The 144,179-nt window shown below is 46.9% G+C and overlaps 1 protein-coding gene across 1 annotated transcript; it reads left to right on the plus strand.

The window, feature by feature from the left end:
• Window positions 1-9,690: 9,690 nt before the first annotated feature.
• Window positions 9,691-99,728, plus strand: LOC147700663 (uncharacterized). Its single transcript, XM_086929728.1, has 5 exons — window positions 9,691-10,612; window positions 52,239-52,322; window positions 53,913-54,103; window positions 79,923-80,026; window positions 97,568-99,728. The coding sequence occupies exons 1-5, from the start codon at window positions 9,766-9,768 to the stop codon at window positions 97,677-97,679; spliced, it is 1,338 nt and encodes a 445-aa protein (XP_086785854.1). The 5' UTR covers window positions 9,691-9,765; the 3' UTR covers window positions 97,680-99,728.
• Window positions 99,729-144,179: the final 44,451 nt, after the last annotated feature.

Here is a 144,179-nt window from a genome sequence, read left to right on the forward strand (position 1 = left end):
GATAGTGAAGTCCATTGTTGGGTGACGGTGTTAATTGGGTGGTTAAGAGTGGAGGTGGAGGCAGGGGGGAGGGGGAGGTGTTAGGGGTGCTATTCGTTTGGGGAGGAAGAGTGTTAGGTGCTGAGTGGTCGAGGAGGAGGGACATAGTGCTGAAGTGGAGTTCTAAGGTGGAAAGATGGGATGCCATGGCTTGTATGAGGATGTTACCTGTTTTGCAGATGGAGATATTAACATCACCATGAAAGTCTGGGGAGGGAGTGGTGGATATTTTGGATCCATGTGGAATTTTGGTTATTTTTGAGATTGGGAGGTGTTGAAGGAAGATGCTCTTCCATTTGGAGGAGTGTTTAGAGTAAAAGATGTAGTTGGTGATAATGGGCGTGTTGAGGCTGATGTAGTTGTCAACAATGAGTGTTTCTGGGTTTATGTTTGAAGTTTTTTCTAGCATGTTTGAAGAGACTGGGGAGTAAAGAATGATCCAGGAGTTAGGGCCATGTTTGGCGAGAGTAGGGTCCAGGGGTTGATGGACGGTGGTGTGAGGAGGCATGTTGGGAGGACATAGGGAGGAGGACAGAGTGAAGACAAGTAAGTTAAGGAGATGAGGGTAGAGGAGGGGAGGGGGTTTGGAAATCCCAAAAGTGGGGGGGGTCGCTGGGAGAGCAAAGGTAGAGCGGGATCAGGAAGTAGGGTAAGCAAGCGAGGAATTAGAAACCAAAAACTGGGGGGGAAGGGGGTTGCTGGGAGAGAGAAAATAGAGGCAGGAACGGTAAGTAGTGTAGGCAAGGGAGGAGTTAAAGAAATCAGGCGTAAATTAGAGAGCTAAAATGGAGGCAATAACATAGTTAAAATAACACGATAAATATGCTGATAATAATAGTGGCGAAATGTAGGGGGGTAGATTTAAACAAATTAGGAAAATTGAAATCATAGGTAGATTGGACCGCAATAACGGGTTAACATTGGTAATATGGAGTCAAATTAAATAGGTAACATAAACACGAATATAAACATAAACACGATAAATATGATGATTAAAAATAGGGGCAGGAATAAGAAGGTGGGGTAAACAAAGGGGAAATAAAAGTCAGGAGCAGATTAGATAATAAAACAGGTTAACATCGCTAGCATGGAGCAAATTAAATAGGTAAATAAGTAAATAGACATGTAGGAGAGTCGTTCTAAGATGGCCGCCTTCTTTGGAAAAGAACCACTATAGAGATTAATGCAGTCCTATGTCTATCACTATGGACAGTGAATAGCCTGGTGTAGTCTTTTTTACCTTTCTCTTGCTCTTTCTCTTGCTGACATCAAGCGTGAGCTTACAGGGCAAGCTCATTGTTCGAGCAACTCAGCCACGTCTAGGAGGTAAGCGTGGAGACATTCATTATTGTTTTCTCTCACACGGTTCTAAGCACGCTTCGAATTCCTTGATCGGCACCAGTCGTATTGATAGATTCACTATGTTGCCATAATAGTTGTGTACCAATCACCATCATATATTCGGCGCTGTCACCATGCACCATGTCCCACTTAGCAAGCGTATTCTGTAATCATCGCCACGTACGTTCGGTTGTACAGCGAGTGAGCACTTCCATCAACAGACGGCAGTATTATTGTTTTATTTTGTTTTTTTTAAAACAGATTTTATTGGTTGCATAGTAAGCATATATCTTGCAATGCTCTGACACCCAGAGACAATCACCCGCATTACTCAAAAAATCACAAGGGCAGTCTTTTCTCATTTAGGATGTAGAATGTACAAAAAACAGTTGAATCAAACTGGTCCCCCCCACCAACACCCCCCACCCCGCCACCCACCACTCCCACCCTCCCCGTGCGCTTCTGCCTGCTCCATTCATTTAATATACTTCCAGTGTGTGTTGCATATTATGTACAAAAAGTCTACAGTTTTTGCCCTTATTGTCCGGCTATATCTGGGGCAGTTCTGCCCTGTCCTCAGGTGGCGGGTCCAGCTCCAGTCCACGATAATCCGCCCACCTCTTCCAGATCTTAAAGTGTTTTCGCGGGCAGCCCCTAGCTACAAAGATAGGCTGCTCCAGCCCCATGCTGAAGTCCATACCATTTTCCCATGCCATGAGAGATGAAGCCTGGGGTGCCTTCCATGAGCGCGCAATATCTCTCTTTGCGAGTGTTAGGCCCAGAAGCAGTAGATGGCGCTTATAAATATTACCTCCCACCCCCGCCATAACATGTAGCAGTGTCAGTTTTGGGTCTCTCTGGAGTACCCAGGCCAGGACCTCATCCAAACACCGGAGCACCCCCGTCCAGAATCTCTGCAGCGCCCTGCATTCCCACACTGTATGTAGCAATGTGCCAACCTCCGACCCACACCTAAGACAATCAGGGGACGCAACCAATCCCGCCCTCCACAAGCGCTGTCTAGTGTAATATGTACGTTGTAGGTACCTAAATTGAATTAATCGCAGGCGCATGGAAATTGCAGTCCCCCTTGGACTCTCTAGTGCCTCCACCCAATCCTCCTCGTCTTGTTCCCCTACGTCCTGTTCCCATGCTGTTTTAAGGCGCTGCAAATCAGTGGAGCAGTGCCGTACAAGGGTTTGGTAGATTCTGGACAGTTTCTTGTCGGGCAGCTCCCCCATGAAGACCTTCGCCTCAATCGGACTAAACTCCGGGAGGTCCTCCAGCCCTGCTACATAAGGTGTCAGTGCATGACGGAATTGAAGGTATTTATAGAACTGGGTTCTCGGCATCTCAAATTCGTCTCGCAGTTCCTCAAAGGACTTGAGCACACCCCCCGACATGACGTCTCCTAGTTTGGAAATGCCGATCGCGTCCCATCCCCGGAAGCCCGTTAGCGTGTCCATCTGAGGCAACTGGCTGTTGCGCCACAACGGGGTTTCCTGTGTTAGCACACCCCACCAGCCCATCCTACGCAGTGCCTGTCTCCAAACCTGGAAGACCACCTGTGTAACAGACGGCAGAGAGTTCCTGAGTGGTGCCGAGTATAGCAGAGTGTAGACCGACGCGGTGCCCATCAAGGCCCTCTCCACTGCGTATGCGGGATCGCCTCTGTCTGCATACCACCAGTCATTTAAGACCAAGAGGTGGGCTGCTTGGTCATACGACAATACGTCCGATGTGGCCAGGCCCCCGGTATACGTTGACCGGAAGCAAGTCCGCAGGGCAACTCGTGCCGCGCCCCCCTCCCACAGGAACCGACTGAGCGCTGAGTTAAGGCGCCGAAACCAGCCCAGCGCAACCTGGACCGGGTGGTTCTGCAGCTGGTAAATCAGGCGTGGAAGCGCCACCATCTTGAAGATGGCCGATCTGCCATGTATGGATAGCGGCATCTTAGCCCATGTCTTAATGTCTCCCCGAGTACGCTCCCAGACCGGGGCAATGTTGCACTCCATGGCAACGGTTGCGTCCTCAGATAGGAACACTCCCAAGTACTTCACTCCGTCCGTAGCCATCTGGAGCTCACCCGCCCAGTCTCCCACCGGTTGTGGGCCGCCCAATACCCAGAGCGTGGACTTCCGGGGATTCATATATAATCCAGAGGATTCGCCAAAGATTTGTAGGATTCTCAGGAGACGGGGCCCTGATCGCTCCAGGTCAGTGAGGAAAAATAACACGTCATCGGTGTGTAGGGCTATTCTATCTGTCAAGCCGGCCGTCCACTGAAATCCCCTGAGCTGGGCGTCTATGCACACCCAGGCCGCAAGGGGCTCCATAGCTAGCGCAAATAGATATGGAGAGAGGGGGCAGCCCTGTCTCGTCCCGCGCTCGATCTGGAAGGAGCGGGATACCTCCCCCCCACGCGCACCGCTGCAGTGAGGTCTGTGTACAGGAGCTGCACATACGCCAAAAATCGAGGGCCCAGATTCAGACGTCCCAGCAAGGCGAACAAGTATGTCCAGCTCAGGGAGTCGAACGCCCTATCCATGTCCGCCAGAAACAGTGCCGCCTGTTCCCCCAATCTTCGCCACGCCGACACTGCGACCTGAGCTCTCCTAATATTGTGGTGAGTGGCCCGCTGAGGCATAAAACCGGCCTGGTCCGGATGTACCAGGTCCGTGATATATGGTTTAAGTCTATTGGCTAGGGCCTTAGCCAGTATTTTGGCCTCAGTGTTGAGCAAGGAGATCGGGCGGTAGGACGCGTGGCTCTCCGGGGGTCGCCCCGCCTTCAAGAACACCACCACCTCCGCGTGCCGCCAGTCTGGTGGCAGCGTGCCATTCTCCTGTGCTTCTTCTATAACCGGGCGGAAATATGGGCTCAGTTGCGTCGCGAAGCTCCTAAAAAATTCGCTCGGGAACCCATTCAGTCCGGGCGCCTTCCCCGGGTTCAGTTCGCCCAGTGCTGTGGCTAGCTCGTCATCCGTAAGAGGGCGGTCCAGTATCTCACGAGCCTCATCCGAGACGGCCTTCGGTGGAAGGTCGTCAATAAATCGCTGTACAACCTCAGCTTCCAGGCACTCCCGTGGCGCATACAATGCCCCATAGTAGGTCGCAAAGCTGTCTGCCAGCGTCACCGGCTCCAGTATGGGCTCCCCATCCAGGCCCACAATCTGAGACAGGGGTTGGGCGTGCATGATGCCTTGACATAGGCGGTGCAGCATCTTGCAGGACTTATCGCCCCATTGGTATATACGACTGCGCGTAGCCAGCCAAGCCTGCCTGGCTTCGTCTATCAACACCGCCGCATATTGTTGTTGCGCCAGCTGCCTCCTTGCCGGCCCCCCATCCCTCTCTCTGCTCCTATGCTCTAGAGCCTCCAGGTCAGCCTCGCGCCTCACTAGGTCTCTACGCCTCTCCTTGCGCGCTGCCGCGCACCATGAAATATCAACTCCACGGAGCGTGGGCTTCATCGCCTCCCAGAGCGTCGCCGGGGAGTTCACTGTGCCCACGTTAGTGGATAGGAAATGGTCAATTTCACAGGTCATGTTGGCACGGTAGGCATCCTGCATCAGCTGCCATGGTGACAGCCGCCACCGAAACGGCTGCCGAGCACGGCCAGTATCTAGTACAACGTAGACCGGTGAATGGTCAGATAGCGCCCGTGGCAGGATCTCTGCGGTCAGCACTCTATGCGCCATTACTCTCGGAACGAATATGTCGTCTAGTCTAGAGAAGGAGTCCCGCGCCGCGGAGAAATATGAAAACTCTCTACGCGAGCCATGTTTGTACCTCCATGTGTCCACCCAATCGAGACCAGTGACCAGGGCCCGCAACCTAGTCGCAGGACCCTCCCTCCCCGCGGCACCCTGAACGTCGGCAGCACCGCGCCATCTATCACACGTGGCGTCTAGCACAGCACATCATTCCAATCCCCCTCCCACAATGAAAGAGCAGAGGGCATATCCACCCAATGGGAAAGCAGCTTCTCAACCAGGGGCCACTGCAACGGGGGCGGGGCATATACACTACCGATGAGTACTGGGTCCCCTCCAATCTCTCCCTGCACAAACACAAACCTGCCCTGTGTATCAGTCCACGTGCGTTTATGAGTAAAGGGAACCCTACGGTGTATAAGGACCGCCACCCCTCGTGATCCTCTTGTGAACCCAGAGTGGTATGCATGTGTGAACCCGTTTCTCTGGAGGCACAGCGCTTTGGTACCTAGCAGGTGTGTTTCTTGCAGGAGAAGTATGTCTGTTCCCCGCTTCTTAGCCCATGTAAATACGGCCCCCCTCTTCACCTTGTCCAGCATACCCCGCACATTCCAACTCATAATCCGTGTCCCACCCGGGCCTAGCCGCACTCCCTCGCCATCAAAAGACATTTATGCTGTATAGCGTGTCGCGGCCCAGCCCTACGCCGGCAACCTTGGCAATTCTGGTGACAGTCAGCAAGCAGTATTTTCAGCGCGCACTCTCCCCCCTTCCCTCGAAACCAACCCCCAACTTCTCCCCAACCACCCCCCACCCCGCACCTCCCAAACATGGAAGCACCTGTCGTGGTCGGAGCATGATCCCGGCCCCAACAGGGAGCCAAGTACCACCTCCTCCAATGAGTCCCCTCACAGCAGCCCATATTGAACTAGGCTGTTGCTCCCTCCCCAACCAAACCGTGCGTGGCCACCAGCCTCAGCGACATTGCATCTGGTCATCCATGTCAAGCATTAATTCAGATTACATGTCAGGTCCCTCAAAAGTCACAGCACATCCTCCTGGGCCTCCGGTGCCTCTTCCTCTCGACGTGCGGTCGACCCAGACTTCGAGCCACGGCTCGAGTGCGATCTGCCCCTGCGCCTTCGCCGGCCCTCCGGGCCCCCCCCCCGGCAGAGCCGCCAGCAGAAGAGTCGGACTCCCCGCCTTTTGCTGTGTTAGTTCGAATCTTAACAGTTTCATCTGTCCACTGAAAGACCTCTTCTGGGGTGTCAAAGAAGTGGGTGCGGGACTGAAATATAACCCGCAGCCTCGCAGGATAGAGCAAGGCATATTGCAGCTTCAGGCCCCTGAGGCGAGCCTTGGCTGCACTAAATGATTGGCGTTGTTGCTGCACTTGCTTAGTGTAGTCCGGAAAAATCAGGATATTTGCATTATCGTATGTGAGTTTACCCTTCAATCTGGCCTGTTTCAGTACCGTGTCTCTGTCAGCGTAGTTCAGGAGTTTGGCTATCATGGGGCGCAGGCGCGCGCCAGCCGGGGGCTTTTGTGTTAGCGCCCAGTGGGCCCTCTCAATCACGAAGCAACAGGAGAGTGCGTCAGGTGGAATCCAGCTCTCTAGCCATTGTGTCAAGAAGCTCTCTGCGTTGCCTTTCTCGCAATCCTCCGGGAAGCCTATAAAACGCAGGTTGCTACGCCGTGCACGACCCTCCGCCTCCTCCGCTCTCTGGGCGAGGCCCTTCTGGGTTCTCTCCAGCGCCAAAACCCTCTTCTTCAAGGAGGAGACGTCATCCTCCACCCTCCGATATGCGTGTCTCTGTGCCTGTAATTCGTTCCACTGCGTTGCGCAAATCCTGTCGAAGTAGCATTGCATCAGAGCCCACTGCCCCGATCTTGGCGTCTAGCGCATCCCTGGACTGCGTGATCGCCGCCATGAGTGCTGCGTTGTCCGGCAACTGAGTCTGCGCTCCCTTCGCGCCGGCCGCCTCTGTAAATTTATCAATTGTCCCTTGTTTACCTTGGCCACCGCCGCCTCTCGTCATGTTGTGCCCTGTGCGTGGCTCACTCCCACCACTAGGCCTCGGATCAAATATGGCCGTCAACCGCCGGTCTCCCGTGGAAGGAAGGCAGGGGGGCGTCTCCAATGGTGGCAAGCAGACCGCTATGCCGCCGACCGACGCCGGTCGTCACTCTGCACCGGGCCGATGCTCACCGCTTTGCGACACTGGCCCAGACCTCAACCCCGGCTCGGCGCTAGGGAGACGCCACCAATAGCTCTATGCCGGGGCCCGATATAGCCCCGGAGTGTGTCAGCCCCCCAGCCGCTGTATCCTAACTCCCTGCGACCCGACAGTCCGCTGGACCGATCACCAGGTATCCGGATTTCTGCACCGACCTGGGATAGTGGCAGCGTCCCTCTCTGATCCAAGCGCGCCCCTCGGCTATGCAGCGCCGCCGCCACACGTTCACAAGATGGCTCCGCTTTCCGGGCGTCCCCAGCAGCCTCCGACCAGGGCTTGCACTGGGCTCAACTCTCCTTCACGCCTCTCGCCGCCGCTCCGTCCGCGGGGCCCCGCCTACGAGGGTGTGTTGGGGCCTCTCCGCCGTTACTCCCGGCACGGCCCTGCCAAGCCGTCGGGCGGCTCCAAAATTGAGACCCCGGCTTTGTAGGCCTCACCAGACCGCTCCGGCCACAGGACAAACTCGGGCCGCCGGCGCCAGCCCCCGCGTCTCCTCTCGCCGTCGGGGAATGCCCACGGGACCGGGCACCGATAGAGATCGTCTGGACCTGCTTCAGATGACCAGGGCCAGGATAATTAAGCAGGATATTCGCAGGCTGGTCGGAGCTCGCGCTCTACACGACCGCCATGCTCGCTGGCTAAGCCATGCCCCCCATTATTATGGGTTTTTAACAATGGGAATATTTGCCTATTCCCATTTGCGTATTCACCGCGCACTTTGTCCCGCTCACCAAGCGTTTAACGCAAGCGCTTGTTTTTACAGCGATTTAGCTCTCTACAATGGGAACATTTTATTTTGCCGGTCCCCATTTGCAAACCCTTTCTTCAGCCGGGTTCGGTGCCTAATCCAGCGGGAGACTTTCAATACTGCTTTGTTTTGTATTTAGCCCTGAGACTCTCCATATAGAGAAGTGCCTTTTCGTTATGATTTTCACCACTAACTGCCTAGCGCTCCATTGACAACACCCGGAATCGGTGCACATTAGAGCAGGAGACTTCTAATACAGCTGAGACTTGTGTAATACCACTCTGACTCTCCATGTAAAGAAATTCTTTATGATTTTCACCACTAACTGCCCGGCGCTTTTCTGACTATTATTCGCTATGTTTTCACCCTGACAAAGCCCATTTCCCTCCTTCCTTCAGACCCTGATTTGGATTAATTCCATCGGGAGATTGATTACCCCATTTGCAATAATACCGAGAGAAGTAAGTGTACTACCCCTCCGCCTTTCCCTTTGATTGGGAAACCTTATGCCCCGACATGCATACTAAACCAGCATGTCTCTTCTCTAGACTATCGGGAGCCCTCTGAGAGCCCATTAAGGATTGCACGTTGCCTGTCCTTCCTTACCAAAGTAGGTACACATTGCCTTACCTACCTGACATGTTCACCACTTCTTATTTATCTTTGCACTGAACCTATATTAATTACTCTTAGGTGCTCACCCCATGAATTTGTCCTGATGAAGACCCCGTCGTGAGGACATCACTCACCCTCCACCCTGCTGGGGTCGAAACGTAGACCATCCTATCGGAATACCCACGTGCACATAGAATAAAATTAATCAATTGCAAACATACCTATGGGAAATGTGTATGTAGGAACTAACTGACCTGACCTTTAACCCCTCCCATGTTGGTGATGAAACCGCTCCGTCACCAGCCTCGGTTGGAGTGTGCTGGTGACGGAGCGGTTCCGTCACGGCCCGCTCCGCGCTCCTGCGCGGCGCGGATTCCGCGCCTGCGCTGGACGTTCCATTGAGCGGGCGGGGCAGTGACGGAACCGCTCCGTCACAAGCACAGCGCGCCCGAGGCTCGTGACGGAGCGGTTCCGTCACGAGCATAGGAGCGCCGCGTGGCCCCCCCTCTTCCCTAGCACTGCAGCGGAATTGCCGCCGCAGAGAAGGGGTTAATAGGCTGGAAAGGTCAATCTGTATGTATTGTGTATTGTATTTTTGTCACAACCTCCTTTACCCTGTCCCTCACTCGTCAATCCGCTACCACTGCCCCATTCTCTTTTTTTTCCTACACAAAGAGCACTGTGAATAGTCTAAACACTACCAATGTTTTGGAACTAATGCATTGCGACCCATTAATGCTTTGACTGACAATCACATTTAATGCTGGTGTTACATATGGAAATTACATTTGTTTCTGAACTTGCCTTTGTATCTGTAGTGGTAAATTGTTTTGTTTGGTTGTGGATTTGTTAGAGAAAAAAGATAACTACCTTGACCAATCATTTCAATGTACTGTTCTAATAAGGCGGCCTTTTACTCTCACTGGCCTTGTTACTGTCTCGTTTCACCCTGTTAATAGCCACGCCCCTTCTAGCACCGCCCCCCCCCAGGTGCCATGCGCTGGAAAAGGTATTTCCTGGAAACTGTAGTTGCTCGCTGAACTGGAAGCTGGCGGACCCCTCGAAATATAATGGGATCCAGGAGCCCTGCGAGAGTCCGTTTTTCTAAAGTGCAAGAGACGGAAGATGAAGTGGACAGAGAGCGCTTCCGCGAGCTGAAGCGAGAGCTGGACAAACAGCAGTGGTTCGTGTCCTTTGCCATGCTGGCCCTGGCGCTGCTGGACGTGAAGAATGCTTTCTGGGACAGCGCCCACCTGCCTAACAAGAAGGCGCTATGGAGCGAGGTGTTTCAGTGCGTGCTGAAGAAGCTGCCCTTCAGGGCATCCCCGGTGGAGGAGAGCGAGATACTGGCGAGACTCGGGGGGCAGGCGGGGCCCCTGAAGGGAGAGCTCCGCGCACTCTCCGCGGCCCTGAGAGAGCAACGCGCCAGGGACCCCCCTCGGTCTGCCGTCCGGCGTCCGTTGTTCCGAAGGCTTCGTCGGTGGTTCAAGCGGCCCCCCGAGCCAGGGAGCGAGCCGCCCCCGCGGGCCGCCCAGAAGGAGCTGCAGCAGTGCCTCGAGCTGAGCGAGGCGCTATCTCGCCTGCAGAGGAAAGTGTCCAAGAGGCTGCGGGACGGGGACCCCGGAGACCTCCGCGACCTGGAGGAAGAGCAGGGGGTGCTGAGACAGCGCTGCGAAAACCAGACCAACGAGGTGCTGAGCAGGATCGACGGAGCGTTGAAGAACAGCGCCCAGGACCAGGAGGTCAGAGAGACAAGGGGTGCAACCACTGAAGCACCCGAGCAGACCCCGAAAACCGGCGAAGAGCCCGCCGCCCGAGGACACATCTCACTGGCGATTGATCCAGAGTCCGCCACTGAAGCCAGGTGTGAGCTGCTGCTCCCTCCAGACCCGCACAGGGCTCCTTCTTGCTTCCAAGGTCGGTAACCAGAGGACCATTGTATTCTTGATGAATAACACATATTGCTTACAGCGCATAGAAGCGGCAGAGGCATTTAAAGAAGCGCTATATGAAAACATTATTAAAATAATACGCATGAAATTATCAGAATGTCTCCTAAGGCACGCCTATTAACCTGGGATGCATGATACCGTCAGTGGGGTTGGAGAGCACGAGGTCTAGATTTATCAATAAAACCGAGATAGAGATTTGCCAAGCCAGGCATGGCCACCATGCGAGGCTCTGAATGGCTTGATAAATCTAGAGTAGCGTAGCGCAAGGGGAAGGTATTCGGAATCCACGGGTGTAGCGCTGCGTGGGTACGGTTCAGAGTTGGTGCTTGGAGGCGCTATGATCAGTGCCAGAATTTGTGAACAAAAGTTCGCACCACAAACATTTGTACAGTGTAACTTTGACTCTCGACAGGTACTTTCCATCAACGTGCCTGGCGCTTATCTCACCGTTCATGTTTTTGAGTCTCTCATAGAGATTGCTCAAGGAGACCCCATCTCCGCCCCTGCTATGCCCACCTGGCCACCTTCCCCTCTCCAATCGGAGGGCAGTGACGGGGTGGTGTGATTGTGGAGAGGGGATCTGCGCCGCCCACTCCACAGTTGGGCCCCGTCCCAGGCACTGAGAAGAGTGTACCTCCGCCCCTCCTGCACGACAGAGGCGGGCCGGTCTCACCCCTAAGTTTCAAGGGCGGGAGGGGTTGCAGCGGGGGGAGGCGGAAGGCCGTGCGCCCATTCTAGTCAAGTTATAAATAACTTATATTAAAATTCAGTCTGTTGGTGACAAGTTAAGGACAATAGAATGGTTCCACTATCACAGTTTCTTTAAGGGCAATTAATGCATACAAACTGGCAAACTTTCTCTAACTTTGCTTCTCATGACTTCTCTCTCTTTCTGGAGGCACCATGAAACAAAGGCCCTGTATTCATCTGTATTACATAAGTATTTAAAAAAAATAGTCTGGTGAGACAGTTAAAGCTGTCTCAAAGGCCAGACTTAAAGTGATAGCGAGAGTCTAATTAGCACACGAAATACTCTACGCGGTCAGGTGGAGTGACATCACAGGAAGTGAAGTCACATTCCTAGCAAACACCTCAATTCAAAGGGAATGGCCATATTTTACTGTCAAAGGTGAAACATGTTCATTATGAAATGTGAATGTCAATATAAGCATACAGTATATTAATTTCTGAACACCCGCTTGTTTAATGCACAGTAGGGAATGTCAGTTTTGGAAATACATGAACGTCCGCAGCTGGACGGATGGCTCAGTGAGCCAAATGCTGGCTAATGACAAAAGGTGGTGTTTGGGAATCCATACATTAGAGTCCCAGCAAGGCAGACTCTGTCTTCCATTCTTCCCAGGTCGGTAAATCGAGTATTATGCATTCAGCACACACACCTACAGGTCAGCAAGGCCTTGCTGACCTGTAGGTGTGTGTGCTGAATCGCTGCCCAGACTGCCGTTCTTCCGTGCAGCGCCTCGCGGAACCTGCTTCGCGGGTCCCGCTTCGAGGGGAGTATTGCTGTGGACCTTTGGAGCTCTCTAGTTGTTTGTTCATCCAGGCGGAGACTGTTGTGGGGGTGCGAGTGCGTGGGTAGGGCTGCGAGCTGCGGGACCGGGACTACCTCTCCCAGGAGTCCCTGCCAGCCCTAATTGCAACCATCTGGGCCGCTCTCCCTGCCTGCCCCGCCCACCACCAGCGAAGCTAAAATCCTCGGCTCTTTGATCCACATTGGGACGCCTTGCTGACCTGTAGGTGTGTGTGCTGAATCGCTGCCCAGACTGCCGTTCTTCCATGCAGCGCCTCGCGGAACCCGCTTCGCGGGTCCCGCTTCGAGGGTCCCGCTTCGAGGGGAGTATTGCTGTGGACCTTTGGAGCTCTCTAGTTGTTTGTTCATCCAGGCGGAGACTGTTGTGGGGGTGCGAGTGCGTGGGTAGGGCTGCGAGCTGCGGGACCGGACTACCTCTCCCAGGAGTCCCTGCCAGCCCTAATTGCAACCATCTGGGCCGCTCTCCCTGCCTGCCCCGCCCATCACCAACGAAGCTAAAATCCTCGGCTCTTTGATCCACATTGGGACGCCTTGCTGACCTGTAGGTGTGTGTGCTGAATCGCTGCCCAGACTGCCGTTCTTCCGTGCAGCGCCTCGCGGAACCTGCTTCGCGGGTCCCGCTTCGAGGGGAGTATTGCTGTGGACCTTTGGAGCTCTCTAGTTGTTTGTTCATCCAGGCGGAGACTGTTGTGGGGGTGCGAGTGCGTGGGTAGGGCTGCGAGCTGCGGGACCGGGACTACCTCTCCCAGGAGTCCCTGCCAGCCCTAATTGCAACCATCTGGGCCGCTCTCCCTGCCTGCCCCGCCCACCACCAACGAAGCTAAAATCCTCGGCTCTTTGATCCACATTGGGACGCCTTGCTGACCTGTAGGTGTGTGTGCTGAATCGCTGCCCAGACTGCCGTTCTTCCATGCAGCGCCTCGCGGAACCCGCTTCGCGGGTCCCGCTTCGAGGGGAGTATTGCTGTGGACCTTTGGAGCTCTCTAGTTGTTTGTTCATCCAGGCGGAGACTGTTGTGGGGGTGCGAGTGCGTGGGTAGGGCTGCGAGCTGCGGGACCGGGACTACCTCTCCCAGGAGTCCCTGCCAGCCCTAATTGCAACCATCTGGGCCGCTCTCCCTGCCTGCCCCGCCCATCACCAACGAAGCTAAAATCCTCGGCTCTTTGATCCACATTGGGACGCCTTGCTGACCTGTAGGTGTGTGTGCTGAATCGCTGCCCAGACTGCCGTTCTTCCGTGCAGCGCCTCGCGGAACCTGCTTCGCGGGTCCCGCTTCGAGGGGAGTATTGCTGTGGACCTTTGGAGCTCTCTAGTTGTTTGTTCATCCAGGCGGAGACTGTTGTGGGGGTGCGAGTGCGTGGGTAGAGCTGCGGGACCGGGACTACCTCTCCCAGGAGTCCCTGCCAGCCCTAATTGCAACCATCTGGGCCGTTCTCCCTGCCTGCCCCGCCCACCACCAACGGGAGTTCCCATTTTACCAACCTGCTCTCCCCGCTGCGCGGGAGCGTCCCGGGAGAAGCCCGGGACAAGAGCGGGGCCGTCTGTGGCCGGGCGAGGTCGGGTCGGGCCATCTCCCTTTCATTTCACTTCTAAGTTGACCGGTATTTTAAGAACTTTGGGTACATAGTGGTTGTTTGTTATTGTATATTGTTTCATTATTAATCTGTCTGCCAGAAGCGTGGGCAAGTATTCATTAACATAATGCCCCTACGTTCTGGTAAAGAAAGACAGGTCCAAGTATCCACCACAAATGGAGTTTCCACAGTCACCATTGATCACATTTTTAAACGTACTACATGTATTCTAGAAAAAGAAATTGCACTCGCTGAAAAACTCTTATCGCTTGACTCAGTCACGGGTAAGCGCTCTTCACTAGGGAAAATTAGTGAGGCTGTTTCCCCGGTTCCCCTATCACAATTGGATTCTACAGTCAGTAATGTTATAGCTACAGATATTGTGACTGTTGACCATGAGTTGGAGTTGGAGGGGGGTGCTGAAAAAATCGTCCTAGATTCTACATCAGAAGGTAGTTCTTTATACCACAACTTAGCTAATATTGAGACCGATGTTTCGGCTTCCTCTAGTATTGTTTTAAGCCCAGAGCCCGAAACCCGACCCCCAAATTTGGAGAACACGAACACACATAAATTTAGTAAAAGGAAACGGGTAGATTCGTCACAGATGGGGGGCAATAAAAAGGTTCAGAGAACCAACAACACAACTTCTCCCCCAAACAGCACATCAGCCCTGCTTGTAAACCCCCCAGTGAATAACAAACACAGAAAATGATGCAGAAGGTATCCTTTTGGATAAAATCGAGGTATTGATTAAATCTCTTCTTTTGCCCCTATTTGAACGGACTAGGCTATTAAACGTTAAAATGGACCTCATGGAAACCTTACTAAGGGAAAATGTGGGCATTTTGAAAAAGTTACAACAATCTACTACCCCCAAGGGGTCAGAACTAACGTGCGCACAGCAAAAAGCGCTGATTAATGGGGACAAGGGGAAAACAACCAAAGCTGTATCATCTTCCTTGAGAATCCCCCAGCAGAAGCCTGCCACCGATAAAAATAAGCAGACTTCCGAGATGACTATATCACGTAAGGGAGATTTAGTTAACAATTCACAGCCCACTTCCAGAGGTTTACCCAAACCTACCCGCTCAATAGATCAAAACACTCAGGCCAGGTAAACTGTTCCGCCTAGAAAACCATGTGTGAACCTCCCTCCCAAGTCACTGCCCTATACTGTAATTCTAACTGGAGTGGCTCCATTGGGAGAGGGAAAGGTGGAAACTTATAGAGAATTACATAATAAAGTACATTTTTGGTTAAATAAGAACCGACCTCTTCCACCAATGTCCAAAACAGAAATCCTTAATGTCAGGAGAGTGGACTGGGTAGGATTTAGTAAAAAAGACCTTGAAGGGGACTGTGTTGTCATTAGTTTTAGGGAGCCTTGGGTAGCAGATTTTATCTGCAGGGAACCAAGATTCGGAAGAGTGGGTGACGTCCAAACCTTGTCCCTGCATTATTTCTACCCTAAACTTAGTTTAGTGAGAGATTATCCCCGACAAAACCATCCTAACCAAAACACCAGATTTAGAGGAAGACATCCCCCAGAAGTGGCCACTTACCCTATGTTTTTGCCCCACCTCTCGAATCGCTTTGCACCTTTATGTGGGCTGGACGGTGTCGACTGACTTAACAGGGGGTTAGCGGAACAAGATAATAGGATGCCCAGATTGTCTATTGGAGTAATGTCCCCTCATTCCTTATGCATTCAGGTGATGGACAGTAGCACAGAAAGCCCAAGAAATAACGTAGAAGTTTTTTTGGGAGATCAGATAAGAAACGGCCCTAATACAACAAATTCGGTAGATGAATGCATAAGTAGCTCCTTACTAAATGAGAAAAGTGGGGGGAATGTTGCTTCACTTGATGAGACACCAGTAGTTCTTGTAAATACACTTAGGATATTTTTGTCGCGCCGTGAAAACATTTTTATTCCCTTAGTCATTTTGCTTGTGCTGTTTTATTTAGTTGTGTTGTGTAGCTGCCTTGTCTGGCGCCAGGACGCTCCTTAGCTGGAGCATCTGTGCGCCTAATAAAAACCACATAACATAACATAACATAACATCTTGGAACATTGCGGGGCTGAAGGGGAAAATGGACCTGACAGAATGGGGGGCCTTTATAGAGCAATTTGATGTTGTTGTATTTCAAGAAAGTTGGTCAATTGACGCAGTTTTTCGTCTTGGTTATCTGAACTTTTTTAAACCAGCACATAAAGGGCCAAAGGGTCGCCCGTCTGGGGGGCTTGTTATTTGGATTAAACAATCACTATGCTATAGGACCCATGACTTATCTGTTCCAAATTCCGACTTACAGGGACTTAAACTTAGCAGAGCAAATTATCGGGACTTGTATCTAATTAATATATATGCAAGGGGTCAACCAGGAGGTAAGAGTCCCGGAATTATTGAGAACCTAGAACTCCTATTGAGTAATATTGGTAGAGATAAGTGTGTAACAGTGGCAGGGGATTTAAACTGTACGTTTGAACCTCTACCCATTTTGGAAGACAGTTGTTATGGCGAGGCTGACCAGTTATGGAATATTCCCAGCCTAGCCATATCACCAATAAAAAAGGTTACTGAGGCCGTTTTGCAGTGGCTTGGTTTATGTTTGGAGTGGGACTTAAGGGCAGTAAATGGGAGGTCTATATTGTAGCAGGGTTTCCGTTCTCCCACAGAACTGTGCATAGAGATCTAGAACCTCAGTGAGTTAGGATGATCCAAAACTCATCTCAGTGTCAGAAATCTCGTTACCTAGCTAGCTACAGTGTCTCATGGATCATTATGAAATGATACATGTATTAGACAAACCAGAACATGATCTTTAGAATACCTCAGGAGTCGTGGAACACATGAACACTCTTTCGTTATATAATCATTTCAAACCAAAACTGGGAGTCAAAGAACACACATGCAAGTTTGAAATATTTATTATTCAATGCAAAGTTCTCAAACGCAGTATCTTGTATAATACCAAAATGCAGATTATAAAAATCAGAGTTAGCAGCATAGTCACTAATCCATAGTAAGCAAAAGGTGCTAGCATGTTATAATGCAAAAACCTATAGAATCGATATCACCTATATTTCGCGCACCCTATCTAGTATATTATTTTATATCTAAGAAGGTCTCATTCGGGCTTTAGCAGGGCGGCCCCATACCTCTCAATGTCAGTAGGAGCAGTTCACATCAACAGCTACCAGCTCTCTCCATGCGCAGCACCAAGTGTCTACGTTCATTCCGTGTAACTCTATCTTAAACCCGCGTAGAGCCCAAAATGTTGGCATCAACATTATTTGTGTTATGTCTAATGTCTAATGTGGTGCGAGGATCAGACTTCCCAGCAACCTTGTGTTAGGTTAATCTTAGAGTGTGCAGCTCTCAGTGTGCAGACAGTTGTACCAAGTGTACGAGGCAAAGCTGATAGCATAGGAATAACATATTATTCTCAAATAAAACACCTCACCGCTTCTAGGGTGAAAGCTACAACAACAAGTACGTGTCGTGTGCAAAACTGAAGCCGAAGGTAAAGCGGCTGTTTAAACATGTAATACACTCATGCTAACTTAACGCAATATATGTAATGAAGTATCCATATGACACCCCCCCATTGGTCCGAGCACCGCCAATCATAAGGGAAAAGGCAATACTAAATCAGATACAAAAATTGAAAGCAAAATTCAATAATCTTGAGCTAAAATAAGCTAAAAATATGTATGAATGAATATGTATGAACGAATATGTATGAATGCCTACAGTGGCCTCAAATCTAAAAAAAAAACAAAAGTCTTGAACCAAAAGTCTACCGCCAGGTCCAAAAATTATGAAATGTATGACCAGGTCGCATCCTTTCAAATGTTTGTAAGAGAAAAAACCAAGGCACTTATCCGATATCCAAAGTCATGTGCCACCTAGACGTTATCTCCAGCGACATCACGTGAGTGAACTTTCCATCAGCTGAACATAGTCCATCCCTCCACTCCAGCGAGGGGAAAGTTATATATCACAACAAAGCATTCCCTCCATGCGTCTCACGATTGGAAAGTATATGCAAAGAAAGTTGCAACAGCCTCCAGTATGAAATCACTGCCATCATCCGAAAATAGTTCAGCCATCCAATTTAGCAATGGGAAAGAACATACGTGCTCCTCCAGCATCGGATCCTCCTGCAACGTCAGAGGACAACTCGGTGGGTTCACCAGCTCGCTGTGTGTCAGAAAGGCATTCGCCGCTGCAGAGATCTCCCATTGGCCCAGGACTCCATTTATTGCTGCCAAGGCCATAACTCTCTCGCCAGAACAGATCAGCTCGTGAGCCACAACGGGACGCATTAGCTGATCAAAATCGACGTCAGGAGCAGTCCTCAAGCATAGGCATAAATCAATGGCCCAATCGAACTCGCAGCTCAGGCAGTGAAAGACAGGTTGGACACACGTGAAGTCGGTGAACCGAAATGACAATCTATAGGCCGTGCTTAATGCTGCAAGCGGCAATGTTCCATAGTAATTGAGCATCCGATTACGACACAGGGTCAGGAGGCGTTGAACGTCGTCTTGCGCAGGATGGGCATCCATGTTTTATGAAGAAAAACACCAACAGAAAGCCTGCGGCCACAGCCAGCAAAATAGGTAGTCCACCAAACAAACTCGAAAAAACAGTGTGGAAAAACGTGGGAATGATACCAAAAACTTTTTCAAACGTAGTCACGAGGCCACTGCTTAATAGTTTAAAAAAATGTGCAAGGCCAGTCGTTGAAGAAGCATTAAAAATCTGGTGTACCAGCTCGCAGAAATGAAATGGCAAATCAGTGTTTAAGAGCGCCTGCACCTCTGTGCGGGTGTTGGCTATGTGAAGGACATAAGTTTCCCGGGCCGAACTCAGGGTCACTTGTTTTTGAGACAAAAGGGCCCTTATTCTGCTTAAACCATTGAATTTCGCTTCCAAGGTTGGGATCCGTGGCCAGATGGAGACATCTGAAGAGCCATGCGTGGGTGGGTATAGCACGTTCTTGCAGCACACTACACGCTCTGATACAGTAACTATATAAGCCACACCAATTAATAAACCACAACATAATTCGTTGTTTAAAAGCAAATAACTCCCATTAGCTAATAATGTAAATGTGGGCACTACTGCTGGAACTGGCGTGCCTTTTAAAACACATGCTAAATTTGGGCGGTCCTGATTACAAGAACCGTGTAACTGAATGTGTCTGCATATTAATGAATGGTCAGGTGACTGTGTGCATTCCTCACCATTAAGATTAACCTCTTTTCCATCTTTCAGACATCTGTATGTGTATGGTAATGACCATGCCTCATGTAGGAATGCATTGCCAAGCGGTTCATATCGTCCTATAGCAATATAACGCATACAGTTAGTAAATTTATATAAAGGGAATGGTAATGTAATTAATCCATGAATAAGCCACGTGGCAGTAGTGGTTTCAGCAACAGAGAAAGGCAAGGACTCTAGCTTTTCAATATGTAGCATAGAAAATGAAGCATCACGCATTGAAAGCATGCGCTGTTTCTCAGTAAGATTAAAAGGAGCAAAAAGGGATGAAACGTTCAATGAGGTCCAGGGAACTCGACCAGCCTTAAGAGTCTGTAGCGTCCATGCAAACTGCATCACAGAACGCAATTGATTTTGACCATGGTATAACGTGGACACTTCATCATGTACAATATCAACAACAGAAGAAACAATATTATCCAATGTGTAAATTCTGGAAGAAAGCATGTTAATACTGTTATCGACCACTGCAAGCACTTTTTCCAAATTTGCTTGATCAATAGCTCTCAGGCGCTTTGCTGCCTCAACTTGTGAAGATTTCCAAATCTCATTGTATATAGCATAAAGAAAGCGTTTAGATCTACCCCTAGCTGGGCCTTTTATAAAATCATTTAGGTCTATATTTTCATTCAACTGGGACAGATGCAGTTTAACTGCAGCCAAAGTGGAATGTTGTAACCAGTTCTGACACAATTTTCCTACTGAATAAGTAGTAACAGTGTGATCTGTTTCAAACCTGGGATCTGGCCTAACGTGTGTAAACCCTTCAGACAAACCCAAAAAACGACGTTGGCAAGCATCAGAGCTCCTCTGCCACAAGAGCCACCCCTCCGGGTCGAAATGGGAAACATTAAAGGAGGAGTTCTGCAAAAGTGCTTGTATCTCACTGATGGATAATGTAGTGAAATTACTCCAACCTGAATATTCTTCTAAATCAGGGATAGTAGGGGTATTTAATTTTTTAGATGTAGCCAATCCAAAACATGTTGTTTGGGAAATAGTTGAATTTAAAAACAACATGTGATTCGGGATGAGACATGCACGATGCAAAGCCTCAGTGCCTTGTACCTGCCAATCTTTGGTACCCCAAACCGATTTAAGGTCAATAGTATCCTTCCATAACTCATAGCCATCTACAGATAACCTTTCTAGAAAGGACTTTGAATACAGCAATTTTGTATCAGTAAGTCTGACTTTGGGCATGAATTTCTGGTTCACTTTAAAATAAAACGACTCAGGATTTGATTGATTAAAGTCTGTAAAATAAGAGTATTTTCCCAGAAACGTACTCGAGCTCCCCTGTAAAGGAGCAGGGCAATGTTCCCACTGAGTGTAATTCACAGGAACCCTCCTGGAACTTGTCTTGTGTAGGAAATGATTCCCATAATGTTGATAGCAAAACAAATCACCATAATTGACAGAATCTAAGTACAAATCCTCAGCATCAAAGGCCGCATAATATTTCAAATCAGAGAACAATGCTTCTACAGCCTGAAGATCCCAGTCATCAGAACGAACATTTTGTTTAATCACATCTCCCATGTTTACTCTAAGCACATTAGGAACATTAATAACTTCTGTGGGGCCATGTATCTGAAACCTAACCGCATCCCACACAATCCCATCAAGGACTGGCCAAGCAGTAATCTGTACTGAATGTAAGTCTCTCTTTAGTCTGTGTACTGAATGTGAGGAGGACAGAGGGGCCAATGTTCCATTAAGGTACCGAATTCCTGTTCTTTCTATCACATAATGGCCTTCGATCAAGCGGAAAAAATAAAACACAAAACCAATTGACATAAAAAGATAAAATGAAAATAGTATCAGCCAAACGTATGTCCAAGGTGGAATTAGAAAATGTTTTTTAAACAACGTGGCATATTTTGCAATAGTCGATGGTTTCTTTGAAAGTTCCGAATCAGAGTCAAAAGAGAATCTGGACTGGTTAGCCAAACGGGCATGTAGGTCGGACATAGATAAATCAGCAGGATCTGCATAGGTCAGCTCATCAATGTTAGCAAGAGGAATAGTATTTAATAAAGGATTGGATAAAGCAGGCATCTCGAGGGACACCTCCTGATCTGTACCAGATGTAATAGCCAGCACAGAGTTCCTCACCATGGAAGGACAGGATGCAGCCGGTGTCATGCTATGAAGAATCGGCCACCCTGTGTGTCTTGACATTGTCAATAGAAATAAATCTGTTTTCTTTACGACCTGGAAGTGGTGGTAAAATGACTGTTCTTGTGCCCTTCACTCCAAGGACTCGAACCGGCGGTCGATATGAGGGACCAAACTCTTTCTTGTTATTGATCTTCTCTCGAACCAGTTCTCCAACTTGGGGTAGCCAGCCAACTACCGGGATCTGCAACGCATCATCCGATGTGGAGGGCAAGTGTTCCTTTGCAAGACTGTCTCTGGTCTTTTGTAGATCCTGTAAAACATTGCAATGTTCATCTACGTCAAAGGCCGCGGCCTGGGCCTGGCAGTCTGCACCATCAAGGTCAGGGACGTACATCTTGATACCAAAGAGCATTTCGTATGGGGTCCGCCCACCCAGAGACCTTCTAGGGAGATTATTAAGCGCACGCTGCACGCCATAGAGGTGGGTCAGCCAGTTTCTACCAGTGCCTATAACACGGGCTGTCAAAGATTGCTTTAAGTCGCGGTTCATTCTTTCTACTACAGAATTGCCCTCAGGCCTGTAGGGGCTTGAAAACTTCACCTGTACTCCCAACGAAACCATAGCATCCTTATACGCCTTAGAGGCGAAAGCCGGACCCTGGTCCGAGTGGAAAGTACCACAAGCAAAGATTCCCACAAAGACACGCAAATCCTTAATGACAGTTCGCGAATCAGCGCTTCGATGCGGCCATACCCACACAAAGCGTGTGCATGAGTCAACTGCTACTAAGATGTATTTACAAGCAGTATCAGAAGAAAAAGGACCGCAGTGATCCAAATAAACGCAACCAAGCGGTTTATTAGAGATGCACAACTGTGTCTGAGGCGGACGCGCAGCAGTAGAAGGCTTAATCTGCTGACAAATGTCACACATAAGGACATAATCGCGCGTCTGTTTGTACAGTCCCCGCCACCAGAACCTCTGTTGTAGCTGAGATACAGTGGCTGAGACGCCCGCATGCGCAGACGCCACACCTTCATGAGCCGCTGTAATCAGAGAAGCTCTGCGATCCGAGTTGGGAACTAAACGCTCTCCAACTTCAGGAATTTTCACATAAGGAACCTTATCGGGACTTAAGTGGTATGTGTACTTCGAAGGGAACCCCGCAGGATATTTACCTCCCTTCGCTGTGGCAGCAACAGCCGCCAAGATGTCATCATCTATTTTGCTTTTGGACCTAGTGACTATGCTGCTAACTCTGATTTTTATAATCTGCATTTTGGTATTATACAAGATACTGCGTTTGAGAACTTTGCATTGAATAATAAATATTTCAAACTTGCATGTGTGTTCTTTGACTCCCAGTTTTGGTTTGAAATGATTATATAACGAAAGAGTGTTCATGTGTTCCACGACTCCTGAGGTATTCTAAAGATCATGTTCTGGTTTGTCTAATACATGTATCATTTCATAATGATCCATGAGACACTGTAGCTAGCTAGGTAACGAGATTTCTGACACTGAGATGAGTTTTGGATCATCCTAACTCACTGAGGTTCTAGATCTCTATGCACAGTTCTGTGGGAGAACGGAAACCCTGCATTAGAGCACGCAGCTCAGCTAATTGTGCGGTGCAGTCCCCAAGCGTCTGCGTGTGCACGACGCTGGACTCGAACTCATCGTTCACCATGGCACCGACCACAATGGCGCAAGCGGAAACGTAGGCATGTTTAGAGCCATGCGCAACCTGCGCCGAACCATCCGTGTAAATGATACAGTGGAAATCCTCCAACGGCCGCATTGCTAATGGAGCAGGATGAACAAACTCATACTGTAAATACTCCTGCGACCGTAAAGCGGCGTCAAAAATAAACGTGACATCCTGAGATGTCAAGGATGTAGCCCACTGAATCCACCGAGGGTGCAAAGCTTTAGAATTTGGTACACTGGCTTTCGTGACCGCCTCCAAGGCCGGACACGGGGTAACAACCAACATGCGCTTTCCCTGCGACAGGGCACGTTCCTTAAGAATTGCCATCTGCACAGCCGTTAAAACTTTCTCCACAGTGGAAAATCGCAATTCAGCCGAAGTGTACAAGTGTGACTTGTAAGCAATAGGTACAGTATCCCCCTCATTAAAAGTCAGGTACGTGAAACCCACCGTCCCAGGGATAATTCTTATCACCAGGTTGGTCTGGTTATCACGGGTCTGTAAGTAGTCAGAAGTGAGCAAATCAGCCTGCAAGGACTGCAGAATGGCTGAATGCTCAGGCAGCCAGCATGATTTGGAAAAAGATGGTTGTACCAAGGCATATAAAGGCTTGATACGCTGGGCATATTCCGGAATGTATGTCCTCCCGAAATTTAAAAAACCCAGTAAAGACTGTAATTTTTTCAGCGTTGTCGGAGAGCGCAACTGCGCGCACTTCTCCAGGAAGTGAGGAGCCAATCCCTTTCCTTCATGGTTAAGTTCATAACCTAGAAACAACACTGTGTACTCCGCAATGTGTGATTTTGCAAAGTTAAACTTGTAACCCATGTCTGCAAAGTTACAAATGATGCTGTTTACACGACACAGATGCACCCAAAGTTCGTCGTCTGTGAGATAAATGTCATCCACATACGAACATGCAACTGGATCGAAACTCTCCAAAAGAGAGACTATGCGGGCGGAAAACACCCCAGGACTATTTTTATATCCCATTGGGAGTCGTTTAAACATTTTTTGTACGCCGCCGCATGTAAAACTGGTCCATTGGGAACTTAGACCATCTAATCTATGTGCATAAAAACCATTGGAAATGTCAAGCGTGGTTTTGAACCGTTTACGCTCAAGACTATTCACTAGGGCAGAGCCGTGAGTATTCTGTACTGCACAGTTACGGCAATGCGAGTTCAAATGCCTGTAATCCAAAACAAGACGATATGATCCGTCCGGCTTGTTAACAGTAAAAAGGGGATTATTCATCGGTGACACACACGTTTCAATTACACCTTGATATTCCAATTGTTCAAGGATAGCCGCGACCGAAGCCTTAGCTTCACGCCGTATGGGATATTGGGGTTGTGGCTGCGGCTGTGACCGTAACGGAATCTCATGGCTCGGGGACAATTTATCCCAGCCACACTGATTCCGGTACACAGCCGGCGCAAGCGCCAGAGCCCACTCTTCTGCAAAATGCAGAGCTTCCATTCTTGGCACAGTGTGCGCGAAACTAGGGAGGATTACCTCCTCCCCTCGCGGAGCTGCGAGAACAAAAGGTGGGGGCCAGTCAGCCTCCGAAAGCAAAATGTCATACGTATCCGAAAGATTTTCCCAAAATACCCCTTTTACAGTTCGCTGCATGTCACCTTCAATTAACAGGACAATTTCAAAAAGTCTTTCAGGGGGAGCAACATGTGTATCAGCTGTTTCAATCACAATAAAAGTCTCAGTCGCTGTCACCTTCAACAGTGGACGGAGGGCCTCTCTCACTATGGTAATCTCCGCCGCGCTGTCCAGCAAGGTCAGAGCCCACGTCAGATTCCGAAGCCGCGTTCTCACTATCTGGGGCATATCGATGCGCCGTTAAGGCAGCGACTTTCTTCTTGGCAAACTGCGGTCTCTTTGGCGTAGAGTCGTCCCGCTGATCCCCTTCACTTCGTGTGCGGGGCTGGCCACGTCCTTGCTGGCCACCCCTGCCCCTGCCGCCCCCTCCACCACCGGTTGACGGAGCCGATGAGTCCTGAAAGGAACGAGGAGAGCGTTGGTCAGATGCCTGATATCTTTCAGGCGATTTAATCGTAGCGCGATCGCGCAATTCATAAACTCGCTCTGACTGCGCAGGTTGTGAAGGCGCCGGACTCGAAACCTGTGTCTGCTGTTGTTGTTGCTTACCCTGATTCTGCTTTTTAGGCCAATTTTGTTTTTTGGACTTGGGCTGTCCACCTGTTTCCGAAGACTGTCCCTGGGGCTGCTTTCTTTCTTTTTCAAGAAAAACCTTTGCACCCTTAGAATTGCGGCCAACCGTTTTATAAGCCGCCACAATAATTTTTGCCAGCTGACGGGGTTTCTCGGCATCGGGAATTAACGCCAGACCATTGGCCACCTGAAAGTTCACAGCATCCCCTTTTACATTGGCAAGGATAATACCGCAAACTGTCTCAAATGAACCGTTCAGGCGCATACCCAACTCAACCGCCGACTCAGGTCCGTGATCATCTTGAACACGTTTGAGGATCGCAGATAGGTTCGACACTGTCGGTGTGCCAAAGCACCTCGAGTAAACCGCTGCAAAAGTCTTACCCCATGTTTCGCAGTCAGCAAGTTCAGGGGCTAAATCCTTCGGTAAACTAAGCGTAAGAATCCGGTGTTTTTCACCCGGAGTCGTATTAGGAAACACAGCCTCCAGCTGGTCGAATTTCTCGGCAAGCCAGTAAGGAAAATCATCCTTATTATCTGGCTTTCTGCCCATTACGGAATTCACCATGACAGGACTGATTTTCAAACCAGCCTGTTCCGCTCGAAGCTGCGCACCTGCGGGGGCAGCGCCATGTATATTACGACCAATGTAATGAACAAGCGCTCTAATCACGTCAACCGCGACATCATGCAGACGTCGCAAATCAACCACATTACAATTGGCGCGATTAGGATGAGGAGTAAATCCGCCCAAGGCGGGCCAGGCTGTGCCCGGAATGGACAACGGACCTAACCTCGGAGCCGTTAAAGAGTGGGGTAGGACGCCACCAAACCAAACTCCGTGCTGCCAAGCATCGATAGGTACTTCCAGTGCTCTGTACGGAGCATAAGCCGCCGGAACAGCCGAGGCAGTGTACGAGTGGTAGACGCCCGAATTAGCGTTTACTTCCGGAAACGTCACCCAGGAATAAAACAATTCGTACGGGTACGCATGTTCCGCACTCACCACTAGAACCACAGCCAAACCTTCCGCAGGGACATTATATGCCCTCAAGTGGTCGCGAACCGCGACGCGGCTATGCTGCGCTATTTCCACGGCCATGGTAGCACCGGAAGTGAAAAAGGACAAAGAACACTTTGTAGCACAACTGGGTAGTAATTCAAAGAAACCGTTTAAAGTAGAATTCAAGCTTGAAAAGACCTATTTCAAAAACAGGTAGGTTTTTCCGACACCACCGTTTACCGGAAACGGGAATGAAGGTGTTAAGGTTTGAATGATATACTACTCGAGTGTCATGAAATACGGCCAACCAATCCGTTGGGCGCCATGTAGCAGGGTTTCCGTTCTCCCACAGAACTGTGCATAGAGATCTAGAACCTCAGTGAGTTAGGATGATCCAAAACTCATCTCAGTGTCAGAAATCTCGTTACCTAGCTAGCTACAGTGTCTCATGGATCATTATGAAATGATACATGTATTAGACAAACCAGAACATGATCTTTAGAATACCTCAGGAGTCGTGGAACACATGAACACTCTTTCGTTATATAATCATTTCAAACCAAAACTGGGAGTCAAAGAACACACATGCAAGTTTGAAATATTTATTATTCAATGCAAAGTTCTCAAACGCAGTATCTTGTATAATACCAAAATGCAGATTATAAAAATCAGAGTTAGCAGCATAGTCACTAATCCATAGTAAGCAAAAGGTGCTAGCATGTTATAATGCAAAAACCTATAGAATCGATATCACCTATATTTCGCGCACCCTATCTAGTATATTATTTTATATCTAAGAAGGTCTCATTCGGGCTTTAGCAGGGCGGCCCCATACCTCTCAATGTCAGTAGGAGCAGTTCACATCAACAGCTACCAGCTCTCTCCATGCGCAGCACCAAGTGTCTACGTTCATTCCGTGTAACTCTATCTTAAACCCGCGTAGAGCCCAAAATGTTGGCATCAACATTATTTGTGTTATGTCTAATGTCTAATGTGGTGCGAGGATCAGACTTCCCAGCAACCTTGTGTTAGGTTAATCTTAGAGTGTGCAGCTCTCAGTGTGCAGACAGTTGTACCAAGTGTACGAGGCAAAGCTGATAGCATAGGAATAACATATTATTCTCAAATAAAACACCTCACCGCTTCTAGGGTGAAAGCTACAACAACAAGTACGTGTCGTGTGCAAAACTGAAGCCGAAGGTAAAGCGGCTGTTTAAACATGTAATACACTCATGCTAACTTAACGCAATATATGTAATGAAGTATCCATATGACAATATCTGATAAGGCGGGAAACGCCACTTTTGATAATGGCTACAGTACCAGCCGCATAGATTATTTCCTAATTAAAATGGAGTTTTGGAGCCTACTAGGGGATATGGAAATAATCGATAGACCAGAAAGTGATCACAATCCCCTACCAATAAACCTGAAAATGGATGGCGGCCTGCTCAGAAAAAATGCAACAAATCATATCACTGCCGAGGCAGTCCTAACTAATGACTGTCGTAGGGTACGCTGGGGCCGGGTTATAAGTTCCTGGCACCATTGAAAGAATATCACTAGAAGTAGCAGCAGCGACTAAAAAAGTGAAGCCACTACTGGATAATGTGGGGTCATTGGAGCAAATTAGCTCAATCCATGAGTCCCTTTTTGCTAAACTCAAATCTTTCTTTATAAAACCGGTCGGCTCGTCGAAAATTGATAGGAAATCCCTGGGTGCCAAATGGTATGATAAGACCTACCGTAAGGCACACAGTTCTTTGATAGCTGTTATTAAAACCAGGGTGACATTGGACATCAAAATAGAGAGGGCCAAATACAAGAAAGTATTAAAGCAAGCAAGGACAGCATGGGATGACCAACGTTGGCTGGAACTTTATGAGGCTAGCCTGTCCACCAACCAGCTTAAATTTTGGCAGGTAGTGAAGTGGGGAGGGTCATGGGACTTGCAAACCCCAGTTAACCATGTTTCAGCCGAGGACTGGGTTGAATATTTCTCGGCCCAGTTCTGTGGCATGGTGACAGGAAGACCTAATGTAGGAGAGAGTAACCTGCCTCCTACTCCTGTAGCTATTTGTGAGAGCATAGTCTTTAAAGAAAACGAGGTAGAGACTGCATTAAAGCAGGTCCAAAATGGCAAAGCACCTGGTATGGACAGCGTCCCTGTGGATCTCTTTAAGCATGATATAGAAAATTGGGTTCCTTATATAACCACTCTAGCTAATGCTATCGCCAGAGGCGCCAGAGTACCAGACTCCTGGAAAGGGGCTGAAATCCTTCCTGTATTTAAAAAAGGTGATAAGACCCTCGCGGGGAATTACGGCCCTATAAGCCTTATCGACGCCCTGCAGAAAGTAATTGCTAGAATGTTGTTGGTAGAATTCAGTTCTGGATGAGTGAAGAAAATATCCTATCCCCGCTGCAAGCTGGCTTCAGGGCCAGTATAAGCACTGTCGACCAAGTGCTCAGATTTATTATGATCTATTGGAAGACAGTGCATTTAGGCGAAGGCACTATATACGCAGCGTTCGTGGATCTTAAATCTGCGTTCGACCTGGTCCCCCGAGAGAAAATGTGGGTAGCCCTAAGGAGAATGGGAATGCCGCCCGAATTGCTTGAGCTTGCCATCAGGCTACATGAATCTAACTTTGCCAGAGTTAGATGGGGCAGCCAGGGCCAGGTGACGGAGCCCTTCCCAGTGACCCGTGGAGTAAGACAAGGTTGTGTCTTGGCACCAACCTTGTTTTTACTCTTTATTAACCAAGTAGTGCAGTTTCTTTCATCTATCCCGACAGATGCGCCAGTTTTGGGTGGGACTAGGTTCCCCCTTTTAATTTTTGCCGATGACACTCTGATTTTGGCAAAAACACAGGTGGGACTCCAGACTGCAATAAATAAGTTTGTGGAGTTTTGTAAAATAAATGACCTTGAAATTAACGTTTCAAAAACAAAATTCATGGTTCTGACCAAGAACAAACCGCTAAGGGGTCATGTAACTATGAATGGTACCACCTTAGAACAAGTAGGGGTGATGACCTACCTAGGGGTGGTTATAGACTACAGGCTGCGTTGGAAGGAGCAGATCGAGGCACTTTGTTTAAAATTTGCCCGTTTATCGGGATGCCTTGTTAAAGAACAGCGTTGCTCCCAAACTAAAAGAGTTTTGCCAGCGCTAAAAATTTATAATGCTAAAATCAGCTCAGCCATCCTCTATGGCTCGGATCTGTGGGGTAATGTAGATCTTGCCCCATTAGATAAAATCCAGAATAAGTTTTTCCGTAGTTTGGTAGGTCTCCCAATATCGACACCATCACTCCCCCTTATGTTAGACATGGGCTGCCAATCCATCAAAAATCAGGCACAATACAGGATGGTAGCCTTATGGAGACGTATTTGGTCCACTCCAGAACTTTCCATGTTCGCTAATGAGATTCTTGACGTGAGATCGATATTAGGGTCAGGGAATCTATCTTGGTTTAAAAACGTGAAGGCTATACTCTACAGAATGGGTCTTCACATGCAGTGGTCAGATCCGGGAAACCAGGCATTCCCGTCGAAAAAAGAATTCAAACTACTGTTTTGGGCTACTGTAAAAGAAGATTTGGTTTTGCTCTCACAGAATCCCAACCTGACAGGTATCTTTTTACTATATAAAGTGGTTCCACACACTGAGACATATTGGGACAATATTACCAAAAGTGCAGACAGGAAACTCTATCACCAATTTAGAGTTGGCACACTGCCTATAAGGGAGTTTACCAACAAATGGTATAACCAACCGTCTTTGCACTGTCCCTGGTGTAGTGAGCAAAAGGAAACTATGGGCCACTTTCTTTTTGCTTGTCCAGCATACTGCGCACCACGTCGGAAATGGCTAAAACCCATCTGCAGAAGGGTCAATACACGGGTGTGGGAAGAAGCGTTGCTTATATTAAGATCTAATACAGCAGAGTGGATTTCCATAGGTATGGCGAAATACCTCGGATGGGCGTGGATCATCAGAGCTAGGCACCTTTCAGGAGATAACTAAGATTAATGAGTTAATTGTATAAGTAGGAACATATTTACTGTAGCTGCTTATTGATTGAATGAATGAACTGTGTACTGTAAATTCTTTTATTGACCTTCAAAAACGTCTTTTGATGCTATTTAATCAATTTTTTAAAAAAGTAATAATTGGTTGTATAGAACCTTTTTAAGATCTGTATTAACTATGTTGTATTTTTGTATATATTTTTAACTGCTGTCTTTTATGAAGAATAATTCGAAATAAAGACGTTAAAACTGAAACTGTATTATGCATTGAATAACAGTAACATCTACTGTTTACAGTCCTTAGAGGGAGAATAACTGTGTTATGCCCCCACACTATTATAAATACATTATTTAAACAACAATGTATGCATTTATAAACATTTATGCACCTAGAAACGTACATATCTATGTTAATAAGAGCAACATTTGTGTCACATTAAAAAGTGATACCATGCAATAAGGTTTGAGATCAAGTTTTATTAGCGCTCTGAAATGCCTTCTGATTGTGTGAGCGCTTTACAAACTGAGTAGATACTTAGACATGTGAATAGATGTTTTTTCATTTCAGTTTTACTTTGTGTAGGTGTCAAGTGTGTTTTCCACATGTAAAGGGTCAACTGCGATAAGGCAGGACTCAGTGACAACAGTTATAAACGCACGTGTTGTGCAGTCTGTCACATTTTACAACTGCAGGTTTCCATGAGTACAGAATAGGCGCTTGTTTTAATCTGCATCGAGGCAGGAATGCGTCAAATCCTCACATATTAGGTTATCTCATACTCTGAGGTGGGCAATTCCCTCTTGAGTTAAGAGGTCAAAAGCTGATCCCTCCTGGGCCATACATAGCTAGGAGGAGTGTTCTGTGTGGGTGTTAAAAGCTCGGTGTGACAGCACATCACAGTGTGTGCAATAGCAAGTGTGAAAAGCCATGCCAAGAAAGGTGTCATGCCTAGTCTCATGTTACCAAAGAAACAGGTGCCTCGAAGCCTCTATTAGGCTAAGTAAGAAAGGGGTGCCTCTAACTCTCTCAGGCTAAAGATGAAAATTCTACCTCTGAGCCTGAACTCAGACAAGACGGAAGTCCTCATCCTGGGATCATCGCCCTCTGCCTGGGACGACTCCTGGTGGCCCCCTGCTCTGGGCACCACCCCCAAGCCAACGGACCACGCATGCAACCTGGGCTTCATCCTGGACTCCTCCCTCTCGATGACCAGACAAGTCAACGCCGTATCGTCATCGTGCTTCAACACCCTGCGCATGCTCCGTAAGATCTTCCGATGGATCCCCACCGAAACCAGGAAGACAGTCACCCAGGCACTCGTCACCAACCGACTGGACTACGGAAACACCCTCTACACCGGAACCACAGCCAAACTACAGAAAAGACTCCAACGCATCCAGAACGCCTCCGCACGTCTCGTCCTGGACGTCCCCCGACACAGCCACATCTCCGGCCACCTGAGAGACCGGCAGTGGCTCCCCGTCAACAAGAGGATCACGTTCAGACTCCTCACCCATGCACACAAGGCTCTCCACGACATGGGCCCGAAGTACCTCAACAGCCGCCCCCTCAGCAAGAGGATCACGTTCAGACTCCTCACCCACGCACACAAGGCTCTCCACGACATGGGCCCCAAGTACCTCAACAGCCGCCTGACCTTCTACACGCCCACCCGCCAGCTACGATCGACCAGCCTCGCACTCGCCACCGTACCACGCATCCGCAGAGCCACCGCTGGAGGAAGATCCTTCTCCTACCTGGCGGCCAAGACATGGATCTCCCTCCCCATCCACCTACGGCTGACCCAGGACCACCTCTCCTTCAGGAAACAACTCAAGACCTGGCTTTTCGAGCAATAACGGACCACTCCCCCCAGCGTCTTGAGACCCTACTGGGTGAGTAGCGCGCTATACAAATTATTGATTGATTGATTGATTGATTGAGCCTAGTTAAGCCTCAGGTGAAGCAGAAAGAGGCAAAATAACAGGTCCAGTAGCAACTGGGCAACTGTGCAGTGCAGGAACAGTCTCTTGTAGCTTGCTGTGTCCCTTTTGCTTCAACAGGATGTCAGCCTTATGGTCACTGAAGTCCATTTCTTTGTCTGGGGTACAAGAGAGAGCAGGTCCTGTCCTGTTGGGGCTCTTCGCAGATCACCAACAGCAGGGTCAGTCCTTCTGATCTTCATCAGGTCAAGAAGTGTTTTGAAGTGGGTGCCTGGAGATGCCATATTTATGTGTGGCAGGAGCTAGTGAGTGGGAATGACTCCTGTGCATGCCCTAACGAAAGGGGTAACAGTTACTGGGGCTGACACTACCACTTTGGGCATTTTCAAGACAATGGGAGTCTTTTGTCACACTAAGCTTGATCTCTGAGGGCTGGGTGTGTGTGTGGGGGGGAAGGGGTGGGGCAGGAGTGTACTATGGTAATCCTAGTGTCCTCCCACATCTAACACTAAAATCCAGTTGGGGACCGTTATGTTACACCCAATTAATCTAGAGGCAGAAGTCTGGTACAACAAAGCAGGGTTTTCTAGCAACCAGACGGTGGATACACAATAATTGTTTTGGCATCATGTTCTCGCCTATTGAAGTGCACCCCAAGAGTTGTGTGTGAAACCCCACAGACCTGTCAAGCCAGATTTTACACTTCATCATGATTGGGCATTTTAATGTCAAAAGAGGCTCACTATAATTTGAGCCTCCTTGACTGGGGTTACAAAAATAGAGCCCTGCCTAGGTGTCAGCTAACGTTTGCCTATGATGGGGAGGGGAGGTGGGAGGGTGTATATGGGGTGGGGGCTCAAACAGGATTTCACATTCAAGCAGGATGTGACACTGTAATGTCAAAAAAGATGCTCAAGGTACACCGTGCAAATTCCGTCAGATTCTTAGTGGTCATATCTGTCGATTCAGGTCAGCCTATTGTTTGCTCTTGAGAGACATTTAATTCCTTTTTACACCAATTCAAATTATAATTATTTGCTGGAAGAAGTGGTAGGGAAAATGGAAATAGGTTTCCAGAGGCTGTAGGCAGGGAAAATGTGATTTTCTAAAAGTACCCTTTTCTTTAATATTCATCAATAGCCCAACTTCATCATTGAAATTAGATCTTTAATAACTATTAAAAAAAATGTTTATTTTTTTCACTGTTTCCTAACTGAAATTATCTTTATTAAATGTAATAATGTAACCCAGTGTTCTCCTACGGAACAGCCAGTCATATTACAGTGACTATAGCTTTTGTGGCCTTTTCACTCTACGGACATGCCTAACATTAACAAACTTACAGGTCTTACTTTTAAATGCCATGCCTGCTGTGTTACGAGCAACAAGCTCTACATAGGGGTGACCTGTAAATATTTAAAAGGAAGGTTTTCGACCTATCAAAAGGGATCATTTTGATTGCTCTAATTTGCAGTGTAAAACTGACAAACACAGCTACTAATGGTAGGCCTGAAGTCAGGCTTGCACTGTCTCTGTCGTGGGTGGAAAAACGGGAGCTGCAGACCGCTAGTGACATTTAAATTACATTCCCTGGGAGCACTTTTTACCACATACTAGAGGCTTATAGGTAAGTTAAATATGCCAGTTTCACCACGTTGAAAGGAGCAGCGCAGGCATTTTATCACTGGCCAGCAGGGGTAAAGTACACAGAGTTCCACAGCTAGGAAAAAATAGGGTCCTGCAAAAGGGGAAAAATCCAAAGTGACCCAGAGGAAAGCACACATTTCATATATATATATATATCCTCCCTATGTGCCTGTAAGTATTGCCTTACAAATTAGAGCCTTAGTAGAATAAAAGCCCAAAGTTTCAACATCTCATGGAAGTATTATCTATTGGATGTCTGCCAGGTACTTTCCTGGCAAACGCTGTTTTGGGCTCCTGAAGGTGACCTGAAGCGATCCCTTTGGCATCCTGTTGAAAAAGTCGAAAAAACCCATACACAAACGCTAAGTGTGAACACAGTTCCACATCTTGGATACAGCATCGCTTGCAAAACAATTTTTGATAGTAGCCAATTGGGGTGTATTGAACATGTTATTGTGGTGGAAGCTGGCTCATGTCCCCCAACAGCTGCAAGTGATGTTATGTGAATTTGAAAAGCGCATTGTTACCCGCAAGGGTATCCTGGTGCTGAGCAGGTGTGCATCCCTAACCCTGCTAATGGCAGGCTGGTGAATTGAAAGGCCAGGGCTTCAGCTTCTTGCACAATTCAAGAAGAGATGATGTGGGGGGAGGTGGGGCTTTCCAATCTTTAGGAACTATGTAAGGGGACGCCTGTCCTCCTGATCGGGTACTGTGTGTGTGTGAAATACGTGTACCAGGAGTCCTGCAGAGCCGAGATCTCTGGGTTGTGTGGGCATGCATAACTGTCTCCCCATTACATGCCCAATGCACCAAAGGCTTGGACCGGGAGAAGCGTAGTGTTCCTGTGCAGACTTTGGTGCTCCCCACTGGACCCTTTTCTTCACTGTAGATCTTGAACATTAGAATAACGCTGTAACATTCTCTATAAAACTGACAGACACAGGCTAAAGTTTAATGTTTTACTCAGAGAATATAGAGCAGAAATGCATAAGTTGGACCATCAATCATAGTATGATTGAACAAAACTCATAAGATAAGTACAAAGAACTCAGTAAAGTTCAAGTAAAGATACAGGACTTCAATCACATGAAGGAAACTGGAGGTGCTCTTTGGGGTATCCTATTCCCACTGGGACTGGGGCAGTAACTTGATTCATACGCTACTGATTTGTAATGCCAACGACTTGGACTTCCTTTCCCAAGAAGAGTAAGGGGCATATTATCAAGAAAGGGCGTTACATTATCGCCGCTTTTATCGGCAGGAAACTGCCGATAAAGCGGCGATAATGGGCTTGATAATATGCTCTATTGAATTCCAATCGAAGCCCATGTTACATGTCTTTACATCTAACATGGGCTTCGATTGGAATTCATAGAGCATATTATCAAGCCCATTATCGCCGCTTTATCGGCAGTTTCTTGCCGATAAAAGCGGCGATAATGTAAGGCCCTTTCTTGATAATATGCCCCCATGTTCGGGACCTCAGCTGTTCTAACAGTTGAACGAGTGGCTCCTGTATCAGAAAGGGCACAGGATGTCCATGAACCTCTCCATCTACATACGGTCCTATATGATTTGCTTTCAAAACTGCGCTCAGCATGGACTCCCCTTCCACCTTCGGGCAGCATTATTATGCCTGTGCAATATTTGTCGAACTCCCAGACATGATGGAAATTGGGATAGTCTGGGGTGGAAATGGGTTGTGTGGGGCTCTGTTACTGGTTTGGAAATGGGGATCCCCCTCCTTGCATCCGCATGGACACAGGAGGATTTGGTGACAAACTTGTTTTTTGGATCTATGGAGTCACCACGGGGGGGTCTGGGTGCTGGGGCAACTTCTCCAATCATCATCAGATTGGCATCTCGGTCATTGATTATTGCTTGATAAGGATCATAGCTGGATTCCTTCTTCCAGTGATCAACCGTCTTACAGATGTGACAAGGTGTAACCTTCTTTAAAGCACTTACGCTGTTTCATGGCATACCTCTTCGACCTCTTCCCAATCCTTCGGCATTCACTTTATATGACGTGAATACCTGTATGTTTATTCCTGCACTTGGTTTGATATCTATTTGTGGACTGGGCAGTTGGGAACCTCTCACACATCCGTTCTGCGCTAGCTGGGTCTGTGTGACCATGGATTTCTCTTTTAGCCCTCTTCGCTTAGTATCCAGAATGTTACTATGGTATTTTGCATACTGGAGAATTATGTCTGTGGGTTTGCTTTGCCAGAAGGGAACCCCTTGCCGATCAGATTGCTAACCTCAGGTCTCAGTCCTTGTACAAAGGAGGCAAGAAACTCTTCCATTTTTCTCCATGCGGGTCATTCTAACCGCTATGCTCCCTGTACACCTGCTTCAATCTCTCAAAGTATTCATACACCGATTCCTTGGGCTCTTGGGGTGTTCGAAATATCTTGGGCCAGTTTATCTCCCTTTGGGTAACCTTGGTCTTAAGATGGGCAATTACTGCATCATATTTCGTTTTGACCAGGGATGATGGTGGATTTGTGTTCTCTACTCTAGGGGGTTCCTGAGTTGGCTAACCAACAGCTCTCTTACATTCTGCCCAAAGGTCCTTAGGAACCACCACTTCGAACAATACATCCAGGTCCCACCACAAAATGTTTGAAATGGTCACTATCTGCTATATCTGCATGCACCATTTATTGGGATTTTCCCACTATATGGGAAGAGAATTCGTGAAGTGGAAAAGATCTGTCTGAGACCTGGGGACATGTACATATGTTCCACTCTGTACCTCTCTTAAGGGGAATTTCTTTGTTGCTCCCTCAGTAATTTATTTCTCGTTTCTCCTCACAGGCTCTTTCTCCCACTTCTCCTTCATTCTTTCTAAGACTACAACTCCCACTCCACTCCAATCTACCCCATTCCAATTTACCCTCCCCAATCCGCCCACCCCAATCTATCCCACACCATTCCAATCTACCACACTTACATCTACCCCACTCTGACTCAATCTACCCCACTCTAACTCAATCTACCCCACTCTAACTCAATCTTACCCCACTCCATCCAATCTAACCCAATCCACTCCACTATGATCTAATCTACCCACCCCACTAAAATCTATCCCACTCCAATCTACCCATCTCTACTCCACTCTATGTCCATCTACCCCAATCCACTACGATCTCACTCACTCCACTACAGTCTATCCCACTACACTCAATCTAACCCAATATACCCCTCTCCATCCCAATTTACAGCACTCCACTCAAATCTATCCCATTTTGATCCTATCTACCCCAGTCTACCACACTCCACTCCAATCCACTCTGATCTATCCCACTCCAATCTACCTCAATCCACCTTACTTCAGTGTATCCCAATCCAACCCACTCACCTCCAATCTACCTGACTCCACTCCAATCTAGCCCACTCCACTCCAATCTACACCACCATCTATCCCACTCCACTCCAATCTACAATAATCCAATCTACCCCACTACACTCCAATCTACCCACTCTATTTTACCACACTCCAATCTACCCAAATGTACCCCTCTCCACCTCACTTCAAATTACCACACTCCACTCAAATCTGCCCCACTCTACTCCAATCTAACCCACTCCAATCTACCAACCCCACTCCACCCAATCGACCCTACTCAAATCAACCCCACCTAAATTGACTGCATTCAAATCTACCCCAGCTACTCGATCCAATCTACTCCAATCTATCTCACTTCACCCAACCGCGCTGCAGTTTACACCACCCACTCTACCCCTCCCCAGTCCAATCTACCACACTCCTAGCTACCCCACTCCAATCATCCCTCCATAATCAATCCCACTCCAATCTACCCCACTCAATTCAAATCCACTCAACTCTAATCTATCAGATCTACTCCAATCTAACCCTAATTTACCCTACTCCACTGTACCCCACTCCACTCTTCACCAACCTACTACACTCCAAATTACCCCAATCCTATCTATCTCACTTCAATTAACCCCACTCCATCTACCCCACTTCACTCTAATCTAGCCTACCATAATCCACCCATTCTATCCCACTCCAATCTACTCCACTCTACCTCACTCCACTCCAGTCCACTGCACTCCAATTTGCCCCAATTTCTCCCTCTCAACTCCAATCTTCCACCATATACCCCACTTCATTCTATCCCGACCTACTCCACTCCAACCTACTCACACCAGTCTACTCCACTTCACCCCAATCTATCACTATTTAATCTATCCGACTCCCCCACTCCAATCTACTCCACTCTAATATACCTCAATCTACTTCACCCGTCCCAATCTACCCCCACCACTCTACCCCAATTTACTCCAGTCCACACTATTCCGATCTACCCCACTCCATTCTATCTACGCTACTATAATCTACCCAACCTACCCCACTCCACTCTATCCCAATCAACACCAATCCACTCTACCCTATTCTGCCCCACTCCAATCTACCATGATCTAATGTACACCAATCCCCTCCTACCCAACCTACACCACTCCAATCTACACCAATCCACCCGACTCTACTCTATACCACTGTACTCCCCACTGCACTCTATTCTAATGTACCCCAATCCACTATAGCCTCATCTGCCCCACTCCAATCTACCCCACTCCACACCACCACACTCCACACCGCTAATGTTTAGCCATGCTGAACAGCCAGCACACTGATGTACTACCTGGCTAAAACACATTGCCCAATCCAATACCTCTCGCATTGGTGAGACCTATTGGCTTTGCCAATGCTTGTTTGCCATGCTAGGTGATTTGTGGAATTGAAATGATCATGTTACCTCCTGGGACAGGAGTTCCAGGGGCTTCTCCCTGCGGAGGGTTTAACTCAGACATGTTTGTGTTATCTGATGATTGCAGTGGCAACTGGCATTGATTACGCGGGAGGGGGGCGGTCGCGAGGGGTCCCGGGGGGTTTTGCTAAGGGTGTCTCGGGGAGGCAGGGGTCGCGGGGAATTCAAGAAATAAAATCTAAATGTACCTTTCCACCTCGCCGGTTCCTGCATCTTCTCGGCTCCTGCTCTGCTTCCCGCACAGCCAGGGGCTAATGGGGTGGCCATGTGATCCATGCAGGCTGCATAGCAGCCTGCATGGAGAAGGGCAGACTGGACTGTTCCCATGAGGCACAGGGTCAGAGCTGATTTGCATATAGCCAGTGTCTAACCCAGGGTGGTGTGGAGTGCAAGAAAACGATGGATTTAGGCCCAGATCCTTGTACTGGGGTGAATGTATGACATTGTTCTACATTCTGTCCATCAACTGTGTTTTTTGGAGAAGGGCAGAGTGCACATGACTCGTTTGGGCAGCCGGAGAGGGAAGCAAACCACTCCTCCACTGCCCTGCTCAAAAAGCAGAGCAGCTTTGTCCCCTCGTCCGCCCTCAATGCTTAAAGGAAACATAAAATGGTAATAACTTATAGTTATTACCATTTTATGTTTTGGCTTTCTCGCACTGCGAGAAAGCAGTGGTGCAACGCTCCTCTGCCCTAGTAGAGGAGCCACCCCTAGATGATTGTGATTTGGCCAACTCTGTGGGTGTTGAGGTCTGGACAGGGGGTGGAGCAGTAGTTTCAGTATACCTCGGAGTAGCGCTAGTCCGCCGTATGCCGGTGCTGCATTATAATGGGGTGGTCTTATTCTAAGGAGTTTGTCTCCTGAGCTTCCTCCGCTTCACTCTATTTCTGCCTTATTCTTCAGTTGTCTTTCTCTAAAGGCTTTTCCTTCTCTGTGTCTTTGCTATCTATCTCTACCACTTCTGCCTCTCATCACCCTGTGGGCTTATTTGCTAATGAGACTTATCATGGACTTTTAATGCACACATCTTTTTTTTCATTTGAAACCCGCCCCAAAAGATTTAGGGCCTTAAATTGTGTGGGTCTGGGCTAGGGTCTCAAACCGTGCATTCTCCTTTTTTCTATTCTCAGTATGTGGAAAGTACCACTTAGTGGGAATCACAATTCCACATCTTTGACTACATATTTGTGCCATTGGCTAAAACATATGCACACGTGTAACTCTCTCTTCCCTGCCAATTCCCTAGCTGCTGTGCTTTCACGTGGGAATTTCTCTTTCTTATTTTCATCTTTCTTCTTTTTAGAAAAGGGATTTCTCATCAATGGTCTCAGTCACTCCTCATCCCAAGCTCATGCATTCAACGTAACACTGAATTCACGATCTGCCTACCAATGCCAGTGCATCTCTGTCAAAGGTCACTCTATTGTAGCGCAACTTCAGCGTTTGGCAGCTAATCCCTGTGTGGAACCTTATGACATAAGCACCTGTATATTGCCAGGTTCTCCGGAACTATTTTTCTTACAGTTAACGTTTGCCTGCTTCATTTAAGCAAAATTTCTACAAACCGAGAACACTACCCACTCACACGACACAGGAGATTGCTGTACTCAGCATGCTCCCTCCTGTTTACTAAGGATTGAACAACCTCCTGAAGGAAGTGACCCGATGAGGGTCACCCGCGACCACCTCTCAGCCTTCCATACAAATGAAGAGTAGGTTAGACAGTAGAGAATACAAACGAAAGTTATTTATCAGTCACACACTCCAGTGGAGCCCAGTCTGACCAGCCTCCTTAGAATGCTGTAGAGGGACTGACTCCAGTCAACATGGTAGTACAAGATATACATTTCCAGCACCCCTAAAAAATGCCCAGACTGGAATTTTCCAGTCTGGGAGCTGATGAACAAAGGAGGTACAAAAGGACGAGCTACCATCCTGAGACCGGGTACATGCTATCTTAGTTTCAAGGTTACTCTGCCTGAGCCTGTCTCTCTGAGAGAGGATCAGGGCTATCTACTGAAAAAGGCATGCAAAGAAAGAACAATCTATTCATTAGTGCAGTGAAACTCAACCCTGAATAATAAATAAGAGAAACAATCACAGCTGCTTTCCGCTGAGGCAGACAGTATCAGTCAGAAACGTAATTTCGTTCATAGTACAAAATGGCGCCGCAAATGCTAACTTAACTCGCACAATGGTAGAAGGAGTTGGCTAGACCCATTCTCAGTTCAACACTCAGAGCTCATTTAATAGACTTGCACAAGAGAAATAGTAAGTCCCTATCTTGGTCAGACTGATAGCACCTCACATGAGCAGACAAATTCAACAATTTAAGAAATCTTTCTAAGGTACGTTCTTCAACTTTGTGCCTTATGCCCTTTCGGTCCCAAAGGTCAAAAAACATAATCAAAAGGACAATAATTCCTACAATTCCAAGAACCAAGGTCGCTTTTTATAGTGAATTCAAAATCCATCCACTGCATTTCACTGCACCACTCTGACTACAACAACCAGCGGGCTCCGCTTCACACCTCACTTCTCATTCATTCTTCGCATTCACATAAATCCCTGTTGATAATCACTTCGATGTGGGGTACTGCAACAGCCACCTTGTCTTCGGGAATCAAAAACGGGATGGGGGTTGTCAATTGGAATCCCGGGGCAAAACACCTGAACCATGAAGGTTCCGTAATCGGCTCTGTAGTCAATATACCTCATACAAGTAGGTCCATTTAGTGATAACTGGATCCAATTGGCACCATCAGCTCAGCTACAAGATCTGTTGGCATTCAAATCTGTCTTCCTGGTACTTGCCTAATGCGCCAATGGCTTAGACTGGGAGCAGTGTAATCACTGTATGTATTTGGTGTTCCCTGACGTGACCCGTTTCTCAATTGTAGACTTTACATATCAGAATAACGATGCAACATTCTCTATAAGAACAGCAGACACAGGCTAAAGCTTAAAGTTTTACATAGAGAATTAAATGCAAACATACTTAAGATAGACCATCAATCAGTTAGTAGAATAGTATATAAGTCTCAAATCCAAAGAACTCCGCAAAGTTCAATGGAAAATTCAGCATAGATTTTCCTTCGAAAGAGGGGAAGAGGTGTTCTCTCTAACAGTGTAAAAGCAGGTCCTTTTATAGGACTTTGGAAAAGCATATCATACATTCACTACACAAGAACATGGATCCCAGGATTTGCACCAATGGGGAACGAGCAAGATGAAACATTTTACTAAAGAATACATTTGAAGATGCTCTCATTATACAATTACATTAGATTCAGAGGTTCTCCGAGTCTAATCAGGTAAAGCATGAGCTGATAAAAAGTATGTACGGCATCTAGGGACAGCACGTTGACCATGGCTAGGTATTTCACGTCCAGCATGACAGAGAGCTTCAGTCTTTCAGTGTGAATGCTCCCAATTCTTTATTGCAGGAAGGAATACAGCAACAGTTTTTCTAGTGTTGCTTTGGAGCCATTTGAAGATCTTCCTTGGCACCTTCTAGTTGTGGACGCAGGATGCAGTGATAGTGGTGACTTGTCCGGTCGTGTCCAGTTTGCTGTCTGTGATTATTCTGAGATTCCAGCTGTGAGTGATGGGTGTGGGTTCATGTTCAGCTGGCCGCGAGTTGGAGTCCGATGGTGCAGTGGTTTTGCCAAAGATTACTACTTCTCTGTTGTCAGTATTGAACTTGAGAGAGTTGGCTTTCAACCAAGCAGTGACTTTGGTCATGCAGGCAGTGAACTTGTTTCTTGCATTTGAGCTCTTATCTGAGAAGGAGAGCATGAGTTGCATTTCGTCAGAGTATGAGAAGATGCTGTTGTGTGTGTGGATGAAGTTGGTGGCAGGGATTATATTTATGTAGAGAGGGTGGGGCTGAGCGATGAATCTTGTGGCACTCCTCAGATGAGTTTGTGGGCTTGCGAGAAATAAGGCACAAAGCTAACAGTTTTCTATCCGATGTGAAGGAGCAGATTGAGTGGAGTGTGTCCTTTGCTGCCAATCACAAGCAATGCCTAATGAGCATGGGGTGTGATACCATGTGAAATGCTGCAGAGAGGTCCAGAAGAATTAAGGCTGCCGTCTCCTCTGTCAAGGATCATGTGGATGTTATCTGTGGCAGGCATGAATGCTGTTTCTGTACTGTGGTTGGGCATGAATCTGGACTGTGTGGCATTGAACAGCTGGTTGTTGCTGAGGTGGTCGGTAAGTCATTGTTTGATTAGTTTCTCTGAGGGAGATGGGTCTAGAGTTGGAATGCATGGCTGAATCAACGCATGCTTTCTTGAACAGTGGCATGAGAGTGGCATGTTTACATTTGTCTGGGAATGTGGCCGAGTTGAGAAAGGTGTTGAGTACGGGTGTTAGTACTTCACTGATTGGTAGGGGTCTTAGTTGAAGGCTAGATGGATCCCTCAAGTGGATGGTCTTCATGGCAGCAGTGATTTAAACTGTGGTAACGGCGGGCCACAAGGTCAGGGTTTATTCTACGGTCGTGATGTGAAGTTGAGTCGCAACAGTGACAGAGTCCCAATGAGTGTCGAAGATACTGTATATGGAGGTGATTTTCCTACAGAAGAATTCAGGGGGATTGTTACAAAAGTCTTGTGAGGGGGTGATGTTGCTTGAGGTGGCAGGTGTGCAGTGAATCTTTGATGATGGAGAAAGAAGATTTCCTTGCTGCTGTTAGTGCCAGTGTTGATTTGATTTGCAAGAGCCATGCACTTGGTGTTCTTTATCTGCTGGGGGTAACATCTTAGAGTTGATTTGTTGATGTTTTCATCTGTGTTGTCTTGCCTTGCTCTGCATTTTTGCTCCCGTTACTTGCAGTGCTGTTTCTTCAGCCTGAAATCTTCTTTGAAATAAATGGTCTGTGGGCAGGCTCTTGCCATTGGTCTACACTTGAACGGAGACAGGATGTTGGCACAGGTGGTGATCCAGCTGTTGAGGGTCTTGATGGCTTTTGCAAAGTTGCTGGTGTGCATCGGCTGGTGCATTAATAGCACAGAAAACCACTGCTCTTCTATTATTTCTTTCCGGCTGCAGTTGACAATTCTGGTGCTGGTAAATCTTTGGGGATGCGGGTTGGGTATGCTACAACTGGCATGGGTATGGTTTGTCCAGGTGATTGTTGCTGGTTTGTCAACAGTGATGTTTCTGATTGAAGAGGAAATAGGTGTCCAGTGGTGTGGTTGAGTTTGGTAATGTGCTGGGTGAGGCCAAGGGTTGCAAGGCTTTCTAGAAGGGTTGGTAAGTTTGGGTCTGTGCTTTCTTCTAGCTGAAAGTTTATGTCTTCTAGGAAGAGGACTGTGCTGGCATTAATGATGAGGTGTGCATCGAAGTCCTTGCTGTCACTTGCGAAATTGGTGCAGAAACATGGTGGTCACTATCCAAGGATTCTATCGAGGGAAAATTTGGCTGTGATGTGTATCTTGAATGTTCTATGTCGCTTGTGGGGGTGTCTGTATAGGTGGTGGAGCTGATGGTCACTTTGAACATAATGGCAACTCCACCTCCTGGCTTTTGCCTGGCAATCTTGTAGCCAGCGGGGATGGCTTTAGAGATGTCCAGTGCAGAGGTTGGGTTTCCATGAGGAAGAGCTAGTCAGGAGTGTGGTCATGCAGTAGGTCTTCTATCTCTGTGGCATGTTTGGTGAGCAGGCTGGTATTGAGGAGCATGAATGAGAGTATGACATTTTGTGTGGTTGATGTTTGGTCTGTGTCAGCAAATGGGGTGTTGGGTGATGTTGCCATGGGAATGATGGGTCTGGGGTTTGGGGGAGTGCATGAGAACTTGCAGGAGGCACATTTTATTTTTTGTGTTTTATAGAGCACAAACTTGACCCATTAAGTTATCGGAGCGCTTTACAGGGATCATAGAAATGTACAGTGGGGATGGAATCACTAAGTATAATAGATAAAGAGGGGGCGGGGGGGCTGGATACATAAGGGATAGAGGACACGTATGTACAGATTACATTTATGATTACTCAAGAGAAGGCTCCAGGATTCTTGGTGAGGTTGTCCTTCTCAGTATAGAGATGAGATCTAGCTGTGCCACAATTCAGGCTCAGAGTGACCAAAACAATCCTGTCTGGATGCTCCTCTGCCTTTGCAAGGGCTAATGCGGTTGATACATTAAATTAAACCCATGCCTAAGTACCTGAGCTCCGGCCCGGCCAAATCTTGTTTATTCTACCCACTCAGGGGTGTCGCATAAAAGACAACTATCCATAACCTAGTTTTCACAGAGTACCAGGGACCTTCTACAGAGTGTTCAAAGAGACAATAATGTGTCTACACAGAAATGTACATGTGAACGACTATTTTCTGAGTACACTGATGTGTAAATAAATGTGTTACAAAGGTCACAGTTTATAAAGATGTCAACATTAAACGTAAATATGTCTAATGGAAGTGTTTGTACCCAGGACCTATGCAATTACACAACACACTTGCTCATACACTAGGATGCAGTAGAGCGTTCCCGTATTCGACCCCGAAGCTCGTGTTGCCTGAGAGGTGGATACGGATGTTCCCATTACTATAGCACAGTAGCACTACTTCTGCGTACATTTCATGGCCCTATCCTCAAACTTAAGGCTCTGCCTTATCTATTTCAAATTCCTCCACACAGGAATATTTTCTAGCTAACGTGTATAAAATTTCCAATTCTATTAAGGACTTGAAGGCGAGGATTATGCTTTCTCTTTCTTTGCTGTTTGTTAAACTTTTTTACAGCAACCAATTAAAATTCAATATTTAAAAAAAATACAATTTCAATTAAACCATTGGTGACGTCATCCTCAGGCACCGAATCAGGTCATGCCTTTGCCAATATAATGACAGGACGCCATATCTATTCCTCTTTCTTTGCCAGCGAACAGTCTTATAAACTTGAGTATCCTGAGAACTGGTTGAGCTGGATGAACCCAACTGACCACTCGACTGTCAAACCTGGAGTGAAACCTCCTGTCGGAACATCCAAACTGCATTTGGAACCAAGGATTATTCTGCTGAAACTTGATTATTTTTGTTTTTCTGCTCAGGAACCATGATTTCCACTAAGGAAACTAATCAGGATCAAACATGTCTCGATAAAAGAAGTTCCAGTTCTTTTTTATGACACCCACACAATGGATTTACTGTTGCATGACCTTCAGCTGGATATCTGCTCAGTCACAGAACTCTGTGTCGACAACGTACATTCTTAATGTCGCGCAGATCTGTTTACCTACAGCAACCCTGTCGTCGGTCACTTCTGACACCACTTGAGAACACTTCTTCCATGTTGTATGGTAAGGTGCGGTGAGCGGGCCAGGGTTCCTGCCACTGGGGGTGATCAAGGTGCGGACTTGCACAGATGGGCTTGCCTTTGGCACACAGGGTGTTGTGGGTGGGAAAACAATGATTTCACTTCTTGTGTAGATGGATGATGAAAAATCCAGTGATGTCTATTCTTGTACGGATGATTGAGGGGAGATCCAGTGATGTCTCTTCCTGTGCTTATGTGTGATGGGAAATTAAGTCCTCTTGCTTGGATTCTTCTTATAAAGACAGATTTGGCGGGAAATCAGTGATGTGACTTCTTTGAGTAAAACATGCCTGCTATCCTTTGAAACTCAGGAATGTTATATTGCTATGAACTCATCCAATAAGCACGTGGCTCTTCTTTAGGTTTGACTTTCAGAGGATAAAAACATTGAACACTCTTGGTTTAATTTTGAAGTGAGAAGTTGGATAAAACATTTAGTTCAAGTTGTACTCGTATTATTTACAATAATTATAATTGCCTGGCTGTGTTCTTCTTAGACTGGATCTAGAGGGATGCACAGGTTTTTGAGTGTAGCATGGTGGTAGAAGCATACAGTGTTTTGTAGTGATTAAAGTATGGCAAGACCTTTTTACTTGTTACATATGAATGGTGACTGCTATCTTAAACTATGCTAGATAAGTTTGTTATACTTTGTACGAGTGCCTGAGTGAACTAGTGGGTTCTATTTTCAAAGCCCCTGACCTATTCATATGCATAGGATAGATGTAAGGTTGCTTTCCCAGACTGGGAAAATGTATTGCTGACAGTTCATAGACCGGTTGCAGGGAAAAAACACAGACACTGTAGTGTAGATGAAACAAGCTTACCTTTAGAATTTGTATTACGTCTTTTTGATAACGTTGATTAGTCTGCTTGAGACAGCCATTTGCAGGACTAAACAGAACAGTGATAGGTGGTATGCTGTAATTAATATTAACCACTGGTCATTACTCTGGGTCACATTCCAGTCCATGTTTTTTGCCCACATTGCAACACAGCCACTTCAGATTAGGCCTAGCCATTTGCAAATCAGCCTTGATCCTGCTCCAATAGTTACAATCCACGTAAACTGCCAAATTGGCTGAGATTATTGCAAGCGTTCCTTCTGTCACTTTGTTGTTATTGCAGTGGATGCACTAAGTACGATAGGTATACCTAGACGTCGGTCCTGTGCTCACTGAGTTCAAGCTATACCTCACTGATGAGACCTAAGTAGTTTAAAACCACTCTAGATTGCTTGTTTTCCCATCTGGAGCTTATCTGATCTGGTGGTTTTGGCAGGACCAAGATTGATATGCTTTATGTGGCTCTCTGTCTAGGATGAGACAGTGGGCGAAAAACAATGGTCTAAAATGTGGCCCAGACTTCCAGTGGATGAGTTTAATCAGACAATCAATCAATCAATCAAGCAATCAAGCAGTCAGGGGTTTGTAAAGCACCTTTACTCACCTGTGAGTGTCTCAAGGTGCTGGGGGGGCTGCAGAACCGTCAGGTGAGGCGGTTCAGTTGTAGAGCCTGCTTGTAGATTGTTTGCCAAGAATAAACTCTAGCATATGATCTGGAAAGAGGTAAAGTTCAGGTCGCTTCTTGAGATGTTAGGATTGGCCGAGTGTGTGTTTATAACCTCACAGTCCATGGCAGCCCAACGGACATCAGAAGGAAATGAAGCCCGAGACCGCCTTAAACCATGGTCTAGCTACCTGCCAGAAAGTGGAAAGCAAGGGGGCTTGAGAAAGCCTGAAGAAGGACTGAACCCAAGGGGAGGCTTTTGTACCTAGAGAGGATGATATTACTGCCCTGAGCTAGCCAGATGACACGCTACAGGAGGACCATCCCAGGCACAGCTGTAGAAAGAGCAGAGGGAGAGCCCAACTCTTGAGGGCCTACAGTGGCAGACCTATTCCTAGACAATGGTAACAGTTCTGGTGATCTCCACCTCCATTGGAAGAACAGTATTAGTAAGCCTGATGTCCCTGAGCATGTGTCAACCTGAGCAATAAGGACTTTCTTCTAAAGTTATCTCCCATGAGTGGTTTGGGGTTGAGAACAGGGCCTTATGTTAAAAATAGACCTTAGAAATACCCTGAAAAACAAAGAACACACAGAACTTTGCCAGTTATACATAACCTACATAAGAATAACTTGCACCGCTGTCATGCATTGCTTATGAACTCGCACATTACATCACTAATAATGTTGGAAATCTAGGACGGTGAAAATTTAAAGATGTCAGTTACTTATAACTTGCAAATTTCAGTATGTTTTTGGTTTTAAAATGGTAGTGTTTTTTTAGAACTTGTTTAGAGTGACCACAGAGAAGGGTCTGCGTATTTCCCTGGCCATACCTCTGGGGTGGGCATACAAGCTCTGCAAAGGGAAAGAAATGGTCTGCAATCTTGGTTGTGGGTAGAAAGGGGCACTGTGGGTTTGTTTTTAGTAGGGCACACGGGAAATGTTGCAATACTGAGTGAACCATGGACACTTTTATTGGTTAGGGATTGTTGGAATGGAAAAATCCTCTGCATGGTGAAGACGTGTACCTCTGTCCTGTGTGCCCAACTGCACTGGTGTCTGGATCCTTAACGCTGATTGTTTTTCTCATCGGCGAACATGGATCATGCATGCATAACGTGACTTAGGACTGTCTCACAGATGGCAGTCTTGTTGGACCAGGAGGGGTTCCCAAAGCACTACCTTCATAGTGGTGGAAGGATACTGCCTTGACCTGGAATCAAGTAGCACGGATGTGGTGTTGGCAGCATATCGTTCAGGGCTCAGTAGTAGTGAACAGGGACATTTTATGCTGGCGTTCACTCACCTTTTTGAAAAATCCACTGCTATGTGCTTTACTAACCCTTGGTGTGCATCAGGTAGGATATGGAGTGCTCCACAGTGTGTGCCCAGGGAAAACATGCTGTTTGTATGTGTTCTTGTGTGACGTTTAACACATGAAGGGTGAATTGTTGTGCAGCACGCACACAGTGAATGTGTGTTCTGGCAGTGTGTGTGATTGTATACAACTCACCCTGGTTAAAGATAACTTTAGTGCTGAACAATGCGCTCAGATTGAGTGTGTGTACTGGATGCATGTGTACATATAAGGGTACAAAGATCAGAGGTAACAGTGTTGGACCCAAAGTGTGCTGTGAATGTACACTGAATGAGTATGCCTGCAATGGTACCTTGCATGGAGGACACTGGGCTCAATTTTGGGCAGCCGAGGCCTGCCTGGTGATGACAAAGTGAAAAGAGCAATACCCCAGACAGATCCGTGTTTTGCTGCATTCCTGTTAGATTAGAGGGACACACATTGGAAGGAAAAGGCAGATACTCCCTTTACAATTCAAAGACTGCTCTTTGATTCAGTGATAGATCAAAAGGAAGGTAACTGGACACATCTCAGGAAGAAAGATGGGGCTCATAAGAGAATCATAAAGAGTAGAGATGGGGGTCTGGGATGAACCTTCTAATGTGAATATCAATGTGGCAAACATCTGTGTATGAACTGTGAATTGTGTTGTGGACAATCGGCTTCGGAAACATGCTGCTGGGACAGACATCTTTCAAGAGGGAAGATCAAAAGTAGAAGTGCCTAAATCACATTTGGTGACAGAAAATGACTAACAGAAGGGAAGGTTGAGTCCCCAAAAATGTCTAATCTGCCAAGCTGCCAGATGGGCTGTGTGAGAAGGGAAAGTTCTGCAAGACTTTTGCTGGAACCAGGACCAGGACTGCTAGTCTTCCTCCTGGGTGAGGGGGCATTACCCCGGGAAACCAAGACTACCTTCCCTGGAGTACCAGCTCTTGCCTGTTTGCCAAGACCAATGTGACCTTTAAAGAAGATTAGGGAGTTGCAGGGAGCTACATTCAGTATGGAATCTTATTGTGAAGACCAACTTTTCCAGATGTGAGGATTTGGCTGTGCCGCAATCTGACCATAGCAGGATCTGCTCTCTGGAGTGCCAACACTGAGGGCACCTGCTGTAATGTTGAATGCTGCCGTACTGCAGAAGCGGGTCAGACTTGAACTAGGGCCTTTGGGGCCCTGGGAGATTATTTGTTGAAGGTGCTGCAGCACCGTAGACACTTTTGACTAAAATCCTAAAGAGTCAAAGAGCACTTTTGGTTTCAGCCTGTTAGTTTGCATTCCCTGATGCGACCCCAATGATGAGAGAATAACCCTGAGCATGTTACACACAAGAGGGTAGTGCATGGAGTCATACGACAACTAATAGAGCCCTGACATCAACGACGATTGTGTTGTTGTATTTGGTTGTCACATATATTTGAATGTGTAGATTTAGAAATAAAATACTACTTTTTCTTTCAAAAGCATGCATTTGCCTGGACGTTGATTTCTTGTTCATACTGTTTTGCACTTTGAGTTTTGAGTCACATTCACTGAATTGTATCTACATGCCCCTCTGCAGGAGCTTTGATTGCTCAACTGAACTACGACTGGAAGTTAAGTGCAAAAGGGGTGCCTGGTCCAGTTGAGAGGGATCCATAGTAGGTCGGGCCCCAGAACATCAAGAGCTAATGTTCTAAACCACCATGATTGGGCCCAGTCACTTGTGCATGCTGGGTGGCCCTCTGAAAGGGGTTCTGATAGGGTGGGTCCAGGAGCACCACCACCACAGCCTTGGGCCAGCAATAAATGTGACATCCACAGTACCCTTCTCAGATCACTGCTGGATGTGTGGAAGCTCAGAAGAGGACAGAACCTGTTCTCTGAGACCCAAGAAGAGCCCTAAAGAACTGGACCTGCTCTTCCTCTTATACCAAGGACAAAGAAGTGGACTTCAAGGATTGTAAGGTTGACCTCATGTTCGAGCTACAAGAGACCTTTCCTGCAACTACCCAGCTCACCAGTTCCAACTGGACCTACCTGTCATGGACCATGCGTCTAGCCTCTGCTTTAGAGAGTCTTGACCCTCAAGTGCTGTTCCCAAGGTCCTGGTACCCTTGATTGTGCCAAAGTGTTTTCCTCCTTACATCTCCTGAAACATGGGACTTGGAACTTTTTGGCCTCCATAGACCTCCACAGGACCGGTGCCAACCCACCCAGTCGATCTGCCCTAGTTGCTTTGTCGCTGGGCTAAAGACTCAGATTTCTCTGGCTCAGAGATTTTCTACACCTGCAAGTCTGATATTGCTGGTCTTATGGAGAATGTATCAGGCCTTGCGGAGCCCTGTTCGGCCACAGCCTGCAGCCTTGCCCTGCTGGAAGAATCCAAGCTACCAAAAAAGAGACTGTAGAAATCTTCAAAGTGCAAAGGTGCCAACATTATCCGTCCAGCGAGGGAAATTCTCAGGGCACTAAATTAAAATGTATCCCACTCTGAGCTTCCCTGACAAAATTCAATGGCCTTACCAGGACCTCATCCAATGACTGTCAGACAGTGCTGCATAAAAACTTTAAACAGTACTTCAAAGCAACGACTGGCAGTTTTTTGCCATGCCATCAAATAAACCTGGGTTAAGCCCAGGTTTATTTTGTGACTAGTGGTTCACCCTGACAAGTTTAGTGATTAATATTGATGTGGGATTTCACCCTTCACAACTAAGGGCCCGATTATGATGCGGTTTGGAAATCTTCCTGACCAAATTGGTTTGGAAATGGTTTCCGACCCACTCGAATCAGGAGAGTTTGACGGTCCAAGTACGATGCATCCAGATACGATTTGATTGGACCCCCGTTGACTTCAATGGGAGCATTTGTTCCTAACCGCATCGGAATTGGGCCATCTGTCCGGAAGACACGTTCCTGATCCGATTCAGAGGGATCAAATGCCGTTTGCAGGCCTTGCTAACCACATCGTAATCGGGCCTTAGGTGGGAATGCTTTCTTAACCGCATCGTAATCGGGCCCATATACTCGAATTGCTTACACTCACTTTCTGGTAAGAGGGACAAGATTTTTCCATCACACTCTAAGGCTGTGCAGTCTTAGGCGCTACACAAACCTTAAATTTAATCTAAATATAAACTAAATATTGAAAGACCATAAGATTGGCAGGATATGTTCGATTCCATCATAAGGTACAATAATAAAACAAATGTCAGAGATGCCTAACTAAATCGCAGTGCGTGTTTAGGTCGGTTAGTCTGGCCTGCCTCTGTGCATTGCACCTGTGGTATTAATGCGGTTAACAGTCTCTAACCTGACAGCCATCGATCTAGATGCCAGTGTGGCATTCATCTTTTTTGATTTGATATCTTGAGAAAAGCAGGAGCAATTGGATTTATAAATGGAAGAGAATGTGTAAATTATCTTCAGTGTTTCTGTTTGAGATTATAACCAAATGAAGAAATTACAAATAACAGCCTTGCCAATCCTCCATGCCTGACTTGGTGTCATTTCTCCTTTTTTCAGAAATCTGGGACAGCGTCCTCTTCTGGAGGTGGACAGCATTTCTTTTCTTTACTCTTTCTCTCATCGAGCCTGTTTTCCTGCTCCGTAAGTGTCTGAGTTCAGCATCTGCCTGCTTGTGTAGTTTCATAGATGTGTGATTTAGAGGCTTAAGGTTTACAGCAAAGAGGCATTTTACACATAACATGCAAAACTTAGAGGCATATGTACAAGCTCCTATTGCCACGGAAACGTCACTTTTTACGACGTTCCTGTGGCGATAGGGGCTTTGTCCTATTTACAAGGCAGCTTTAAGCCACTTAACACCGCTTAACACTACCTTGTAAATAAGGCCCCTTTTCACGCTATAATTAGCATTAAAGGGGAGGGCAATAGGTGTTGCGATGGGCACTCCATAGCTAAACCCATTGATTCTGACACTACCTCCTATTTACAAGGGTGGCTTAATTATGTTGCAGCGCCGAATTAAGACCAGGGCACTTAAACAATCTTCCCTTCAAGGCAGGCACTGTGGCCTGCGTTGGTGCTAGGCTGCTAAGTTTAGCGTCAACACAGGGGGAACGCAGACCTGCACCGTACTGTTGTAAATATGGTGCAGCCTTTCGTTTCAGAAATGGCAGAGTGCTGCAATCAGACAGGATGGCTAATGCCTCACTCCGCCACTTCCCTTGTACATATGCCCCTTAACCCCTTAAGTGCTGCCTCGGTGAATTGGCCGACGGCAGCACTACCTCCCCAGTGCTGCGCACGACCATTGGACGTCCATTCAGCACTAGTTCCAATGGACAGCGCAGCACTGGGGAGGGATGTTTAATAGCATCTATGAGGTTAATTTTTTGCCTTTGGATCACTTTTAAATGTTTCATGCATTTTTATTTATCACAGTAGTTTATATTTCTACATTCTAACTCCTATGATGTGAATAAGCCCTCACTATCTTGTTCTACAAATTATCCTATTTTATTTTTCATGTCTTCTGTTATAACTTTTCTACTTTTACCTTCGTACTGATTCCATTCTTGAGTGTAGATGATCTGAAGATGAAGAAATCGCTCATTGATTATTCTGTATCTCTTTTATTGGTGTTCATGAATGTAATTCCCTTTTTAAATAGTTTGGAAGAATTATAATGTCTTGTTTGCCATTCACAAGTTTTTATTAATAATTGATATTAACCCCTTCACTGCGGCGGCTATTCCGCCGCAGTGCTAAGGGGGAGGGGGGGCGCGCGGTGCTCCCGTTCTGGTGACGGAACCACTCCTTCACGAGCCTCGGGTGAGCTGTGCTTGTCACAAGCACAGCTCACCCGAGGCTTGTGACGGAACGGTTCCGTCACAAGCACAGCTCACCCGAGGCTTGTGACGGAATGGTTCCGTCACAAGCATGCAAGGGGTTAATTAAATGAATTTAAAATGTATTATAGTAATTGTGTAATTACATTTTCTATGTGTTGTGGTGTTTATAGGGGTAAAGGGTGGGAAGTAATTTGTGTTTAATTAATTAATATAAATCTAAAAAAGAAAAAAAGCTTATATGAAGTGTCATCTCAGGTTATTTATTTGATTTTGTATTTGAATGTTTTATCAATGCCAAATAGATATTTTCGCCATTCTCCAAAAATTTATATTTTGTACTTTGATCTAATGTTTCTGTTAGAAATAATTACATCTCTCTCAGTATTTGCAGCTTCGCACTATCCACCCTCTGTGCCTTCAAGTCGGATCCAAACCTCTCCTGGTCACGATGACAGGGTGTCTTCTATGAACAACTACTTTTGGAACCATGTGGAAACGACTTGGAACATGTCTTCACGGTTGTGTTTGGAGAATGGCGGTAGCCTTGCAGTGCTCCATGATGAGTTGAAAATGGTGAGCTGGAACAGCGCATTCACACTGTGTGCATTAACTTAATGTAGATGTGACATTTACAATGAAGTGTGGCTGGTCTCTCCAGTGAGTTGTTGGGTTTGCGGCTCATAAAACTGACCTTCTTTTCCCTTATTGTACGCAATCCAACAGATTGAGGAAGTAGATTTTGGATCCTTGCAAATTGAATAATCGGCCTTAACAAACTTTTTCAATATATCTCTTTTGATGCATCTCTGTGACTCGAGATCGAAACATCCAGGAAGGGTCCCTCACATGCTAGCCTGCAAATTCACTAATGTTCTTTTACTTTTAACCAGTTTATCCCAGGCCCCTCACACTTTAGATAGTGTTTTCTAAGAGAAGTCACCTAACCCCCCCTAAAGGTGAGGTGAATAAACATGTTACTTATCTTTGAACCATGGTATATTCATGTCTATTCTCTTACCTAACATCCTTTAAGGCAGAGGTCTTCAATCTGTGGTGTGCGACCCCAGGGGAGCCGTGGAGTCCTGTGAAGGGGTCGTGCATTCCCCAGCCTCACTTGTGCCTGGAATCCAAAACATTTGCTTTCATTTTGAAAAATGACAGGAGTTCTGTAACGGCTTATTTCGATTGTTAAAATGCTTCAGCTGAAGTTTCCTTACGTGAGTCTCCTGTGCTGTGAAAAGCCTTTCTGACAGGGTGCCTGCTTGACAGAATCAATCAATCAATCAATCATGACATTTGTAAAGCACGCTACCCACCCGGAGGGGTCTCAAGGCGCTGGGGGAGGGGGGTATTTTACTGCTCCAAAAGCCAGGTCTTGAGTTGCTTCCTGAAGGAGAGATGGTCCTGGGTGAGCCGGAGGTGGATGGGGAGGGAGTTCCATGTCTTGGCTGCCAGGTAGGAAAAGGATCTTCCTCCGGTGGTGGCTCTGCGGATTCGTGGAACGGCGGCGAGGGCGAGGCTGTTTGATCGTAGCTGGCGGGTTGGAGTGTAGAAGGTCAGGCGGTTGTTGAGGTACTTGGGGCCCAGGTCGTGGAGGGCCTTGTGTGCGTGGCTGAGGAGTCTGAACGTGATCCTCTTGCTGACGGGGAGCCAGTGTAGGCCTCTCAGGTGTCCGGAGATGTGGCTGTGTCGGGGGATGCAAAAGATAAACGTGGGGAGGGTCAAAAAGGGCTACATTTAACGACCAAGACCACTCACGCCCTAATAATGACTATCAACACACAAAAAAGTGGCCTGGTCAGGAAACTGTAAGTGTGCCGCAACTGAACTATAACCCCAAGGCCATTAGTAACACTAGAAGTGATGACCCAGGTCTGATAAGGAAATTCCCATCAGCCCACCCATTTGGTGGAATGTCGTCATGTGGGAGATGTCACCAATCCAGATCTCAGACAGTGCACCTAGTCATGGTGCAGAGATGGATTATCATGGTGTGAATACAGACCACTGGGCTTCACTGGTGATGCTAATGGGGTGCAGTGCAAGTGGAAAAATTAAAGTGAAAAACGTAAAGGTAAAATTGACTCCAAGGGCCAAAATTAATTTTAATCAGTATGGCGCTCGGGTCAAGATTAAAAATTGCCAAAATAGTTTGAAATAATAACTATATATGGGCAAAGTGAATGAAGGTCGACATGTTTCAGCTGTATTGACTGTTGGTCTTAGCTTTCTTCAGGACCATTGGGAAACTGCGACTGCAAATCAAAATAATAATACACGCTTATGTACATTGGATAAGTCCTACCAGTTCCTCTGAGCCCAGATGAATACTGTAGGAAGTCCAGAACTTTATGTATCTCCCAGCATTATGTGGGAGTATGCCTCACCTCAACCGGTACCCACTCGGGAAAAAGGGAGGCCCCGCTCTGTCCGTCGGTACCTCGACACTGGCGTCCGATAATGCTGGGAGATACATAAAGTTCTGGACTTCCTACAGTATTCATCTGGGCTCAGAGGAACTGGTAGGACTTATCCAATGTACATAAGCGTGTATTATTATTTTGATTTGCAGTCGCAGTTTCCCAATGGTCCTGAAGAAAGCTAAGACCAACAGTCAATACAGCTGAAACATGTCGACCTTCATTCACTTTGCCCATATATAGTTATTATTTCAAACTATTTTGGCAATTTTTAATCTTGACCCGAGCGCCATACTGATTAAAATTAATTTTGGCCCTTGGAGTCAATTTTACCTTCACGTTTTTCACTTTAATTTTTCCACTTGCACTGCACCCCATTAGCATCACCAGTGAAGCCCAGTGGTCTGTATTCACACCATGATAATCCATCTCTGCACCATGACTAAGTGCACTGTCTGAGATCTGGATTGGTGACATCCACATGACGACATTCCACCAAATGGGTGGGCTGATGGGAATTTCCTTATCAGACCTGGGTCATCACTTCTAGTGTTACTAATGGCCTTGGGGTTATAGTTCAGTTGCGGCACACTTACAGTTTCCTGACCAGGCCACTTTTTTGTGTGTCGGGGGATGTCCAGGATGATTCGTGCGGAGGTGTTCTGGATGCGTTGGAGTCTTTTCTGAAGTTTGGCTGTGGTTCCAACATAGAGGGTGTTTCTGAAGTCCAGTCTGCTGGTGACGAGTGCCTGGGTGACCGTCTTCCTGGTTTCGGTGGGGATCCACCGGAAGATCTTGCGGAGCATGCGCAGGGTGTTGAAGCGCGATGATGAGACGGCGTTGACTTGTCTGGTCATCGAGAGGGAGGAGTCCAGGATGAAGCCCAGGTTACGAGCGTGGTCCGTTGGCTTGGGAGTGGTGCCCAGGGCAAGGGGCCACCAGGAGTCGTCCCAGGCGGAGGGTGATGATCCCAGGATGAGGACTTCAGTCTTGTTCAGTTTTAGGCAGCTGTTCTTCATCCACTCGGCGACGTCTTTCATCCCTTCGTGTAGGCTGGTTCTGGCGGTGGCGGGGTCATTGGTGAGGGAGAGGATCAGCTGGGTGTCGTCAGCGTAGGAGATGATGTTGAGGTTGTGTTGGCGCGCGATGGCTGCGAGGGGACTCATGTAGACGTTAAAGAGGGTTGGGCTGAGTGATGATCCTTGTGGTACGCTGCAGATGACTTCGGTGGCCTCGGATCTGAATGGGGGGAGGCGGACTCTCTGGGTTCTTCCGGTGAGGAACGAGATGATCCACTCCAGTGCCCTGTCTTGGATTCCGATGTTGCTGAGGAGCTGCACTAGGGTGCGGTGGCAGACAGTGTCGAACGCTGCGGAGAGGTCCAGGAGGATGAGGGCTGCTGTTTCCCCGTTGTCGAGCAGGGATCTGATGTCCTCAGTGGCTGCGATGAGGGTGGTCTCGGTGCTGTGGTTGGCTCGGAAACCGGACTGCGAGTGGTCGAGGGATCAGTTTGTCTCAAGGAAGGCGGCAAGCTGTCTGTTGACGGTCTTCTCGATGACTTTGGCGGGAAAAGGGAGGAGCGAGATGGGGCGGAAGTTTTTGAGGTCGGTGGGGTGCGCTGTTGGTTTCTTCAGGAGGGCGCTGAGCTTGGCTTGCTTGCAGCTCTCCGGGTAGGTGGCGGTGTTGAAGGAGGTGTTGATGATGTCCCGGAGTTGGGGTGCGATGATGGAGTCGGCCTTGTTGAAGACGTGGTGGGGGCAGGGGTCGGTTGGTGATCCGGAGTGGATGGTGTTCATCGTGCGGGTGGTGTCTTCGGTGCTGACTGGGGTCCAGCCGCAGAGAGTGGTGGTGGGGGACGTTGTTTCGGAGGTTGGGTGCATGGTCTGTGTGCCGAAGCTGTTGTGTATGTCGGCGACCTTGCTGTGGAAGAACGAGGCGAGTGAGTCGCAGAGGTCTTGCGAGGGAGTGATGTAGTTGTTTCCGGCGCTGGGGTTGGAGAGCTCTTTGACAATGCTGAAGAGGTCCTTGCTGTTGTGGGCGTTTTTATTCAGTCGTTCTTTGAATGCTGTCTTCTTGGTGGTGCGGATCAGCTGGTGGTGTTTGCGGGTGGCATGCTTGTGGGCAGTCATGTTGTCTGTTCTGGTTGTTGCGCCAGGCTTTCTCGAGGGTGCGGCAGTTCGTCTTGGAGTTCATAAGTTCGTCGGTGAACCAAGAGGCTTTCTTGCTGCCGGGTCTGCTGGGAGGGGTCTTCAGTGGTGCGAGGTCATCTGCGCAGTTGGTGATCCACTGTGTGAGGTTGCTAGCTGCTTCGTTGGGGTCCGTTGTGCTGGCGGGCGGGTGCTGGCTGAGGGAGGTAGTGAGCTGGTCGGCGGTGATCTTGTTCCAGCTCCTGCGAGGGGCCTGTTGCGGGTTGTGGTGGGTCGTGGTCCTTCTGAAGCTGAAGTGGACGCAGCTGTGGTCAGTCCAATGAAGTCCGGTGGAGTGGCTGAAGGAGCTGTATTTGCTGGAGGAGAAGACTGGGTCAAGCGTGTGGCCGGCGTAGTGGGTGGGGGAGTTCACCAGTTGCTTGAGTCCGAGGTTGGCGAGGTTGTCCAGCAGGGTAGTGGTGTTGCTGTCGTTGTTGTTCGCCACGTGGAAGTTGAGGTCCCCTAGGAGGATGTAGTCAGAGGAGGCGAGGGCGTGCGGGCTGATGAAGTCTGCAATGTTTTCGCTGAATTGTGTGCGTGGTCCTGGGGGTCTGTAGATGAGGTTGCCTCTGAGGGTCGTCTTGGGGTCAGTGTGTATCTGGAAGTGGAGGTGTTCGGCGGCGGTGAGGGTGTTGTCGGAGTTGGTCGTGATGCGGATGGTGTTCTTGTGTACGATGGCGATGCCTCCTCCAGTCTGGTTGACGCGGTCCCTCCGTGTGATCTTGTATCCGTCCGGGATGGCGATGGCGATGTCGGGGGCTGAGGAGGCGTTCATCCAGCTCAAATGCAAATGTGCGCTATTAATTAATCTGCAAGTGTAAAGGGAGTTTGGAACCTGGTTCTGGCTTTAAAGATGGACAAAGATTTGGGTTTTAAGTGGTAGTGCACAGAGTTAATAACTTGACTGTGAAGTGCATGCTTTTAATCATAATTGTATTTACATAGCACTTAGTACCCCTAAAGAGGTGTTGAAGGGACAGTTATGTAAACAAGAAATTGCATTACGGGGGGCGTGGCCAAGATGGCGGCCTGAGCAGTCGCAATCCGCGGAGGCTCCTCTTCCCAAACCCCCAAGGTGATATTTTCAAAGCACTTCCCAGCCTTTGCAGGCGATCAAAAGCTGCAGGGGAGATCCGGTATTGATCCAGACCAGAACGGCGGGAGCAGGGGGCTGCGATACAGTCCCGCGAGCTTTGACCGCCGCCATTGGCGGCTGGAGGACCGGAGCAGGCGAGGCCTTCCCGCGTGAGCAGCCGGGGTCCCGCACTACGGCCGGCCAGGGGTCGGGCCAGAGAGCAACAGCCAGTGCGGGTCATAGGAGCTGAGCGGAGACCGGGGCCCGAGATCTGAAACGCGCAGCCAGTTGACCTGCGGAGCAGAGGACAGCGCCTGGTTGCAAGACACACACCGGAGGCCCGGAACGAGACATCCACCGCAGCCTGCCGCCGGCCCAGAGAAAACGGGGTGAGAGACGGGCGGCCTAGGCGCGTGTGGGAGGCGCATCGGGGGGCGGCCATTGAGCCCCCGGAGCTGACAGGGCCTGCCCAGCGATAGTGGCGCATCACGAGACCCGGTGAAGGTCAACCGGACGGCATAGCGGAGGCAGGCAGTGGAGGGTGGCTGAGGCCCTGGCGGCCAACGGCTACGACAGCAAGGTGTGAGCGGGAACACTTTGGAGGCTCCAGTGAATAGAAGTCAGACGCATACGCTGAGATTTCAGTGGTCGGCGGTGGGGTGGCGAGGCGAGGCTCCTACGGATGAGAACGGTGATCGCAGGGAGAGAGAGCGGCCTAGGCCATGTGGGACGTCGGAGGTGAAGGTGAGGGCCTGAGCGGCTGCCTGGCAGACAGAAACAGGAAAACGCGGCGACGAAGCCAAGAGATCCGGACACGAGGTGACCGGCTCCGGGGGGCATACATCAAGCCCCCTGCGGTAGACTCCAAGGCGACACGACCCCAGGGAAGCCGAGTACACCCTGAAAAAACGCCGGCGAGGACATAAGGCGGCGGGACCGGGGCCGGTGGGCCGGGGACACCAAACGTGAGAGCGGCCACGCCATCGACCAAGACAGTAACCCGCCTCAAAGGGCCCGCCGCACAGACCCCCGACATAACCCCGGTGGGGCCGGAGCCGACACAGCACCGCGACGAGTTCTCCACCTAGCAGCGGCCATTTGCAGAGGATTCGCGGCACCCTCCGGCTGCACTATCATACAAGTGAGCACCAACAATGTCCTCCACGAATCGAAGAGGGGGGCGCACCATCCCCGAAATGCTATCCAATGGATCACACAAGGGGGAGAAAAGCCCGGACAAACCAGCGCCACAGTCTCAACCATAAGATAAAGACAAAGACAAAGACCGGGACGAAGGAGAAGCTCCCGCAACAAAATCGTTCATGGAGACCCTGTTTGCGTCTCTGAGAGAGGACATTCAGACCCTGAGGCAGGATATGGCAGGCGGCTACAAAGAACTACGGCGGGATATAGACATAGGAGAAAGGATAGCGGCGGTCGAGAATTCGGAGCAATCCAGGAGTGGGGAGGTGGAACTCCTGCAACAAGAAATCATCAGGCTCCATGAACAACAAACAGACTTACAGGCACACACGGAAGACCTGGAAAACCGCTCCAGGCAAAATAACATAAGGGTTCGCAATGTGCCTTCTAAAGCGGAAGGGGGGACATCACGGCGTACCTGCAAGATCTGTTCCGCGAGATTCTGGGTGAGGGCGAGGACGTAGACATTCGCATTGACAGAGCCCACAGGGTGGGCCTTGCGCTCTGATCGCCCGCCCCCCCACCGGACATTTTGGCTTTCCTGCCAGACTACCCCTTGAAAGAACGCATCTTGAAGGCAGCGAGGCAATTGCGGCCCATTAACTTTCGTGATCACATGCCTGAGCTTTTCCAAGACCTGTCCATGATTACACTGCAGAAGCGACGAACATTCAAGGTGGCAACTACCTTCTTAAGAAACAATGGGGTTCCATACTCCTGGGGCCACCCCTCAGACTGATTTTCAAGTGGAAAGGGGCCCTCCATCAGCTCAGGTCATTAAAGGACACATGCAAAGTTTTGGGCATCCCCCACGAAGAAGAACCACCGGACGATGATTTCAATCAACGATTCTCCCGCCCAAACTCTTCACAACGGATGAGAGACGAATGGCAACAAGTGAAACGCAGACGCCCACCCCAAAAAGGGTTCAAGCCGGACCCCAAGACCGTGGCACAAGAACATGAAGCAGCTATACTGGAGGTCTCCAAAGACACCAATGCCGATTCATAGGCACACAGGAACGGAGGTACCTACATGCCTTTCAGTAGCATTGCCGGGGGGTGGCGGGGCTGGGGGGCCTCGGGCTCGCCATGGACACGCTTTCCAACTACCAGGCAATATACCACAGGCCTGGACTGTTGTTGAAGAGGCCTGGGACAATGTTCACCAGTTGGGGTTTTAAAGTTGGGGTTGGGGCAAGGAGGGAGGAGTGGGTGGACGGGGGACAGGGGACTCGGTGTGTTCGATCAGATCAGGAGATACACAGGACAATATGGGGCAGAGCTAGGCCAGGACTTCAGCAGGTAGTGCATACACCTCCCAATGGCTGAGAAGCCCATCCAAATTCTCACCCTTAACGTCAAGGGGCTAAACAACCCGATCAAAAGGAGGGCGATTATTTCTTTCCTGGAACATTCTGGGGCGGATATCTGTCTCCTCCAAGAAACACACTTGCTGGCCAAAGATTATCACCGCATGAAATCCAGGGCATTCTCACAACAATACTACTCCTCCACGACTGAGAAAAAGGCAGGGGTGGCCATCCCGGTAGCGCGGCACTTTAAGGGGCTAATAGGAGACAAAGTGGCCTAAATCAAGGGCAGGATACTAGCCCACACGGTACAGCAGGGGGCTTTGTCATTTACGGTGGGGTCACTCTACACACCAAACTCCAAACAGGAAGCCTTTTTAAAGGGAGCACCATCTGACACACTTACCGGGGACGCCAGACACATACTGATTGGGGGAGACCTCAACCTGGTCATGGATAATGGGCTAGATAGATCAGGAAAGAGAGCTGGCGACTCAGGGGCCCTTTCCACAGCGGGAAAACAATGGCTAGCCGACAGGGGGTTGGTGGACGAATGGCGAGAAAAACACCATACAGCCCCAGGGTACACTTTCTATTCCCACGTGCACCGCACATACGCCAGAATTGACCATTTCATTGGGTCCGCTGATATGTCCCCCATGGTGAAAGATGTAGAAGTTACCCCAGCAGCACTATCGGACCACGATGCAGTGATCCTTCAACTGAATGTCCCACATACACATTGTCACAGAGGCAGATGGTGCCTTAGGGAAAACATACTTACCCGCAAAGAGGTTACGAAGCAATTGTCCCAAAGTATTACTGACTACCTGAGCCGGAATGACACAGGGGAGGTGACTCAGTAAACCGTCTGGGGAGCACTAAAGGCGGTCCTTCGTGGGGAGATAATGGCGATCACTGCGGCGGACAACAAAGAGCGTAGAGAAAGACGGCAGGACCTGGCGGAACAGGTGTTGGAGCTAGAGAGGGTTCACTGCCGGACAGAGGTCCAGAGAATCTGGCGTAAGCTGAAGGCGGCCAGGGCGCAACTCGCGAGCCTAGACTTGGACCGGGCGGAATATGCTGCACCCGCCTCCGCCATACATATTACGTGGGGGGAGACAAGCCTGTTGGCCAGCAAACTGAAGGCAAAAACAGTCCGCTGAAAGATTCCCCTTATTAATGTAGAAGATGGGGTGGAAGCTAGAGAGGACGATCGGATCGCGGAGGCCTTTAGGGCCTTTTATGCCAAACTGTACGCGGCAGATCAGGACTTGGAGCATGAAGCAGGCACCGCATACCTAGAGACCGCAGACGTGACAGCCATAAACTAAGCTAGTGTACTGGCATTGGAGGCTTCGATCCGCCAAGAGGAGGTAATATCGGCAATAGCAAGACTCAAACCGCTGAAGGCACTGGGACCAGACGGCTTTTCCGCTGGCTTCTATAAAACGTTCTGCCCCTTGCTAGCGCCGGTATTGACAAACTTATTCAACTCCTTCCAGGGCCTGGGCTCGATCCCGCGAGAGATGTTGGAGGCAGACATTATAGTCTTGCCGAAGCCAGGTAAAGATCCAACTAGGTGTGCGGCCTACAGGCCAATATCACTCCTTAACATAGATCTGAAGTTGTTCACCAGGATCCTGGCAGCACGCCTCGGCCCTTGCTTGCCAGGGGTAATAGAACCAGACCAAGCAGGCTTCGTACCCACCAGGCAATGCACGGACAAGACCAAACGCCTACTGCACACAATAGATAAGGCACACTTCAACGCTTCAGATGCGGCCTTGCTCTCAGTTGACGCTGAAAAAGCGTTTGACAGAGTGGACTGGCAATACATGGACAACACCCTGGCGAGATTCGGACTAGGGGAAAGGTTTCGAGCCTGGGTGGCCAGCTGCTACGCCTCTCCCCAGGCGACTATTAAAGTCAATGGGACATGCTCCAAGCCATTCGAAATTCAGCGAGGCACTCGGCAGGGCTGCCCGCTATCGCCACTGCTGTTTGCCTTATATATAGAGCCATTCGCTCAACACATTCGAAATAACAAAGATATTACAGGCATCAAATTTGGAAGGGAGGAGCAGACCATTAGCCTTTATGCTGACGACATTCTGGTCGCGGGTAAAAAACCCTAGACTGTCCATACCGGCATTCTGAGAGAGATGGAGCGATTTGGGGCAGTCTCAGGATTTAAGATGAACGTGGGGACGTCCGTTATTCTCCCCCTGGGTAGCAACACCCGACAGGCCTGCAGAAGTATGCTCCACATAGGGGGGCTGGCGGTGGAAACAGCATTGCCGTATCTAGGAATTGAATTGACTCCCTCCACCGCCCAAACGGTAGAGCTTAATTACTCCAAACTCCTGACCTGCATACAGGGAGACATTTCTTGATGGCGGCAACAGCCGCTCTCGTGGTTGGGCCGAGTGGCCGCTGTCAAGATGACCTTGTTACCGTAGGTCCTCTACCTGTTCCAAACCATTCCGGTCACTCCCCCCGTGGGCATGCTTAAAAAATTACAAGACACTATACAACGGTTTATCTGGGCAAACAAACGTCCCAGGCGATTTGGTCACAAGAACGACGGAGGAGGGTGGATTTGGGGTACCTGACTTGAAGCGCTACTTCCAAGCGGCACAGATGAGATACCTTCTGGAATGGTCTTGCACACTCTCCGAGAAGCGATGGCTTTTCCAAGATAGGGCGATGGCGGGAGTGCCGCTATGGAGGGTCCCCTTTCTGACGCGGGCGCACAGATATGCTTATCTTAAAAAAATCACCCATTACCAGAACACTTCTCCAGGTGTGGGACGCGGTAGCGGTCCCCAGAGGCCTGACATCCTTCCCATCACCAATGACGCCCCTGTTGGACAACCCGGCGTTTCCCCCCGGGGTACTCCCCGGCTCATTTCCCCCAATGGCGGCAAATCGAATGCTGCTCAGCAGGACACTTATTTGACCTACAAGGCTTTATGACATTGGACACGATGAAGGAAAAGTACGGAATTGACCGGCCGCACCGATTTTACTACTTTCAGCTAAGGCACTGGCTCACACATAAAGACTTAGAACCCCTAGTAGGCCGACCCCTCACTCCATACGAGAAATGGCTCCTCACTAAATCCACAGATTCGAAGGCCATTACAGAGCTTTACAAACTTCTAGACCCCCCTCCACCCAGGGTGAGATCTGCAGGTCAAAAGAGGTGGGAGAAAGAATTGGGACGAACACTGACTGACAAAGAGAGAATATATACTACAGAGCACATCACACGGCTAGGAACACAGCCAGCAAAGAATCGGCGGTGAAAGTGGCCTACTACTGGCACCTGACACCGGAACTCCTACATAAAAGTAATCCACGAAGAGATCCCGCATGTTGGAGGGGGTGCGGACAAACAGGGACCATGATGCACATACTGTGGGAATGTGTTGAAGTGCAGGAATACTGGGAGGGGGTGCTCAAAGACATAGATGTATATTTCGAGACGGAACTTCCCCGTTTCCCGGCATACACGATCCTCGGCCTTCCCAACAGACTCATGTTCCCACTCAAATCCATCAGAGGGAAGCAAATGGGACTGGCACTAGGGGCCGCAACACAGCACATCCTCTCCCTCTGGGGAACAGCCAGGAAACCCACACAGGGTGGCTGCACCGACTGTGGTACATAATGGGGATGGAGAGGATCCAAGCTTCGCTCACACAAACATCTGACGCATTTAAAGAAACATGGCAGCCGATACTCACCCTATTCACCCAAGAATTCACAGAGCTCACATGCCCTAAATACCTCCGGGTCCTCAGACTCTCGGATGAATTCCACAATGGATCAAAGGAGGAGACGCACAAGGCCTAGACTAAGTCCCCTCAGGCGCTGGCGAAGGTTGGACACACCGAGGGGAGGGGGGCGGGGGTGGATGGTTCGGGGAGACTTGGGGCAGTTGGGGTTAGGGAGAGTCGAGGGAGGGGCGCGGACATAAGGGTTCCAGCTTGCAATGTTTCCACTGGCTCCCATCATTCAAGCTTACATGGACACAAGACACTCATCCCCAAAGCTCAGAATCCCAGGGTATGTGTGCTACGACGGGAGGGAAATGGAGCGCAAGGTCATTTTGTGTTACCAAATGTGCTGTATTGCTTGGCTGTACCCAATAAAAACAAATTTGATCAAAAAAAAAAGAAATTGCATTACATACGCTCTGGTATTACTCAAATCTGCATTTTGGTAGCACCATTTGATCATAAAACTATTTGTATATTTTGTAGTCTATCTTACACTGTGCAATGCAAGTATAAAATAATGACTTGCATATTCACAGTGCTTCCTGCCACAGCCTGTGACCTTGTAGCACTGAAAATACTCAGGTCACTATTTTCCACTAGACCAACCAAAATGTTATTCTGTGGCTCTCTGGTTACACACAGACCTCTGCAGTGCATTAAATATTAGCGATTTCATAATATACTACAGTGCGTTTCCCACTGAGTAACAACTTTTATTATCTATTTTCCATTTACGCTGCCCATTATTTTATATGTAGGTACTTGATGGTATATGTATAGAATATTTTGGGGCTTATTTAGGAGAGGCTTGTTCTTGCCAGAGGGTCACTTTTTTTCGGCGCTCCGGTGACGCATGCGTCTTAACCATACCTATGAGCCGGAGCAAAGTCACCCTGCATGGCTTCGCAAGACCTCCTAGCATTTTGCTGCTCACATAGAAAGAGGAAAACACCACTCAGGATTGTTTTTGTGATGGAAGGTGGCCCTTCCTGCACAAAAGCAATCCTGCCTATATTCGTGCTAGGCAGCAATTTGTAGCCAACGCAAGGGGCAAGGACATGAATGCACCAAATTTAATAAATACGGTGCGTTCCTGCCCTTTCACATGGGCGTAGGGCAGCACATCAATAAGACTTGCAGCGCTGCCCCAGCCAATTCCTCCTAAATGAGGCCCTTTATTTTTAGATGCACCTTTGAATGTGCCCCCATGCTCACTGACCTTTCACTTGCTAAGCAATATTTAATATTATTTCCCCACTAGGCAATCAATTCCCGATATCAGGGGCTGCGCAACTGTTTTTTTGTAAAGCCTTCAGGTAGCCAAAACCCACCCTTTAATTGCGCTGTTGACAAATTTACAGGCAGCAGTGCTTCTTTGCCGTACCATCCTTGCCAAATATACTCATGAGACATGCAATATGGGAAAGCATCCCTCTTCAGTGAGGGGGTCAGTCCAGATCAGCCAGCTCCAGACCCCACTTATTACTTCTGAAAGTCTAGTGTGGAACCCAAGTGTTAAGTGATCATCTGAATTCTTTACCTGCGGCCCCCACAAGCCCTAGGAAATAGGAGTAGAAATGGCAATGAGGACCTCCCCAATTCATTGAACATTTTCTGCCTCTTTCTTGTTGCCCCAATGTGGCAGCAATGGTCAACGTCCCTCCTCGCACCCCCCAGTACAACTGAAACCCCTGCTCAGCTAAACAACAAAGTCCTACATTGGCTCACTCTAAGTTTATAGTTTCCGGTTGCTAAAGCTGATCAAATTTCATTGTCAAAAAGAGTAGGATGGATTGGACCAGTTCCACGGCAAAAAGGATTTGCTGTGGGAATTGTGGTGTTTATGGTTGCCGATAGTTGCCCATGATGAGTACCAGGTTCCAGAAGTGTTTGTCAGGAGGGGGTCCTTATGACTAAAAGAGTTTGACAAGGGGGACTCCGCATCAAAAGTATGTAGACCTCTGCTTTAAGGTGTACAGTACAGAACAAGCATTTGCAATGCAACAGGTCTCCCATTTACGCAAGTTTGACCTACTAGCTTAATAAATGACAATGACCTTTATTATGTTTTGGTTTTTGAAACATAAATAAAACACATTGTCATTTACAATGCCAATAGCTTAAACTTGCGTGAGAATGCAAGACCTATTGCATTGCAAATGCTTGTTCTTATGCCCACTTTATTTAGTAGTAAGCAGCGGCGTAACACAGGCCCCCGCAGCCCACGCAGTGCGCGGGGGGGGGGGGGGGGGGGGGGGGGGCGCCCGCGCTCAAGAGGGTCCCTTTGCGGCCGTGGAGCAGCTAGAAAGGCCGAAAGTGTAAAATGAAGTTAATTTTTGCGCAAAACCTAGGGACACACACAGGCACTATAAGGAGAGACAACGTGCAATGAAGTTCGGAACTGGGGAGGGGAGGCACGGCATGGGGAGGTGCTGCATGTTACAACTTGGCCATGGCGCCGGAAGGGGGGAGTGGGGACCTAAGGTCACGTCCTGCTGCCAGGGCGCTGAGTTACATTTTCTAGGGAACCAACTGGGAGGTAGAGGCTGCCTGCAGAGCTTACTGCAGTAATAATGGGCCCTATTTTCTGTCATGTATTTAAATGAGCCTTAAAATAATGGAGTAAAGTCGAGACAACCCCCTCAGGGAAGCAAAGAGCAGGTCCACTAATGTCAGTCATGCGCATTTGCAGCGCAACAATTAAAAGTGCGCAATAAGTTGTGACCAGTAAATAAAAGAGCGGAGCAGGTGCCTTGCTCTGTGGAAGGAAGGTAGGCCCAAGAGAGGCGGCTACTACAGAGTGTTGCTGGGATTTTTCGAGCAGCAACTTAGACTGCGCAAGGTAAGGCAGAGTGAGAGCAGGTGCGTAGCTGTTTGGTTTTGCCAAAAATGTTTTCATTTTTCTTGACGGATATGGCCTCTATCGAGAACACATGACTCAAAATGAATGTTTTCATATCGAAACAAACAGTGCAGCCTGGTGCGAGAGGGGGAGAGGGATAATGACAGAGAGGAGAGGGATAGGATGCGAGTGCATGAGAGAGAGGAGAAGGATAAAAAAAGACCGGGAAGAGAGGGATAAAAAGAGACAGGAGAGGGATAAAAGGATAGAGAGAGAGAGCGTGCAAGAGGGGGGAGGGATAAAGACAGTGGAGAGGGCTAGAGAGCAAGCATGTGAGAGAGGAGAGGGATAAAAAGAGACAGAGAGACAGGAGAGATAAAAGAATAGAAAGGAGAGGGATAGAGAGAGAGAGCGTGCAAGAGGGATAAAAAGACAGAGAGAGAGGGATAAATGGATAGACCGGAGAGGGATACAAGTGCAGAGAGGAGAGGGCTAGAGTGAGCGCGTGGGAGAGGGATAAAAAGAGACAGAGGGGAGAGGGATAAAAGGATAGAGAGGACAGGGATAAAATAATAGAGAGGAGAGGGATAGAGAGAGCTTGTGAGAGGGGGAAAGGGATAATGACAGAGGAGAGGGATAGAGAGCGAGCGCGTGAGAGAGGAGAGGGATAAAAAGAGACAGAGGGGAGAGGGATAAAAGGACAGCGAGGAGAGGGATAAAATAAGAGAGGAGAGGGATAGAGAGCTTGTGAGAGAGGGAAAAGGGATAATGACAGAGGAGAGGGATAGAGAGCGAGCGCGTGAGTGAGGAGAGTGATAAAAAGAGACAGAGAGGGGAGAGGGATGAAAGGACAGAGAGGAGAGGGATAAAATAATAGAGAAGAGAGGGATAGAGAGCTTGTGAGAGAGGGAAAAGGGATAATAACAGAGGAGAGGGATAGAGAGCGAGCGCGTGAGTGAGGAGAGTGATAAAAAGAGACAGAGAGGGGAGAGGGATAAAAGGACAGAGAGGAGAGGGATAAAATAATAGAGAGGAGAGGGATAGCGAGAGCTTGTGAGATGGGGAAAGGGATAATGACAGAGGAGAGGGATAGAGAGCGAGCGCGTGAGAGAGGAGAGGGATAAAAGGACAGAGGGGAGAGGGATAAAAGGACAGAGGGGGAGAGGGACAAAAGGACCGAGAGGAGAGGGATAAAATAATAGAGAGGAGAGGGATAGAGAGCTTGTGAGAGAGGGAAAAGGGATAATGACAGAGGAGAGGGATAGAGAGGGAGCGCGTGAGTGAGGAGAGTGATAAAAAGAGACAGAAAGGGGAGAGGGATGAAAGGACAGAGAGGAGAAGGATAAAATAATAGAGAGGAGAGGGATAGAGAGCTTGTGAGAGACGGAAAAGGGGTAATGACAGAGGAGAGGGATAGAGAGCGAGCGCATGAGTGAGGAGAGTGATAAAAAGAGACAGAGAGGGATGAAAGGACAGAGAGGAGAGGGATAAAATAATAGAGGGGAGAGGGATAGAGAGCTTGTGAGAGGGAAAAGGGATAATGACAGAGGAGAGGGATAGAGAGCGAGCGCATGAGTGAGGAGAGTGATAAAAAGAGACAGAGAGGGGAGAGGGATAAAAGGACAGAGAGGAGAGGGATAAAATAATAGAGAGGAGAGGGATAGAGGGAGCTTGTGAGAGGGGGAAAGGGATAATGACAGAGGAGAGGGATAGAGAGCAAGCGCGTGAGAGAGGAGAGGGATAAAAAGAGACAGAGGGGAGAGAGATAAAAGGATAGAGAGGAGAGGGATAGAGAGCGAAAGCTTCGTGGTCACACACAGAGGAAAGCTTGCATTGTGAGAAATAGTTGCTGTAGTAGTTTATTCAAAAGACTGACGTGTTTCGATTGGAACGCTCTTTGTGGTGTTATTTCTGATATTTACATGTGTTGATCGTCTTCATTGCTTAATTTTGCCCGCAAGAAAGTGTCACTCATAGTCATAGAAATGTTACTTATAATTACACTGAAATTATGAAAAAATGTCACGCATGGCAATCTGAAACCTTGGCAGCTTTGAGGACGAGCTGGGTGAGTCTGCCCCCTCCCCATCTCCACTCACAGGGCTACCAGCAGCATGTGTGCTGACCTCATTGTACCCCCTGTAGTTGGTAGATATGATTATTTTTTTAATGAACATGCCTATTTGTTTAATAATAACCCCCTCCCATTGCAGGCTCAGGCCTCCTGCATTTTCAAGCATGTGCTACTGTGGAGCTTCTCCTATTAGGGGTCAGATTTAAAGGTGTCTTGTTTCTTCCTCTATTCAAAAAGTCGTGCTGCTGTGGATGGGTGTTTTTTGGAGGGGGCACATGCCAGCCATGTGTTTAAAGAGCTTGGAAATACCTCGTCTTGGCAATAAATAAGGTTATAAATGAAAAAGTATGTATTCATTTGTAATGTGACTATTCTGTCTTTTAGTCCCTTTAAATATCAGTCATGGATCTCATCATTCAGGCAGCCCTAGAACGCAATTAAAGTGCATTCTATTTGTATTTGCTGTTCGAAGTATACACAGATAAGTGCTGAAAATACAGCTTTAAGTGGCTGCTTATTTTGTCGATGGGGCAAAGTGGTAGGTGGTGGGCAGGGCCACTGGGGGGGCCCCCTAATTGTGCTTTGCAGGGGGGCCCCCTCAAGTTACGCCACTGGCTTGAGGATAATATGAACAGCGATGGATGCAGTTCAGATACAGAAATATTTCTACATTTGGGTCTAATCTCTAAGTCACTTTTCAAGCACGTAAAGTACGTACACATGAGCCCTTGAGAACTGGGCCCAAATATTTAAAACTGGAGTAAAATGGGAGCATTTAGGAAGTATTCATATACAACTAGTACAAACAGGGAGTTGTGTGCCTCTTTGCTATTTTAGTAATAGGACATTGGGTGTTTGGACTCATTCACAAAGACATGTAAGAGTACATAAACGACTACTCCTGGACTACTCCTTCAAGTACTCAAATGCTTTTGTGCCTCAGCACCGCTGTCTTTTCTAACTCAGTCCCTAAAAAGAAGGCATGGATTGGCTGAAAGACTGAAAAATGCAGATGGTGTTAAAATCACATGGCTAATACTGGAAGGTGGTGACCACTAAATCATGCCACCCGCACATCACTTTCCCAGCATGCTCCATGAGATGCCGAGTTGGTTTTCTTCAAATGTGCAGTTGCATAGCAACGAAAGAGAAGCCTACGACTGGAAAAAAGTAGTGTCAAGAAGGGCCAAAAGAAGGCTGAGGTGGCAGCATTCAGCAGCCTCTACTAGTTACAATGTTGACACCAGATTCAACTGCACACCGGAAGTGAATACAAGTCGGGGGAGGTGCTGTCACTGCTGCTCTAGATTATCGAAACGTGTCCATTTCACACCATGCTGAAACATCTTTCTGATCTAAAACTCCACGAGCCTGCCAATGCAGTAATTATGAAGCATAGGCGAGTCGCTTGCTGTTGCACATCCGGTTTAAAACAGAGAAAATGTACACCCACTGAGAAGACTTTTATACCTTAGGTCCTTTGAAAATACACTTCACAGAACACAGCACCATGCCTCACTGGGAGATTTTAAAATAATCCTCTGGGTAGGAGATGCAATGCATGGAAACATACATATTAAACACCTTTGGCGTTGCACGTTACATATTTACAAATGTCTATCAAGTCACATGGGAGACCCCTGAACACTGGTGAAGCTGCTTCTCGAGCTCCCGGAAGTTGCCCGGCCTTGTTGACAACTAAGGCGCGTGCTTCCTGAGCAACTCTCATTCATAGCAACAGAAACAAGCATTTACAATGCAACGGTCTCGCCTTTGCAAAAGTTAGAGCTATTGGCACTGTAAATGACAAATTTTTTATTTATGTGTTGGTTTTGAAAACAGATAAATAAATGGCATTGTCATTTACAATGCCAATAGCTTAATCTCTCGCAAATGCGAGACCTATTGCATTTGTACCCCCACACCTACACACAGAGCCACACACACAGCGCCACACACACACAGACCGCCACACACACACACACACACACACACACACACACACACACACACACACACACACACACACAGAGCGCCACACACACACACGCACACAGCAACACACACACACAGAGCGCCGGGTGTGAGGATGAGAGGGTGAGTGAGGGGATGAGAGGGTGAGTGAGAGGGTGAGTGAGGGGTTGAGAGGGTGAGTGAGGGGGTGAGAGGGTGATCGAGGGTGAGTGAGGGGGTGTGAGGGGGTGTGAGGGTGAGTGAGGGGGTGTGAAGGTGTGTGTGAGCTGAGGGGCTGTGTGAGGCTTAGGGGGTGTGTGAGGATGAGAGGGGTGTGAGGCTGAGGGGGTGTGTGAGGCTGAGGGGGTGTGTGAGGCTGAGGGGGTGTGTGAGGCTGAGGGGGTGTGTGAGGCTGAGGGGGGTGTGATGCTGAGGGTGTGTGTGTGAGGCTGAGGGGGTGTGTGTGAGGCTGAGGGTGTGTGAGGCTGAGGGTGTGTGAGGCTGAGGGTGTGTGAGGCTGAGGGGGTGTGAGGCTGAGGGGGTGTGAGGCTGAGGGGGTGTGAGGGTGAGGGGGGTGAGGGTGAGGGGGTGAGGGTGAGGGGGGTGAGGATGAGGGGGGGTGAGGTTGAGTGAGGATGTGTGAGGATGAGAGGATGTGTGAGGGTGAGAGGGTGTGTGAGGGTGAGGGGGTGAGTGAGAGAGTGAGGGTGAGTGATGGGGTGTGTGAAGGGGTGTGAGGGTGGGTGAGGGGGTGCGAGGGTGAGGGGGTGTGAGGGAGTGAGGGTGTGTGAGAGGGGCAAACCTAAGGGTTGGGATAGCCACAATTTGGGCAAGCCAATGGCTGTCCGGTAAGCGAAACCTAAACATGATTTGTACATTTTGCGACATGATGAAACGTTAATTTGCATGACCCTTTTTTTTTACTGTCTCCAATACCTGTGGATTTTAAGCTAATTGTTAACAGAAATTGTGCTGAAAAAGCCTGTTATACCAGAGTATTTCAGTATTGTCTTGAGGAGGATGATAACCCCGGGCTCTTGAAGGAAGGGTATCAGAGTCGTGTTAACGCACCATGAATGAAAGTTTTGAAATATTTCATAAGTGCCCCTTCTTAACCTATGGCATTTTAGCAGGTTTTTGGGGTGACAAGCGTGCCTCAAACTGCGTGCTTAAGTCTCTTGGTGAATTCGAGGCTGGCAGCTATTCCACACCATGTTCAAGGTTCAGAAACTCTGCTCTGTTTTGGCTCACCATTCTCCATGGGACAGTGGTCGAGCGTGGCAAGAGCCTGCATCGAGCCTTGCCTGAGTTGCATATTTCTATTTTAAAGCATGGGAACATCTCCCTCCTTATTATCGTTGTGAGGGCACTATTCTTGTAGAAGTAGGAATCCACAGGCTGCCCGATCAAGAACTTGAAAGTAACCCATGCTTTGCGAGGAACCTGTTTTACCATTGCGCTGCACAATTGGATAAACATGTTTTCCTAAAAGTGCAGGTCTAAGAAGCTCTCTTGCCAGGTGCACTCAGTGTCGCCAAGGAGCCCCTGGCTGTGGCCTGCTCCCCCGGATCTCTGTGGGAGTATGTGGTTTGCGGATGCGGAGTCTTTCTGGTGGCGTGTTTACACATGTTGGGAGGCAGCCAGGTGTTTACCTTCCTGTGGCTGCTCTCTCCCTCCTCATGTCTTGTGGTGACGTCTGTGGGGGGAGGGAGGAGGGCTGCTGGGGCAGTCTCCCCAAGGGGGTCATGCCTGTAAAGGGAGGCAAGGCCCGCCATCAGGCCGCAGAAACAAATAACTAGGCAAGTTCTTGGGACGGCTTCATCTCAGCAACGATTCGGGAAAGATGAAAAGGCACCAGACCACATCTTACAGCCTTTGTGTAAACTGGCTATTTAAACTGCTCTTATTTTTGATGCATCGTTTAGAATTCTGAGGCTGTTCTCTAAGAGCAGGCGCAAGTTGAGTGAGAAAGGCACTAAAAAGGACCGGGGGGTGGGAGGGCGGAGAAAACACAACTGGGAGACAATAAGAAAGAACAAGAGGGTGTAAGAGGGATAAGTAGAGGAAAATGTGGATAAAGACCGAGAGAAGGAGCGGGCCAAAGACGGAGTAAAATTGAGCGAGACAGACAATGCGAGAGAGAAGAGGGGGCGGGGAGGGGGTTTACAACTGACAGAGGGACGTTCAGCTGCAGCCCTGCTGCCATTCAGCTCCAGTGGGTGTGAAGTGCCGGCGCCTGTTAGCAGGACTCTCCACGCCCTCGGGACAGCCCCCACCCAGCGGGAGACGGCAATCCGCCACAATTGCCAAGATAAAACATTTTTTAATCTCAACACTAATAAAAACGACACAGCTGTGTTATGCTCTAGACCTCACTGCATGTGCCATAACTCTTCAGTACACGAATGTACACAAAGCAAGCCACGTGTCCCCGCAGACGAACACTATCATTTTCCACTTCACATTTTCAACCACGCGCAAGAGCTGAAAAACGCTGAATGATTACAGTCAGCTTTGATGTTTTGGAGCCTGAGCGCAACAATTATAACAAGCTTTTACAAGTGGGGCCGGAGACACGGACAGCGGGCGGGAGGGCGGGAACGGGCACACGGACAGCGGGAGGGGGGCGGGAACAGGCACATGGACAGCGGGAGGGGAGGGGAGCACTCACCTGGACTTCTTACCGTGGTGGTTGGCCTGGACGAATGACAAAAAAAAAACTCTGAAGAAAAAAACCAAAAAACAACCGCCCACCGCCGCATGACGTTCTAAAAGGGGCGGGATGAGTAAAAATCTACAGAACGCCCACGAATCTGCTGCCACAATTATGGACAGTTCTCTCTTCCAATGGCTAGCCTCCATTTATGGAGCTAGCCAATGGAAGAGAGAGGCGGGACAAAGCCCCGTACTGGTAAACATTAGATTTCGCCTGCGCGAACACTGCTGCGCAGTGCTACGCCAGGCGAAACCTAAAAAGAAGGGCAGTTCAGCGGATGAGAGTTTATTATTTCACTTCAGCTCTCATTTCCGGGCTGTATAGGCTTTGAGACAACAACATTGTCCCTTCATACACAAACCTCTTCTCCCTCCCACCCCCTTATCAGGAGCTGCCAACTCAGCGCTCCAGTGCTATCAGTAACGCACACTCACCCAACAAAATTACCCCTAGCATCTGAAACAAGAAGAATGAACTCCTTTCGTGTTTAGTGTTGACTCTGGTCTCCCTGGCTTCCCTACGCACAAAAAGCACAGATTCCCTTCAAAACCCAGCCTCACGTGCCTTCCAGTTGCAAAGGGGCAATGTTAACAGACGAAATACAGGCTCGGTTTTAGGGCTAAAATAAATACGTAAACACAAAGGCACTAAAGTATCTAGATCTTGATTCTGTGGGAGCACTCAAATAAATAAACATTTAAAACATATCTGGCTTTCTCAGTCCCACACAAAAAGGAAGTAAAGAATAAATAAAATTAAATTGAGAGATATACTGCTGCTTTTAGACTACAAAGACAGAAGCAGTGGCCTACAAGACTATCAGAAAAGCAGAGCCTGCGAGGGGGTTTCAGACGAGGCCTAGCGGGGCTTCGCCGCCCGAGGAGGGGGCCAGGGAGCAGTGCATGGTGCGGGGAGCCCTCACTTTGTTTACAGGGCCCCCAGCTCTGAACAATGGGCGCTGCTTGCTGATCAACGCTCTCTTCCTGTGGCTGCTCAGCGCCTGCTCAGGCGGCTGCTTCTGTTGTGCGCAGGCCCTCTGTGGGGGTACGCAGGCCTCACACTGTCTCAGGGAAGGATTTTAACAAAAAGCATTTGCAATGCAATAGGTCTTGCATTTAAGCGAGACCTATTGCATTGCAAATGGTTGCCATCAAGGACAACAGGAGGGAGAACGGGTGGGAGAAGGCACAGACAAAGGGAGAAAGGGAGGATGGGGGGAGATGGCACGGACAACGGGATGAGAAAGGGCGGGCAGGAAGGGGGTATGAAGAAGGCACGGACAATGGGGAGGAAGGCGGGGTGGGGTGTTGGGGAAGAAGGCACGGACAATGGGAGGGCGGTCGAGGGAGGGACAAAGCAGCAAAGCATTTTCTGCCTGCAATAGGAGAACCTCATAATTCAAGAAAATAGTGCTTGCAGTCTAAATAACACGTACCGTGTAACAACCAAAGTAAAGGGGCCAGTCGCCATGGGAGGTGACAAATGAAGAGGAGCCGGTACTAAGTAGGGACTAACAAGCCTATTTACGCGTTAGAAGCTAGAATTTAGGACAGACAATGACACTAGCTAATGGCAAATATGGGCTGAGTGTGGTCGTGGCTTCTATTCACTACTCCAGTACAACAAGTCTCGCAGGGCAGCGCATGCTTAAAAAGGCACCCATTGGGTTGAATGTGGGTTGGATTTGTGGATGTCGGAGAGTGCATGGGAGTTAGGATAATTTGCACCCACCTGTACTGCAGGTATCAGTTAAGAAACACTGGCCCAGATGTACAAAGTTTTTGTGTTGGTTTTGCTGTACTTTTTTAATGCAGACCCTGTGCATTCTGCAATACACATACATGGAAGCAATAGACTTAATGTATAGTTTTTGTGCAGGAAGGGACCACTCCCTGCACAATCACTTTGCAGACAGTAACACAGACATCCTTGCACTGAGGCGCTAGGGTGCCCGCGTTGGTGCATGCTTCCACAAAGTACGCCAGCGCATGGAGAGGCCATAACTGCACCAGTTCTTTGTAGATATGGTGCAGTTCTGCTCTCTCCATTTCACGCCGTGCTGTCCACAAACTTTACTTGCTGCCTTACATTGGGTGAACTCCTTGTAAATCTGGGCCTCCGTGTACCATGAATTGGTCTTTATCAGCCGCTGATGGTCTGATTCAAAGAGAGGATACATGTGCTTCTGAGACGAACAGTATGTTACAGAGTTGTGATATATATACAGGTCCGCCCTATGCGCTGTCCTCCAGGATCTAGGACAGTTCAAACCTGCAGCCACAGAGGATAAAATACAAACCCTAGATCTACACAGAGGCCACCACAATCAAGCACTTCTCGTGGTCCTCTTCAGACATCTGGTTACCAGTCCTTTGGGTAGGCTGGCAAGAGCAGCGTCTGGATTTCATTACAAGAACACTCTTACCACGGAACTTAAAAAGACAGTGATGTGCAGTTGCTGTGGACTTCACAAAAGTCACAGAGAGCAAAATGTGGGAAGATGCCCTTAAACATTTGGGTTAATTCACAGCACAAGACACCTGGGTGGATGGCGTAAGATTGCCATTGGGATCAGTATCTGTGTTGTTGCCTCTTTCTCCGCCCCATTATTTGTCACCCAAGCTTGTGGTGCTGGATGAATGCAGCAACAAAAGCTTGTGGAATAAATAAGAGGGCAGAGAGAGAGGAGGTGCAAAAAAGGCAGTCTGTACAGACACATGGCACAAATTGACCTTGCAGGAACAGTTATGAGTGACTTAAGGCTGTTTGTTACCAGCACGTATGAACAAAAATATATATGCGAAAGAGCACGATGTACAAAACACTTTTGCAGTCGCACCCCCTGAAATTTGCAAAATGAAAGTTTTTGTGATGTTCCGAACTTCTTTTGTGAGTTTCAAGTCTTTCTGACTCAAAAAGGGACACTTTGACTAATTACATATCGCAAATAGAAGGGCAGGGTAGGAAGTGGCATCCCTTCTTAACTAAGTCATAATTACATTTATGTGAGGCACCAAACATGGTTGCAAACTGTTGATCAAACATCAGCACTCAAGTTGGGGGGGCATCTGATTCTCAAAGGAGAAGCTGTTGTTGTGATTTCCGGTTTCTGTATCCTGCAAGCTGAGAGTCACACTGGGTACCATGTATTCTCCTGCTGTTCTACTGCCAAATAGTAACTTTATTTTTTAAATCAACACCTGTCCCTTCAAGGGACACAGATTGGTTTACAAAAGTGGTTCATCACAAGTCTCCTTGAAAGTCTCCTCTGCTCCAGACATTCAACACCTCAGACACAGCCTCCCTCTGATGCAGACCTGGATGCCCAGCACCTACCTGAATCTCTACGCAAACAACCCAGAATACCTGCTTTGTGCCATGAGCAGCAAGAGAGAAAGAGCACATCCTGGTTCACTGACGGCCTCAAATCCAACTTTAACTAAATGCCAAGTCACCTGGATATATATATTGGGCATCAATATCACCCTCAAAAAACGCAGTGTAACGTACCTAGTACCCGCCCTCTCTTTAAAAGAAAGACCAAGCAGTTCTTCCAAGGAGCAGCTTCATATGTGCAGCTCAAGCCCTCGTACTCTCACAACTGGATGGTGGTAACTCCCGGCTCCATGGCCTCGTAGACTCAACACTCGCATCGCATCAGAGTATTCCTACCTGCGCAAGGATGCCTCGCCCAGGGCCAGAAAAAAATACAACTGTTACACCCCCTCCAGATGGACCTCAATTGGCTCTCCCCACAGGTTGGCCCTACACACATACCACATACATACATTTGTGAATATAGACGACGGACAAGTGGTCCGCTGTCCTTGCATGTCACCATCTCTGCATTTACAGCCATCCAAAAGGAGAAGAAGCTACCCCTTCATTAAAAATAATTAGGTAGGTTGTTTTGCGACCATCTGTGAATGGGCAATCTGTGTTGCGAACTCTCTGTAGATAGGACACATCGAACACTGTACGCCTGCACACAGCGGTGTGCAATCAGATATCCATACATTGTGCCAAATGTTTATTTGCCCAAGTGTGCAACATCTCAGCACTGTATGAGCACAGAAGTCAAAGACCTGAAAGGGATAAGGGCGGGCACAATTGGAGCTGCAGGGGTGACTCTCCCACAATGCAGCATACACACATAAGAATCTGAGCTCATTAACATTGACTACATTGTGGTACAAACTGCTTCACTTTCACAACAGAACAGAGAACAGAACTGGTGCAGCTTGTGTATAGAAAAAGGACAATCACATATGTCATTGCCAGAAACAGTGGCATGATAATGTTCAAGTACGACCTCACATCTGTGATGTATCAGCAACATCACGTTCCCGCAGAAAATGTTCATCTCCTCCCAAACAGTCCCAATGTACATTCTCATGCAGGCTGAACGTGAACTTGTCCAATGCATGATAATACGTGGAACAAACAGTTAAAATGCACCTCCCCCCACACCTGCCAGTACCACACACCCAGCACCAGACATGAGCAAGGGGACATACCATCAATGCACATGAGAATGCACACAACGAAGACTGCTGGCTGACCAAGATGCCTGGCCAGGATGGACAGCATGTGCCAGAACATGGAGGGGAGTGGAGGCACGGACATGTGCATGACAGACAGTCACACAGGTGATGGATGAAGTTGTGCACACAGCTGATGAGTATTACACCACAATCAAAGACATCAAATTTTCACTGTGTGAATGATCAATCGTTCCCTCCTTTAAATGTATCAGTTGAAATGTCATTTCCTGGTGAATAACCTACGAAGCAAAGGATCACTAAAATGTTTCTGTTTTACAGGATGAGATATTTCAAGAATATGGCAGGCGCTATCCTTGGATTGGTCTAACCAAATCAGGTGAAGAACTTCAGTGGATTGATGGCTCCCCTTTAAATGTAAATATGTAAGTTCCCATGTCATTGTTTCACTATGATAAACCTTTGGTAAAGAATGTTGAATATACAGAACAAGTGAAATGTGTGAAGACCTGTGTTAGAAATGGGATTTCTGATTGGCTAAGCTTTGCACCAAAGCCAGACAGAAACCACCACTCTAGTCAGGATAAGGGAGTTACACTCCTAAAATAACCCCTGCTCACCCCTTTGGCAGCTTAGCAGGAGCAGTCAGGCTTATCTTGGAGACAGTGTGTGAAGCATTTGCACGTAACCAACAGTAATACAGTGTCAGCACTAAATGTTAAATGTTAAATGTCGTATACTTGTAAAGCGCACAGCTGCCCCAGCAAAGGGGCGTCCCAGTGCTGTATACCACTGGGGAACCCGTCCTGGTTTTCCCTGTGGGATGGTCCCTACTGGGAATCCCCAAGGTGGAGCCAGGCATCCCCGGCGTTGATGGGGCCGTTGTGGAGATTAGGCAAGCTAATGCCCAGAGTTGCCGAGTGGGACCCCAGGTTACAGTAGGCACCGAGGCGAGAATTGTCGAGTCCGCTGACCCTGGTCCACGACCCTGCCACGACGGGAATTGAACCCTGGACCCGGGCCGACTTCTGCTCCCAGGTCTGCCGCCTCTAACCAGTGAGCCACACCACTACAAAAGGACACCACACCAGAAAAATATCCAATATTTTTATATACTTAAAACAATAGAAAATTCGATAAAAATCCACAATACAGTACTTTAAAAATAGTTGATTCGCAAGATGTCTTTAAATTGCAAAAATACGTTGAAAACACAGTTCGTACGTGTCGGTAGCTCAGTCCGAGTCTACCACGATGCTAAAAACAACAGAGTCTCGCAGTTCCAGCTGAATGTGTCAGTACGGGCCAGCAACAGCGTGAACAGACTCATTAACAGTACCGTTCTTAGTGCAGCTCACACAGAGGTGCGAGTGGGTCTTGGCATCCATTGCGGTTGCGATGCAAAGTGGAAGTGGTGCGCGGTGCCTCTCGATACTGTGCGAGCAGCTGCTCGGTGACCATCGTCCAGTCAACGTTGTTGAGACCAAGGCTTGCGGTGCAGGGCGAGACGGTGCTCGATGCGGTGCTGGCAGGTTGTGGTGCAGGTAACAGAGCTGGTCGTGGCGTCCGTCCCGGTTACGGTGCAAAGTGGAAGTGGTGCAGGGCTCGATGTCCTCTCGATGCGGTGCAGGCAGTTGCTCGGTGACAATCATGCAGACTGCGTCGGTGAGACCAAGGCGTATGGTGCTGGGCGAGACGGTGCTGGCAGGTTGCGATGCAAGCGACAGATCTGGTTAGCGGGAATTGGTGATGGCCGAGCTGAACAGCTGTGCGTGACGAGGCGTTCACGGGTGTGAGCCAGCTGTGACCGTGTCGGTGAGGCCAGGCCAGCGAAGTGAAGCTAGGTATTACGGGCTGCGGTGCCTCTCGATGCGGTGCAGGCAGCTGCTCGGTGACGATCGTGCAGACGGCGTCAGTGAGAACAAGGTGTGCGGTGCAGGGTGAGACGGTGCGGCCTGCAGTGCCTTCAGAACACAAGGCCAGCGACGGAGTCGGTGACGGAGTCGGTTGTGGTTCCTTCTTCTCTGTGGCAACTGAAACAGCGGTTCCAGGAGCAGTACCCAGAGGTTGGTGAAGTCTTTGCAGTCCCGGAGACTTCTTAACATGAGGCCAGCTCGGTTTCAGGCCCTAGGAGATACTCAGCACAAGTAGAGAAAGTTCAGTCCAGTCCTTTCACTGCCCAAGGCAGAAGCAGCAGCTGCAGGCCAACCCAACAAAGCAACAACACAGAAAAAGGGCAGTACTCCTCCTGGCAGCTCTTCCAGCTCTCCTTCTTGACAGGTTCCTTGATTCCAGCGAGATCTAAAGTCTTGGGGTCTGGTCCCCAATATTTATACCAGCAATTCCTTTGTCCGCTGAAAGCCTGAACCTAGTTCAAACCCGTTTGGGGTGCATTCTGCCAGTGTGCACCTTCCTCCTTTGTCAGTGTGGGCCAGGGTCCACAGACACACCACAGGAGGTGGAGCCATCATTGTGGAAGGCAAGCACAGCCCTATTCAGACCCAGGTGCTACTCCTCCCACCCATCTCAGTGTAGATGTGTCTATTCAGCCCTGTCTCCTGGAGTCTCCCCCAGCCCCTGTCACTCACAAACCAGACTGACAATACACCTTACTTAGCAGACGCAGGCTGGATGGTTAGGTCAGAAAAGACCTACTTTCTAAAAGTTGTATTTTCAAACACAGAATGTTAAAACCAACTTCACTAAAAGATGTATTTTAGTTCAGGCATACTAAAATCGAATTTTTACCATGTTCCCTGAGTCAGCTAGGATTATAGGATGTTATAATCAAACTGCCCACTCTGGCCTATGGGGAACAGATAGCCATGCAATATTGAAAAACAACGTAGACTGTAATTCACTATCAGGACATGCCACACACACCTGGGCATGTCCTACCTTTCACATACAATGCACCCTGCCCAGTGGAGGTACCTTGGGCCTACCTTAGGGGCGACTCACATATAGAAAAGGGAAGGTTTAGGGACTTGCTAGTGTGTGCTCTTGCCAACTCGACATGGAAGCCCCAGGCTGCACACAGGCTCTGCAATGGCAGGCCAGAGTTACACTTTACTGGCTGTTTGCATGGGTGGCACAATCCAGTGCTGCAGCCCACCAACAGAATTTGATTTATAGGCCCTGGCACTGACAATGCACTTTACTAGGGACTGACACATACATCAAATAGGCCAAACATGGAAACACCAATCCATAACAAATGTTATACTGGAGCACTTGCACCTTACCACTTGGCAGCAGTGAGGAAAGTGCGCAGAATCATAACACCAGCAAAAACAATGTAAAAAACGAGAGGTCAAAAAGCAAATAGTCAGGGGAAACACGCCAAAAGATGCCAAGTCTAACAACCTGTCATATGCACAGGTTGAGTGTAGAAGCATCTCCAGTAAAGTGAATAAACTAAAATGTTTGATAGAATGGGTAACTGAGTTTCACGAGGCGGGGCAGGGCCTTTTGGTCCCCCACCTGACAAACGCTTTCCTGGAGGCTTAGGAGGCAGGCATGCTGAGGTCTATCTCCAATGAGACCACTATTATCCTTCTTCCTAACACAGGGAAAGACCAGCTGGACTGAGCCTCATACCACCCGACCTCACGTCATAATTTAAACACAAAGGTGTTAGACAAGGTCCTGGCTGCTCGTCTGTGTAAGGCCATGCCCGTCCTCATTCATGAGTCCCGGGTGGGTTTCATCCCGGGCCTCAGCTCCCACAACCATCTCCGCCTATTGTCCCATCCGTTGTGGCAAAAGAAGGATGACCGGTCGAGTTTCTTGTGCTCTTCTTGGACTTTGTGAAGGTGTTTGATCGAGTTGACTGGCACTATCTTTTCCACATAATGTCTCATATGGGCCTGGGTGAGGACTTTATCCTGAAGGTGCATCTCCTCTATGACATCCCGGAGGCTGCAGAGTCAGATTTCTTCCTGATGTTGCCAGGGCTGTCCTCTTTCCCCTCTTTTGCTTGTTCTAACTCTTGAGCCTTGGTGGCTGCAATAAGGTGCTCGCCGGCAGTGGCTGGTGTCCCCATAGCTGTGGGCGATGTCAAGGGCTTTCTGTATTCATATAACTTTTTTTCACTTTTTTCCATTCCCCAGATGTCAAGAGCCACTGCGATATTCCTCATTGATAATTTCTCCCAACTGTTGGTACAAAATCAGCTGGATTAAGAGTGAGGCCCTTCCTATATCCCCCTCAACCACTGCTGCCTGCATCAGAAACTACCCCACCTAATGGGTTTCGTCTGGCCTCACTTATCTGAGCGTTAAGGTCAATAGGAGCCGTATGGTGGAGGATAATTTGCTTCCCCTACAGCACCGCTTGAAGTAGGATTTCCGGAAGTGGTCTCTCCTGAATCTCTCCTTCTTTGGTAGGGTGCTGACTGTTAAGATGACCTTTGCCCCCACTTCAAATATTTGTTTGGGATGTTGCGCCTACATATCCAGTGGGCACTACTTGCCTCAATCGATATGGACATCTGCACTTACCTCAGCCTAGGCTCCCGGAGATGCACCTCTGGGCGCATACGGAGGCGGGTGGCCTCTGATCGCCTCATATGAAATTAGGGGCATTCCGCTTTCTTTAGTGGTGGCGCATTTGGGCCCACCTAGGGACGCTTCTGTCTGAACATGTCTGGTGCATCACTTGTTTGGTGTTCCGTCCCTGCCCTTGCTGCCCTACCTGATCCCCACCCTTGGCGTGGTGCCCTCCAATTCACTTTTGGCATTGGTGGCCTGACATGAGTCCCACTGGTCTCTGGGCATTACTTCGCTTTTGCACGTGAAGGCCCTGTTTGTGGCACAATTCTGCTCTGTGCATTGGGGGGCGCATCATTCTTGTGGGAGCACTGGCATACACAGGATCTGCTCTTGGTGGATCAACTTTATGATGGTGCTGCACCTAAGACCTTCCCAGTTCTTTGCGTGAAATCTGGCCTTCAGCCTATGCACCACTATTGGTTCCACCAGCTGAGGTACTGTCTGGGGTTCGTCCTTGGACCTGTGCCCTTGGCGCACCCAACCTCACTTGTTTTGTAATACCTCTGCACCCTGACCTGCTACCAGTGTCTGGTCTCCGGCCTTTCCGGGGTACTCATTAAAGCCCTGCACTCTTGTCCCTCAAGCGCTACGACGTGGCTGTTGTGGCAAATGGTGCTCAGCAAAGCCTATTCAGCGGGGTATGACCGAGTCCCCAGAGAATCCCGGGATGAATTTCTGTACTTTAAAGTGTTGCATGATTCGTATCCGTGGCCATGGAAACTCAAGCCGGCCAAATTGTTCTCTCATGACCACGGCTGGAGATGTGGCACAGACCGCTGTGACTTGTTTCATATCCTCTGGACGTGTCCGTCACTTGCAGCCTACTGGCTCCGTATATTGTCCCAGTTCTACCGTTAATGTCCTTTTCTGGTTCGCACTCGCTATGGCAAAGCTTTGCATCCTCTGATACTGATGGCAGTCAGCGGTCCTCATGGTTGGGGAATGGCATTGGTTCTCATGAGCAGGTGACGCACAAACTCAACAACAACCTTGTTGCCTTTGAGATGGTGTGGAGTACTTTTCTTGCTGTTGTTGGCCCCGATCTGCCCTGAGGGGTCTGCGACCTCCAATTTATGGCACCCCATCCACTTTAGATGCTTCTTCTATATTTCCCAGTACCTGCGTCACTTGGGTGCTGCTGCCCCTGCTCTTTGTTTCTTATTCTGTCCTCTAGTGAACATTGCACTCCTCCCCCGAGTGCCCCTCCTGGATGCCCACACGGTTTTCTTTCTGGTTTCTCCTGACTTTCTGGACCCATGTACCTGTTCCACTCTCCCCAGGTCAGTGGCCCACCGCCAGCTACCTCACCCCTTTCCCTCTGCCACTTGCTGCTGTGCACTTATGGCCACTATGTCCAGGGGAAGGTGTGCTCCTACACCCAAGTGCCAGGAGACAGCCCATTCTTTTCCCCTCTTGGGTGTCCTGTGTGAGCCGTGCACTTCGTTTCCGGGCTTTGCCTGTTCCTAGCAGCTCCCCACCCTTTAATGACCTGATCTTTATTGGTTGGAATGCATAACATTTACAGATTTTATTACCTGTTTGTTTTTAAAAACTGAAAATCCTCAAAAAATATTAGTTGCAAAAAAATAGACTAGGTTCCTGGCAGGCAAAGCCAGTTGTCGACAGCCGAACAGCACTGCTCATGCCTGTATTGCCTACTACAGGAGACCCTCTGTCCTGAATTTTCAAGTTTCTCTCCTTCAGGTTGTTGGACATGCTTATTTTGTATTGGTCAAGGTAGACTACTGTTCTGGATTGTTGTACAACCGCCTGACCAGATGATTTGTTATTTCTGGACTTACAGTCCAGAAAGCGTTAAAAGACATTGTCAGTCTTCAGTGCATTTGAAGTCATCTACACCAGAAATAACATGGGCTGTGTCACATGCTTAACATGCTGCAAGGTGCAAGGTGCTAACAGGGGCATTTGCCAATCCAATTACATGGGTGCCTTCCAAGAACATTCATGGCAGGAGACTGTTTTGATGTGCATTCTAGGCCGACCTGCCAGAATGTTTGGGGGCCACATTAGTCCAATTCTGCTGATGGCCAGTTGTCTGAATTGTCCGTCGGATTTAAATGTACCTGCAGTGTAAAACGTTTATATTGTAGAATTACTTAGTTCTAGGCAGCTTCTTTCCTTTGCAAGTCCGATCAGCCTTCCAAGCCTGACTCAGTGACCATTGTCAGTGTACACTCAGGTGTAATTCAGTGTTTGAACATCTGCTACTTGACTCAAGTTGTTGTGGGAATCGACCCAGTTGCTTTTCCACCAACCAGACACATTTTGAGTGGATAACAGTGATTCATCCTGCTCAAAAGATGTGAAAGTACCTGTGCTAGATTTAGCACCGATCACCAGGACTTTTCTGAGATATGGTCTCCAGACAACTTTACCGTGACTAGGTTGGTATTTCCTTCCGCAACACCTATGGTTGAGATGCTATATGACACCGTAAAACAAAAAGCATTTTCTACCCACTTTTATTCTAGCTGGGACTACATTACTGGCAAAAAAGTAGGGGATTTGTCACACTAGATCCCAAGCTGGGATTCTCTTTTAATGTGCCCCTGAGGCTTTGTCTCTTAGGGTGTAGCACTTTCTGTGATCACCAGCCCAACTCTCCTCCATCCTGAGACACTCTTGTGTTTGCCTCTCTGTTCCCTCAAAGTATGTGGCTATTGTTTCTTGTCTTCCAGTTACTAAACCGTGGCATTACAACATTATTAGTGTTACCTTTGGCCTGCCAATAGATTCCCTGTTGTCCATGCTGCTCTGTAATGTATCTAACCACCCCTTAATCATCATCATCATCATCAAACAACTTTATTCGATTAAAAAAAGAATCATAAAAGTATACATTTTAAAAATCTCATACATACAAATCACAAATGGTATTTCATGTTCCAAGGTTCAAAGGCACAGACACAATACACAAAGTATCATAGCACTGTGCATTATTAAGCTAAATTATTGCATAGGCAATGGGGGTAGCCTCTCACACCAGCCCCCTTGCTTAGAGAGGACGACTTGAAAGTGCAGTGCATTTAACCGAATTTCATACATACAAATCACACATGGTATTTCATATTCAAAAAATTCAGGGACAAAGACACAATACACAATATATCACATCAAAAGCATAAAATCAGTAAAACATATTCATAATTCATATCGATTCCTAATTAAAAAAGCAGATCTGATAAAACTAAGCATTGAACTACATATAGCAGCAGTTGATAACGATCTCAAATACTCGAAACCTTCCTTATATGTGCAAGGTCGAATATCCCTCAAGAGGGGTTTAATAAAGCGATCTCTTGGGACTTTATAAAGCAAACAGAAGAGCACAAAGTGCACTGTACATTGTTGGGCTACATTATTACATGGGCAAGGGGGTAGCCTCTCACACCAGCCCCCTTGCTTAGGAAAGTCAACTAGAAAGTGCAGTGCTTTTAACCGAAGTCTAGTCAAATTAAAACGCCATTGTGTATGTTTGGTGAAAGACAAATAAAACTGTTGCTGTAATATAACTACTTGGTCTGATCTGTGTTTATCTTGTCTGGATAGACCTAGAGCAGTATGTTAAGAATTCTTGATGACCATCTTCATGTCTGATTTAATAGAATCAAAATTTTAAGAAAAGATTTTCAAACCTATTTCCTAAAAAGTTTCCTTCACATAATGTAACCATGGTATCATCATGGCCTTATCAAGATTCATACAATCTTTTAAAATTTCTTTTGAAAACAGCAAATCTTCTGAGGTCCATATTTTCCCCCAAAGGAGCAGGGGGGACACATGGATTCTATCACTCACGAAATCTAAACCCACCTTGGAATGACAGAAAGTGTTTGGAGAACTATTAGGAATAGATAAAAGACGTTTAAAAAATGTGTTCTCCATAATTTGTATTTGTGCACTTTTGTGGTACCCCATACCCCTGCCCCGTAAGTCGCTACCCCTTAATCAATTTAATACTATTTATGGGGTTCAAATACCATTACTAGGCTAAGAATGTGACTGCATGCCAGAAAATACAGTATTCTTGGGGTTATACCCTAAAAAGCCTCGGATCAGAAAAGCTTTCCGCTATTATAGGAAGCCAGTTCCATCCAAGGATGCAGTGAAGAATTTGGGCTTCCAATAAGTGAAATTTATTGACCAAGTTGCCATTTACAAAATGTTAGACTAACATCCTAAACTACAGAAATCTATGCAAGGGCAGACCTTGACCTCAAGATAACCTCTCACCTTTTACCTATCTAATCATTGAATTTGAAACCTTTCTCAATATCCAACTCCCCAAGGTGGTAGTATACACCAAACCTTTATTGAACATGGATAACACATGCCTGTCTCATTGGCAAAATTGTTTAAAATTAACCTCAATTGACTCTTGTTAATTATCATAAATTCCCACTTTGAGCAGGGTGTTGTACCCGGCTCATTGACCAGTGGACCTGCTAAGCCACTGCATAGAAAAACAATGATCTGCAAAGACAAGCAGCAGAATACCGGTGTTCAATTCCTAGTGAAAACACTCACACTGTGTGAATAATCAAGTGAAAAATGCCAGACAGACGGTAGGTTAATAGGCGACTTCCAATCTGGTATATGGCCAGGTCGCGGTATGTAAACAACTAGGCTCTGGGAAGTGGATAACAACCCCTCCACATCTCTAACTATGGTGAATCCTTTCTCTTTGAACTTATGGTACGGATCCTTTAGAATGCATCCACTCCTAGGCATGCCGATACGACGCATGCCATGCACTACAACGCATGGCCTTACCATGCAGATATGTTTTAAATAAATTTACATAATGCATCACTACAGCACTTAGGGACACTACCACAGTGGTAAGTATATGTTGCATATCTATATTTATATATGCATGTAGTTATATATATATATACACACACACTTTATTGTGCAGTATTTGTTTTTTATAGTTCAAGTTAGTTGTTTGTGTGTTAAAGACTTTTCAGTCTTCAGGTTTGGGTGGCATCCTGGGGTAGGGTTTTTAGAGTTCTGGGTGGGTAATTTTTAGGGGTAGTAAATTGCATGTAGGGATCAGGGGTGGGTTTTTTATTCTAGTGGTAAGGAGTTTTTAGGTTTCAGGGATGGTAGGGTTTAGTGGTAGTGAGGAGTTTTTAGGGTCCATGAGCGGGCGCTATTTAAGATTAATAATATATGTTAGGGGGTAAAAATTATTTTTAGGATATTGGAGTAGGTTTTAAAGGTTTTTTTAGGCTTCAAGGTAAATAGTAATTAGAGGTAGGCGAGTTTTAGGGATCATGGGTAGGTAGTTATTTGAGGGTTAAGGGGGTTAGAGAAATATATTTAAATCACTTACTGCGTAGTAGTGTTGAGTTGGTTCTTGAGCAGTAGTAACTTTAATGGATTGGTGGTAATGAATTGTATTAAAGTTTGTTCCATGGTAATGAACTACATCTGTCCTTTTAGCATTTTACAACATTGACCATAACCTCCTTGACACTCTGCAGAGCTGTGCAACCTTTAACACGCAGTAATTACAGTGTGGTAGACTTACCTCATTGTCATTATAGCTCATAGTATGTTGTAATGCAATACGTTACAATGCATTATTTCTCAATACACTGAATTTACCGGGTTGTAGCACAGTATTATGTTAGTGGTAGAGAATTAAGTTAAGTGATCAAAATTAAGGTTGGCAGTTTTTTTATTCAAAAGTAAACTTTATTTATAATTAGCATGACGAAACATACACTGTAGTAGGTGTGAGTTGCATATATATGTAAGTACGCATGGTAAAGGCTTCCATGCTAAAAACACATTGTAACGTGCCATGTTGTAAAATGATGCATGGTACCTTCTGACATTCTCTGCAGAAGAGACTAGTAGTTGAGGAAGCTGTAGTGAAATGGTTCAGCACCCATCTCTCTAAGAGAAATTTTAAATTACATTTTGGAAGCCCCTGTACCCTTCTCTACCCTACTCCATAACATGTTTTTTTCTGTTTGACAATAGTGCAGTAAGTCCTGTTCAATACTATTGTTTAATTGGAAACCACACTGGCTGGGTGACATCTGTTTGTTTTCATTATTTACAAAATTTGTTTAGAAATTGCAAATTTACTAAGTCAATGAAGTAAGCTCTGTGGACATTTAGTCTTATTTTATTATTTTATGTGCTCTGGCTGTGTATTTGCGATGAGGATGCTGTTATCACTGCTGTGCTTCTAGAGGCCGCCCCTCTAGAAATGTGGTCCAGGTGAACGCTCTAGAAAACATCTTGACAGTTGTGGCCCATGGTTATAGGGGGCTATTCAATAGAGCTGACAAGTGGATGTTTTTAGGCGAGCAGCTGGAATCACTGAAAAGCTTTTGAAGGACTTGTAATCTGCTGCAATGAAGCACATTAATTTCTGAAAGATGAACAATTGTTACTTACCTGTAAACAGTTGGTTCTCCAGTATTGGTGTCTTTCATAGATTTACATGCTTGAATATTCCCCGTCATCGAAGTGGGAGCCCCATGGTAAATAAAATAGCAATAAATCCCAATAAAATATGTATATAAAAACATATCACACAAATTCCAAAACCAGAAATACTTATAAGTACCAGGTTAGCATTAACACATAGGTATACATATAAGAAAAAAAACGTATTTGTAACATATCCATGTCATTATGTTAGTCCAAACTACAGCCAATCAGGCGCAAGCACCCCTTTAGAACCTTCTCCTCAGAGGCTCATGCCCTCAGATTTTCGTAGCACCAAAGTGACAAAAGAGTCTAGGAGGAGAAGCGAGCCTCTGAGGGGAGGTGGGTGGGTCGCATGTGAATCTATGAAGGACACCAATACCGGAGAACCACCTGTTTACAGGTAAGTAACAATTGTTCTTCTCCAGTATTAGGGTGTCTTTCATAGATTCACATGCTTGAATAGAATAGTAAGCAGTAATAACTGGCCGCAGGACCAAAACAGCAGTGCATTGGCATGCAGAAACACGCAATTACATAATGTAGCCAGGCAGGTATTAACAAATCATATACCACCAAGAGGCGGAGGGAAGAATAGAGGCTCACCTTATTTAAAAAGATTGCGAAGCACCGCTTGGCCCACTGCCGTTTCAGCCTCGTTGATCGTCTCAAGGCAGTAGTGCTTTGTGAAAGTGTGCATGTTGGACCACGTAGCTGCTCGACAAATTTGGTGAATTGGCTCCCCAGCAAACAGGGCAGTAGAGGATGACATCGCCCTGTTGGAATGAGCTCTCACTGAAGATTGAAGAGGCTTGTCAGCTTTGTGGTGGCAGAAAGAAACTGCTGAAGAAATCCAACGTGCAATAGTTGGCTTGGTAACAGAACGCCCTCTGCGCATGCGTCCATAAGCAACGAACAGTTGGTCAGATCTACGAAAGGACGCATAAGCAACGAACAGTTGGTCAGATCTACGAAAGGACGCCGTTTTGTCGATATAAAATTTAAGGCAGGTCCGATTTGAATTGAAGGAAAGGAGGTTTAATGGTGAAGGCGTGAATATCACTCACACGACATGAAGAGGTCAAAGCAATTACAAGAGTCCCCTTCCAAGTTAAAAATGTTAAATCCGCTTTGTGGATAGGCTCAAAAGGCGCTTTCATCAATTGTGCCAAAACGACATTGAGATGCCAGGAAGGAGGAGGACGCCGAATGGGTGGGAACTTCCTGAACAGTTGTTTGAAAAACTGTCGAATGATTCTGGAAGAGCAGAGAGAGGTAGTCCCATCCTGCCGAAAACTAGATATTTCCGCCAGAAAAACTTTCAAAGTGGAGAGGGAAAGTCCTCATTGAGCCAGCTGTAGAAAGAACGGCAGAAGCTGTGCAGGAGTGGAATGGACGGGATGAATATTGGCAGCTGCACACCAGTGACAGAAACTTTTCCACTTTAGCTTGTAGGTCTTTATCGTAGACAGAGCCATCGCATTGGCGAGAACGTCCCTACACGCTGGCGAAATATTCAAAAGAGCAAATTCAAGGTGCTCAGGTTCCAGGCTGATAATTTGAGAGAGGAGGGGTCCGGATGACAGATCTGACCCTCTTCCATCGTAAAGAGATCCGTTCGAGGATGAAGGTGGATGGGTTCACACTGTGAGAGAAGCAGCAGCTCTGAGAACCCTGCTTGTTGAGGCCATCTGGGAGCGATCAGGAGAATGTGGCACAGCTGTCTCCACATTTTCCACAACACTCTAGGAACCAGCGGAATCGGCAGAAAAGCGTAGGCGAATAGATGGCACCAATCCATCAAAAGGTCATTCCCGGACGACCCTTGATGAGGAAGCCAGCTTGCAAAGAACGGGCATTTCCGGTTCACAGGACTCTCAAAGAGATCCATGGTCGGGTGACCCCACAGCCGAAAGATGAAATCCAGAGTCGGCTGATGCAACTCCCACTCGTGGGTCGAAGACGCGGACCTGCTGAGGGAATCAGTTAGGAAGTTGGAGATGCCTGGTAGGTGAACTGCTGTCAGGGTGATCTGGTGTTGAAGTGCCCAGTCCCGGATACTCTGTGCCAGTTGAGAGAGGAGCGGTGACTTGGTGCCGCCCTGCTTGTTGACAGTGCACACTGGTGGTGTTGTCGGTCTGAATGAGCACTGCTTCTGCCTGGAGTAGGAGATGGAAAGATTTGAGCGCCAGGAAGATGGCCATTAGCTCCAGCCTGTTGATGTGCCAGGAGCGTCGGGATGGGGTCCACTTGCCCTTTTTGGATTGTCCCTGAAGATGCGTGCCCCAGCCTTCCAGGGAGGCGTCCATGGTAAGGACGAGTTCCGGAGCGATGGTGAGGAAAGAAGTACCGGCAGCGATGTTTGACGGCTGAGCCCACCATTGGAGAGAGAACTGCATCCGACTGGTCACTTGAACCATATAGTTGAAAGAGCCGGTGACCTGACGCCACTGCTTGTCCAATTTTTCCTGAATGGGACGACTCTTGAGTCTGTAATTTGGGATCAGGGAGATGCAGGAGGACACCATCCCAAGAAAGGACTTCAGTACACAAACAGAAACGGACCCTTTTGAGCAGAGAAGAGCCACCATGCGCAGTATCCGTAACTGACGCTCGTCGGACAGGAACGCTTTGGCCAGTGATGTATTCAGAGTGGCGCCCAGAAAAGTCATGCAAAGAGCCAGCTCGACCTGAGACTTCTTGGTGTTGATGGAGAGACCGAGAGAGTGGAACAGATCCTGACAGAACCGGGTGTCCAAGGACGCCTGATGCCGGGAGTGCGACTTGATGAGACAGTCGTCCAGGTAGGGAAAGATTTGTATTCCCTTTAACCGTAGGTACGCCACCACCGGAGCCAGGACCTTCGTGAAGACTTGAGGTGCAGAGCGAAGGCCGAAAATCAGGACCTTGAACTGAAAGTCTCTGTGCCCCACCCGAAAGCGCAAGTACTTCCGTTGTTGTGGAAGTATTGGCACATGGAAATACGCATCCTGAAGATCGATGGTGGTCATGAAGTTGTCTTCAGGAGAAAGCGGAGCACGTCCGCGAGCGTGAGCATGCGGAAGGATTGACTCTTCAGATACTTGTTCAGGGCTTGCAGATCGAGGATTGGACGCCAGTTGCCGGACTTTTTGAGGACGAGGAAGAATCGGGAATAAAATCCCATCCCTTTTTGAGATTTGGGAACCACTTCGATGACACCCTTCTGAATCATGAGCCAAAACTGCTGAAAGAGCTCTTTGAGGTGAGCCAGGGGAGGACCAGTTGGGCTCTGCGACGAATCAGAACCGGAAATGCCCACGCTTTGCAAGCTGGATTCCCCACAAGAACTAATGCGGGGATGCCCTTTCGATGAACTGGTTTCGGATATTTGCATACGCCTTTCCACCAATTCCTTTAATCCCCAAGGTCATCAGGAAGATAAAGAGACAACCATGTCTTCTAATTCTGATCGCTCCAAGGTGGCCCAACAGTATTGGTTCACTGAACTTCTCCACCTCTCGGAGTGCAGTCCAATCCAACTGCCTCAAATACCGAACCTCCTGACCACTCAAGGGGGCCAAGTGTGCCATCCGGACCCAGCTTCCTTGAAATCATCAGCTTGGATCCTCAACACAATGAGTTCGCCCACTTATACATCCCTGCAGATTATCAAGAAGTTCTGGCCAATGCTAGAGTGCCAGCCACAATCAAAACCTACAAGCTCAAATGGAAGCATTTTTGTGTCTGGTGTCGCTCTGCTGATCTGCATCCCATCCATTCTAGACCAGAACAGATCTTGCCTTTCTTCCTTCATCTGGCTAGATCAGGTTTATCGCATTCAACTCTAAAAGTATTTCTGGCAGCCATTTCCAGATTCCGCCAGGACGGATCGAACTCTCTCTTTTCTTCAAGGGTAATTCAGCAATTTTTTAAGGACTATTCCGTATGTTTCCTCCAATTCGACTTCCACCTCCACCTTGGCATTTGAATGTGGTGCTCGCTCAACTTAAACATCACCCCTTTGAGCCCATTCATAAAATTGATCTCAAATTCCTTTCATGGAAGGTCTCTTTACTCTTGGCTTTGATGTCAGCTAGAAGGGTCAGTGACATTCAAGCATTCACTTCAAAATATCCTTTCTTGCAATTTACTTCAGATTCTGTGATGCTACGTACTAATCCTAGGTACATGCCCAAAGTTCCATCTGACTTTCATCTTAATGAGCCGGTGATTCTCAAAAAATTTTTTCCAAATCCACAATCAGCGGCTGAAAGAGATTTACACTCTTTAGACATCAGAGATGTCTCAAGTTCTACCTTCAAAGAACAGTCACTATTCGCAAGACAGACCAACTGTTTGTGGCCTATGGAAGACTACGCCAGGGATGCGCGGTATCCTAACAAACTGTAGCCCGATGGGTTTCCTCAGCAATTGGACTCTGTCATGAACAAGCAGGAAGACCCTTGCAGTCTTTACGTAAGAAAAAACTGAGTAGAGCTCGGGGAGAATCCCTTCACACAACGTGCAGTAGAAAATCTGAGAGCCTGAGCCTCTGAGGAGAAGATTCTGGTGGGTGCTGTCGCCTGATTGGCTGCAGTTTGGTCTATACAAAATGACTAGGATATTCATGAGTGTGGAAGTTTTGTACACTGTCGCTTAGTGCTACTTTACTTCCTGGTTTGTTATTACCAAGGTTTTGGTTTTTCTTTTGGCATATTATTGCTTTTTTATGTACCGTGGGACTCCCACTCCGACGACGGGGAATGATTCAGGCATGTGAATCTATGAAAGACACCCCAATACTGGAGAATCTGTCATCTTCCTCCTCATCGGAACTTGAATCATGCTCCGAACCAGGGGCAAAAAGATGTGATGGAGGCTGAGGCGAGAGCTGTTCCAGACGCACTTGTCGTCGCTGGTGCAATGGGTCAGCCATTGGAGGCCCAGAAACTGTTGAAGAAAATGGCACCAAAGCCAAAGATGCAAAGGTAGATGTCGACAACGATGAGAACATTGACGGAACATTCACCGTCGACGGAGACGTTGACGACAAGACCACAGCCGATGACGGAGCCACTGTCGACGGAGCCACCGTCGACGGAGCTGTCATCGACGGAGCTGTCGTCGTCGACAAAACGATCGTTGGTGGGATCTTTTAACAGCAAGCGTCGATGAGGATTTTGACGTCGATGGGACCTTTTTCTTTGACGTCGACAATGAGATGGGAATCCTTGACAAGACTGACTTGAAACTGACACAGACCATCGTCGATGTAAAAGACGTCGACGCAGCCGCCGTCGACGATCCGCTGGCACAAGTCGTAGTCATCAGTTTACTGGAGACGGCAGATTTTGTCGTAGGAACGACCGTCGCCAAGCCCGTCGACGATTTATCATGTTTTTTAGAGGAAACATGCGCAGAAGGAGCTGATGGCGCCTGGGAGTCAGATTTCGAGGGCGCAGGCGTAGTAGGACACAACAGGCACCTTCATGAGAGGATGTTTTTTCTTCAGAAAAGGAGATGGCAACTCCTGAACACTACTACGCTTTGAAGCAGCTCTGGACACACCTGACGCAAGGCTTTCTGCATCAGATAGAGGTGAATCCTTACCCTTTAACCTCTGCAACCATATGAGGAGACGTCCCTCCCTGTCCTTAAGGGTCTTTGGTTGAAAATGTCCTGCAGATTTAACATTTTCCTACCTCATGATCTGGATAGAGGCAGTAAATACACTTCTTGTGAGGGTCCTCTGAGTAGAGCCTCAACTTCCCACAAGAAGAACATGGACTAAACAAAGACTTCTTACTTGAAGACATCTTAGCGAAACTGAAGAAATCCAGAAAGAAGTTGAAAACTGAGCAGAGCTCAGGGAGACTCCCTTCACACGACGTGCGGTAGAAAATCTGAGGGCATGAGCCTCTGAGGAGAAGGTTCTAGAGGGGTGCTTGCGCCTGATTGGCTGTAGTTTAGACTAACATAATGACACAGATATGTTATAAAGGCATTTTCTTTTCTCCTATATATCTGTAAATGCTAACCTGGTACTTATAAGTATTTCTTGTTTTGGAATTTGTGTGATATGTTTTTATATACATTTTTTATTGGGATTTATTGCTATTATATTTACCGTGGGGCTCCCACTCCGACGACCGGGAATATTCAAGCAGGTGAAAGACACCCTAATACTGGAGAAATCATAGTCCTTCCACTAAGGTACTACACTTGTCTATGCTGTAACTATCTGGCCTTATAGCCATCTACGAAGGGCTATAAGGCTATTAGAACATTCTGTCACTAGAGGACAGAATGTTCTAACAAAAAAAACAAAGCCTTTTGGGAGCGTGAGGGGATTGGAATCCCCTCAGGCTCCCTGAAGCCTTTGTTCGCAGCCAGAGCTGTGAACAAAGAAACATTGTAATGTTGGAGCTCCAGGCTTATACCAGCCATTATCAGCCCGGAGAACTCCATAGTTTTCCATGGAGCTCCCAACATTCCAATGTTCTAATTTACACTACATGTGTACAGCAGATAACAAATGTTGGTCCTAATTTCAACATACGTTTCTATTGTCCACACAAGCATAGCCAATGGCGGAAGGTATGTATGGTAACATTAAAGACAGAGATTGTAAGGGAAATCTGAAACGTTCCAAACATTCTCCACCTATCCGGGAATCACTGGTTAAAAGCAATCCTGACTCTGCTTCATGGTACATGATATAGCTCAAAGCACCAAAAACAAAAACAATACTGACCTACTTCAAATTGAGGTGGCAGGGATTCGTAATGACTTTAAAGAGCTATCAATACGTGTGTCTAATGCCCAAACAAGAATAAGTAATGTGGAAGATTACACGATTAAACAAGGACACTACATGATAAGACTCCAGGCATGATCCTTTCTGCTGTGCAATTCTACATGTATTTATGTACTTTGATGGGTATGTTCTTCTCCTTACAGGACACCTGTGAACGGCTTCGGGGAGTGCGCCTATCTGAATAAGGAGGTTATATCCTTGTACGACTGCAGCATTAGGAGGAGTTCCCTTTGTTGGAGAGAACCATATCGCTAAAGACCCCACAATGACGTTTTCCTGGGACTCATACAGAGTTTAAGCAACATAACGTCCGCAGAGGGTGGGTAGCGAGAGCTGCGGTTTGGGAAATGAGACACACTGGGAGTTGGTAGTGGGTGAGAGAACCACACGACTAAAGACTCTCACAGCGACATTTCCTTCAGACACATACAGAGTTTAAGCACTCAAACTTCAATATCCATGACTTGATTTGAGGACAGTGGTCCATCTGCAGAAATGTAATTCTGGGCGTACAGAGGCTCATCATCTTGGCTCTGTGAGACACAGAGAAAGGCCACACAGACTGAGAGAGACAGAGGGTGGGTAGCGAGAGCTGCAGAGACTGGGTTGCAAGAGCCAAACAGAGAGGTGTGAGAGACACAGAGTGGGAAGCTAAAGATGCATTGAGAGTGTGTAGCGAGAGATGCACTGAGAGTGTGTAGCGAGAGATGCACTGAGAGGGGTTAGAGAGAGATGCACTGAGAGTGTAGTGAGAGATGCACTGAGAGTGGTTAGAGAGAGATGCACTGAGAGTGGTTAAAATGAGATGCACTGAGAGTGTAGTGAGAGATGCACAGAGTGTGTAGCGAGAGATGCACTGAGTGTGTGTAGCGAGAGATGCACTGAGAGTGGTTAGAGAGAGATGCACTGAGAGTGTGCAGCGAGAGATGCATTGAGAGTGGTTAAAATGAGATGCACTGAGAGTGTAGTGAGAGATGCACAGAGAGTGTGTAGCGAGAGATGCACTGAGAGCGTGTAGCGAGAGATGCACTGAGAGCGTGTAGCGAGAGATGCACTGAGAGTGTAGCGAGAGATGCACAGAGAGTGGTTAGAGAGAGAGAGAGAGATGCACTGAGAGTGTAGTGAGAGATGGACTGAGAGTGGGTAAAGAGACAGAGAGAGGCACTGAGAGCGCATAGAGAGAGACACACTGAGACTAGATAATGAGAGACCCATTGGGGGTGGGTTACATAAAACGCACTGGGAGTGGGTAACCAGAGAGACACAGATTGGGTAGTGGCAGAAACAAAGGGTGAGAAGAAAGCGTCGCAATGAGAGTATGATTAGAGCCATACTGACAGTAAGTAGCAAGTGATACACTGAGAGTGGGTAGAGAGAGACACACTGAGAGTGGGTAGAGAGAGACACACTGAGAGTGGGTAGAGAGAGACACACTGAGAGTGGGTAGAGCGAGACACACTGAGAGTGGGTAGAGAGAGACACACTGAGAGTGGGTAACAAGAGATGGACTGAGAGCGGGTAGAGAGAGACGCGCTGAGCGGGGGTAGAGAGAGACACATTGAGAGTGGGTGATGAGACATACTGAGAGTGGTAGCCTGAAGAGAGACCGAGTGGAAGTGATAGGGCCACACAAGGTGGGGTAGTCAGGGAGAGGAAGACTGCAAGAGAGTGAGCAATGCACTGGGTGAGAGATGAGCAGTGGGAGAGCATCAGAGATGCAGAGAGAAACAATTGCTGAGTGAAAGGGGTGCAGGATCAGCAGTTTTAGCTTTGAAATGCTTTGAGAAATTGGTTCCCCTTGAGTAATTATTTTTGAAAACCACAACAAGAAAGCTGGCGTTCTTATCACAGAAGTGATTTACACTACATCTCCTGATTTCAGGTTGAGGTCTATTGCAGCATTAGGAGGTTTGAGGGTGAAAGAAACTGTCCTTATTGCAATCCAAGCAACGACAACTCCTGTTTGTAAACATTCCTGACCCCCTCTCCTGTATCGTCTCTGGATCATCGTTGACAGCCCTGATTGTAGTTACAGCTTTGACTTGCATCAAGTTGCAATTTTTTACTTGAACATTGCCTTTTTCTGGGTGTGGATCCCAGTTCACTTTGGGGGGTGGTTTTTTATGTACTGCGGCAAATTAGCTGCAGTTTGGTCAGACCGACTGTAGCATTCCACTTATGGGTGCAAACCTTTCAAAAATATTTTGAAAGTGATATTCTGGGCAAGTGACTATGTCATTGGAACTACTTTACTGTGGCTATTTGCAAATAAAAGACCTTTTCTTGGCTCTTAGTGGGCATTGACTTTGGTGTATTTTCTTTCTAATGCTGTGTGTTAGTTTCAACATAGTAGTCAACACCTGATGTAAACACTGACTGCTCAAATCTGCTACCCTCATATGTACTGGAGGAGTACTTGCGGGTCCAGTTGGAGTACAGTAGTAACGGTGGCATGGGAACTCAATGGGAAAAGACATGATCCCCCTTAGGTACTGCAAAGTATTAATGACCCCAAAACCTACATAAAATGCCATGCACACATTGTACCAATATTTACAAATCTCCATTATATAGCTACTGTACACCCATTCTTAATCGCAGCAGAGTAAGTAAGGTGCCCAGTTTGTGCTGGACAAGTTTTCTTCACTTCTCTAATGCCCCAGTGTGTCCACACTCCTAGTTGCAATACTGTACTATACCCACACTTTTTTTTGTGTGTGTTTGATATAGTCTGAACTTGACCCGCAGGCATCAGAGTGCTTCACATGACCACTAGTTGCATTACAGACTGACACATTCATTGTGTTAGACATGGGGAGATTAAGTGATTTGCCCAGAATCACAGGAGGTTGCGCATCCCTGCTGAGACACAAACAGTTCCACCAGCTTCGAGGTCGGTTGCTCTAGCCGTTAGGCCACACCCTCTGTTTCGCATTACATGTTTACACTAAGTCTATTTCCATAGCTCCCACTTCAAACTCATCTGTCTTGTACACAAGTCCCTTTTTGGAAACCGACCACTTTATCTGCAGAATAGGTAACAGTTGTATACACCGACACGTAACCTCGGATCCAGTTGGCCAACACTACTTTGCCCCGCCACATACGTACTCTTAGATACGGGGGCAGATCTTTTTCACATTTAGCCCCCATCACTGGAACAAGCTACCCTTGTACATACATTCCTATCTGGACTTAGCACGATTTAAGAAACTCCTCAAAACCTGTCTCTCTCAACTCCTTTTGGTATTGTGGTCCTACTTCACAGTGCATTAGCGCCGAGAGACCCTCTTGGGGGTGATTCCTTTGCGCTTTGTAAATATAAATAACATAACATAACAAATAACAATTACATACCTACCCCGCAAGCACATGTCCAAGTTTTCTCTCTCTCATTATGTCTAAGTAACCCCAAAAACCACATTTTAGCATTTTCCCAGTGTGCATGTTTGTCCATCATGAGGCCTTCATTCATTTTCTTCAACCTAGGATTCCTATGGGAGCTCCTAGAAACTTTTGCTCAGACCATTGCCCAGGCCCGATATTGATGGGACACAATATTTAGGGCAGAATTTCGACAGTAAAATAAGTAAGTCTAGAATTTCTGTACCTAACTCTGCATACATGTACCTACATGGTGCATACATCTTTAAAGGTATGTAGATGTGGATTTGGGAGTCCCTTTTGATATTTTGTCCTCAATATTCTTGTACCACAATATTGTTGGTATCGATATTCAATAGTACAATCGGGTGAATCAGCAGAATGTCAATACCTTCCTTTTAATTCCAGGTAAGGTAGAAGGGGGCGGAGCTTGATTCATCCCGTCAGAGCAACCATCAAGTATATTGCACAAGTAAGCGGTGTGAGGTTTTATCTCTGGAAAAAAACCTACATCAAATTAAAGGAAGGAAAATTGGGAAGGGGGGTCTCCTACTAGTGAAGGTATAAAATGGAAGCGTGCAGCAGACTGCAAACTGAGGACGTTTTAGCATTCCTATGAATAATTATTTCCCTTTTAAAGGAATGTCTCAAACAAAGTGTTCTCCAGCCCAGAGGTAGGGAGGGGTGTTCTTCAGAAACCACGTGCAGCACCAATGCCCTTAAAATACTCCAGATTGTGTTTTATTTTTTTAACTGATAAATATTTAAACATTGGACTCCACACCCACCAGCCCGTATCACAAACATTTTTGCCAGGCACTACTCAATGTCATTGGTAGTAAGGTAAGGCAGTGCTTTTTGCAAACACCTCTTTACACTGTATTTTGAGAACAGGATTCTGGAAGTGTTAATATCTGAATCTGAATGTTTGCGTATATATATTGTGTTGAAAGTTGTGTGATGTTGGTGTGTTTTTTTTGGTACTGCATTGCTGCACTTTTAACTTATTTTGTTTTATTGTGTGAGGTGTTGCTTTCTTTTTTTCCTGTTTTGTTATGCCCTGTTATGTTTTAACAGTGTTATGTTATGATGTTATTTTCTGTTTATGTTAGATATGTCAACTAACTTTGCGACAAGTCATTAAAAGCCGCACACAGTTTTGTAATTCCTGTGAGGAGCACCCGTTTACCACCTTTTAAATTTGTAAAATTGCACTGGTCCAGCTCTGCAGCTACTGAAGACAAGAGTCAGCCCACAACTGTGTCAGAAACTGTATCTTAACTTAGCGGTCCTGGGCCCATATAATGATGGGCTTTGCTGGTGTAGTGCAGACCGAGCACGTGTTTTATGCATCTACAGGGCGTAAAGTAAATTCATTTAACCTGATATTTCTGTGCGATATCGCTTCATTTTCAGACAACACAGCTCAGAAAGAGGCAAACCTTGCCCAATGTACTATCGGAAAATAACTCAGCTCTCTCCTAAATGGATGAATAGTAGGGAGGCGCTGATGAATAACTCCCAGACCAGTTAAAGTTTTGCGTGAGTGCCCAAAAGAGACCGAGTGTAGGGAGAGGAGAGAGTGTGCAGAGAAAGGAAAGGGGAGCTGGGTGGACAGAGAGAAAGGTAGAGAGAGTGGTGAGTGAGAGAAGAGGGGAAGGGGGAGGTGGTCGAGAAGAAGAGCGAGAGAGGAGAGAATTAAGGAGGGAAGTGGAAGAATAACCGAAGGCTGGGAAGGAGTTGGTGACAAGCATTGAAGGGAAAGAGGAGGAAAGGAGGAAACTTGGTGGGAAGGAGGAATGGAGAGAAGTGGTGTGTGAGACTCGGGGAGAGAAAGGAAAGGCAGTTTGTTGGGTGAGGCAGTGAGGAGAGAAACAGAAGGAGTTGTAGGTGAGAGGAGAGAGAAAGGAAAAGGGTTGTCGTGGGTAAGAGAACAAGGACAGAGAGGCAGATGTGCTGGGAGAGAGGCAGAGAGAGGCGAGGAAGGAAAGGGGGAGTAGTGGGTAAGATACAGAAATGAAAGGCACGGGGATTGGGATGAAATCTAGAGAAGGAGTGGGGGAGGAAAGATGGGCAAAAGAGAGGAGGGGAAGAAAGGTAGTGGGGGTCAGTCTTGTGGGAACATCTTTTTTTGGAACGAAAGTGTCCCTTCCTTCGGATGTAATCCCTGTGATAAGAATATTCTGCTCTGGTTTTTATCTCGTCCCAGGAGCAGTGCTTCAAATGGGTCGGTACTGCCCGGTACAGAGTACCAGCACTTTTTTATTTGAGAAGGAGAGTAGCGGCACTTCGCAGAAACAAGCAGGTGCTCTGGTACATAGTACCGGCACTTCTATTTTCTATTTCAAACACTGCCCGGGAGGGGAGTTTCTTTCTGCAAGAAGAGTTGGTAAGACTCTTATTGAGAAAAGCGCAATTCAATTGTTTGCCTTTCTTTTGGTGTGCTGCCCCACCACCCCCTGCACTAAACCTGCCCCCACCCCCTTCGCTGCTTCTCGTGCCTTCACATCAATCTTGTCGGAGTCTTGTTTTCAGATCTCGTTTGTTTTTGTGCTTTGAGAATAAATCCTGGGGGGAGGCAGGGATACTGTGCGGAGAACTAATAGCAGCTTTTGGGTTCCGAGTAATCTAGTACCATGATTGTAAAAGAGCTTTTGTACCGCAAATTCATGGTTTAGAGATTAGTTTCCAAAGAAAAATGTGTGTCCGTCCACAGAACAATGTTGCCACTCTATGTCTATCATTCAATATTCCAATTTGTCCAAGATAAACAGAGCCCACACTGTGTAGTTTCTTCAATTTGGCGTCAATTGGCAAAAACGATTGCTGTTCTATTGTTTATCAAGTACCAGAACTCCCTCGAACTTCTGGTTAAATATAGTCCACAGCCTTCTCACAAGAATAATCTCTAATATCTTCCCGGGCACCAACAATCCGTGCCCAAATAGTTGTCCTGTTGTGAACGCTTATAATGAGTATTGATTGTTCTTCAAAAGGTAACACCACCTGCTTTCAAGTCTCTGACGCACCCAACATAAAAAGGGGATATTCAAAATGTTCCTATAAGCTGTAACCAATTTGTACGTTTGTTGTTTCATCAGTGCAACTCAACACCTGCTTCTGTTCCGGGCAGTGTTCTTTGTATCCAACTTAGTTGCATAGTATCACTCTCGAGATTACAAACAACTATTTGTGTCCTGTCAATTGGACAGTCAATGAAGAAAATAATACATTCCAACCCTTAAGTCACATGTGGTGTGTCCTTCAGTTGGTTCCCATTTTACTGGTTGCGTTGTGTGTCTAGTTCAATGTTTGCACACTCTTTAAAAAAAACACACACCTCTCTAAGTCACTTGAAAAAATATATTGATCCATCCCTTCTGGACACTCCAATTTCAGAGCAAGAAATTTCAAATGCTATGATTCACCTTCCAAAATACAAAACTCCTGAGCCAGATGCATTCTATGGGTGCTTTTTTTTTACATTTCAAACAACTGCTGATTCCTAAACTATTGCTTCAAATTACCCATTTTTAGGTTTCGGCTACCGTCCCACTGCGTAAGCAGTGGGTGGGCGGAGCCGAAATCTTTTGTTAGTAGTATGGGGGCCTGAACACACCCCTCTTCTCCATTGGCTGGCCTCGTAAATGCTGGCCAGCCATTGGAGGAGAGGAGCGTCACTGAGTTCAGGGCCCGCCTTGACGCGATTCGGGGGCGTTTCCGTGTCTTTTTTTAAGTCACGCCCTCTCCTCTTCTCATTGGCTGGAATTTTACCTTCCAGCCAATGGGAAGGGGAGAGGGTGAAAAACACGCCCCCGAATCCCTACAGGGCACGCTGTGCTTTCCGAGCAGCGTCTACCGAGGAAAGCCTCTGCCCCCCTGTTTGTGCCGTTTTTCCTGCCCCCCCTGTTTGTGCCGTTGTTTCTTGCCTCTGACTCCCTGTTTGTGCACCCCTTCCCTCCGCCCGCAGCTCTCCTTTGTCCCGCTCTAGCCCCCCCTTCCCTCTACCCACGTATTCTTTGCCGTGCTGCATGCTCGTGATGTATACTAACGGACACACTGACGGCCCAAATTTGCTCCTACTGGGTGTCGGAGCCTCATGGTGTGCGGGGGAATCCTCTTGTGCCGTGATCTGTCCAGCTTGCGCCACGAAATCGGCCGCGGCAGCTGGAGAATCATACGGCCGTGAAGAAACAAAATGGCGGCCCGGCGTTAGATCCTGGTGTATCTCCTGACTCCCGGCACCGTGATTAATTGGCCGAGCCTGGCTGCACACCGCTGGGACTGCATTGGCCGATTATCCTGTTGACGTCGGAGGAAAACGGGCGTCTTGACCGGACCTTGCCGCATCCCTGCCTGAATAACCTTCTGCCGGATGCCGCCCTCTGAAATGGGGAGGACGAGTGGACCGACGGCTGCCCTGACTTTTACCACTGCGGGGTGGTGCGGTGAGTGGCGTGTAACCCTGCTGGGCTTTCTGGCCGTGCTGGACGCGGCACTGCTGGGAGACTGCTTCCTTTCCCGCCCCCCTGCCCCCTCCGTTATCCTGGCTGCATTCCCCCGTCTTGCCCCCTGCCCCGATAGTGGTGCGGGCTGACCGGGGTGACAGAGAAGCGCTGCAGTGACAATTCTAGGCTGGTGACCTGATTAATATCCCGGAGTTTCCCTCAGCTGCTGGCTCCGTGTAAGGGGTGAGGGGACTGATTTCAGGATCCTGCACATGGTGGGCCCGAATTTCTCATTGCCGGCTGGCGGGAGGTGGTCGGGCGGAGTGCCCTGCGGCCCGGGATGACTGCCACTTTGGCTGGAGGGGAGACGGAAGATCCAGCACTAGCTTTGCCCAAGGCTCCCACCAGGCAGTACAACAACTGGGATCAACAGTATTAACCTCCCCGACCACCACCCGTGGGACACCCCTCCTCATCCGCTGGGCGCCTACCGCACTGCTACATATCTACCCGGGCTGTTCTCTCTGCCCCTGCTGAATGAGCACCTCACAGCAGACGGACCACGGCGGTATTTTCGACTAGACGGGGCGCCGCAGTGGTGATGTCCTCCTGCGCTGGGTGGTCTGGTGGCACTGCCTCCTGAGTGTTCTTGCCCCCCAGCGACTTGCGCCCAGCCTAGGGCCCCCATCCTCTTGTGTGTTGTGGCCTGAGGGACTTGAGGCGGCCCTCCGTGGAAAAGAACTACTCATCGCTAAGCTGCACCCGTGCTCCAGTGCCTCACTTGGAGCAATGGTCCTGTTATCTGTAATGGAAATAGCATCTCTTAGAGGCAGAGTAGCTCTAGCTTCTTTCCGTCTCTCAGCTGCTTTCCCACCTCTTGCCTACACGGAGGACTAAAGCAAGTCTGAGTGCAACATAGCTGGATAAATAAAATAAAGAGTTTCTAGGTCGGAGCCCACCAGACTGTGTGCTGCCTTCTTGTGGACATGCTGAAAATGGACCTAGAAGTGCACTTTTCCCATTGCTAAACACTGCCTTTTTGTTTTTTCATTCACTTTTCCTTACTTTTTGTTCGCTGGCGCAATGTATTAGCTGGGCCAGCCTGTAATTGTCCCTCCCTTGGACCCTTCTGATTGGTTGCTTCTATGCGTGCGCCAGTGTCTGCTTTTCAGGTTTTCTTTTTTTCTTTTTGCGAAGCACTCCATGAGAGTGCATGCGTGTCCACCTGTTGTCTATCGTGTACTTTTCTCCCCACTGCTTTCCTCGGTTTCCAGTGTGCTTTTATTTTTCAACTCCGCTTCTCCCCCACCTGCCCTCCATGCTATTTCCCCTACCTGTCCTTCTGTTCTGATTATTTTACTCCTCCTGTCCTTCTTTCACGTCTCACTGCCAAAATATATATTTATTTTTTAAAGCCTATTGGCTTTGCCAGTGCTTGTTATTGCTTGCTCCCGTCCCTCTCCATTTTGCTATTGTTGCTGCTTTTCCCTACTCCTCCCGCCTCCCTGTTCGTTATTGTTGCTTGCCTTGTAACTTCGACCCCTCCCCTGTTGTTGTGGCTTACCTGTCCATCTTCCCCACAGACACCCTGTTGCGTTCCCACGCCCCTCATTACATTACTCACCTTGTTACTAGCCCTCGTCCCTCATGCTCCCTATAGCATTGTTGCTTGTGCTGCTCTGTTATTTGCCCCCTCCCTTCCCACCAGAAACAAAACCATAAGATGCAGCCAGTGCTGGCTGTCTCATGACATTTCTTTCTCCAAAATTTCACACATGCTGCACAGCACCCACACTGCTTCATATGGCTAAAAAACACTTTCCAAGCCAATAGCAAATTCATTTGTGTCTTTTGTTGTTTATTGGTTGATGATATGTGCATGATTTATTTGTGTGTAACGGGTTCACATCTTCGTCTGATTACTATGACGCTATGACACTGCTGTTGATCTCTGTGGGTAGCTCCACCTGTAGCATTTGGCTGGGGATGGCAGCAGCAGGGAGTTGCTCCAGCAGCAGCAGTACTTTTGACTGGAGGTAGTAGCACCTGGTGGCGGTGGATGCAACAGGTTGCTCTAGGATCCTCTGACGTGTTTTGAGCCACTGCCATTGGTTAATTAGTGCCAGTGTTTGCCAATGATCGGCACCGTTGCTTATTTCTAAACACCGACAAATTTTTAGAACAGTAAACCACAAGGCGACGCTGTCTCTCTATTTTTTAGCAAACCAATGCTATGTACTATAAAAACATAAATAGAAATAGCACTTTGGGGCCTTTCCTAAAGCTCGGGGCGACCTGGAATTGTGCAAAATATCAGCTTCTGTAAGTAATGCTGCCACAGTAATACAGACACTGGCATTTGGAGGAGCTGTGGTTAATGCCAGCTGCAGTGGCAGACCTCTGGCCCTAGGACTTTTATTTTTACAAATGAAACTGGGGTCTCTGCAATATTTGTGATGCAAATTAAAGGCTTCAAAGTATGATGTTCACAATAACCAACACCCTCACATAAGAACATGCTTAAAACGTTCCCTACAAATGAAAAGTGATTGTAAGATAACTGATCGATAATATGCTTTTCGGGCATAATTCCAGCCAGAGGGACAGTGTGTGGGTGAACGAGTGGTAATTGCACTGCTTTTAGCAAAATTGAAACATCACCGTTTTTCCATTTTATGCAAACTGCAAAGACTTCCCGTCCATGCTGGCCTTGGAGGGTGCGTCCCAACGGGGGGTGGGGGGGGGGGGGGGCTGTGTGTGTCTGTGGCTCTGTGTATGTGTGTGTGTGGCTCTGCGTGTGGCTCTGCAGGTATGGATGTGTGTGGGGGTCTGTGTGTTTGTGTGTGGCATTTGCGAGAGATTAAGCTATTGGCATTGTAAATGACAGTGCCATTTATTTATCTGTTTTGAAAAGCAACACATAAATAAAAATGTTGTCATTTACAATGCCAATAGGTCTAACTTTTTCAAAGGCGAAACCGTTGCATTGTAAATGCTTGTTTCACTATGGGAAAGACGGACACAAGGTTCTTTTACTCAGTCCATGTTTTGTTTGATCCCAAAAAAAGGCAAGGATCCCTCTTAGTGCAGTAACTACAGACCTATTTCATTGATTAACACGGACTGTAAGATTTTTGCTAAACTATTGGCACTCCGTATTAATCAAGTTGTCCCCAAATTAGTTGATATACATCAATCAGCATTTGTAAAGGGTCACTCCATCACAGACAACTCTAGAACTTTACTTAATATAATCATCTGGCTTCCAAGTTGAACTTCCCTGTGGCAGCCATACTGCTAGATGCAGAAAAGGCATTTGATTGTGTGAACTGGGAGCTCATTTTGGGAGCACTAAAATGCCATGGCTTTAGTCCTCATATCCTTCAATATATTAAGTTATTATACTCTGATCCTTCCACTTCTATTTGGGTCAATGATCATCAGTCCAGTTACTTCTTCCTCCACAGGGGGACTGGACAAGGTTCTTGTTTATCTCCAATACTGTTTATTTTGTCTCTCGAAACCTTTCTGGAAAAAATCTGTTGCTCTTCACAATACACAGGTTTCCAATTCAAAGATATAGACATTAAATTCACTGCCTATGCAGATGATATTTTGTTAAACCTCACTAACCGAAGCACATCTGTTCTGGCATTTTTCTCACTTTTACAAGAATACGCCATAGTTTCTGGGTATAAGCTAAATATAGACAAATGAGAGGTCCTTCCTCTAAATAAATACTGCCTTTCAGACATGTTGAACGACACAGGGTTTACATGGAATTCAAAAAGTATAAAATGTTTAGGTATCTTATATACAAACAATATTAAAGAAACTATTAAAATTAATCTAAATGAAATCATGACTAATTTCAGATTTGGTAGAGTGTTGGTCCCCTTTATTTTTGCAGACTGGCAACAATTTAAATAATGTTGCTACTGATAGTTAATTTTTATTTATCTATGTTGTCAGTGTCCCTCCCACTCTCTTTCTTTAAAACTGTTAATCGCTCGCTCACCAAATTCTCATAGAACAATCGCAAACCTAGAATTGCATTAATATGTCTGGAACAATTAAAAGAAAATGGAGGGGTTATTTTTCCCAATCTCAGACAATACAATTCTGCCTATACGTTGAAACAAATTTGGACCTCCCTTGCGCTAACCCCTCAAGAAGAATTGACCACTTGTGGTCAACTGGAACAGGCTCAATGTACACCATTTTCACCAAATAAGGCTGTTCTTCTCTCTCAACCCCCAAAGGCCTTTTTGTCTTCAATACTATCTCACTCCATAACTGTTGCTAAAACTCTATTTGTCTCTTGTGACACCTGCATGGATATTTTTCTGCAAAGTTCCATTTGGTACAACAAACACCTGAAATTACATAAAAGAGTTCTCTCTTGGAAAGAGTTGATTAATAGATGTATTATTACCATTGGCCATATACTCTACGAAGGCTCTTTTATGGATTTTACTGAGATTCAGGAAAAGTATGCCATGTCTTCGTTCAATGCTTCACATTACCATCATCTTAGAAAGCTCCTTCTTTCTCCCCTCACTCAGGCTTCTCTCCCTGTACCAATAGGCCTACCCCCACCCCTTAGTCTAGATTTTTCCTCTCACATGAAAGCATATGCAGCCTGATTCATCATTCTCCCGTTTTGCGAGCCCCTAATAGCGATTCATAGCGAATCGCTATTAAGGACTCGCAAAACGGGATTCATGTAGAAATTGCATAAAGAAATGCGATTCCTACATATTCCTTATTTGCGATTAGCAAATTGCTAATCGCAAATAAGGAATAACTCGCTATTCATTCCTATGGGCCAAAAGGCCCATAGGAATGAATGGGGAGTATTCCTTATTTGCGATTAGCAATTTGCTAATCGCAAATAAGATAGCGATTTGAAGGGTGCCCGGGGTGTCCAAAGGACACCCTGTAGCACCCCTCAAATGAAATTTTACACAGGTGTTGCACACACACATGTCCAAAGGACATGTGTGTGTGTAACATGCAACTCAGAAAAATGCATTTAAATGCATTCTTCTGAGTTTTCGCAATTTACCACGGGATCTGACCTGGCGGTAGATTGCGGCCAGAAATTGCGAATTCGCAAAAAAAAATTGGATGATGAATTGCATTTAAGGAATCTCAAATAGAGATTCCTTAAATGTAATTCCTCGCAAAATTGCGAGATCGCAATTAGCGATTTTTGCATTTGGGATGCTGAATCCCAAAGGCAAAAATCGCACTCGCAAAAGGCCAGATTCTCAGAATCTGACCCTTTGCGAGCGCCAAACAGCTTGATGAATCAGGCTGATGGTGTTTACAGGATTTTGTCTCGCCCCTCTGATTTGAGAACTAAAACCCAGGTAGAGCACGCATGGGAAGAGGATCTTAACCGGGAGCTCTCTCTTCGGACTCCATTTGAGCTAAAATTCATACTTCATCTCGCTCAGCAAGCAGAACACAAACACTATACTACCTTTACAATAATCTATTCCTCACCCCTGTGGATCTTCACGGATTTAAGTTGACTGATAATGCAAAATGCTGGCCTTGTTCACATGTCAAAAGTGATCTCTTACATATGTTGTTCCTTTGCCCTTCTCTTAAGAAGCTTTGGATGCTCATATACAAGAAGCGGAGTGACATTTTGTCTATGACCTTTCCTTTTGACATTTTACACATTTTCTGAGGAGGCTCCTCTTCTTTATGGCAATCCCATGGTTTGGTGGGAAAGCTAACAGACTTGTTCATAACATTAGCTCTAGAGATTAACACCACAAACTGCAAAGATTCCACTAAAATCTCTTTTTCTGGTTTGGGGAATTTATTATGCCATCATCAGAGACTACATTGTGCATATGCTACCTCTATAACTTTACTAATTAAGCAGGATCTACTATGGTTACCACTTACGTATTTCCTATCCAGGCAAGTTGCTCATGCCATATCCATTGTTACCAATTATGAACCACCACAAATGTTATAAACATTAACAGGGTAATATTGCTTTTGTTTTTCTATCTTTTTTAGGAAATGTTGCTATTGCTTAATATATTAGTATCTCTTCTCCCCTCCTTTCCCCCGGTTTCTTCTTTTCCCTCTTTTTCACGATTTCTTCTTATAAAAATCCAAAATGCAATTGCTTCGGTAAAATGCTTATGTTTTTCATTTCAGGCTACATACTTTTAATCCATCAGCTTATGTATGTTTAACTTTTACTGACTTCATATTCAGATTTTTCTTTGGCTCACTCTGGGTTAATAGCCGCATCGCTGCGGCGGCTTTTCCCGCTGTGTGCGGCATTTTTTTAATTACCGCGTTACATGACGAGCTCAGCTCGTCATCAGCATACGAGCACCGTAGCTGATGACGAGCTCAGCTCGTCATCAGCATCGGAGTGGATAGAGCCATTGATTGTTCTGTTTGCATTTGTACAATAATTCTGCTTGAACTGGAGTGCTTTTATTTTTTTGTCTAATTGCTGCACTTATATAATTTAAAAAAAGCAGTCTAACCTGTAAAATAAATCCCCACACACAAAAACGCGTTGATCATGCCTTTGTGTTCAGGATCAGATTGTGTGCAAACCTCTCTCTTGTGGACCAGCTTCAGTACTCTCTTGGCGACAGACCCGGAGCACAAGGGAAATCATTTAAAAAGACAGACGGATGGAATTCAGATGGGACGACTTTGTCGCTTTGATCTGCACCGAGCTCGCGCCCGGTCTCCTTCAGACAGTGCCTCAAGTCGCTAAGAAAAGGTCCTGGCTTGGGTGTGCCACTCATTATTACAAAAAAAAAAAAAAACACAGGTGCCCACACACTCTTTGTTTATAATGCAATTAGCAAAAGGAAGAGCTGCTCCGACGTGCTCGCAGTCCAGTAATCCTTCAACTTTTGTGATAAAGAAGCAGGTGAGCAATCCAACGAGGGAACTGACACGCTGGTTTTAGCTGCGCTGAGGCGGGGGAGGAGCCAGCAGGGAGAGCGGGTCAGCTGATGAAGATGCCGAGGGTCAGGCGCTCCTGGGACTAGTAGTCCTGCGCCTGCCCTCGCTCGCAGCCCTGCACTCACCACCGCCCCAGAAGCTCAAACAATACAGTTCGTATCAGGCTTTCAGCAGTAGAACACAGCGCACTTCTGACAGCGCAGTCCAAGAAGTCCAGAGGCGATGCGGGAACCGCGAAGCGTGTTCCGCGAGGAGTGGAGTATGAAGGCAAAAGGAAGAGCTGCTCCGACGTGCTCGCAGTCCAGTAATCCTTCAACTTTTGTGATAAAGAAACAGGTGAGCAATCCAACGAGGGAACTGACACGCTGGTTTTAGCTGCGCTGAGGCGGGGGAGGAGCCAGCAGGGAGAGCGGGTCAGCTGATGAAGATGCCGAGGGTCAGGCGCTCCTGGGACTAGTAGTCCTGCGCCTGCCCTCGCTCGCAGCCCTGCACTCACCACCGCCCCAGAAGCTCAAACAATACAGTTCGTATCAGGCTTTCAGCAGTAGAACACAGCGCACTTCTGACAGCGCAGTCCAAGAAGTCCAGAGGCGATGCGGGACCCGCGAAGCGGGTTCCGCGAGGAGTGGAGTATGAAGGCAAAAGGAAGAGCTGCTCCGACGTGCTCGCAGTCCAGTAATCCTTCAACTTTTGTGATAAAGAAACAGGTGAGCAATCCCTAGACTAGTGACCATGACTTTTTCCTCCCCTCCCAGCGGCGCCGGATGGTGCACTCGGAGGTATGTAAACTCTAGACAGTAGTGTCTGAAAGCTATGAAACGTTGTGGCGTGGCCTGCATTCTGACATGGTTTGCGCTTCACTTTCTAGGAAAAAAGTTGCAATACAGAGACCCACTAAATAGCGCGTCTTCAGCGACATATAGGAAAATAGTCCCCGCCTGATCAAAAACATACAGGTAAAATTTGATGATTCTATAAACAATGATTGGTAGACATGAGGCGTACAGGTTGTCAATAAAACTTTATTGTTTTCTTGCATCCTATACAGAAAAATAACAAAGCCCTGATGAGGGTTTGAGAACTGGTTACTCAAACCTGAAACGCGTCAGCATCTCCACGAGAGCTAACTATTTCATCAAGTGTGCAGAAAAATAGACATACGCTTTGTTGCTCTTGTCATTTTACGTTGCTTTCTGTTATGGTTTTGGAACAAGAAATTGATTTGGAAACATTGAAAAATGAATGGAATGTTAATGTCTATTGTCATGTGGATGTACTTTTGCTTTATGTGTATTTTCTTGTAAAGTATCTTTTTGTAAAGTTTGCCTTGTTTGACATGTAATGGTGATATATGTGTAAATATGTTATATATGTACTCTTCTTTTGCCAAAGAAAGTAACATTTTCAAAAAAAAAGTGTTATTCAAAACACAAGTGATAGGTATAAATAAAAGTACCTGACCAGATTTAATGAATTTTTGCATTTGGTCTATGGAATAATTGCATTATAAACAAAGAGTGTGAGGGCACCTGTGTTTTTGTTTTGTTCTATTATAATGGTCCAGCCCACCCTCAGTCCTGAAAATAGGACCTAACTCCTTTGTGTTTAAAGCTCATTATTACAAGGCACACAGCAGCCAAGATCCTCTGATTTACTTTTTATGTGTGTTATATGGTATAGTAGGCCACATTTTGTGAAGCACAAACACATACTGGTGCTTGGGGTGGTGTTATTTGTATTGATCAAATAGTTTATGAAGGGGTAACAGAAAACCAGAGGGTGCAGAAACATTTGGAATCGCCTTTAAGCAGATGGTGACCTCATTGTGCATTATAAACGGTTCACTAATAGAATGACGATGACAAAAATATCGATGTACTAAAAATCTAGAAATAAATATAGAATATAATATTATCCACTCCTATACCTGAACATGAAAGCACCAAAATATTGAATCAAAAATATTGATGTAAAAAATATAGATGTAAATAATATCTATTTAAGTATATATACAATATTATATATTAAATATGAATATTAACAAAATAAATTACATTTAATATACATTTTTGCAAAATATAACAAATAAACTTAATTTAAAAAACACACAAACAATAATTTGTACATATATATTTTTAGTCGAGGACAGGCTAAAAACATTAAGGCCGCGGAAACAACAACAGCCACAACCCCAAGCAACACAAAAACCCGAAATGCAAAAAGGAGGGAAAGGCGCAACAAAAACAAGAGGAAGAGGGAAAAGAAATTTCTGGCGCAATCAACAATAACTAATGCAATGGATAAAACAATCATTAACATGACAACACTAAAATTAAACGAGAATGAAGAACAAATTTTAACATTGGGGTTATCATACTGTCCCCCAAAAAATTTAAACTATGCACAGACTCGGATAGATATCTTCAGCTATATCAGAAAATTAAAACTGCTCAAATTTTTCAAGATTAAAAATGGGCTAGCAAAAAAACAATCCGTGGAACCACCATCCACTGGCATCAAATTGACAGCTACCGATGGAGAAGGAATATTGGCAGCACAAGCACTAGAAGGAAATATCGATGAAGCAGTTGAGAGTGATATATCCACTCAAGAACACTTACAATCGGCATCAATAAATCAGCTGGGGGCAGGTAAAAGCCCTTTCAAACCGAAATCAGTGTTTGTACCAATCATGCCGAAGGATGCGATAGATATATTCCACGATAGGGTGACGGAAGACATAAAAGATCTGCATCATCGTGTCAGTCATCACCCCAAAAAATTAAGTTCAAATCAACTGCAATACAATCGTCTAATGACCAAACTAGGAAACAACACCGAAATCATCATAAAAGCCTCAGATAAAGGCGGCAACATAGTCTTGTGGCCCAAGCAAGACTATCTAAGGGAAGCTAATCGACAGCTGTCGGATACTAAGTGCTATGTGGAAACCAACAACAAAGAATACACAAGAGCTTTGGAAACATTGAGGAAACACCTACTCCAATGTAAAAGAGACAACATGATTTCCAAAGAGGAATATGCTTTTTTATGGAATGATTCACCTGTATTACCATCCATATACTTTCTCCCCAAAACCCACAAGGAGAGGACTCCAGTCCCAGGACGCCCGATAATATCGGCTATTGAAAGTGCAAGCGAGCACCTATCACAGTACATTGATTACTTTTTGCAAGATCTGGTCAGGGAATTACCATCATATGTTAAGGACACTGGCGACTTTCTGACCAAAATAAGCAATGTTGAATGGGAAGACGGCATGAGAATGTTAACAATGGACATTGAATCCTTATATACTTGTATAGATCACCAAGTGGGATTAGATGCAGTAAAACATTTCCTGTCTACTAGACCCATCGAGTATTATGAACACAACAAAGTAATCATGAAAAGCATTGACTGGTGCCTAAACAATAATTATTTTGCATTTTCCAAAAAGATATACAGACAATGCAGGGGCGTGGCGATGGGGTCTTGCTTATTTATTTATTTATTTATTTATTTAATTTATATGGCGCGTCATAACCACCGGGGTCTCTAAGCGCTGTTTGTCCAGATTTACGTGGTGAGATATTACATTCACTTGAAACCACCTGTGCACCTAAGATCTGCTCCATGCATGTTTAAACAGTACAGTTTTTAGTTTTTTTTAGGTCTCGGCTAAAAGACGCGCGTAAGCGCGTCTCCGCCGAGATCTTATGTCAGGGACGATGCTTCCCAGGAGACAGGGTCTGTCGCGCGCTTTGCCTCTCTGGAGGCGATTTCCGCTGGCCACGCGCTCGCGAACGCGCTCAGCTGCTGTCTCCTGGGAAGCAGCTACACCACACGCGCATGCGCAGAAACAGCGACAGACACACACGAGCGCTCATGCACGCACGCACCCACACATACAGCGAACCCAGCGTCGCATGCATACACACACACACACACACGTGCACCGAGCATCCCCCCCCACCCCTCCGTTGTCGCACCCCTCCCCTCCGCCGTCGCACCCCGCCCCCCACCCCTCCGCCGTCGCGCACACACACACGCAGACATACAGGCATTCTCTCCCCCCCCCCGCTCCGCTCACCGGTCAAAGGCCCTCCGGACACGCAGACATACAGGCATTCTCTCTCCCCCCCCCCCCCCCCTCCGCTCCGCTCACCGGTCAAAGGCCCTCCGACCGCGGGGCTCTCCCTCGGTGCTCCTCCAGGCACTCCGTGGGCGCGGGCTTCACAAAACGGAAGTCCCGCCCCACGATAGGTTTCGTTTTCGCAGTCCCGCCCCACGTTAGGTTTCGCTTGCAGCTCGTTGGGTATAAAAGCTTGTCGATCCAAGTGTGTGTGTATTGCAGATGTTATCCCTTTTTACAACAAACCTTGACCTCACCAGAGATTCGTAATTGTCCAAACATTCCTCTATCTTGGTTAGTTTTTGTGTAATAGGAGATAGCAAGGTAGTTAAAATACTCTCAAATGTCTTCCACTGTTCTAAATCACAGTTCGAGTTAATACCATTTCCCGCTGCATAATTGGTATCACCATCAACCAAATCGGCATTAATTATAGGACTGCCCTCCTCGGGTGAGACACTGTCACGGGTTTTGTTCGACCTTGCCACTTTTGCTCTACAAGGCTCTACAAGGCCTTTGTGGTCCTCCTCCCCGCTTCCTTTTTACTGCCGGTTCCAGAGTTAATCATTTGGTAGAGGTTTTTTTATTTGGGGATGTGGCAGATGCACGTGTAGAGACGCTGGCTGTAATGTTACTTTGGGTCAGTGGCGATTTTGGGGAATCCTCTAGTGTTCCAAGGGGATATGGAACTTCAACGCCAACCTCAATATTAGTCGATGGTATAATAATGATTACATCTTGATGAGCTGGCGAGCGAGCTGTAGCTATAGTCCCTAGGGAAGATCTCCTATTTAATAACTGGACCAGAGACAACAGATGCTCGGTACAGAGGTCCCCTAAGAATAAACTGATCAAGCGTCCCCACCACGCTGCCACCATGAGAAGTACCTAGGTATTTCCTTTCCTGTTTGCTCATCTTTAATAACTTAAGTGAACTTAAGCCAACTGGTAATGCAGAGTAGTGAGTAGTGAGTGCAGAGTGGTAATGCAGAGTAGTGAGTGCAGAGTAGTGAGTGCAGAGCAGTGAGTGCAGAGCAGTGAGTGCAGAGCAGTGAGTGCAGAGCAGTGAGTGTAGAGTAGTGAGTGCAGAGTAGTGAGTGCAGAGTAGTGAGTGCAGAGTAGTGAGTGCAGAGTGGTAATGCAGAGTAGTGAGTGCAGAGTAGTGAGTGCAGAGTAGTGAGTGCAGAGTAGTGAGTGCAGAGTGCAGAGTAGTGAGTGCAGAGTGCAGAGTAGTGAGTGCAGAGTGCAGAGTAGTGAGTGCAGAGTAGTGAGTGCAGAGTGCAGAGTAGTGAGTGCAGAGTAGTGAGTGCAGAGTAGTGAGTGCAGAGTAGTGAGTGCAGAGTAGTGAGTGCAGAGTGCAGAGTAGTGAGTGCAGAGTGCAGAGTAGTGAGTGCAGAGTGCAGAGTAGTGAGTGCAGAGTGCAGAGTAGTGAGTGCAGAGTGCAGAGTAGTGAGTGCAGAGTAGTGAGTGCAGAGTAGTGAGTGCAGAGTAGTGAGTGCAGAGTAGTGAGTGCAGAGTAGTGAGTGCAGAGTAGTGAGTGCAGAGTGCAGAGTAGTGAGTGCAGAGTGCAGAGTAGTGAGTGCAGAGTGCAGAGTAGTGAGTGCAGAGTGCAGAGTAGTGAGTGCCGAGTGCAGAGTAGTGAGTGCCGAGTGCAGAGTAGTGAGTGCAGAGTAGTGAGTTCAGAGTAGTGAGTGCAGAGTAGTGAGTGCAGAGTAGTGAGTGCAGAGTAGTGAGTGCAGAGTAGTGAGTGCAGAGTGCAGAGTAGTGAGTGCAGAGTAGTGAGTGCAGAGTGCAGAGTAGTGAGTGCAGAGTAGTGAGTGCAGAGTAGTGAGTGCAGAGTAGTGAGTGCAGAGTAGTGAGTGCAGAGTGCAGAGTAGTGAGTGCAGAGTGCAGAGTAGTGAGTGCAGAGTGCAGAGTAGTGAGTGCAGAGTGCAGAGTGCAGAGTAGTGAGTGCAGAGTGCAGAGTAGTGAGTGCAGAGTGCAGAGTGCAGAGTAGTGAGTGCAGAGTGCAGAGTGCAGAGTAGTGAGTGCAGAGTGCAGAGTAGTGAGTGCAGAGTGCAGAGTAGTGAGTGCCGAGTGCAGAGTAGTGAGTGCAGAGTAGTGAGTGCAGAGTAGTGAGTTCAGAGTAGTGAGTGCAGAGTAGTGAGTGCAGAGTAGTGAGTGCAGAGTAGTGAGTGCAGAGTAGTGAGTGCAGAGTAGTGAGTGCAGAGTGCAGAGTAGTGAGTGCAGAGTAGTGAGTGCAGAGTGCAGAGTAGTGAGTGCAGAGTAGTGAGTGCAGAGTAGTGAGTGCAGAGTAGTGAGTGCAGAGTAGTGAGTGCAGAGTAGTGAGTGCAGAGTAGTGAGTGCAGAGTAGTGAGTGCAGAGTAGTGAGTGCAGAGTGCAGAGTAGTGAGTGCAGAGTAGTGAGTGCAGAGTAGTGAGTGCAGAGTAGTGAGTGCAGAGTAGTGAGTGCAGAGTAGTGAGTGTGCAGAGTAGTGAGTGCAGAGTAGTGAGTGTGCAGAGTAGTGAGTGTGCAGAGTAGTGAGTGTGCAGAGCAGTGAGTGCAGGTGCAGAGTGGTGTGTATTGGCAATGTAAATGACAATGCCATTTATTTATGATTTAAAGAAAAAAAAGAAATGTCATGAGCAATGCAAATTGCTCTACCTTTAATGATGCCGAGACCATTGCATTGCAAATGCTTGTCTGAAGAATAGTAAGTTACTTTCCTTCCTGAGTTCTGGAGCCAGTTTGTTCCATAAGGCTGGGAGCGTGTTGGACAACGCACGACCCCCCACCGTGGTCAATTTGAAGCGGGATTGGGACAAAAGAGTAGCGTCCGACGAACGCAAAGTCCTACCCGGTGTGTAGGGGGATAGTCGGGATTTCAGATATTTTGGTGCTTTGCCATACAGAGCCTTGTGAGCGATACACAATCCTTTAAAGACAATCCTTTGACGAATTGGGAGCCAGTGCAGCTCCTGCATCAGGGGAGAGGAATGAGCAGTCCTGGGTTTTTTATAGATCAGCCTCGCTGCATCATTCATAACCCCCTGTAGTTTGTCCAGCAGCCGCTGGGGCAAACCTATGTATAGGGAGTTCCCGTAGTCCAGCCTAGCCAAAATTGTGGCTGAGACCACGTGTCTCAAAGTAGGGAATGAAAGTAAGGCAGAGATCTTCCTTAGTTGTCTTAGAAGGCCTATGCAGGTACCCACTACCGTGGTAACTTGTTTTTCCATGGATTATTTGTTATCCACATATAGGCCTAAACTTTTGACTGCGGATGCTGGTTTCGGTGGTATACCCAGCTCCGTAGGTCAAAATTTCTCACTCCAAGGGTTGCCCGAGATAGAAATGGGCAACACTTCCGTCTTATCCGGGTTGACTTTCAAGGAGTTTTCGGACATCCAGTTGACCGTGGCTTTCAGTATGTCCTGCAGCCTAGTGGATGCTCCCGGGCCATCATCCAGCCGGATGATTATCTGGGTATCATCGGCATAGTTGTACACTAGGCAGTCCATCCTATTCAGGAGAGCAATTAATGGCTGCAGGTAGATATTAAAAAGTAGGGGTGACAAGGCAGAGCCCTGTGGGACCCCGCAGCTGATCGGAGCAGAGGTGGAAAGTAGATCTCCCAGCTGTACTCGTTGTGTCCTACCCTGCAAGAATGATGTAAGCCATGCATGTGCTGTACCCATGATGCCAAAGGATCTCAACCGCGACAGAAGCTGTTTGTGGCACACGGTATCAAACGCCGCGGAGAGATCCAGTAGTATCAGGGCGCTCGGTGTTTTTACATCAGCCCGAGTTCTTAACTCATCTAGGATAGATAACATAACTAGTTCCGTGCTATGATTAGCACGGAACCCTGCCTGATTGGTCTCCAGCAGGTTGTTACTCTCTAGATGGCCCGAGAGTAGAGCTAACACATGCTGCTCAATCACTTTAGCCAAAAAAGGCAACTGAGAGATGGGCCGAAAATCTTTCAGACGTTTCGTGTCCGAACCAGGTTTCTTCAGTAAGGGAATCAGACGAGCCTCTTTAAAAGTTAGAGGGATCTGTCCTGTACGAAGAGAAGTGTTCAATAGATGCAGAACCTCTTCCTCAATCCCTGGTATTGCCAACTTGAATACGTCAGGAGGGCATGGATCCACCAAGGAACCCGATTTAACTCGGCCTATGATTTTAAGTAGTTCCTGTTTAGAAATTGGGGAGAACTCAGCTAATGGTGGGATATTTAACGGGGCGGTGAGGTCCGGTAGGCAAGGACATTCGAGGGGTGTAGTTTCCGCAATTTCGTCCAAGATATCGGATATCTTCTTTACGAAGAAGTCCTGAAACCTCTGACAGTCCTCCTGAGTGAACTCGGGACTTTGCTCTTTATTTACCCTGAGCTCCGCCAGGACCCGAAAGATTTCCTTTTGCGGATTTCTTGCTGCAGCTATTCTTTCCTCGAAGAACGCAGCCTTCCTAGATTGTATGGCTAGTTTATAATGAGCTAAGGATGAGACGTATTCTTGCTTGGCAATGGCGTCATATTTTTTGCGCCATGCCCGTTCTTTCTTCCTCACCCCACGTTTCATCTCCCTTAGGGAATCATTGTACCAAGGAGCCCCAGCTCCTCTCGCCACCTTCTTCATCCTGCGAAGAGGTGCCACCACATCGATGGCACTCCCCAGTTTATGCTGGAGGTGACCACACAGGACATCAACGTTGACATCCTGCTCTTTTGCTGAAGGGGGGTGTTCTAAGAGATGGACCAATTTCTCCCCATCAAGATTTCTCCATTTCCGGGCCATTTTCCAGCCCTCCCCAGGTTTGGACAGGGGGCCCCTCAATAAGAGTCTACCCTTTATTAGAGAATGGTCAGACCATGCACAAGGGAGAATTTCCGTAGCGCCCTGGGCTGGCATGGTAGTCCAGACTAGGTCGAGCACATGTCCTTTCTCATGTGTCGGTCCCTTGACCTGTTGGGTAAGACCTAAGGAGGAGATCACCTCCTCGATCTGTAATGCTTGTCCCTCTTTGGGGGATTTTTCCCAATGATAGTTGAAGTCCCCGACAACAACCATTTTATCATATCTTGTGCGCAGGTCCTGGACCAATCTCGTGAAGAGAGTCGGAAAGTCTGTCGACGCCCAAGGTGGCCGATATACCACCAAGAACCCCACACAAACTGCTTCTCCCCCAGCTATGCCTGTTTAGTGGTTGGCTGGTGGGAGGAGCAGACACTCAGACAAGAACTGTCCTCAAAATATGGGAACCACATAATAGTGTGGTTACGTTTCATAGACGATGTCTTTGTCTTGTGGAAGGGGGATAATGAAAGTGCCAATGCTTTTATACATGACATCAATGTTAACCAAATGAATCTTAACTTTACTTTGAATATAAGCTGTAATGAAGTAGAATTTTTGGACACAAAAGTATATGTAGAAAATGGTGAATTAAGAACAACCCTACATAGAAAATCCACTGCCGGTAACTCTACGTTACATGCCTCAAGTGCCCACCCTAGACACCTAATTGATAGCATTCCCTATGGAGAGCTTCTCAGAATCAAACGCATATGTAGCAGTGAGGAACAACAAAATATATGCATGCGAGAAGCCGTTGAAAGATTCCGTAGGAGAGGCTATACGGCAAACAATCTACAAAGGGCTTTGGACAAAGCCAATAGTAGATCTAGGGAATCATTGCTGTCAAATACAGAAGGAAGTATGCTGCAGGAAAGTGAGGAAACTTCAAACACACCTAGGTTAATCTTAACCTACAATAACCAGCATCACCAAATTCGATCTATAATTAATCGAAATTGGTCCATAGTACAGACAGATGCAGTCATGACACCAGAGTTGCCCCAAAAACCCACAATAACTTATCGAAGAGGCATCTCCATGAGAAGCGCAATAGCTAAAAGCATCCCAGATCTCAGTACCAAAAAGAAAAGCACTCCTTGGTTACCAGAAAAACAGGGTTTTTACAAGTGCTCGTCCTGTCGGGCTTGTAAGTTTGGCATAACTACCAAAAAATACACTACACCCTTTAGCCCGAAGGAACTGAAAATTCAGGGATGCTATGATTGCAAAACTGATTATGCAGTTTATATTCTGACGTGTACTTGCAGGCTCAGATATGTGGGTAGTACCAAGCAACAAGTGCACATCAGAATCCTGCAACATTTGCGTGCTATTGTGAATAACGATAGCACGTATCCGGTCACAAGACACTTTAAAGCAATCCACCAAAACAATCTAGCGGATTTAAAATATTTTGTTATCGGAGCACTGAGAGTGTGCAGCGATAGATGCACTGAGAGTGTGCAGCGATAGATGCACTGAGAGTGTGCAGCGAGAGATGCACTGAGAGTGTGCAGCGAGAGATGCACTGAGTGTGTAGCGAGAGATGCACTGAGTGTGTAGCGAGAGATGCACTGAGAGTGTGTAGCGAGAGATGCACTGAGTGCATAGCGAGAGATGCACTGAGAGTGTAGTGAGATATGCACTGAGACTGGATAGCGAGAGAGAGAGATGCACTGAGCGTGGGTAGAGCGAGAGAGATGCACTGGGAGTGGGTAGTGAGAGATGCACTGGGAGTGGGTAGTGAGAGATGCACTGAGAGTGGATAGAGAGAGAGACACACTGAGACTAGATAGTGAGAGTCGCACTGAGAGTGGGTTACATGAGATGCACTGAGAGTGGGTAACGAGAGAGACACAGAGTGGATAGTGACAGACACAATCAATCAATCAAATCAATCAATGGCATTTATAGAGCGCACTACTTACCCGTAGGGTCTCAAGGCGCTGGGGGGAGGGGGGTGCCGCTACTGCTCGAACAGCCAGGTCTTCAGCTTCTTCCTGAAGGAGAGGTTGTCTTGGGTCAGGCGCAGGTCGGTCGGGAGGGCGTTCCAGGTCTTGGCGGCCAGGTAGGAGAAGGATCTTCCTCCTGAAGTCGCTCTTCGGATGCGGGGGACGGCGGCGAGGGCGTGGTTGGCCGATCGGAGGTGGCGTTTGGGAGCGTAGAAGTTGATTCGGTTGTTGAGGTAGCTCGGTCCTTGGACGTGTAGGGCTTTGTGTGCGTGGGTGAGGAGGCGGAAGGTGATTCTTGACGGGGAGCCAGTGCAGGTCTCTCAGATGTCCGGAGATGTGGCTGGTTCGTGGGATGTCGAGGATGAGTCTGGCTGAGGCATTCTGGATCCGCTGGAGTCTCTTCTGAAGCTTGGCGGTGGTGCCGGCGTAGAGGGCGTTGCCGTAGTCCAGTCGACTAGTGACGGTCTTCCTGGTCTCGGTGGGGATCCACCGGAAGATCTTCCGTAGCATGCGTAGGATGTTGAAGCACGCCGAGGAGACGTTGTTGACTTGCCTGGTCATGGAGAGGGAGGAGTCCAGGATGAAGCCCAGGTTTCGTGCGTGGTCTGTCGGTTTGGGTGCGGGGCCCAGGGCGGGAGGCCACCAGGAGTCGTCCCAGGCGGAGGGTGAAGAGCCCAGGATGAGGACCTCCGTCTTGTCTGAGTTCAGTTTCAGGCGGCTGGTCGTCATCCACTCGGCTACCTCTTTCATCCCTTCGTGCAGGTTGGCTCTGGCGGCGGCGGGGTCGTTGGTCAGGGAGAGGATCAGCTGGGTGTCGTCGGCGTAGGAGATTATGCTGAGGTTGTGTTGGCGTGCGATGGCCGCGAGGGGGCTCATGTAGACGTTGAAGAGGGTGGGGCTCAGCGAGGATCCTTGAGGGACGCCGCAGATGACTTCGGTGGCCTCTGATTTGTACGGTGGTAGGCGGACTCTCTGTGTTCTTCCGTCGAGGAAGGAGATGATCCATTCCAGAGCCTTCTCCTGGATACCGACGTTGCTGAGGCGCTGTACTAGGGTGCGGTGGCAGACGGTGTCGAATGCTGCGGAGAGGTCTAGGAGGATGAGGGCCGCTGTTTCTCCGTTGTCCATCAGGGCTCGGATGTCATCGGTGGCGGCGATGAGGGCGGTCTCGGTGCTGTGGTTGGCACGGAAGCCAGACTGTGAGGGGTCGAGGGATCCATTCGTCTCCAGGAAGGCGGCCAGCTGCTTGTTGACGGTCTTCTCGATGACTTTGGCTGGGAACGGGAGGAGCGAGATGGGGCGGTAATTCTTGAGTTCGGTGGGGTCCGCTGTGGGTTTCTTGAGTAGAGCAATGTTATGGCAGAGTTTTTGGCCTTATTTAGCAGTGATATAGATCATTAATCTTGCTCGCATCTAGTATAGGTATTCTTAGCCTGTGTTGGCCCTTTTAAGCCCTTTTTTCCAGATCTAGAAGAGGATAGCTGCTTAATATGCCTTTATTCTTGACTTTAACCTGTCTATTGCCTATTGGCTTTGACATATTAGACACATTGGTATGGTTTATGTAGGTATTCTGACAGAGCTAAGGAGCATTTCACCCCTTTCAGGCCTACAGGCCTAGAGCTAGAGGGACTCCATCTTGATGAAGCTGAGAGGCTTTTCAGGGCAAAGGCAAAGTTTATAGTTAAGGCTGTTGTTCGCCCTAAGCGGACCGGAGAGAACCGGCCAGAGCTGAATCTAATCAGGAGTTGTTCCCGGGCTCAGGTCTCTAGACGAAACAAGCAGACTGGTCACTGTGGGAGCGTCTAGCGCAAGGAGCCTGGTGCATGGGATTGGTGGGAGGAAGCTGCTGGCTGGAACTTTCCATGAGGAAACAGCATTCTATATCAGTGAAGTGCAGAGGCGGAGTCAGTCAGTCAAGCAGAGGGAGTCAAGCAGAGGGAGTCAAGCAGAGGGACTCAAGCAGAGAGTCAAGGAGAGAGAGGGAGTCGTGTTAAGGTGGAGGAGTGGAAAGCAGTGGAGTGGAGTTGGCAGAGAGAGAGAGAGGGTTCAAGCTGGAGAAGAGCTGAGTTGAATAGTGAGCTGGAACTGAAGGAAGCAGTCAGAAGCAGTTGCTTATCAGGAGGAGGTGTGAATAGCTGGAGTCTGAAGTAATGCCTTTTAGAAGAGACGGAGGAGAGATCGTGGACTAACCTATGGGAGCAGATGGAGTTAATTGGACATTGGCGCAGAGACAGAGTGAATAAGTTAGTGGAATGAACGGTGATCAGAGCGGCAGGAACCATTAAGATTGAAGATGGAAGGTGGAGACAGTTCGTGTGGGGGAGAGGAGTCCAGAGACAGAGCGATCAGCGCAGAGGTGTACCCAAGAGTGCAGGAGAGAGAGAGAGTCTGAGATGAGCCAAGGCACAGACGAGAGAGGAACCCAGATGACAGCTAGAACAAGACTACACACTAATAAGGTGAAGGCGTTCCTGTTATATTAATTTACTTTACACTTGCATCTTAATCTTATCTTTATTCCCTAGGCTTTTGCATTGCTAATCTTTTCCCCTTTCAGCGGAGTGTTCCTGTTATGTTTAATCTTTTCTCTTTCAGCGGAGTGTTCTACCTATAGTCTTTGTCAGATCTGTGTAAATGTTTATATTGTTTTAATAAAATAACCCCCCAGTTTATAACAAACTGGTGTGTATCTCCTATTCTTGTTCACTGAAGGTAAATGTAGCTCCTAGGTAGTTACTAGGTACGTGAATGGATGAGTAATCCCAATCAGGTAAGTGGTGATCACATAAATAGGGAGTGAGTGGACCTTTGATGCCAAGAGCAGGGAGTACACTATCTAATTTGGAACTATATTCAAAGTTATTATTGTAGTTTTGTCCCGAGTAGACAACTGAGATATTATCCCAATAATTGTTCATAGGAATGTGGTCGTCGTTGATATGCGGCGTTAATGAGAGCACTGGGGGGGATTACCAGTGTGTATACCCACTGGATTGTGGCTTGAATAAATGAGAGCACTAGGTGGTCGAACTAGTGTGTAGTTTCGCAGGATTGCGAACACTTGTGGAAAAGGGAGCATTGGGTTCTGCAGGCCCGTGTGTAGTCGCACCGGATTGTGCGCAATATCTGCCCTAGGGTAGATCGGTCTGGGTCTGAGTGGCCGCGAGACCAACTAATGTGAATAAGTGTGGTGTAGGGTATGGATATCCCTAGTAATCAGTGAGTATTCTTAGTATCCCTATAGATTTAGTGGTGTTTTTAATAATATGAGCTTGTATATTGCGAGTTCCCCATCCTCAGGTAGGTACCAGGTGCCTGGATAGGTGGTCCTGAGGAGGGAAGGTGAGTACGTTCTGGCTGGGTTGGAGGGGCCCCTGGGGGCTGATCCCACCTACTCAGAAAATCCAGCCATTACAAGCGCTGAGTTTGGCGTGCTTCCAGCTCTCAGGGAAGGTGGCGGTGTCGAAGGATGTGTTGATGATGTCTCGCAGGTGGGGTGCGATGACAGCGTCGGCCTTGTTAAAGATGTGGTGAGGGCAGGGGTCGGTCGGAGATCCGGAGTGGATGGAGTTCATCGTGCGGATGGTGTCTTCGGTGCTGATCGGAGTCCAGGCGTGGAGGGTGGTAGTGGGGGGTGGTTGTTCGGTCGTGGTGTGCGTTGGTTGGTTGTTGAAGCTGTTGTGTATGTCCGCGATCTGGTTGTGGAAGTAAGAGGCGAGGGAGTTGCAGAGGTCTTGCGATGGGGTGATGTCGTTGTTACCTGCGCTGGGGTTGGATAGCTCTTTCACGATGTTGAAGAGTTCCTTGCAGTTGTGTGCGTTGTTGTCTAGCCGGTCCTTGAATGCAGTTTTCTTGGCAGCGCGGATCAGCTGGTGGTGCTTCCGGGTGGCAATCTTGAAGGTGGTCATGTTGTCTGGTGTTGGTTCCCTTCTCCAGACTTTCTCGAGGGCTCGGCAGTTCTTCTTGGAGCTCTTGAGTTCGTCGGTGAACCATGGGGCTTTCTTGCTGCCGGGTCTGCTGGGCGGGGTCCTCAGCGGGGCGAGCTCGTCCGCGCAGTTGCTGATCCACTTCGTGAGGTTTTCGGCGGCTTGGCTGGGGTTCGCTGAGCTGGCCGGAGGGTGCTGGCTCAGGGAGGTGGCGAGTTGGTCGGCTGTGATCTTGTTCCAGCTTCTGCGGGCGGTCTGTTGTTGGTGGTGGTGGGTCGTCGTTCTTTTGAAGGTGAAGTGGACGCAGCTGTGGTCCGTCCATTGAAGCTCTGTGGCGTGGCTGAAGGTGATGTCTGTGCTGGATGAGAAGACTGCGTCGAGTGTGTGTCCGGCGAGGTGGGTGGGGGTGGACACCAGCTGCTTGAGTCCAAGATTGGCGAGGTTGTCGAGCAGGGTGCTGGTGTTGCGGTAGTTGTTGTTCTCCAGGTGGAAGTTGAGGTCCCCCAGGAGGATGTAGTCGGCGGAGGGGAGGGCATGCAGGCTGACGAAGTCGGCGATGTCCTCGCTGAATTGGGTGCGTGGTCCCGGAGGTCGGTAGATCAGGGTGCCTCTGAGGGTGGTCTTCAGGTCGGTGTGGATCTGGAAATGCAGGTGTTCGGCGGTGGTCAAGGTGTTGTCGGTGCTGGTCGCGAGACGGATGGTGTTCCTGTGGATGATGGCGATGCCTCCTCCCATCTGGTTGGCGGTGCGATCCCTCCGGGTGATCTTGTAGCCCTCTGGGATGGCGATGGCGATGGCGATGTCGGGAGCTGAAGAGGCGTTCATCCAGGTCTCCGTGAGGAAGGCAACGTCTGGAGCTGTGGTGTCGAGGAGGTTCCAGAGTTCGATGGCGTGTCTGTGGACGGAGCGGGTGTTGAGCAGGATGCACTTGAGGTGGGTGCTGCTGGTGTTCGTCTTGGTGGGTGCTGGTGCGAGGCAGGTCCGGATGCAGGTGAACTTGCAGGCGTGGCAGCTGAAGGGTCCGTGGGGGCGTCGTGGGGTGGCTCGGTAGCATCCAGGGATTCGGCCGGTGTTGAGTGCGATGAGGGTGGCGGCGGAGTACGTCAGGCGGGTCGGTCGGGGTCCTCGTGGGCCAGGGGTCCTGGCACTGGGCGCGGTCCAGGCGCGGACGGGCGTAGACGGGCTTACCTTTGGCGCGCCTTCGGTGCACAATCGGCGCACCCGCTGCGCGTGACCGCTGCGCGTTCGCACGGTCGCCATATATGGCGAAGTGCGCGGGGGGGCGGAGCAGCTGGGAGGCGGGAGCGGGGAGGGTACAGAAGAAAAAGGGGCGGGGTTATCGGCGGTGTCGGGGAGCCGGGAGGGAGGACGGGGTCAGAACAAAAGGCTACACAGGAAGGAGATTACAAATTACAAAACGGACAGAAAATACAGGCAATACAGATGGGCAAAAATACAACAATTACAAACAGGACGGCAAAAACAACAGGCAGGACGAGCGAGCACGGACGGCGCCGCTCTGAGGCAGGGGGCGTGGTCACGAGATGGCAGCGAGGCAGTGGGGCACACGGGCAGGGAAGCGCACGCAGCAGCTGGTGGCCGTGCGGCGCGGGGGTGTCCTAGCAACTAGGTCACACACAGGCTGAGAAGAAAGAGTCGCAATGAGAGTGGATGATGAGAGCCTTACTGAGAGTGGATAATGAGAGATGCACTGAGAGTGGTAGCCTCAAGAGAGACAGAGTGGAAGTTAGAGGGCCACACAAAGTGGGGTAATCAGGGAGAGGAAGACTGCAAGAGTGAGAAATGCACTGGGTGGGAGTTGAGGAGTCGGAGAACATCGGAGATGCAGATAGAAACAATTGCTAAGTGAAAGGGGTGAAGGAGCAGTTTTAGCTTGAAAGCTATGAGAAATTGGTCCCCCTTGAGTAAGATTTTTGAAAACCACAACATAAAAGCTGATACTATCATTACAGAAGTGATTTAAACTACATCGCCTGATTTCAGGTTGAGGCCTATTGCAGCATTAGGAGGTTTAAGAGTGAAATAAACTGTCCTTATTACAATCCAAGCAACGACAACTCCTGTTTGAAAACATTCCTGACCCCTCCCCCGTCTCCTTCACTGGATCACCGTTGACAGAACTGACTGTAGTTACAGCTTTGACTTGTATCAAGTTGTAATTTTTAACTTTGACACCACCTTTTTTGTGGGTGGGAATCCCACTCACTTTGGGTGGTGGGTTTTTGGGTACTGCGGCAAATTTGCTGCAATTTGGTCAGACCGACTGTAGCGCGCCACTTATGGGTGCAAACCTTTTGAAAATATTTTGAAAGTGATATTCTGGGCAAGTGACTGTCATTGGAACTACTTTACTGTGGCTATTTGCAAATAAAAGACCTTTTCTTGGCTCTTAGTGGGCATTGACTTTGATGTATTTTCTTTCTAATGCTGTGTGTTAGTTTCAACATAGTAGTCAACACCTGATGTAAACACTGACTGCTCAAATCTGCTTCCCTCATATGTACTGGAGGAGTACTTGCGGGTCCAGTTGGAGTACAGTAGTAACGGTGGCATGGGAACTCAATGGGAAAAGACATGATCCCAATCATGTACTGCAAAGTAACTAATGACCCCAAAACCTACATAAAATGCCATGCACACATTGTACCTATATATACAAATCTCCATTATATAGCTACTGTACACCCATTCTTAATCGCAGCAGAGTAAGTAGGGTTCCCAGTTTGTGCTGGACCAGTTTTCTTGACTTCTGTAATGCCCCAGTGTGTCCACACTCCTAGTTGCAATACTGTACTATGCCCACACTTTTTTTGTGTGTGTTTGATATAGTCTGAACTTGACCCGCAGGCATCAGAGTGCTTTACATGACCACTAGTTGCATTACAGACTGACGCATTCATTGTGTTAGACATGGGGAGATTAAGTGATTTGCCCAGAATCACAGGAGGTTGCGCGTCCCTGCTGAGACACAAACAGTTCCACCAGCTTCGAGGTCGGTTGCTCTAGCCGTTAGGCCACACCCTCTGTTTCGCATTACATGTTTACACTAAGTCTATTTCCATAGCTCCCACTTCAAACTCATCTGTCTTGTACACAAGTCCCTTTTTGGAAACCGACCACTTTATCTGCAGAATAAGTAACATTTGTATACACCGACACGTAACCTCGGATCCAGTGGGCCAACACTACTTCGCCCCGCCACATACGTACTCTTAGATACGGGGGCAGATCTTTTTCACATTTAGCACCCATCATTGGAACAAGCTACCCTTGTACATACATTCCTATCTGGACTTAGCACGATTTAAGAAACTCCTCAAAACCTGTCTCTCTTAACTCCTTTTGGTATTGTGGTCCTACTTCACAGTGCATTAGCGCTGAGAGACCCTCTTGGGGGCGATTCCTTTGCGCTTTGTAAATATAAATAACATAACATAACAAATAACAATTACATACCTACCCCGCAAGCACATGTCCAAGTTTTCTCTCTCTCATTATGTCTAAGTAACCCCAAAAACCACATTTTAGCATTTTCCCAGTGTGCATGTTTGTCCATCACGAGGCCATCATTCATTTTCTAGGATTCCTGTGGGAGCTCCTAGAAACTTTTGCTCAGACCATTGCCCAGGCCCGATATTGATGGGACACAATATTTAGGGCAGAATTTCGACAGTAAAATAAGTAAGTCTAGAATTTCTGTACCTAACTCTGCATACATGTACCTACATGGTGCATACATCTTTAGCGTGATCAAGGGCTTTTGGCCCGAAACGCGTCGCTGGTTCTGTTTTAATCAATCAATAAACTTACCATTCTTGCGGACTTTGCTGGTCCTGTCCTCTTCCTTGCTGGCGTGGAGGCGGTGTCTGTGAGCGCAGAGCAAACTGGGGAGGAATCACTTGTTCACATCTTTAAAGTTATGTAGATGTGGATTTGGGAGTCGTAAATCTTTACTTCCCTTTTGATATTTTGTCCTCAATGTTCTTGTACCACAATATTGTTGATATCAATATTCAATAGTACAATCGGGTGAATCAGCAGAATGCCAATACCTTCCTTTTAATTCCAGGTAAGGTAGAAGGGGGCGGAGCTTGATTCATCCCGTCTGAGCAACCATCAAGTATATTGCACAAATAAGCGGTGTGAGGTTTTATCTCTGGAAAAAAACCTACATCAAATAAAAGGAAGGAAAATTGGGAAGGGGGGTCTCCTACTAGTGAAGGTATAAAATGGAAGCTTGCAGCAGACTGCAAACTGAGGACGTTTTAGCATTCTTATGAATAATTATTTCCCTTTTAAAGAAATATCTCAAACAAAGTGTTCTCCAGCCCAGAGGTAGGGAGGGGTGTTCTTCAGAAACCACGTGCAGCACCAATGCCCTTAAAACACTCCAGATTGTGTTTTATTTTTTTAACTGATAAATAGTTAAACATTGGACTCCACACCCACCAGCCCGTATCACAAACATTTTTGCCAGGCACTACTCAATGTCATTGGTAGTAAGGTAAGGCAGTGCTTTTTGCAAACACCTCTTTACACTGTATTTTGAGAACAGGATTCTGGAAGTGTTAATGTCTGAATCTGAATGTTTGTGTATATATATATTGTGTTGAAAGTTTTGTGGTGTTGGTGTGATTTTTGTTTTGTACTGCATTTCTGCACTTTTAACTTATTTTGTTTTATTGTGTGAGGCTGTGGTGTTGCTTTCTTTTTTTCCTGTTTTGTTATGCCCTGTTATGTTTTAACAGTGTTATGTTATGATGTTATTTTCTGTTTGTTAGATATGTCAACTAACATTGCGACAAGTCATTAAAAGCCGCACACAGTTTTGTAAGTCCTATGAGGAGCACCCGTTTACCACTGTTTAAATTTGTAAAATTGCACTGGTCCAGCTCTGCAGCTACTGAAGACAAGAGTCAGCCCACAACTGTGTCAGAAACTGTATCTTAACTTAGCGGTCCTGGGCCCATATAATGATGGGCTTTGCTGGTGTAGTGCAGACCGAGCACGTGTTTTATGCATCTACAGGGCGGAAAGTGAATTCATTTAACCTGATATTTCTGTGCGATATCGCTTCATTTTCAGACAACCCAGCTCAGAAAGAGGCAAACCTTGCCCAATGTACTATCGGAAAATAACTCAGCTCTCTCCTAAATGGATGAATAGTAGGGAGGCGCTGATGAATAACTCCCAGACCAGTTAAAGTTTTGCGTGAGTGCCCAAAAGAGACCGAGTGTAGGGAGAGGAGAGAGTGTGCAGAGAAAGGAAAGGGGAGCTGGGTGGACAGAGAGAAAGGTAGAGAGAGTGGTGAGTGAGAGAAGAGGGGAAGGGGGAGGTGGTCGAGAAGAAGAGCGAGAGAGGAGAGAATTAAGGAGGGAAGTGGAAGAATAACCGAAGGCTGGGAAGGAGTTGGTGACAAGCATTGAAGGGAAAGAGGAGGAAAGGAGGAAACTTGGTGGGAAGGAGGAATGGAGAGAAGTGGTGTGTGAGACTCGGGGAGAGAAAGGAAAGGCAGTTTGTTGGGTGAGGCAGTGAGGAGAGAGACAGAAGGAGTTGTAGGTGAGAGGAGGGAGAAAGGAAAAGGGTTGTCGTGGGTAAGAGAACAAGGACAGAGAGGCAGATGTGCTGGGAGAGAGGCAGAGAGAGGCGAGGAAGGAAAGGGGGAGTAGTGGGTAAGATACAGAAATGAAAGGCACAGGGATTGGGATGAAATCTAGAGAAGGAGTGGGGGAGGAAAGATGGCAAAAGAGAGGAGGGGAAGAAAGGTAGTGGGGGTCAGTCTTGTGGGAACATCTTTTTTTGGAACCAAAGTGTCCCTTCCTTCGGAAGTAATCCCTGTGATAAGAATATTCTGCTCTGGTTTTTATCTCGTCCCAGGAGCAGTGCTTCAAATGGGTCGGTACTGCCCGGTACAGAGTACCAGCACTTTTTTAATTGAGAAGGAGAGTAGCGGTACTTCGCAGAAACAAGCAGGTGCTCTGGTACATAGTACCTGCACTTCTATTTTCTATTTCAAACACTGCCTGGGAGGGGAGTTTCTTTCTGCAAGAGGAGTTGGTAAGACTCTTATTGAGAAAAGCCCAATTCAATTGTTTGCCTTTCTTTTGGTGTGCTGCCCCACCACCCCCTGCACTAAACCTGCCCCCACCCCCTTCGCAGCTTCTCGTGCCTTCACATCAATCTTGTCGGAGTCTTGTTTTCAGATCTCGTTTGTTTTTGTGCTTTGAGAATAAATCCTGGGGGGGGGGCAGGGATACTGTGCGGAGAACTAATAGCAGCTTTTGGGTTCCGAGTAATCTAGTACCATGATTGTAAAAGAGCTTTTGTACCGCAAATTCATGGTTTAGAGATTAGTTTCCAAAGAAAAATGTGCGTCAATTGGCAAAAACGAGAACTCCCTCGAACTTCTGGTTAAATATAGTCCACAGCCTTCTCACAAGAATAATCTCTAATATCTTCCCGGGCACCAACAATCCGTGCCCAAATAGTTGTCCTGTTGTGAACGCTTATAATGAGTATTGATTGTTCTTCAAAAGGTAACACCACCTGCTTTCAAGTCTCTGACGCACCCAACATAAAAAGGGGATATTCAAAATGTTCCTATAAGCTGTAACCAATTTGTACGTTTGTTGTTTCATCAGTGCAACTCAACACCTGCTTCTGTTCCGGGCAGTGTTCTTTGTATCCAACTTAGTTGCATAGTATCACTCTCGAGATTACAAACAACTATTTGTGTCCTGTCAATTGGACAGTCAATGAAGAAAATAATACATTCCAACCCTTAAGTCACATGTGGTGTGTCCTTCAGTTGGTTCCCATTTTACTGGTTGCGTTGTGTGTCTAGTTCAATGTTTGCACACTCTTTAAAAAAAACACACACCTCTCTAAGTCACTTGAAAAAATATATTGATCCATCCCTTCTGGACACTCCAATTTCAGAGCAAGAAATTTCAAATGCTATGATTCACCTTCCAAAATACAAAACTCCTGAGCCAGATGCATTCTATGGGTGCTTTATTTTTTATATTTCAAACAACTGCTGATTCCTAAACTATTGCTTCAAATTACCCATTTTTTAACTATGGGAAAGACAGACACAAGGTTCTTTCACTCAGTCCATGTTTTGTTTGATCCCAAAAAAAGGCAAGGATCCCTCTCAGTGCAGTAACTACAGACCTATTTCATTGATTAACACGGACTGTAAGATTTTTGCTCAACTATTGGCACTCCGTATTAATCAAGTTGTCCCCAAATTAGTTGATATACATCAATCAGCATTTGTAAAGGGTCGCTCCATCACGGACAACTCTAGAACTTTACTTAATATAATCATCTGGCTTCCAAGTTGAACTTCCCTGTGGCAGCCATACTGCTAGATGCAGAAAAGGCATTTGATTGTGTGAACTTGGAGCTCATTTTGGGAGCACTAAAATGCCATGGCTTTAGTCCTCATATCCTTCAATATATTTTATTATTATACTTCCACTTCTATTTGGGTCAATGATCATCAGTCCAGTTACTTCTTCCTCCACAGGGGGACTGGACAAGGTTCTTGTTTATCTCCAATACTGTTTATTTTGTCTCTACCGAAACCTTTCTGGAAAAAATCTGTTGTTCTTCACAATACACAGGTTTCCAATTCAAAGATATAGACATTAAATTCACTGCCTATGCAGATGATATTTTGTTAAACCTCACTAACCCAAGCACATCTGTTCTGGCATTTTTCTCACTATTACAAGAATACGCCATAGTTTCTGGGAATAAGCTTAATATAGACAAATGAGAGGTCCTTCCTCTAAATAAATACTGCCTTTCAGACATGTTGAACGACACAGGGTTTACATGGAATTCAGAAAGTATAAAATGTTTAGGTATCTTATATACAAACAATATTAAAGAAACTATTAAAATTAATCTAAATGAAATCATGACTAATTTCAGATTTGGTAGAGTGTTGGTCCCCTTTATTTTTGCAGACTGGCAACAATTAAAATAATGTTGCTACTGATAGTTAATTTTTATTTATCTATGTTGTCAGTGTCCCTCCCACTCTCTTTCTTTAACTCCTTCGACGCTCATGACGAGCTCAGCTCGTCATGGTGTACACCTCCATACACTCATGACGAGCTGAGCTCGTCATGAACAATGGGAATCAACATAACTCAGCACAGGAGGAAAATAACACTAGCATCGATGGTGTTAAAACTGTTAATCGCTCGCTCACCAAATTCTCATAGAACAATCGCAAACCTAGAATTGCATTAATATGTCTGGAACAATTAAAAGAAAATGGAGGGGTTATTTTTCCCAATCTCAGACAATACAATTCTGCCTATACGTTGAAACAAATTTGGACCTCCCTTGCGCTAACCCCTCAAGAAGAATTGACCACTTGTGGTCAACTGGAACAGGCTCAATGTACAGCATTTTCACCGAATAAGGCTGTTCTTCTCTCTCAACCCCCAAAGGCCTTTTTTGTCTTCAATACTATCTCACTCCATAACTGTTGCAAAAACTCTATTTGTCTCTTGTGACACCTGCATGGATATTTTTCTGCAAAGTTCCATTTGGTACAACAAACATCTGAAATTGCATAAAAGAGTTCTCTCTTGGAAAGAGTTGATTAATAGATGTATTATTACCATTGGCCATATACTCTACGAAGGCTCTCTTGTGGATTTTACGGAGATTCAGGAAAAGTAAGCCATGTCGTCGTTCCATGCTTCACATTACCATCATCTTAGAAAGCTCCTTCTTCCTCTCCTCACTCAGGCTTCTCTCCCTGTACCAATAGGCCTACCCCCACCCCTTAGTCTAGATTTTTCCTCTCACATGAAAGCATATGGTGTTTACAGGATTTTGTCTCGCCCCTCTGATTTGAGAACTAAAACCAAGGTAGAGCACGCATGGGAAGAGGATCTTAACCGGGAGCTCTCTCTTCCGACATGGGACTCCATTTGAGCTAAAATTCATACTTCATCTCGCTCAGCAAGCACAACACAAACACTATACTACTTTTACAATAATCTTTTCCTCACCCCTGTGGATCTTCACGGATTTAAGTTGACTGATAATGCAAAATGCTGGTCTTGTTCACATGTCAAAAGTGATCTCTTACATATGTTTTTCCTTTGCCCTCCTGTTAAGAAGCTTTGGATGCTCTTATACAAGAAGCGGAGTGACATTTTGTCTATGACCTTTCCTTTTGACATTTTACACATTTTCTGAGGAGGCTCCTCTTCTTTATGGCAATCCCATGGTTTGGTGGGAAAGCTAACAGACTTGTTCATAACATTAGCTCTAGAGGTTAACACCACAAACTGCAAAGATTCCACTAAAATCTCTTTTTCTGGTTTGGGGAATTTATTATGCCATCATCAGAGACTACATTGTGCATATGGTACCTCTATAACTTTACTAATTAAGCAGGATCTACTATGGTTACCACTTACGTATTTCCTATCCAGGCAAGTTGCTCATTCCATATCCATTGTTACCAAATATGAACCACCACAAATGTTATAAACGTTAACAGGATAATATTGCTTTTGTTTTTCTATCTTTTTTAGGAAATGTTGCTATTGCTTAATACATTTGTATCTCTTCTCCCCTCCTTCCCCCCGGTTTCTTCTTTTCCCTCTTTTTCACGATTTCTTCTTATAAAAATCCAAAATGCAATTGCTTCAGGAAAATGCTTATGTTTTTCATTTCAGGCTATAAACGTTTAATCCATCAGCTTATGTATGTTTAAATTTTACTGACTTCATATTCAGATTTTTCTTTGGCTCACTCTGGGTTAATAGAGCCTTTGATTGTTCTGTTTGCATTTGTACAATAATTCTGCTTGAACTGGAGTGCTTTTATTTTTTTGTCTAATTGCTGCACTTATATAATTTAAATAAAGCAGTCTAACCTGTAAAAAAAATCCCCACACACAAAAACGCATTGATCATGCCTTTGTGTTCAGGATCAGATTGTATGCAAACCTCTCTCTTGTGGACCAGCTTCAGTACTCTCTTGGCGACAGACCCGGAGCACAAGGGAAAACATTTAAAAAGACAGACGGATGGAATTCAGATGGGACGACTTTGTCACTTTGATCTGCACCGAGCTCGCGCCCGGTCTCCTTCAGACAGTGTCTCAAGTCGCTAAGAAAAGGTCCTGGCTTGGGTGTGCCGCTCATTATTACAACAAAAAAAACACAGGTGCCCACACACTCTTTGTTTATAATGCAATTATTCCATAGACCAAATGCAAAAATTCTTTAAATCTGGTCAGGTACTTTTATTTATACCTATCACTTGTGTTTTGAATAACACTTTTTTTGGAAAATGTTACTTTCTTTGGCAAAAGAAGAGTACATATATAACATATTTACACATATATCACCATTAAATGTCAAACAAGGCAAACTTTACAAAAAGATACTTTACAAGAAAATACACATAAAGCAAAAGTACATCCACATGACAATAGACATTAACATTCCATTCATTTTTTCATTGTTTCCAAATCAATTTCTTGTTCCAAAACCATAACAGAAAGCAACGTAAAATGACAAGAGCAACAAAGCGTATGTCTATTTTTCTGCACACTTGATGAAATAGTTAGCTCTCGTGGATATGCCGACGCGTTTCAGGTTCGAGTAACCTGTTCTCAAACCCTCATCAGGGCTTTGTTATTTTTCTGTATAGGATGCAAGAAAACAATAAAGTTTTATTGACAACCTGTACGCCTCATGTCTACCAATCATTGTTTATAGAATCATCAAATTTTACCTGCATGTTTTTGATCAGGCGGGGACTATTTTCCTATATGTCGCTGAAGACGCGCTATTTAGTGGGTCTCTGTATTGTAACTTTTTTTCTAAAAAGTGAAGCGCAAACCATGTCAGAGTGCAGGCCACACCACAACGTTTCATAGCTTTCAGACACTACTGTCTAGAGTTTACATACCTTTGAGTGCACCATCCGGCGCCGCTGGGAGGGGAGGAAAAAGTCGTGGTCACTAGTCTAGTGATCCTGTTTAAAAAAAGAGAGATACATACACAATGTTTTATCGCCTCACTATAACTGAATTTCACTACACATTTTATTCACCAAGAGTAACCTACCTCCTGTGTTTGTCCTGAATTTTATGTAGAGTTGCGTTTTCACTTTGGCAAGTGGCAATCAATAAGAATGAAACCTATCAAAATAAAGGACCAATTAGGGTATCAGGACCCAAACACACTTGAAACAACACGTATCTACATTAGAACGCCATATGGTAGTTATGAAAATCGGCGTACCTGTTTAGTAATTGAGCAAAACTGCTCCTCCTCCCTCGTGCTTCCCAAAGACCCTGTTGGGGCCGTTTCAATCACTCGCTTTTCTTCTCGCGCACTGCATCGTAAATAAATGTGCGCTCTGTTAGTATCATTTCTGACTATTTCTGTAAGTCATGAAAAATCTTTTGGAAAAAGGGGGGGAATTTGCGCAATGCATGCCTCAATCCGCACACTGCCCGCATCCAGTGTCAGGTTTCCTCTGGCTCGCCTGATTTACTGTGGCGGCCATCTTGGATTGTATAAAAAGCTGGTTGATGTTACAATGTCTTGTTGGGCATGTAGTTTAAAACTCAGTGGAAACACCGCTTTGTTTGGAAAGATTATAATCCTGAACCATTATACTTATCTTGAAGAATTAGAGTGACTCGGAGCATATGCCATGATCTAAATTCGTGGTGTTGTACCAATATCGTGAATTTTCTTCATGTAGTTAGAAAGTGTGTACAGTTTAGATTACTGGGGGTGTCCTGTTTTTGTCTGTCCGCCATTGTTGTGTTGGTGGCGGGCACTCTCACACAGCTGCTATACATTCATGAGGTAGTACTGTAGAACACACGTCCTACTTATGTATGTCTCTTTAAGAGAACGTCATTGCTCCGGTTCTTTTTGTATGCAAAAAAATGGACGGGGAAAAGGACATTCCAATCCTTCCAAAAGGTGCCAATTTTTTAGCACTGCTTGTCTCATCTTATGTGTGTCTGGTCCAAACGTGGTCACACATACCAGACGATCTAGCTCTTTCCTCTCTCTCGTTTGTAAGAGACACTCACGTGGCGTGAAGCGGGCTCTTTTATAGGAGTGTTTTAGAAGTTTTTTGGGGTAACCCATGTGTATCATCTCCTCACAAAATGTCTGAGCATGGTTGTCAAAATCACTTATCTCAGTACAATTTCTGCGTATCCGCAAGAGCTGCCCGTAGGGCAAATTTGCTTTTAGATTTCTAGGGTGCTGGCTTCTATGGTGCAGGATGGTGTTTTTATCGGTTGCTTGTCCTTTTCCCCGTCCAATTTTTGTGTACAAAAAGAACATGAGCATAGGACAGAAAATTGTGAGAGCAGACCTTGCGCAATCTAAACCCAAACATGACCTCCTGTCGCTTTGGGACATGAATCCGGTGGATGGCCACCACAGGTGCGGCAATTGTGTTGCCTGTTCAAGTACCATTGAAGGGAACTAATTTGAACACCAGGATGTTAAGTGGAAACATTTGGGCTTCTCTAATTGCAGGACAAAAAACGTTATACACGTGATTATCTGTCCATGTAAAAAGATCTACATTGGAAAAGCAAACCAGCAGGCCAATTTACGTATAAGCCAGCACAGGTCGCGTATTAAAAAGAAAGTATTAACTGCCCCCATGGTTGAACACTTCGTAGAGAAGTCTCACACTGAGAATGACTTCAAATGGTCAGTGCTTTTCACAATGGGTAATGTACAGCGCCCCTGATGTTGACACGTTGACACGCTGATGTTGACAAGGTGTTGTTACAAAAAGAAGCATACCTCATTCTTAAATTTAACAGCACGCTGACTGGCCTTAATAGCATGTCAGAATTATCTAGGGTATGAAAAAAGAAAAAAACAAACCGCAAGTTACAATGGCTCTAGAGCGACATATTGATATAAATGGTACAATGATGTTCTCTTAAAGAGACATACATAAGTAGGACCTGTGTTCTACAGTACTACCTCATGAATGTATAGCAGCTGTGTGAGAGTGCCTGCCACCAACACAACAATGCGGACAGACAAAAACAAGACACCCCCAGTAATCTAAACTGTACACACTTTCTAACTACATGAAGAAAATTCACGATGTTGGTCCAACACCACAAATTTAGATCGTGGCATATCCTCCGAGTCACTCTAATTCTTCAAGATAAGTATAATGGTTCACGATTATAATCTTTCCAAACAAAGCGGTATTTCCACCGAGTTTTAAACTACATGTCCCATAAGACATTGTAACATCAACCGGCTTTTTATACAATCCAAGATGGCCGCCGCAGTAAATCAGGCGAGCCAGAGGGAAACTGACACTGGATGCGGGCAGTGCGCGGATTAAGGTATGCATCGGGCAAATTCCCCCCCTTTTTCCCAAAAGATTTTTCATGACTTACAGAGATAGTCAGAAATGATACTAACAGAGCGCACGTTTGTTTACGATGCAGTGCGAGAGAAGAAAAGCGAGTGATTGAAACGGCCCCAACAGTGTCTTTGGGAAGCACGAGGGAGGATGAGCAGTTTTGCTCAATTACTAAACAGGTACGCCGATTTTCATAACTACCATATGGCGTTCTAATGTAGATACATGTTGTTTCAAGTGTGTTTGGGGGTCCTGATATCCTAATTGGCCCTTTATTTTGATAGGTTTCATTCTTATGGATTGCCACTCGCCAAAGTGAAAAAGCAACTCTATATAAAATTCAGGACAAACACAGGAGGTAGGTTACTCTTGGTGAATAAAATGTGTAGTGAAATTCACCTTATGGAAAGGGGCGACCACTCGGTCCCACTGAACGTATGGTTGGGTGCCCCGATCCTCCCGGGAAACCATTTTGGGCGGGGGCGTGTCTCGGCTGGTATGCCCGAAGCGGCGTAGCCGGGGCGCGCCTTTTCCCGCCCAAGAGGGGTTGTCCTAGACACCTACACCGATGACCACGCCCAGTAGGCCTACCGGAGGAGGGTACACGCCCTCCCGAAGAAGAATAAATAGAGCGGGAATCCGAAGAAGCGTCCTCTTGTTCCTGTGCTCTGAAGGCTGCACCCACTCGTTGCTCGTGAGCCCTCGACGGAACAAGGAGCTCGTGATAGGTTTCATTCTTATGGATTGCCACTCGCCAAAGTGAAAAAGCAACTCTATATAAAATTCAGGACAAACACAGGAGGTAGGTTACTCTTGGTGAATAAAATGTGTAGTGAAATTCACCTTATAGTGAGGCGATAAAACATTGTGTATGAATCTCTCTTTTTTTAAACAGGATCACTAGACTAGTGACCACGACTTTTTCCTCCCCTCCCAGCGGCGCCGGATGGTGCACTCGGAGGTATGTAAACTCTAGACAGTAGTGTCTGAAAGCTATGAAACGTTGTGGTGCGGCCTGCACTCTGACATGGTTTGTGCTTCACTTTTTAGAAAAAAAGTTGCAATACAGAGACCCACTAAATAGCGCGTCTTCAGCGACATATAGGATAATAGTCCCCGCCTGATCAAAAACATACAGGTAAAATTTGATGATTCTATAAACAATGATTGGTAGACATGAGACGTACAGGTTGTCAATAAAACTTTGTTTTCTTGCATCCTATACAGAAAAATAACAAAGCCCTGATGAGGGTTTGAGAACTGGTTACTCGAACCTGAAACACGTCGGCATATCCACGAGAGCTAACTATTTCCTCAAGTGTGCAGAAAAATAGACATACGCTTTGTTGCTCTTGTCATTTTACGTTGCTTTCTGTTATGGTTTTGGAACAAGAAATTGATTTGGAAACATTGAAAAAATGAATGGAATGTTAATGTCTATTGTCATGTGGATGTACTTTTGCTTTATGTGTATTTTCTTGTAAAGTATCTTTTTGTAAAGTTTGCCTTGTTTGACATGTAATGGTGATATATGTGTAAATATGTTATATATGTACTCTTCTTTTGCCAAAGAAAGTAACATTTCCCAAAAAAAGTGTTATTCAAAACACAAGTGATAGGTATAAATAAAAGTACCTGACCAGATGTAATGAATTTTTGCATTTGGTCTATGGAATAATTGCATTATAACCAAAGAGTGTGAGGGCACCTGTGTTTTTTTTGTTCTGTTACATTGGTCCAGCCCACCCAGAGTACTGATAATAGGACCTAACTCCTTTGTGTATAAAGTTCATTATTACAAGGCACACAGCAGCCATGATCCTCTGATTTACTTTTTATGTGTGTTATATGGTATAGTAGGCCACCTTTTGTGAAGCACACACACATACTGGTGCGTGGGGTGGTGTTATTTGTATTGATCAAATAGTTTATGAAGGGGTAACAGCAAACCAGAGGGTGCAGAAACATTTGGAATCGCCTTTAAGCAGATGGTGACCTCATTGTGCATTATGAACGGTTCACAAAGAGAATATCGATGTCAAAAATATCGATGTACTAAAAATCTAGAAATAAATATAGAATATAATAATATCCACTCCTATAACTGAACATGAAAGTACCAAAATATTGAACAAAAAATATTGATGTAAAAAATATAGATGTAAATAATATCTATTTAAGTATATATAAAATATATATTAAATATTAATATTAACAAAATAAATTACATTTAATATACATTTTTGCAAAATATAACAAATAAACTTAATTTAAAAAACACACAAACAATAATTTGTATATATATATATATTTACTTCAAAATAATTAACTTATCTTTAATAATATTTTAAAACTTAAACATTGTATAAAAATAATATATATATATATATATATATATATATATATATATATATATATATATATATATATATAATTTAAAATATAACATTCTAGAACAAATGAAAACATTAAACAAAAAAAAAATGTAACTTCAATTGTCCAATACAAAAAAAGCAACAGTAGAGCAAGTGTTGGACAGCAAAATAATTACATTTACTATTCCAAATCCATTGAGTGGAAAGTGTTGGATAGGAAAGATGTAAAAACTACTATTCCCACTCCAAAGAGTTCAACAGTAGGGAAAGTGATGGATAGCGGAGGGGTAAAAATGACTATATCCACTCCAGTAAGTGCAACAGTAGGGAAAGTGTTGGATAGCGAAGATGTAAACATTACTATTCCCACTCCAAAGATTGCAACAGTAGGGAAAGTGTTGGCTAGCGGAGGGGAAAAATGTATTATTCCCACTCCAGTAAGTGCAACAGTAGGGAAAGTGTTGGATAGCGAAGATGTAAACATTACTATTCCCACTCCAAAGATTGCAACAGTAGGGAAAGTGTTGGATAGCGGAGGGGAAAAATGTATTATTCCCCCTCTAGTGAGAGCAACAGTAGGGGAATGGTTGGATAGCGGAGGGGAATAAATTAGTATTCCCACTCCTGTAAGTGCAGCAGTAGGGAAAGTGTTGGATAGCGGAGGGGTAAAAATTACTATTCCCACTCCAGTGACAGCAACCGTTGGGAAAGTGTTTGGATAGTGAAGGAGTAAAAAATACTATTCCCACTCCACTAAGTGCAACTGTTGAATACGTATTAGATAGCGGAGAGGTTAAAATCACTATTCCCACTCCAGTGAGTGCAACAGTAGGGAATGTACTGGATAGCAGAGGGGTAAAAATTATTATTTCAACTCCAGTGAGTGGAACAGTAGGGAAAGTGTTGGATAGCAGAGGGGTAAAATTTACTATTCCAAATCCAGTGAGTGCAACAGTAGAGAAAGTGTTGGATAGCGGAGGGCAAAAATTACTATTCCCACTCCAAAGAGTGCAACAGCAGGGAAAGTGTTGGATAGCGGAGGGGTAAAAATTCATATTCCCACTCCAGTAAGAGCAACAGTAGGGAAAGTGTTGGATAGCGGAGGGGAAAAAATGACTATTCCCACTCCAGTAAGTAGGGAACTTGTTGTATAGCGGATGGGTAAAAATTACTATTCCTACTGCAGTAACAGCAACAGTAGGGAAAGTGCTGGATGGTGGAGGGGTAAAAAAATTACTATTCCCACTCACGTAAGAGCAACAGTAGGGAAGTGTTGGATAGCGGAGGGGTAAAAATTA

Source organism: Lissotriton vulgaris, chromosome 7, assembly GCF_964263255.1.
Source record: "Lissotriton vulgaris chromosome 7, aLisVul1.2, whole genome shotgun sequence".
Taxonomy (NCBI): Eukaryota; Metazoa; Chordata; class Amphibia; order Caudata; family Salamandridae; genus Lissotriton; species Lissotriton vulgaris.

Coding starts and splice junctions, on each gene's coding strand:
- LOC147700663 (XM_086929728.1), top strand. CDS start 9,766: ATGGGATCCAGGAGCCCTGCGAGAGTCCGTTTTTCTAAAGTGCAAGAG. Junction 10,613..52,238: donor GGCTCCTTCTTGCTTCCAAG/GTCGGTAACCAG, acceptor TCCTTTTTTCAG/AAATCTGGGACAGCGTCCTC. Junction 52,323..53,912: donor CGAGCCTGTTTTCCTGCTCC/GTAAGTGTCTGA, acceptor CATCTCTCTCAG/TATTTGCAGCTTCGCACTAT.